At 40.9% G+C, this 144179-nt stretch overlaps 2 protein-coding genes, 1 non-coding gene and 2 pseudogenes across 4 annotated transcripts; 3 read left to right on the forward strand and 2 right to left on the reverse strand.

Annotated features, from left to right (window-relative positions):
• Nucleotides 1-2879: 2879 nt before the first annotated feature.
• Nucleotides 2880-62288, forward strand: KIF11 (kinesin family member 11). Its single transcript, XM_053582714.1, has 22 exons — nt 2880-3213; nt 13851-13983; nt 14198-14295; nt 14381-14459; nt 15627-15812; nt 15930-16054; nt 19477-19567; nt 19800-20042; nt 22859-22954; nt 30321-30409; nt 34653-34740; nt 35733-35921; nt 36590-36797; nt 37657-37829; nt 40205-40330; nt 40411-40569; nt 44249-44355; nt 48252-48531; nt 52225-52447; nt 54543-54694; nt 55388-55504; nt 58730-62288. The coding sequence occupies exons 1-22, from the start codon at nt 3137-3139 to the stop codon at nt 58862-58864; spliced, it is 3174 nt and encodes a 1057-aa protein (XP_053438689.1). The 5' UTR covers nt 2880-3136; the 3' UTR covers nt 58865-62288.
• Nucleotides 11060-12545, forward strand: LOC128580622 (eukaryotic initiation factor 4A-I-like; annotated as a pseudogene). The gene is made up of 2 exons (XR_008378705.1): nt 11060-12066; nt 12345-12545. The product of XR_008378705.1 is annotated as a eukaryotic initiation factor 4A-I-like (transcript).
• A 22592-nt stretch (nt 62289-84880) lies between the features above and the next one.
• On the forward strand, nt 84881-91243 carry HHEX (hematopoietically expressed homeobox). Its single transcript, XM_053582728.1, has 4 exons — nt 84881-85369; nt 87418-87596; nt 87836-87886; nt 90113-91243. Exons 1-4 carry the CDS (start codon nt 85006-85008, stop codon nt 90332-90334), a joined length of 816 nt encoding a protein of 271 aa, XP_053438703.1. The 5' UTR covers nt 84881-85005; the 3' UTR covers nt 90335-91243.
• A 7005-nt stretch (nt 91244-98248) lies between these two features.
• LOC128582941 (small nucleolar RNA U13) lies at nt 98249-98353 on the reverse strand. Its single transcript, XR_008379349.1, has one exon. It is a non-coding gene; the product is annotated as a small nucleolar RNA U13 (small nucleolar RNA).
• A 33798-nt stretch (nt 98354-132151) lies between these two features.
• Nucleotides 132152-132263, reverse strand: LOC128582883 (uncharacterized; annotated as a pseudogene).
• Nucleotides 132264-144179: the final 11916 nt, after the last annotated feature.

Genomic DNA, 144179 nt, shown 5'->3' on the forward strand with positions numbered 1-144179 from the left:
GAGGCTGAGGCTGAGAAATAGATTCATTTTTTTGCCTATTATCTGCCAGACACTTTATACGTGTTATTATTTGAATCCTTCCAATAATAGTAATTGTTATTCTTTTTTTAAAAATTTAAAAAAAATTTTTTTTGTGGTTTTTGGCTGGGGCTGGGTTTGAACCCGCCACCTCCAGCATATGGGACCGGCGCCCTACTCCTTGAGCCACAGGTGCTGCCCATAATTGTTATTATTTCCATTTTACAAATAAGAAAACCAAAGCTGAGAGAGGTTAAATAATTTCTTTTGGGTACTAAATATATATTTATTGTCTACTTTGTGTAAGGCTCTGTTCAAGACACTGGAAAAGCAATACTGTGTCTAGGAGTTTGAGGCTTCAGTGAACTATGACTGGGCCACTGCACTCCAGCTGGGTGACAGAGTGAGACCCTGTCTTTATTTTTATTTACTTATTTTTTTGAGACAGAGTCTCACTTTGTCGTCCTCGCTAGAGTGCTGTGCCGTGGTGTCATAGCTCGCAGCAACCTCAGACTCTGGGGTTCAAGCTATTCCCTTGCCTCAGCCTCCAGAGTAGCTGGGATTACAAGTGCCTGCCACAACACCAGGCTATTTTTAGAGCTGAGGCATCACCCTAGCTCAGGCCACTCAGAGTGCTAGGATTACAGATGTGAGCCACCTTGCCTGGCAGAGACCCTGTCTATAAATAAAAATGAAAAAAAATCCATTTAAAATAAATCATACAAGAAATACATACTCTTTTTTTTTTTTTGAGACAGAACCTCAAGCTGTCGCCCTGGGTAGAGTGCCGAGGCATCACAGCTCACAGCAACCTCCAACTCCTGGGCTTAAGTGATTCTCTTGCCTCAGCCTCCCAAGTAGCTGGGACTACAGGCGCCTGCCACAACGCCTGGCTATTTTTTGGTTGCAGTTGTTGTTGTTTGGCAGGCCTGGGCTGGATTCGAACCCATCAGCTCTGGTGTATGTGGCTGGTGCCTAAGCCTCTTGAGCTACAGGTGCTGAGACAGAAATACATATTCTTGAAAGAGAAATGCCAGATCAAACAGAGGCAGCGATGTTGCATTGGTGAACTACTATTAAAACATTAAAAGTCATTTATAATTGTGGGAAGATTTTTAAGACTTTAGTTTATTAGCTTAAGTAGTCTGAGCTCTACAAAGGCAATGTAAAATGACATTTCTGTTGCTTAGTGCAACAGAACTGTTACAAATGTCCATAAGAACCTGGCTATTTCCATTATCTTTGTCAAGAGGGCAATTCAATAATTTAGCCTGTGTATTCATTGCTGGGCCCACAGTAAGTACTCAATAAGGGTATGATAAAAGTAGATGTATCTGCACTTAGCAAACAAAAAAATTAGGGAAGACAGCAGTTAATAGCCTGAGGTTGGAATCAGAAAGAACTACTGCAGACAATGTATCTAGTTGGCCTGTTTACTAATAAAATAGTGGAAAATAGGCCGGGTGAGCGCCTGTAGTCCTAGCACTTTGGGAGGCTGAGGCAGGTGGATTGCTTGAGCTCACAGGTTTGAGATCAGCCTGAGCAAGAGTGAGACCTCGTCTTTAAAAATAGCTGGCCGTTGTGACCGGTGCCTTTAGTCCCAGCTACTTGGGAGGCTGAGGCAAGAAAATTGCTTGAGCCCAGGAGTTTGAGGTTGCTATGAGCAGTGACACCACAGCACCCTACCAAGAGCAACAAAGTGAGGCTAATAAAAAAAAAAAAACAAATAGTACCAGCTGGATACCTGTAGCTCAGCAGCTAGGGCGCCAGCCACATACACCCGAGCTGGTGGGTTCGTGGGTTCAAAGCCTGCCTGGGCCTGCCAAATAATGGCAACTACAACAAAAACATAGCCGGGCGCTGTAGTGGGCGCTTGTAGTCCCAGCTACTTGGGAGGCTGAGGCAAGAGAATCGCTTAAGCCTAAGAGTTTCAGGTTGCTGGGAGCTGTGACGCTACAGCACTCTACTGAGGGCAACATAGTCACACTCTGTCTCAAAAGAAGAAAAAAGAAAATAATAGTACCTACTCCAAAGAGTTGTTCTGAGGATTAAATGAGATCATGCACACAGAGCCTTTAGCAGAGTCTGACACAAAGTAAACCCTATATAAATGGTAGTTACATCTATTATCAAATGGAGATTCTTTTTTTTTTTCCCAAAGACAAGGTCTGACGTTGTCGCCCTCGGTAGAGTGTCACAGCAGCCTCCAGCTCTTGGGCTTAGGCGATTCTCTTGCCTCAGCCTCCCGAGTAGCTGGGACTACAGATGCCTGCCACAACGCCCAGCTATTTTTTTTTTGTAGAGACAAAGTCTCACTGTACCGCCCTCGGGCAGAATGCCGTGGCGTCACACGGCTCACAGCAACCTCCAACTCTTGGGCCTACGCGATTCTCTTGCCTCAGCCTCCCGAGCAGCTGGGACTACAGGCACCCGCCACAATGCCCGGCTATTTTTTGGTTGCAGTTTGGCCGGGGCTGGGTTTGAACCCGCCACCCTCGGTATATGGCGCCGCCCCCGCCCAGCTATTTTTTGTTGCGGTTTGGCCGGGGTCGGAGCCCACTGTATATTCTAATCTATTTACCGGCATGAGCTCATTAATTTTTACCACAATCCTCTGAGACGGTTACTACTATTTTCATTTTGCCGATGAAGGAATTTTGAGCAAATCCACGCGGAAGTGTCACGCTGCATCTGTGCGTCTCGGCCACTGCGGCACGCAGACCTACCTGCCAGCTTTTTACTTTCCCGCGGGCCACGCCCCGAGGGCGCGGCTTCGGGACGGCGCGAGTCCCATGGTGCTTTGCGTGCGCCAGCTCTGCCATTGGTCGGGAGACGCGGCTCCTTTTTCAAATTGAGGCGGGCGCTGCTTCGTTGCTCGGTTTCTAGCTTGGGCGGAGACGAGATCCGCGATTTGGCCGTTTCAGCTAACAGGGACCGGCTCCACGGCTAGAGTCACGGGTGGACTGCGGGGACGCCGAGCTGCGCGCGTCGGTGCACCCAGCCACAGCAGCACCCGGCAGGGGAGGTGGGCACCTGGGCCCTTGTCGGCCGTGAAGTCACTCCGCGCTTCCCAGCGCCCAAATCCTCTGCCAGGCCTTGATTTTTGGCCGGGAAGGTCATGGCGTCCCAACCAAATTCCTCCGCAAAGAAGAAAGAGGAGAAGGGGAGGAACATCCAGGTGGTGGTAAGATGCAGGTAGGCACAGGTTGGCATGGGTCTGAGCCCTGGGTTTTGCGACTTGGGTACCTCCTGCGCGGTCTGAGAAGAGGATTTTGTTTGCATTTCCTGAGGGTACCGAGCCTGTTTTCTTGGTTTCCTGTGTCTTGTTCGATAAAAAAAATGACACCAGGTAGCTGTGAGGAGTAAATTAATGTCTTTTTCAGGAGAAAAAAAAAAGGATGTTTATGTTAGACATTATGTTCAAACTGCTATTTAGAAGAATTTGATCATTATTCTTACTAAGAAATGCGTTCTTTTTTAGCCATTGTCGATAACAATTTAGGTGTCATATTTATATGCTACTTCGTATAGTTCATCAGACTGGAAATAAGGCGGAATACTTGCAGATAGTTTAGTACTACGTTGGGTTATCTCCATCACCTGGGCTCTTTATACTAGATGGCAGTATTTACTTCATAATAAATAAACATCTCTGTATTTAAACATTAAAAATTAAGTTATAAACTCTTACCTCAGCCTCCGAAGTAGCTGGGACTTCAGGCACCTGCCACAACACCTGGCTATGTTTTGATTGTGGTTGTCAAAAATTAAGTTATAAAACGAGTTTGTGTTTTTAAAAGATCAAGACAACTTAAGCTAGTTGTAGGTATCTGGTTGTGCTGCAAATTGGTTTTCCATTTCATTTGCCTGTTCATTAGATCAAAAGAGACAGATTTGGAGGAATGGGAAGTGGAAGAGTGTTCAATTCTTTGTTTTCCCTGTAACTTCCCAATTTTAAAATGAGCTACTACAGGAAGAATATACTTGTGGAAATTGTTGCTTAAGTAAAAGGTTGATTTACCCAACTTTTTAGATGCTTCTCACAGTTTAAAGGTGTATGTATGTTTTGTGTGTTTATGTTTCTGCTGTTAAAAGTTGCTATTGCAACTTTTGTATAAATCTAAAAGTATTTTAAAATTAAAATATATTTGAAAAAAACGTGTATCAACAATCATAGGTTACGGTTTACTCTGCTTTAGTCAACTTGAATTAAAGATATCAAAGGTGATGACTAGGTTTTTAAACTAGGTGCCAGATAGGAAATTTGCTGGTATCCGTACATCTAGCCAAGGGACACCAGTTACACTCTGGGGCTTTTGTTAGTGGTTGTTTTGAAGTTTTTTAAATTAACAGTATACATAACAAGTACAACAGTTTGAATTACTTTGGTTGTTAAAAGCTAGGCAATATTACCTTTTCTCTGTGCTTTTACTTTCTTTAATTTCTTTTGTTATTGTTACAAAATATTTCAGACTTATAAAAAAATTATAAAGAACAATGTAGCAAACATTAGTGTCTCCATCACCCACTGTACCCTTTCTCATCCCTTTTCCTCCATCTGCAGTTAACCATTGTCTTGAAGTTGATGTTTATCATCCTCATAGGTTTCAAGCCTTGCCATAGAAGAGATTTCTTTTACTTTATTTCCAATGAAAAAAGCTTAGGTTGTTTCTGATATTTCCAATAATTTTAGTATGACTTCTTTTTCTTTTGAGGTTAGCCTTTTTTCTTTTAAGTAGCCTTCCTGGTGCAAGTCTGTCACTAAGCTTTAGTAAATAGGCAACTTATGTGTACCTGAGGTTGGCAAACCTTTTCTTCTATAAAGGATCCAGATAAAAAAAATTTTTTTATTTAAAAACTTTAGACTTTGCCGGCCACAAGTGGTCTCTGTCACTTCTTTTTTTAAACAGCTCTTTAACATTGTAAAAATTGTTCATAAATTTTTACAAGACAAGGGCTAGATTTAACCTACAGGTTGAAATTTACAGACTCCTATAAGGTTTAGCTGCTGATCATTTTTCTGATCCCCTTCCTAAATCCCCTGCCATTTTCCCTTAATTTATTTTATTTATTTATTTATTTTTTGAGACAGAGTCTCACTCTGTTGCCCTGGGTAGAGTGCCATGTCATCATAAGCTCACAACCTCAAACTGTCAGGCTCAATTGATGCTCTTGCTTCAGCCTCCCTAGTAGCTGGGATTACAGGTATGCACCACCATGCAAGGCTAGTTTTTGCATTTCACTAGAGATGTATTCTCACTTTTGCTCAGGCTGGTCTGTAACTGCTGAGCTCCAGCAATCCACTGGCCCTGGCCTCCCAGAGTTTTAGGGACAGACAGGGAACAAGGTGAGAAAAGAAAACCAAAAGGTAGGGAGAAAGAGAAAAGAAAATCAGACAGACAGTTCCTTAGCTTAGACATGAACAGGGTAGGGAAGATAGCCTAGTCTCAGCAGAAGTAGCTGAGATTGCAGATGGAAAGATTTAAGTTCAGAAACAGGTCAGCTTCTAAGGCCCCCACCAAGGGATTGGTCAATAGGAACTTTTATTTATTTTTTATTATTATTATTATTGTTTTTTGAGACAGAATCTCAAGCTATCTCCCTGGTCCCAGCTTACGGCAACCTTAAACTTAAGCAATTCTCTTGCCTCAGGCTCCCAAGTAACTACAGGCGCCTGCCACAGCACCCAGCTGTTATTTTTGTTGTTGTTGTTGCAGTTGTCATTGTTGTTTTAGCTGGCCCAGGCCAGGTTCAGACCTGCCTGCCTCAGTGTATGTGGCCAGCACCCTACTCACTGAGCACCACCTTTATTTATTTATTTATTATTATTTTTTTAGAGACAGAGTTTTACTTTGTCACCCTTGGTAGAATGCTGTGGCATCACAGCTCATAGCAACCTCCAACTCCTGGGCTTAGGTGATTCTCTTGCCTCAGCCTCCCGAGTACCTGGGACTACAGGCGCCTGCCACAACTGTTGCCCAAGCTAGAGTGCTGTGGCATCGTAGGTCACAGCAACCTCAAACTTCTAGGCTCGAGTGTTCCTCTTGCCTCAGCCTCCTGAGTAGCTGAGACTACAGGCACCCTCCAGGCTAGGTTTTTTTTTAGACAGAGTCTACCTTTGTCATCTTGGGTAGAGAGCTCTGGTGTTCTAGCTCACAGCAACCTCAGACTCCTGGCCTCTAGCAATCCTCTTGCCTCACCCTTCCTAGTAGGTGGGACTATAGGCACTTGCCACTATGCCCAATTAGTTGGTCTTGAGCTCCTGAGCTCAAGTAATCCACCAGTCTTGTCCTAGAGTGCTAGGATTATAGGCATATGACACCATGTCCAGATAATCTGAGTTTTTTTGATGGAGAAGTTAAGAATACTATGGAGTCTGCTTAACCTATTATACCCTAAGTGAACCAATCAGTAAATAGAAGAGGAAAATGAGATTTTTCCAAACGGCAGTTGATACTTCCCAAAATGCATAAACATTAGGTGGAATAAAGCTAGGAATTAGGGACTAAATACAAGGGAAAAGTTTGTAATGGATTCTTCCTCATTGTGAAGAAGAGACCCACACCTCCCTGGTGTGTTCTGTCTGCTTATAAAATAGAACTTGCTAATTGTCTACATAGCTGTGTAACTTCTTTTTTGCCGGCCAAGGTAAAGTGCTTTCAGATTCTGGGGTCATTTGCTAGTGGCGCTGAGAGAAAGCCCAAACAGGGGCTGGGGTTTCTGAGACACCAACAAGAGTGCTAGGATTACAGGAGTGAACCACGGTGCCTGACCCGTTTTTCCCCAATTTAAAAAATTGTCTTCAAATAAGCAAAATTTATCATCTTAACCATTTTAAATATGCAATTCAGTGGTACTAAATACGTCAGTAGTATTCTGCAACCTAATATTACCATCCATCTCCATAACTCTTTTTATCATGAAAAACTAAAACTCTATACCCATTAAATAGTAACTCCCCATTTCCTTTACCTGCCAACTCCTGGCAACTGCTAGTTCTACTATGATTTTGACCACCTCAAATACTTCATATAAATGGAATTATAATACAGTTATTTATCATCTTGTGATGAAGTTAATGTCCTCAAGTTTCATCCACGTTGTAACATATGTCAGGATTTCCTTTTTAAGGCTAAATGTAGTTTATGCATATAATCCTAGACCTGTGTACCCCATTCTGCTTTATTCATTAATCTGTTAATGGATACTTGAGTTGCTTTTGTGTTTTAGCTTTCTGTGAATAATGCTTCTGTGAACATTGGTATTTACCCAAAAGTGGAGTTACTGGATCATATGAATATGATAATTCTATTTGTAATTTTTGCTTGTTTGTTTTGAGACAGAGTCTCACTATCTCACCCTCAGTAGAGTATTATGGCATCACAGCTCACAGCAACCTCTAACTCTTGGACTTAAGCGATTTTTTTTTTTTTTTTTTTTTGGTGGTTTTTGGCCGGGGCTGGGTTTGAACCCGCCACCTCTGGCATATGGGACCGGCATCCTACTCCTTGAGCCACAGGTGCCACTAGGCTTAAGCGATTTTCTTGCCTCAGCCTCCCAAGTAGCTGGGACTACAGGTACCTGCCACAGCACCCATTTTTTTTTTTTTTTTTTGGTGTAGTTGTAGTTGTCATTGTTGTTTAGCTGGCCCGGGCTGGGTTTGAACCTGCCAGCCTGGGTGTATGTGGTCAATGCCCTACCCAATGAGCTATGGGCACTGCCCAATATTTCTATTTTTTTATAAAGATAGTCTTTCTCTTGCTCAGGCTGGTCCTGAAATTCTGGCCTCAAATGATCTTCCTATCTTGGCTTCCCAAAGTGCTAGGATTATAGGCATGAGCCACTGCCCTCAGCTCTTAGTGTGGTTTTAATGAGCATTTTCCTGTGAAGTTGAGCATTATTTCATGTGTTCATTATCAGGCACCCACCACAACACCTGGCTATTTTTTGGTTGCAGTTGTCATTGTTGTTTAGCAGGCCCGGGCCGGGTTCGAACCTGCCACCCTTGGTGCATGTGGCCGGCGCCGTAACCACTGTGCTATGGGCACCGAGTTGATCCTATGGCTTTTTTTCTTTCATTCTGCTAATATGGTATATTACATTGATCAATTTTTCTAAGTTGAACCATCCTTACATTCTAGGAATGAATCTCAGTTGGTCATGGTGTATCATCCTTTATATATGATACTAAGTTTAGTTTGCTAGGACATTAAGTTCTGGGGGAACAGGTTCATGTTTTATCTCCTAGGCTGGAGCATGGTGGTACAGTCATTTCTCACTGCAGCCTCAAATCCCTGGGCTCAGGCAGTCCTCCTGCTTCAACCTCCCCAGTAGTTGGGACTACAAGAGCTCAGCACTAATTTTTTCTATTTTTTGTTGGGTTGGGGTTTCACTGTGTTGCTCAAGCTGGTCTCTAACTCCTGACCTCAAGCAGTCCTCCTGTCTTGGACTCCCAGTGTTAGGATTACAGGGCTGAGCCACTGCCCCTGACCAGCTAGTATTTTGTTGATGACTTTTATATCAGTGTTCCTAGGGGATAGTGATCTGTAATTTTCTTGTGATATCTTTGTCTGGCTTTGGTATCAGGGTAATGCTGGCTTCATAGAATGTTTAAGAATTGTTATTAGTCTTGAAATTTTTGGTAGAATATACCACTGAAACTATTAGGCTTTTCTTTGTTGGTAGATTTAGATTACTGTTTCAATTTCCTTACAAGTTACAAGTCTATTTAGATTTTCTATTTCTTGAGATTTAGTCTTGATAAGGTTTGTGTCTCTATAGAGGAATTTGTTCAGCTATCCAATTTGTTGGTGTCCATTTGTTCATAATACTCTAATAATTCTTTTTTTTTGGGGGGGGGAGAAAATGAAATCTCACTCTGTGGTAGCCCCAGGCTAGACTGCCTTGGCTCACAGCAACTTCAAACTCCTGGCTAATTTTTTTTTTTATTATTAACTATTTTTAGTAGAGAGGGGGCCTCTCACTCAGGCTCATCTTGAGCTCCTAAGCTCACAGTGGTCTTCTGGTTTGGCCTATCAGAGTGCTGGGATTATAGGCATGAGCCATCACCCTCAGCTCTTTTTTTTTTTTTTTTTTTTTTTTTAATATTTGGTCTATTTATTTATTGGCTGGGGCCAGGTTTGAACCTGCCATCTCTGGTATATGGAGCTGGCACCCTACTCCTTGAGCCACATGTGCCACCCTTTTTTTTTTTTCCTTTGAGGCAGAGTCTCATTATGTCACCCTTGGTAGAGTGCTAACAGCAACCTCAAACTCTTGGGCTCAAGCAATTCTCTGTCTCAGCCTCCCAAGTAGCTGGGACTACAGGTGCCTGCCTCAATACCCAGCTAATTTTTAGAGAAAGGGTCTTGCAATTGCTCAGGCTGGTCTCAAAACTGTGAGCTCAGGCAATCCACCTGCTTCGGCCTTCCAGAGTGCTAGGATTACAGGTGTGAGCCACCTCGTCTGGCCTAGATACATCTATTTTTTTTTGCCCATTTTTTTTTTTTTTTTTTTTTTTTTTTTTGTGGTTTTTGGCCGGGGCTAGGTTTGAACCCGCCACCTCCGGCATATGGGACCAGCGCCCTACTCCTTGAGCCACAGGCACCGCCCATTTTTTTTGCCCATTTTTAAATTGTATCATTTTCTTTTTGAGTTTTAGGGATTCTTTATATATTCTGGATATTAATACTTTCTCAGATATATGATGTGCAATTTTTTTCCCATTCTATAGGTTGCCTCTTTGCTCTGTTCCTTTTTTTTTTTTTTTTTCTGAGACAGGGTTTCCACTCTATCACCTGGGTTAGTAGAGTGCACTGGCATTGTCATGGCTCACTGCAACCTCAAACTCTTGGGCTTAAGAGATCCTCTTGCCTTAGCCTTTGAGTAGCTGAGACTACTGTCTCTTGGTGCCCCCAAATCTTATGTTTTTATGAAGTCCAATTTGTCTATTTTTGCTGTTGCTTTTGCCTTTGGTGTCATATTCAAGAAAGATGGCCAAATCTAATGTTATGACGCTTTTCCTTTGTTCTAAGAGTTTTATAGTTTTAGATCTTACATTGAAGTCTTTGATCCATTTTGAGTTAATTTTCATATAGATGAGAGTCAAATTTCATTTTTTTACATATAGCTATCCAAATTTTCCTAGTACCATTTGTTAAAAAGACTGTCCTTTCTCCATTGAATGGTTTTGGCACTTTTGTCAAAAATTATTTGCTTGTATATGAAAAGGGTTGTTTCTGGGGCGGCGCCTGTGCTCAGTGAGTAGGGCGCCGGCCCCATATGCCGAGGGTGGCGGATTCAAACCCAGCCCCGGCCAAACTGCAACAAAAAAATAGCCGGGCGTTGTGGCGGGCGCCTGTAGTCCCAGCTGCTCGGGAGGCTGAGGCAAGAGAATCGCGTAAGCCCAAGAGTTAGAGGTTGCTGTGAGCCGTGTGACGCCACGGCACTCTACCGGAGGGTGGTACAGTGAGACTCTGTCTATACAAAAAAAAAAAGAAAGAAAAGAAAAGGGTTGTTTCTGGGCTCTAGTCTATTCCTTTGGTTTGTATGTCTGTTAGTACCAAAAGGTTTTGATTACTGTAGCTTTGTAATCAATTTTGAGATTAGGAAGTGTGAGTCCTCCAGCTTTGTTCTTTTTCAAGTTTGTTTTGGCTACTTAGAGTCCCTTGAGATTCCATGAGCTTTAGAATGGGTTTTTCTATTTCTACAAAACATGCCATTGAGATTTTTTCTTTTTCTTTTTTTTTTGAGATTAGGGTCTTACTACGTTGTCAAAGCTGGGCTCAAACATCCTTCTGCCTCAGCCTTACTAGTAGTTGGGATTTTAATAGGGATTATGTTGAATCTGTAGATCACTTTGGGTATATTAAGTTTCCCAGTTCATGAACATGAAATGTGTTTCTATGTTTATGTTGTGTTCTGTGGTTATGTTGCCTTTAATTTTTTTCCAGCAATGTTTTATTTAAATTAATTCCTAAGACTATCGCCTCCGCACGTGTAAGGGTGCAGGACCCCAAGATGGCTGCCAGACCTCGAGGCCCGACTCTTATCTAGAGACAATGGACCTGATGGGATGGAGCCCGAAGGCATCATCGAGAGTAACTGGAAGGGAGATTGTTGACAGCTTTGATGACATGAATCTCTCGGAATCTCTCGGAGTCTCTCGGAGTATTCTACGCCTATGGTTTTGAGAAGCCCTCTGCCATTCAGCAGCGAGCCATTCTTCCTTGTATCAAGGGTAATGATGTGATCTCTCAAGCCCATTCTGGGACTGGAAAAACAGCTACATTTGCTATCTCGATTTTGCAGCAGATTGAATTGGTTCTAAAGGCCACTCAGGTCTTGGTCTTAGCACCCACTCAAGAATTGGCTCAGCAGATACAGAAGGTGGTCATGGCATTAGGAGACTACATGGGTGCCTCCTGTCATGCCTGCATTGGGGGCACCAACATTCGTGCTGAAGTGCAAAAACTGCAAATGAAAGCTCCCCATATCATCGTGGGTACCCCTGGCCGAGTGTTTGATCTGCTTAACCGGAGATACCTGTCTCCCACATCAAGATGTTTGTACTGGATGAAGCTGATGAAATGCTAAGCTGTGGATTTAAGGACCAGATCTATGACATATTCCAAAAGCTCAACAGCAAAACCCACGTGGTTTTGCTGTCAGCTACAATGCCTTCTGCTGTGCTTGAGGTGACCAAGAAGTTCATGAGGGACCCTATTTGGATTCTTGTCAAGAAGGAAGAGTTGACCCTGGAGGGTATTCAGCAATTCTACATCAATGTGGAACGAGAGGAGTGGAAGCTGGACACACTGTGTGACTTGTATGAAGCCCTAACCATCACCCAGGCAGTCATCTTCATCAACACCCAGAGGAAGGTTGATTGGCTCACTGAGAAGATGCATGCCCAAGATTTCAGTGTCTGCCATGCATGGAGATGTGGACCAAAAGGAACGAGATGTGATCCTGAGAGAGTTCCCTTCTGGCTCTAGCCAAGTATTGATTACCACTGACCTGCTGACCAGAGGCATAGATGTGCAGCAGGTTTCTTTTTCTTTTTCTTTTTTTGTAGAGACAGAGTCCCACTGTACCGCCCTCGGGTAGAGTGCTGTGGCGTCACACGGCTCACAGCAACCTCTAACTCTTGGGCTTACGCGATTCTCTTGCCTCAGCCTCCCCAGCAGCTGGGACTACAGGCCCGCGCCACAACGCCCAGCTATTTTTCTGTTGCAGTTTGACCGGGGCTGGGTCCAAACCTGCCACCCTCGGCATATGGGGCCGGCGCCCTACTCACTGAGCCACAGGTGCCGCCAGTGCATCAGGTTTCTTTAGTCATCAACTATGATCTTTCTACCAACAGAGAAAACTATATCCACAGAATGGGTCATGGTGGACGGTTTGGCCGTAAGGGTGTGGCTATCAACATGGTGACAGAAGAAGACAAGAGGACTCTTAGAGACATCAAGACCTTCTACAACACCTCCATCTAGGAGATGCTCCTCAACGTTGCAGACCTCATCTGAGAGGGGCTGTCCTGGTACCTAGCCCCAGCCAGGGTTCAATCTTGGGGGGCTGAGGAGCAGCAGGAGGGGAGAGGGAAGGGAGCCAAGGGATGGACATCTTGTCATTTTTTTTCTTTGAATAAATGTCACTTTTTGAGGCAAAAAAAATTAATTAATTCCTAAGTATTTTATTCTTTTTCATGCAATGTTAAATGGAATTGTTACCTTTTCAGATTATTCATTTTTAGTGTGTACAAATGCAACTGATTTTTGGGCGTTGAAGTTGTATCTTGCTACTTTTCTGAATTCATGTATTAGTTGTAACAGTTTTTTTTGGTGGAATCTTTAGGCTTTTCCACATAGAAGACTGTATTAACTGCAAACAAATAATTGTAATTCTTTCCAATGTGGATACTACTTATTTCTTTTTCTTGCCTAATTGCTTTGGCTAGAACATCTAGTTCTGTGTTGCATAGAAGTGGTAAAAGTGGACTCTGCACCTGTAGCTCAGTGATTAGGGTGCTGTCCACATACACTAGGGTTGGTGAGTTCAAACTCAGTCCGTGCCTTCTAAAACAACGACAGCTACAATAACAGCAACAAAAATAGCTAAGCGTTGTGATGGGCCTCTGTAGTCCCAGCTACTTGGGAGGCTGAGGCAAGAGAATGGCTTAAGCTCAGGAGTTTGAGGTTGCTATGAGTTATGACACCACAGCACACTACCAAGTGCTACATAGTGAGACTATGTCTCAAAAAATAAAAATAAAAGAAGTGGTAAAAGTGGGAATCCTTGCTTTGCTCCTAATCTTAGAGAAGCTTTTTGTCTTTGACCATTGATTTCGTTTGCTTTGTTTGTTTATTTTGTTTAGCTCAAACTCTTGGGCTCAAGCAATTCTCTTGCCTCAGCCTCCCAAGTAGCTGGGACTACAGGCGCCTACCACAATGCCCGGCTGTTTTTCGAGACGACTGGCTCAGGCTGGTCTTGAATCTGTGAGCTCAAGCAATCTGTCTGCCTCGGCCTCCCAACTGCTGAGATTATAGGCACGCCCAGCCCTAATTTGGAATATTTTGCAAGTTAAATTCTGTTAGCATCTACTCTAAGAATTTGTGAGAATTGTAATGGATTACATATTTTTGGAGATTAAAAAAACAAACTTTATTTCTGGGAATTGAGACCCTATCTGCTTTGGCAGTATCATTCAGTTCCCATGTAATCCCCATCAGAATTTCACACTTCACATTTGTCTTGACTGATGTAGTTAATGAAAATAAATGTCATTGATGACCTGATAACTAAGAGTTTTTGAACACCTGTTTCTTTTTCAGACCATTTAATTTGGCAGAAAGGAAAGCTAATGCCCATTCAATAGTAGAATGTGATCATGTACGAAAAGAAGTTAGTGTACGGACTGGAGGACTGGCTGACAAGAGCTCAAGGAAGACATACACTTTTGATATGGTAACATATGGGGCACCTTCTTAATTATCCACTAATGTAAAGTAACTGATATACGTATTTCATCTGGAAAATGGTGTACACTTAACAAATTTCAGTCTCTTCAGTTTGTCAGATAATTTCTAGTAGGCAGAATGAGTTAATATACTAAAAACGAAATCATTAAAATGAGTAATTTTGAGTTTTCTGTCTATAAGAAAAAAACTTTTTTTGATAGGTTTTTGGAGCATCAACTAAACAAATTGATGTTTACCGAAGTGTTGTTTGTCCAATTCTGGATGAAGTTATTATGGGCTATAATTGCACTATCTTCGCGTAAGTGAAGCACTATATTTCAAGTTGATAAAGTTTAGATGCATGTATTTGTTTCTGATTTAATACTTTTCACTAATCTTGACAGATATGGCCAAACTGGCACTGGAAAAACCTTTACAATGGAAGGTGAAAGGTCACCTAATGAGGAGTATACCTGGGAAGAGGTATTTATTGTATATAACATACTTGGTTGAAATTTAACTGAATAAATTTGATTGAGGTCTGTTTGTTGTCTCGAAATAGAGAAGATCAGAGTGCTCCTGTCAAACATGACTTTAAGATAAACTATTGCTGTAGTAAGATTAAACTGTATGGCCGGGCTCAGTGGCTTATGCCTGTAATCCCAGCACTCTGAGAGGCCGAGGTGGGTGGATTGCTTGAGCTCACGAGTTCGAGACCAGCCTGAGCAAAAGTGAGACCCTATCTCTACTAAAATAGAAAAACTGAGGCAAGAGGATCACTTGAGCCCAACAGTTGGAGGTTGCTGTGAGCCAGGGTATTCTACCCAGGGCAACAACTTGAGAGTCTGTCCCAAAATAAATAAATAAAATGTATGACATGACACCTGTTCAAAAAATATAATCATAATGGGAGAGGGAGGACTAGTATATAAGTCACAATTAAGTGATAAAATAGGGATCTGTTCGAGACAGAATAATTGGAGCAGAATATTGTGGAAAAGGATGGGTATGAGTAGAGCTTGAAGGGGAGGTCTTTAGTGAGAGAATGAATCTCAAAAAGTTAGCATGGTACTGGGCAGTATGGAACTTTATTAATGATGACCTGGAGTGTTTTAAAGTTAAGATTACTGTATCTTGTGATATAGACAGCATATAGAACATGGCACAAAAATGATCAAATGAGTTTAAATTTAAATGAATTTAATAACTAAGTTAATTTCCCAAATTAGTGATATTTAGATCTTTCCTTGTTTCTAGTGGTTATATAATTGAGCCGTTAACTTCCTTTACATGTGGATAATGAAGCTATTGAAGTGTAACTCTAGGAGGTATGGAATAGGCTTAAAGCATAGTTTGGTTGGGCAGGATTCTTGAGGTTGGCTTTTTAAGAAGCTTGGTTCAGTTGGCGTCTGTGCTCAGGCCTGAAGATGACTAGCAGATATCCCACGTTTATGGAGGATGAAGAATATGTTGAACAGATGGTTGTAACGTGATGGTTGTAAATCTAACATTAGATTTGTGGGTTTTTTGTTGTTGTTAACTTGTTTTGGCATACTTACATACATACAATATGAAGGAGGCCCTTGTGTTTTAAGTGCCAAGGTAAATGGCACTCTTCCTGTGTATTAACCCTTATTAATATAATTTCAGGATCCTTTGGCTGGTATTATTCCACGTACCCTTCATCAAATATTTGAGAAACTTAGTGATAATGGTACTGAATTTTCAGTCAAAGTGTCTCTGTTGGAAATCTATAACGAAGAACTTTTTGATCTTCTTAATCCATCTTCTGATGTTTCTGAGAGGTTGCAGATGTTTGATGATCCCCGAAACAAGGTAACTCAGTCGTTGAGAATGAAATGTATGTAAATTTTAATGTGTGAGGCTTTGAGAGGATGCTACATACATATTCTTTTTACAGTCTAATGGGTGTTCTTTTGATATTTTGGTCAGAGGGGAGTGATAATCAAAGGTTTAGAAGAAATTACAGTACACAACAAAGATGAAGTCTATCAAATTTTGGAGAAGGGGGCAGCAAAAAGGAAAACTGCAGCCACTTTGATGAATGCATATTCTAGGTAAGAAAACCATAGTCTCCTTTCTAGCCTCATTTTCTAGGAAGAATTAAGAACTTGGGGGAAGTCAAATTGGGGTGGGTCAGGGCGTGTGGGTCATCACATACCTAGATTTTGTGTTATAAGGAGGAGGCCTTTGTAATTGGCTTGAGATTTATAGGGAGGTCACCAAAACTGGAAGAATGTTGAAAGGAGAACAAGACAAGCTGAACTAGAGCAGAAATATTAAACTTTTTTTGAAGCAGAGCAATTCTTTCTTGCAAATGAAATTGTATATTGAATCCCACAATAAAATGTAGCTGTTGTAGATTTTGGAATGGGACACTTGGAGGCTTACTTACCTCCTTAGCTTTATGAAGGTAGCCCTTGAGAGGCACTTTTGTGGAGCTCCTACTGATGTTAGCCATAGTTTAAAAACCTCTATCTTAGTTTTTATAGAACTTGGGACTTGACTCAAGTCTACATACAAGAAAAAAGAAGTTCTTAAGTCATATAAATTCATGGAAAAGGAATTTTATCTTTCAGTAAAAAATATCTAGAGAAAAGAAATGTGTCCCTTTCATTCTAGGAAAGTCAGTATCAGTGATCACCTGTCTCCCTACATTAAAATAAAGCCATTTAAAATGAAGAATTAAGAACTTGGGGGAAGTCAAATTGGGGTGGGTCAGGGCTTTCTTTGACTTTCTTCTATTTTTTTTTTTTGCAGTTTTTGGCCGCGGCTGGGTTTGACCCCGCCACCTCTGGCATATCAGGCTGGTGCCCTACTCCGTTGAGCCACAGGTGCCGCCTGATTTGACTTTCTTCTAAGCCTTCATAGTTTTTAAACTATGGCTAACATAGTAGGAGCTCCACAAAAGTGCCTCTCAAGGGCTACCTTCAGTTGAATTTATCTGAACATCAGTTTCTCTAAGCTATGACATGATCGTTAGAACTAGATTTTTTTTTTTTTTTCTCGAGACAGAGTCTTACTTTGTTGCCCTTGGTAGAGGGCCATGGAGTCATAGTTCACAGCAACTTCAAACTCTTAGGTTCAAGCAATCCTCTTGCCTCAGCCTCCTGAGTAGCTGGGACTATAGGCGCTGCCACAGCACTTGGCCGTTTTTTTAAGACAGGGTCTCACTCTGGCTCAGGCTGCTCTTGAACCTGTGAGCTCAGGCAGTCTACCTGCCTCGGCCTCCAAAGTGCTAGGATTATAGGTGTGAGCCACCGTGCCTGATGTCAGATTTTTTTTTTTTTTTTTCTTTTTGAGACAGAGTCTTACTTGGGCACCCTTCATAGAAGGCCGTGGTGTCTTAGCTCACAGCAACCTCAGACTATTGGGTTTAAGCAATTCTTTTATCTCAGCCTCCCAAGTAGCTGGGACTACAGATGCCCACCACACTGCTTGGCTATTTTATTTTTTTGGTAGAGACAAGAGTTGCACTTTATAGCCCATGGTAGAATGCCATGGCATCACACAGCTCACAGCAACCTCCAACTCCTGGGCTTAGGCGATTCCCTTGCCTCAGCCTCCCGCGTAGCTGGGACTACAGGTGCCCACCACAATGCCCGGCTATTTTTTTGTTGCAGTTTGGCCTGGGCTGGGCCGCCCTCAGTATATGTGGCTAGCGCCCTGCCCATTGAGCCACAGGCGCTGCCTTGCCTGGCTATGTTTAGCAACAAGGTCTCATTGTTGCTCAGGCTAGTCTCAAACTCTTTAGCTCAAACAATCCGTCCGCCTCAGCCTCTCAGAGTGCTAGGATTACAGGCTTGAACCACAGTGCCCAGCTGAAAAAAAGTATTTTTTAAATAATATGAAAGTACAAAGGAGAAAATCAGAAATTACTGTATTCTTCACCAGCTGTCAGTGACATTAACAAATATATATAACAGTTTTCAGGTGGTACCTATGGCTCAGTGAGTAGGGTGCTGGCCCCATATACCGAGGGTGGTGGGTTCAAACCTGGCCCTGGCCAAATTGCAACAAAATAATAGCCAGGCATTGTGGTGGGCGCCTGTAGTCCCAGCTGCTGGGGAGGCTGAGGCAAGAGAATTGCCTTAGCCCAGGAGTTGGAGGTTGCTGTGAGCTGTGTGACGCCATGGCACTCTACCCAGGGCGATAAAGTGAGACTCTGTCTCTACAAAAGAAAAAAATGATTTTCACCAAATGCTAGAAAGGAAAGGTCAGATAAAAGCTAAGTATCAGTATTTAGCATAAGGTAGACTTGAACATTTTATAGTCCAGCAGTGATTATCATATAGTGTTTCAGTAATCATGCTGTTTACTTTTTCTGCTCTTTGAGGAGAGCAGTTATTTATTTCTGATGGTATTCACAAAGCAGAGGAGGAATGTACTTGTACATGTACACAATGGTTGACATGAAGTAGGAAAAGTGGGAATAATCTGATCGCCTGCCTGGTGCTATATGAATTTATGGTAATGACTTATTTTAAATGTCTCTCATGAATAGGAAGGTTGATTGCAAGTGTTTTCCTCTTGATACACCAGGCAACTGTCTCAATCCCATTCCACATTCATCTTTTAGAGGTGCCTGAAGATTCTAGATTCTAAGTCTTTGGGGTATTTTTTTTTTTTTTTTTTTTTGTAGAGACAGAGTCTCACTGTACTGCCCTCTGGTAGAGTGCCATGACGGACATCACAGCTCACAGCAACCTCTAACTCTTGGGCTTACGTGATTCTCTTGCCTCAGCCTCCCAAGCAGCTGAGACTACAGGCGCCCACCACAACGCCCAGCTATTTTTTTGTTGCAGTTTGGCCGGGGCTGGGTTTGAACCCACCACCCTCGGCATATGGGGCCGGTGCCCTACTCACTGAGCCACAGGCACCGCCCATCTTTGGGGTATTTTTAGGTAGCTACTTACTGGGATCTCCCTGTAGGCAGTAGATATGAGACACAAAAACCTAATCATTGTTCTATCAAGCTTCTAGGTGTCTTCCAAAGTCTTAACTGAAGCTGGGCGCAGTGGCTCATGCCTGTAATCCCAGCACTGTGGGAGGGTGAGGAGGGAGAATTGCTTGAGCTCATGAGTTCGAGACTCATCTGAGACCCCTAACTCATAAAAAAATGAAAAACCTGGCCAGGTGCCTTGGTGAGCACCTGTAATCCCAGTGGCTTCTGGAGTCCCAGGCAGCAGGATGCCCACAGCCCGAGTCTGAGGTTGCAGTGAGCTATCACGCCATTGCACTCTGCTCAGGGCATAGGGTGGGACTCTGTCTCAACAACAACAACAACAAAAAAGCAAAGAAACAAAAATAAAAAATAAGGAAATAAAAAACAACAACAAAGTCTTATTGAAATTGCCTGTCTGATATTATCTTTCTATACTTTTTTGGACTTAGATCTTCCTTTCCTGTTTTCAATACTTTAAGAAAGCAAATAGTATTTTACATTATAATGATTGAGTGATTTGATCTTGTTTTCTAGTCGATCTCACTCAGTTTTCTCCGTTACAATACATATGAAAGAAACTACAATTGATGGAGAAGAGCTTGTTAAAATTGGAAAGTTGAACCTGGTAAGCATCTACCTTAATATTACTGTTTCATTCTTGACCACCTGACATAGCAGCTTGAAATTTTGTTCTTCTAAGCCAGTTCTAAACAGTATTTTTGTAGTCACTGTAGTGGGAGAATAAATTTCTCAATGATAGAAAAATTGGTTGGTTGGCTATTTAATAACGTTATATGTATGAGAATGAAAGTCTTTGAAAGCAAAGATAGGCTGATTTTTTATTTTTATTTTTAAAGGTTGATCTTGCAGGAAGTGAAAACATTGGCCGTTCTGGAGCTGTTGATAAGAGAGCTCGAGAAGCTGGAAATATCAATCAATCCCTGTTGACTTTGGGAAGGGTTATTACCGCACTTGTAGAAAGAACACCCCATGTTCCTTACCGAGAATCTAAACTAACTAGAATCCTCCAGGATTCTCTTGGGGGACGCACAAGAACATCTATAATTGCAACAATTTCTCCTGCGTCTCTCAATCTTGAGGTAAGCCCTTTGAAGGAAACTGCAGGTGTAGTAGTTGTAATTCTTCTTTAGGTATCACATATCTTAAAAGTTCATTTATTGCCTTCATTCATTCTATGTTATAGTACAACAGAATCTGGACATTGCATACGGATGTATATAAGAGGTTACCACTGAAAAAGTTATCTTTTTCTTTCCTGGCAGTTTTTATTCTTAAGCCAGTTACTTAGAAGTCCAATGCGCTATCCATTGTGCCACAGAGCCATCTATTAAGCCAGCTACTTAAAGACTTTTCCCACACAGACTTCAAAGAAAATTGCTGTGGTCATTAGTAGTGAGTAATGTATAGATCTAATTCAGGACTTAAAAACCGGACTAGTGAATGTTACTATTATATGGGCTGCTTAGAGAGGAGTGAAAACCCAGTTGGTTGTGTGGGAACAGAGGAGAATACCAAGAGAAGCAACCAGGATAGTAAAATCTTTTTTTTTTTTTTTTTGCAGTTTTTGGCTGGGGCTGGGTTTGAACCTGCCACCTCCAGCATATGGGGCCAGCGCCCTACTCCTTTGAGCCACAGATGCTGCCCATAAAATCTATTTTTATTTTATTGCCATCATCTGCTTTATTTTTTTATTTTTATTTATTTTTTTAGTTTTTGGCCGGGGCTGGGTTTGAACCCGCCACCTCCGGCATATGGGGCCAGCACCCTACTCCTTTGAGCCATAGGCGCTGCCCCCATCTGCTTTAAATAGAGTTTAGAAGTTTTTGTAACATCTCCAGCTTACCCTTCATTTTAAAAAAGAGTCTTTTTTTTTTTTTTAATTTATTTTTTCCGAGACAGAGTCTTACTCAGTTGTCCTGGGTAGAATGCTATGGCGTCATGGCTCACAGCAACCTCCAACTCTTAGGCTAAAGCAGTCCTCTTGCCTCAGCCTCCCAAGTACCTGGGACTACAGGTGCCTGCCACAACACCCAGCTGGTTTTTTTCTATTTTTAGTAGAGATGGAGTCTCCCAGAGCTTAAGTGATCCATCTGCTTTGGCCTCCCAGAGTGCTAGGATTACAGGTGTTAGCTACCATGCCCGGCTTAAAAAATATCTTTATTGAGATATAATTCACATACCATAAAATTCATCTATTTAAAGTATATCAACTCAGTGATTTTAGTACTTCACAGAGTTGTACAACTATTACCAAAATCTAAGTTTAGAATATTTTCCTCACCCTAGAAAGAAACATTGTACCCATTGACAATTATTTTCTATCTATCCATTCCCAGTCCTAGGTCACTACTACTATTTGTATGTTTATCTATAAATTTGTCTATTCTGAACATTTTATGTAAATGAAATTATATGATATGTGGTCTTTTGTGACTGGCTTCTTTCACTTGGCATAATGTTTCATTTTACTTTTTTTAGAGATAGGGTCTCAATTTGTCACTAAAGCTGAAGGATAGTGGGTTGTAGACCTCACTACAATCTTGAATGCCTGGGTTCAGGTGATCTTCCTGCCTCAGCCTCCCAAGTAGCTGGGACTATAGGTGCTTGCCACAATTTCCAGCTAGTTTTTTGTTGTTGTTGTAGTTGCCAGTGTTGTTTAGCTGGCCCAGGCTGGGTTTGAACCCACTAGCCTTGTGTATGTGGCTTGCGCTGTAACCACTGTGCTATGGGTGCAGAGCCTACCTGGCTACTTTTTTTTTTTTTTTTTTTTTTGGTAGAGACAGAGTCTCACCTTATCGCCCTTGGTAGAGTGCTATGATGTCACAGGACTCATAGCAACCTCTAGCTCTTGGGCTTCCACGATTCTCCTACCTCAGCCTCCTGAGCAGCTGGGACTACAGGTGCCCGCCACAACGCCCTGCTATTTTTTTGGTTACAGTTCAGCCGGGGCTGGGTTTGAACCCTTGGTATATGGGGCCAGCTCCCTACTCACTGAGCCATAGGTGCCACCCTGGCTACTTTTAAATATATGTATATTTTGTAGAGATGTGGGATTCTTGCCATGTTACCAAGCTGGTCTCAAGGGATCCTCCCACGTTGGCTTCCAAAAATGCTGGGATTACAGGTGTGAGCCACTGTGCTCAGCAGCTTAGCATAATGTTTTCAAGGTTCAGCCATGTTGTAGTATGTATCCTTGTTAGTGGCTGAATAATATTCCATTATATGGATATAGGACAGTTTATTCATCAATTGATAGGATTTATTGAGTTTAATGCTAGTCTAAAGGAAAAAATTATTGAGTCAAATTAATAAGGCTAAAGACCGTGAAAATGGAAGAAAAGGATAAAAGATAAGGAACTACTTTTTTTTTTTTTTTCCAAGACAGACTCTCTGTCCCCCTCGGTGGCGTGACATAGCATCATAGCTCACAGCAACTTTAAACTCTTGGGATCAAGCGATTCTGTTGCTTCAGCCTCCCGAGTAGCTGGGACTATAGGAGCCCACCACAATGCCTGACTATTTTTCAAGATGAGGTCTCACTCTGGCTCAGGCTGGTCTCAACCTGTGAGCTGAGGCAATCCACCTGCCTCATTCTCTCAAATGCTAGGATTATAGGCATGAAAAGATAAGGTACTTCTGAACAACTTCTTTTTTAAAGGTTGGGCATAGCAGTCTTAATGAGTAGATTTTTAGTTCAGCGGTTCTCAACCTGTGGGTCACAACCCCTTTGGACTATATTAAAGATTCACAGCATTAGAAAGGTTGAGAACCACTGGTTTAGATACTACTATAAACTATTATTTGTAAGTTATTATACAATTTCTGTTATTTTAGATAATGGAAGTACGTTATTTTCACAATATCTTAAGTAATTGTCCTCGCCTTTTTATGACAGGAAACTCTGAGTACCTTGGAATATGCTCACAGAGCAAAGAACATAATGAATAAGCCGGAAGTTAATCAGAAACTCACCAAAAAAGCTCTTATTAAGGTAATTGTGAATGTTTGTGAAGTAATGCAACCTTCTTTGACAAATGTGAAAACAACCGAAACACGTAGTCATTTTTTTGTTTTTTGTTTTTTTGCCCTTGGTAGACTGCCGTGACGTCATAGCTCACAGCAACCTCAAACTCTTAGGCTCAAGCTATTCTCTTGCCTCAGCCTCCCAAGTAGCTGGGACTACAGGCACCCGCCACAACGCCTAGCTATGTTTTGGTTGCAGTTGTCATTGTTTAGCAGGCCTGGCCCGGGCTGGAACCCACCAGTCTCAGTGTATGTGGCCAGTGCCCTATTCACTGAGCTACAGGTGCTGAGTCAGAATGTATTTCTTTTTTTTTTTTTTTTAGATTTATTCCTTTTTTTTTTTTTTTTGTAGAGACAGAGTCTTACTTTATCGCCCTCGGTAGAGTGCCGTGGCATCACACAGCTTACAGCAACCTCCAAATCCTTGGGCTTAGGCGATTCTCTTGACTCAGCCTCCCGAGTAGCTGGGACTACAGGTGCCCTCCACAACGCCCGGCTATTTTTTTGTTGCAGTTTGGCCAGGGCTGGGTTTGAACCCGCCACCCTCGGCATATGGGGCCGGCACCTTACCCGCTGAGCCACAGGTGCCGCCCCAGAATGTATTTCTTAATTAAAAAAATTAGAAGCTATAAATGGTGGTTCACATCTGTAATCCCAGCACTTTGGGAAGGAGAGAGAGACTTAAAACTAGAAGGTGTTAAGTCCTAGTTTGCTTGAGACAGTCCTTGTGTTGGGGTAATTAATACGAATGGCCACTTTCACTCTAAAATGTTTGGATGATAATTTAGTCAGCTACTTAAGACCTAACAACCAAATCTAGTGATGAGTCCTGGTTCAAACAAACCAATTTAATGCACATATGAGACAATCAGTAAAATTGGTCCACTGACTATAGGGATTTGATATGAAGGAATCAGTATCAAACATTTTAGATGTGATAGTGGTCTTAAATGCTCTTAACTCTAAGAGATATATGTTGGAGTGAATGGATGAAATGATATGGGTTTTGCTTCCAAATAATCCTGAGTCTGTGGAGGAAGTGGCCGATCTTGCTGTATTTGTGCCCTGTGTGTTGGTAAATGTGCTGGGTAAAACAAGGGGCTGATTATACCGTTCTCTTTATTTTTTTTTTTGAGACAGAGTCTCACTATGTTGCCCTCAGTAGAGCGCCGTGGTGTCACAGCTCACAGCAACCTCAAACTCTCGGGCTTAAGCAATTCTCTTGGGTCCACCACAACACCTGGCTATTTTTTTGTTGCATTTGTCATTGTTTACCTGGCCCGGGGCGGGTTCGAATCCTCCAGCCTTGGCCACCACCCTAACAACTGTACTACGGGCACCCAGCCTCTCTTTACTTTTGTATGTGTTTTAAAAACTTCTATTAAGGAAAATTTCGAGGTAAGGAAAAATGATATTTAAAATTTTATTTTTGTTTTTTTGAATGTCTCTTGATCTTTTGCCCAAGCTAGAGTGCCATGGTGTCAGCCATCTTCCTTCCTCAGCCTCCCAAGTAGCTGGGACTATAGGCATTTGTCACAACACCTGCTTAATTTTTTTTTCTTTTTTTTTTGAGACTGGGTCTGACTCTGTGGTCCTGAGTAGAGTACATTTACAAACTCTTAGGCTCAAGTGATCCTTTTGTCTCAGCCTCCAGATTAGCTGGGACTGCAGGCACCTGCCACAATGCCTGGTTATTTTTTAGGGACAGGTCTCTTGCTCAGGCTAGACTCAAACTTCTGAGCTCAAGCAATCCACTTGTCTCAGCTTCCCAGAATGCTAGGATTACAAGCATGAGCTTATGGGCCCAGTCTTTGAGATATAATTATATATATGTTATATAAACATAACATCCACCTAATGTAAACATATGATTCAATGATTTTTAGTACATTTACAGAGTGTTGCAATATCACACAATCTGGGTTGAGAAAATTTTGATCAATATCAGGTTTCCTGTTGCTCCTTGCAATCAGGAGCTGATCTGCTGATCTGCTTTCTGTTTATAGATTTGTGTTTTCTAGACATTTCTTAGAAGGGAAATCATATGATATTTGGTCTTTTTTGCAAGTGGCTTTTTTCACTTAGCATTACATTTATGGTTCTATTTATGTTGTAAAATGTATCAACAGTTCATTTCTTTTTAGTGTTGAATAGTTTGTCATTATATAGATAATACAATTGTTAATACATTCACCAATTGACATTGGGTCATTTCTAATAATACCACTATGAACATTCCTGTATAGGCCTTTGTGTTGATGTTTGTTTTGTTTTTTCTTTTTCTTTTTTTTTTTTGAGACAGCCTTAAGCTGTCACCCTGGGTTGAGTGCCATGGTGTCACTGCTCATAGCAACCTCCAACTTCTGGGCTTAAGTGATTCTCTTGCCTCAGCCTCCCAAGTAGCTGGGACTTCCAGTGCTCGCCACAATGCCCGGCTATTTTTTGGTTGTAGTTGTCATTGTTGTTTGGCAGGCCCGGGCTGGATTTGAACCCACCAGCTCTGGTGTATGTGGTGGCACCTTAGCCTCTTGAGCTACAGGTGCCCAGCCCGTGTCGATGTGTTTTGTTTTGTTTTAAGAGACAGAGTCTCACGTTATCACCCTCAGTAAAGTGCTATGGCATCACAGCTCACAGCAACCTCCAGTTCTTAGGCTTAGGTGATTCTCTTGCCTCAGCCTCCCAAGTAGCTGGGACTACAGGTGCCCGCCACAACGCCCAGCTATTTTTTGTTGCAGTTTGGCCGGAGTCGGGTTCTAACCTGCCACCCTTGGTATATGGGGCCAGCGCCCTACCCACTGAGCCACAGGCGCTGCCTGATGTGCTTTTATTTCTCAGTTTTTTTTTTTTTTTTTTTTGAGAGTTTCACTATGTTACCCTTGGTAGAGTGCCGTGGCATCACACCTCACAACAACCTCAATCTCTTGGGCTCAAGTGATTCTCTTGCCTCAGCCTGCCAAGTAGCTGGGACTAGAGGCGCCTGCCACAAAACCTGGCTATTTTTTTGGTGTAATTGTCATTGTTTGGCAGGCCCAGGCCAGGTTTGAACCTGCCAGCCTCGGTGTATGTGGTCGGTGCTGTACCCACTGAGCTACAGGTGCTGTCCAATAGTTCTATTTTTTATAAAGATGGAGTCTTGCTCTTGCTCGGGCTGGTCTTTAAATCTTGGCCTCAAATGATCCTCCTATCTTGGCTTCCCAAAGTGCTAGGATTATAGGCATGAGTCACTGCCCTCATTTCCTTGTGAAGTTGAGCATTTTTTCATGTGTTCATTATCCATCTGTATTTTATTTTGTTTTTGGTGAGATATCTGTTCAAATGCTTTGCCCAATTTTGTTTTATTTTTTTTTTTGAGATAGAGTCTCACTTTGTGGCCCTGGGTAGAGTGCTATGGCATCATAGGTCACAGCAACCTCAAACTCTGGGCTCAAGCTTCTCTTGCCTCACGCTCTCAAGCAGCTGAGACTACAAGGTGCTCACCACAACAGCTGGCTAACTTTGGCCAATTTTTAATTGACTTGCTTTCTTCTTGTAAGTTGTTTATATATTCTAGATATAAGCCCTTATGAGATATGATTTGCAATAGTTCTTCCTTGTCTGGCTTGTCTTTTCCTTTTCTTGGTTACTTTTTTTTTAATTAAAATTTTCATCAAGATAATTATAGATTTACATACATTTATAAGAAATAATACTGAGAACTCTGGGAGGCCAAGGTGGGTGAATTGCCTGAACTCAGGAGTTCGAGACTGACCTGAGCAAGAGTGAGACCCTGTCTCTAAAAATAGCTGGGCATTGTGGTGGGCACCTGTAGTCCCAGCTGCTTGGGAGGCTCTGGCAAGAAGATAACTTGAGCCTAGGAGTTTGAGGTTGCTGTGAGCTATGATTTGACGTTACTCTACCAGGGGCAACAAAATGAGACTCTGTGAAAAAAAAAAAAAAGAAATAATACAGAGAAATCTTTTGTATATTTTTTCAAACTTTCTTCTATCACGATAGAGATAGAGATATTGGTAACAATACACTGTTTGTATTCCCCAGTTTTCCTTATACTCATATGTGTGTATATATTTAATTCTAGATAATTTTGTTACATTTGTAGGTTCATAAATCCACTATCACAATGAAGGTACTGAGTAGTTCTATCACAAGGGTTCCTCATATTACTCTTTTATAACCATTTTCTTCCCATCCCCTCCCTACACTCACTAATCAGTGGTACTCACTAATCTGTTCTTTATGTGTAGAATTTTATCATTTCAGAAATGTTATTGAATGGAACCATACAGTATATAAACCTTTGGGATTGCCTTATTACTCAGCTGAATTCTCTGGACATTCACCCAGTTGTGTGTATCATTAGATCTTTTTTTGATAGAGGTAAATGGTATTCCATGGCACAGATGTTTCATACATACAGTTTATGTAAGCATTCATCTGCTGAATGAGATATGGACTGATTTCAGGTTTTTTTGCTATTAGAAATAAAGTTGCTATTAACATTCATTTATAGATATTTGTGTAAACATAAATTTCCATTTCTTTGGAATAATTGCCTAAGAACGTAACTGTTGGGTTATATGGTAATTGAATGTTTAGTTTAAGAAACTGCGAAACTGTGTTTCAAACCTGCTGTACTGTCTTACATTCCCAGTAGCTATATTAGTGATTAGTTTCTCCACATCCTTACCAGTAGCATTTTATTTTAGCCATTGTGATAGGTGTGATAAGGTGATAGATAGCTCACTGTGGTTTTAACCTGCATTTTTCTAATGAAGAGAGAAACCTGTGGGTTGCGACCCCTTAGTAATAATGAAAATACATCCTGCATATCAGATATTTACATTACGATTCATGACAGTAGCAAAATTATAGTTATCAAGTAGCAATGAAAATAATTTTATGGTTGGGGGTCACCACAACATAAGGAACTGTATTAAAGGATCGCAGCATTAGGAAGGTTGAGAACCACTGCTCTAATGGCTAATAATGTTGAACATCTTTTTATGTACTTATTTGGTATTGATATGTTTATATATAGAATATATACATATGTATAATATATTTATTTTCCCCTACAATTATTGGTAGAAGTACCTATATTATTTGTCTTAGAGTTTTCTTACAGTATCTCTTGATGTGTTCTTCTGTTCTTTGTATTTTCTATAAATTGGTAGTTGGATCTCGAGGCTTTGTTAAATTCAGGTTTGTCTCATTTGTTTTATTTTTATTTTTATTCATTTAAAACATTTTCTTTTAGTCTCATTTGTTTTAGGAAAGACTGATCCATAAGTGGTAGTACGTTCTTCCAGTAGGAAGCATGTTGTGTCTTTTTCTTTGTCTTTTTGTGAACAGATGATATTAAGAGATTTAATCCATGTTTTCCTTTTAAGATTGTAATTAATAGTAATATTAATTAAATCATTATTTCTGTTCGATTGCTGAACTATAGGTTGAGTATCCCTTATCTGAAATGCTTGGTACCAGAAGTGTTTTGGATTTTAGGTTTTTTCAGACTTTCGAATATTTGCACGATATAACATACATTATATGTATATATATACACCAGGTATACACATAGGTGGTAATGGGATCCACATCTAGATACACAATTCATTTATGTTTCATATATACCTTACACACGCAGCCAGAAGGTAGTTTAGTGGAATATTTTAAATAATTTTATGCATGAAACAACATAGTTTTTTTTTGTTTTTTTGGTTTTTTTTGAGACAGAGTCTCACTATGTTGCCCTTGGTAGAGTGCTGTGGCATCACAGCTCACAGCAACCTCCAACTCTTGGGCTGAAGTGAGTCTCTTGATTCAGCCTCCCAAAGTAGCTGGGACTACAGGAGCCCACCACAACACCCACAATGGTTGTAGTTGTCATTGTTGTTTGGTAGGCCCAGGCTGGATTCGAACCCACTAGCTCCAGTGTATATGGCTGGCGCCATACCCACCGAGCTATAGGGCGGAGCCCCTGAAAACGTTTTGACTGTTTTTGACTATGACCCGTTGCATGAGGTCATGTGTAGAATTTTCTACTTGTGATATCATGTTATTACTTTAAAAGTTTTCGGTTTTTGGAACATTTTTGATTTCACATTTTCTAGGTAGGGATGCTCAGCCTATATCTACCCAGGGGTATAGTTCTTATAGGAAAGGCAGGGCATATGCTTGAATAATTTCTTTTATTTGCCAATAATGAGAGTAATTAAGTGTTTTCCTAGCTTTTTAGTGTTTTTATTACCTCAAGATTTAAAATATTTGTTTAATCTCTTGTAGTTATTATCCTTGTTGATGCCCAAATTGTCTTCTTTTTGACTAAAGGGTACCTCTTCAAGTAGGTTCTTGAGTCCTTTTCACTAGCATGGTAGGCTTTGTTCGCTTCCTTCCTATCTTGTTTGACAAAATGTCCCAGGTTCGTGTTGAATAATTCTTGCCCTAGTCATAGCATCAGATGCTTCTCTAAGGAATCTTGGCTTCTTTTAGTGTGAAATACTCCAAGCTTGGTATGGTTGTTGTGTTTTTTCTTTCTTTCTTTTTTTTTTTTGAGACAGAGTTTTACTATGTCTCCCTCGGTAGAGTGCTGTGGCATCACAGCTCACAGCAACCTCCAGCTCTTGGGCTTAGGCAATTCTCTTGCCTCAGCCTCCCGAGTAGCTGGGACTGGAGGCGCCTGCCACAACGCCCAGCCATTTTTTTTTTTTTTTTTTTGCAGTTTTGGCCAGGGCTGGGTTCAAACCTACCACCCTCGGTATATGGGGCTGGCGCCCTACTCACTTAGCTACAGGCACTGCCCTTTTGTGTTTTTTCTTGAGAAGCCTATATTTTCACAATGAGTTCATTTAAAGGAGGTTGAAAGCCATCAACAGACTTTTATTTTTATTTCTAGCTTGGTACCCGTAGCACAGTGGTTACTATGCCAGCTACATGCATCAGGGCTGGCAGGTTCAAACCCAACCCAGGCCAGCTAAACAACAATGACAACTGCAACAAGAAAATAGCCAGGCATTATGGCAGGTGCTTGTAGTCCCAGCTACTTGGAAGGCTGAGGCAAGAGAATCACTTAAGTCCAAGATTTGAGGTTGTTGTGAGCTGTAGTGCAACTGAGTCTACCAAGGGTGACATAGTGAGACTCTGTCTCAAAAAAGAAAAAAGAAAGACTTTATTTCTAAATAATTTAATGTTGATTTGAAAAATATGATTATAACTTATCATACTTTGTTGTGTTTTAGGAAACATAAAAACACTAATTTGTGTTTAATTTATTGCTTATTCTCCCTAAACTGAATGAAAAAAAGTACTAAATTGACACCTATAACATTCTTCTTGTGTAGGAATATACGGAAGAAATAGAGCGCCTAAAGAGAGATCTTGCTGCAGCCCGTGAGAAAAATGGAGTGTACATTTCTGAAGAAAATTTTAGGTAACTTCTTGCTGTAGTTAATTTCTAAGAATAAGTGTGCTTCCCAGTTTTTTCCAATGGTTGCCTCTTGTTTTTTTTTTTTTTTTTTTTGAGACAGAGTCTCACTTTGTTGCCCTCAGTAGAGTGCTGTTGTGTCACAGCTCGCAGCAACCTCAAATTCCTGGGCTTCAGTGATTATCCTGCCTCAGCCTCCTGAGTAGCTGAGGGTAGAGGTGTTGACTTGATGCCCAGCTAATTTTTTTATTTTTTAGTAGAGATGGGGTCTTGCTTAGCTCAGGCTGGTCTTGAACTTCTGAATTCAAGTGAACCTTCTGCCTCCTAGTACAGTATCAAAGCTGGGAAATTGACATTGGTACAATGTGAGGGTAGATTTGTATAACCTCTGCACAAGTGTAGATCTGTGTAACCACCAATGCAATCAACATGTAGAACTATACTATTATCACGAAGATCCTTAGTAGGCTCAGCACCTGTAGCACGGTGGTTATGGCACTGGCCACATACATTACAGCTGGCAGGTTCGAATCCAGCCTGGCCCTACTAAACAACAATGACAACTACAACAAAAAATAGCCAGGCCAATATTGTGGTGGCGCCTGGGAGGATACTTGGAGGCTGAGGGAAGAGAATCGCTTAAGCCCAAGATTGGAGGTTGCTGTGAGCTGTGATGTCATGGCACTCTACCGAGGGCGACATAATGAAACTCTGTCTCAAAAAAAAAAAAAAAAAAAAATTCCTTTTTGTATTTATCCTTGAAGATATAGGGAGGACAACTTTTATAGAACATCATTACAAAATTAATGATGATAAAACATTTATATCTAATTAATGGTCAGAAGCAATTTAGTATAATCTTTCACTGAACTTTTTGGTAGATATTATCATTAAGGCCAGGAGTGGTGGCTCACGCCTGTAATCCTAGCACTTTGGGAGGCCAAGGTGGGTGGAGTGCCCTGACTTCATAGGTTTGAGACCAGCCTGAGCAAGAGCGAGACTCCCATTTAAAAAAAAACAGCTGGGTATTGTGGTGGGTGCCTATAGTCCCAGCTACTTGGGAGGCTGAGGAAAGAGAAACACTTGTGCCCAAGAGCTGGAGGTTGTCAGCTATGATGCCATGACGTTCTACCCAGTGTGACAAAGTGAGTCTTTTTTTTGTTTGAGACAGAGTGAGACTTGTCTCTAAAAATTGCCAGGGGTTGTGGTAGGTTCCTGTAGTCCCAGCTATGTGGGAGGCTGAGGTAACAACAGAATCACCTGAGCCCAAGAGTTGAGGTTGCTGTGAGCTCTGACACCATGACACTATGGGGGCAACAAAGAGAAACAAAAAAAACCCCCAGATATTAACATTACATGACGACTCTAGTAGTACATAAACCATACCGAAACTCAGTTTTTTCCATATATTGGTTCTTTCTTTCTTTCTTTATTTTTTTTTTTTCTGAGACAGAGCCTCAAGCTGTCGCCCTGGGTAGAGTGCTGTGGCATCACAGCTCACAGCAACCTCCCAACTCTTGGGCTTACGTGATTCTCTTGCCTACAAATAGCTTTGCTCCTCGATTTCCTGTTAGTTGTCAAATATTGGCACCTTATGGACTGTCTGATTTTCCTATTTTCTGCTATTTATGTCTGAGGTTTGGTTTTGTTTTTCGGAAACAATGTTATGAGCTTTACAAAATACTCAGAGTTCATCCATGAATGCCTAAGATGCGATAGAGTAAGAGACAGTATAAAATTATAGGTTAGGTAACAGTTTACCATGACTAAGGGAGGTTTTGTTAGTGCTTTAGGAGTGAAAAATAGCTAACAAGGTGCTTAGTCCTGGCTATAATCTTTAGAAATAATATTGTTTATTGGCCTTCATTTTTTTGATGTTTTTTAGCTTAAGAAAAAAATGTTAGTTTTGAGTTGTTAATCTCACAATTGAAAAGACAGTATTTGCTTTCTAGTAGACCTGAGGCGTAATCTGAAACAAAGTTCCTTCTGGAAAAGTTCTTGGAATTACTACACTCTTTATAGTCAGAGAATGGCCACAAAAGCTATAGCCAACATTTGAAACAGGGTAATGCTTTATTTACTCCAAGTTTAATAGGCATTTTAAACCATATCAAAACCATCACATTGGCTCGGCGCTGGTAGCTCAGTGGCTAGGGTGCCGGCCACATACTCCTGGGTTGGTGGGTTTGAACCCAGCCCGGGCCTGCCAAAACAACAATGAGAACTACAGAAGAAAAAAAAAAACAACATAGGCAGGTGTTGTGGCAGGCGTCTATAGTCCCAGCTACTTGGGTGGCTGAGGCAAGAGAATTGCTAAAGGAAGAAAAGACAAAAGCAGAAAGTTAAAAAAGAAAAAAACTTCAAACTAGGACAATTGAAAGCTGGTTGAAAGCAAATTCAAGAAAAAGAAAAAACAAATAACACAAATCAATATAAGAATAGCCCTTCAAATACCTCATTATATAAGACCTATTTCTAATAAAGAACTAATGTATTCAATCAGAAGACTGTTAGAAATGGGCGGTGCCTGTGGCTCAAGGAGTAGGGCGCCGGTCCCATATGCCAGAGGTGGCAGGTTCAAACCTAGCCCTGGCCAAAAACCACAAAAAAAAAAAAAAAAAGACTGTTAGAATTAACTCTCCTCTTACACCTCCGTTTTAGTTTTTCCCTTAATGAATAATATCTCTAGTTAATATATTAGGGGATTTGCATTCACAGAAGATTCTTTGTCATGTTAGCATAATGTGGAATAGAAAATTGTTGGTAGTGGTGAAGGAACTGGACAAGCGTTCACTTCAATCAGATCCATGAAAGTCGTTCTAGAAGGCCTATGAGCTTTGTGTTTGGCAAGCAGTGCTCTACCTTGATTCTTTTTACTGCTTTGTCTTTAACTTTATCTTCTAATACTTCCATGTATTTTTAAAAAGTCTTATTCTCTGTCCTACTTACCCCTCCTTTTAAAAAACAATCTAGTATCCTGTTTTTTTTATAGATACAATATATCCCTTATCTCAGAAACATCGTTAATGGTATTGAAGGTTTTTCTCTCCCCGTCTTTACTTTGGGATTCCCCCATCCCGTTTGTTGTGATATCTCTCATTTGTGTTTATTTTCTTCAAGTATCTAGTGATTTTTGGCTGGCAGTGAAATGGATTAGAAACTTTGTACATGGGTGAGGCTTGTGCACCTGTGAATTCACTGTAGGGGGGAAAGTGTGTACCTCAGTGTTAAGTATGGACTTCTATCAAATGTCATTCTTTGTTGGATTTTTTTTTTTCTTTTGGATAGACCTTCTAGTCTTTGCTGAGAAAACTTTCGCAGTTTTCCATTTAGAGGTTATTCTGGCTGCTGATGTTTTTAGTTTAGAGTGGGCCTAGGGGGACTGAGGAGCCCAGCCGTAAGTAGATTTATACTTAAAATGCCTATTTGCACCCCTAAACCTTACTCCTGCCCTCCATTGTGTCTAGTGAAAGTGAAGCTGGAAGTTCTAGTTCAGTTCTTGTATACTGGTGGCTCTCAATGAAATGGGGGGTTTGGGAGGGGTGACGGTGGTGGTGGTGGTAAATCTTGCCCCCCACCCACAGCACATTTGGCAATGCCAGAGACATTTTTTGTTGTCATGACTGAGATGTTACTAAACATCCTGAAATGCACAGGGCATCCCCACAGCAAAGAAATAAGGTTTAAAGTAGTGCTAAGGCAGAGAAACTCTGCCCTAGAGAATAATCCCTTGATTAACCCTCATGAGGGTTTATGTGGTGGGGTGATAGTAGTATGTGTGCAGGGGTCAGGGATATAAGTACTCTGTACATAGTTTAATTTAGGCCTCTAGTTTTTAGCCCTTTATCTCACCCCTTCCCCTGTGATATCTGATTCCTTCCAGTCTCAGGTCTTTCCAGCATTCTGTGGGGTGTATTTATATTCCTGATTACAAACACTTAAGTTGTATTCCCTCTCTCTCTACTTACAGTCCTCTGCTGGCTTTCTAGTTTTGCAAATTTGATATACATATGATTTACCCCTTATATATAGGAAATCTTGGTTTCAGAATAGAAGTCAAAAGAAAAATGTAACACAAAGACATTTGTTCTTTGCAATTTCTATTTATTTCTGACACTTAGGCATCATTATTATGATGGTGATAGATGGTGGAGATGAGTTCATGTAACTACCGTAATTGTCTTAGAATAAATTTTATGTGGGTTAGGAAAAAAATTAACTATTAAACTTATATTAAATTTTATTTTAGAACCATGAATGGAAAATTAACTGTTCAAGAAGAACAGATTGTAGAACTGATTGAAAAAATTGGTGCCGTTGAGGAGGAACTAAGTAGGGTAAGCGTTTAAAACAGCATTCAATGTTATGTGGAAAGCAAACACTATAAGAAACTTAGAATGTGCTACTTGGGAGGCTGAGGCAAGAGAATCGCTTAAGCCCAGGAGTTGGAGGTTGCTGTGAGCTGTGTGAGGCCATGGCACTCTACCGAGGGCCATAAAGTGAGACTCTGTCACTAGAAAAAAAAAAAAAAGAAACTTAGAATGTGAAGGACCTGATACAGTTTCTTTCTTTGGCACCTGTGGCTCAGTGAGTGGGGCGCCGGCCCCATATGCCGAGGGTTGCGGGTTCAAACCCAGCCCCGGCCAAACTGCAACAAAGAAAATAGCTGGGCGTTGTGGCGGGCGCCTGGGAGGCTGAGGCAAGAGAATCGCGTAAAGAGGTTGCTGTGAGCCGTGTGACGCCACGGCACTCTACCCGAGGGTGGTACAGTGAGACTCTGTCTCTACAAAAAAAAAAAAAATTTTTTTTCTGGCTGACCCTTATACTGAAAGTAAGTTGGGATCATTATTTTACTATCATCAATGATAATGAAAAAGCTTAATGAATGCAGTATTTTCAGAAGATAATTGAATAATGCAGGTTTGTTGTATAGCTACAAAATAGTGAGTGCCAAGGCATTTTTGTTGACGTGATTATCAGAAGAAGGGATACATATATTGGGAGAGAAAGGTTATTAAGTAAAAGTGATAACTAAGTTAGGCAACAGACCGGACCCTTCGATGTTTCCTTTTACATTAATACGTTTGTATTAAAATCCATAGACAGTGTTGGAAGGAAACTGAAGAATTGGTATCCCTATACCAGACCTGTTATCTCACAGTTTAGAATAAGCTTACAGGAAGAAGACAGGTGCCATATAAAATAGCTGGTCACTTGTTATAACTTTTGTATGAAGTAATTTGTTTCATTCTTCTAATACATATTATGGGTTAGCCAGATGTCTTAACCATATCAGCCTTTTTAAATTCTTAATGTTTAACATATTTAGGTTACAGAGTTGTTTATGACTAATAAAAATGAACTTGACCAGTGTAAATATGACCTGCAAAATAAGACACAGGAACTTGAAAGCACTCAAAAACATTTGCAAGAAACTAAATTACAACTTGTTAAAGAAGAATACATCACAGCAGTTTTGGAAAGTACTGAAGAGAAACTTCATGATGCTGCTAGCAAGGTTTGTCATTTGTACTTGCATTAAGTATTGAAGAAATTTAACTTGTTAACAATTAAACAAATTAGAGAATGGGTAGAAGTAATTTTCTGTGCTTAAGTATTAATTGTGAGATTTTCTTTATTCATTCCAAATATACTTCTGTCAATTTAAAAATCATTATTTTACTCTTTTATCTGTATTTTTCTCCCTGGAGATGCTGACTTAAGAAAAAAACTAGTCCTGGAGTCTTGAAAATGGAACATGACTTTGTAGTATATTTTGTTGGACTTTTAGAATAATGATGCTATGGTGCTTTTTCTTTGTGGTGATGATTCAACCTAATTAGTCACGAAGAAGTCAATACTTTCTAATAATGAAAGATTTTGCGCGTCTTTAATTTATTAGGTGTACTTTTGAGGAAGTGGTAGAACATAGTAGGAAAAAAATTTTTCAGGAAGCATAATTATTGCAATAAATTGGCAAAATCACTTCCTTGCTTGCATAAATGGCTAGCAGAGGGGAAATAAACATTCTTAGGCATCTGAATAAATTAAAACATGAGATTAAGTACTTTTTCTGATACAATGTCTAAAATTTACTAGTTCTTGTCAGGAGAAATCCTTATGTAGCACAGATGTTTTCATTAGATTGCTTTTATCATAACATTTATTTTTAAAAATGTTATATAGCTGCTTAGCACAGTTGAAGAAACTACAAAAGATGTATCTGGTCTCCATTCCAAACTGGATCGGAAGAAGGCAGTTGATCAACACAATGCAGAAGCTCAGAATATTTTTGGCAAAAACTTAAATAGTCTGTTTAGTAATATGGAAGAATTAATTAAGGATGGCAGCTCAAAACAAAAGGCCATACTAGAAGTTCACAAGACCTTGTTTGGTAAGTTAATGCACTTATGTTTTTAGTGTTTTGTGTGTTGCTGTGAGGCTAATTTCAAAACTCATAATTTAATTTTGTGAAACTTAGGTGAATGTGCCTCTAATACCCTCCCCAGTGCATTCACTATCTGTTTAGACTAGAGATTAATGCTTTTACTGTCTTTGAATTATAACAAATCTTAGGGGTTTTTCCCCGTTTTCTACAAAATACTGTTTGTTAAATGATTAAGAGTGTATTTTTAAAAGTCCTCTTTATCCCTGATCCTAGTCCATTCCCTATAGATATTACTGTTAAATTTCCTGGGTCTCTTTCTAGTTTTCTGTACGTAAACATTTTTCCTTTCTTTTCCTTTTTATTTCAGATTAATATAAGGGTAGAAACTATAAGGTTACGTTGTTTGCATTTGTTAGATAAAGTCTAAGTTGTAGTTAATAAAAAAATCACGTAGGCTGTAGTCACACTAAGCCAACCACTATAAATTTTGGTATTGACTTATAGTTTCTCTCTTCTTCTATGAACTCTTCCTACCGTATTATGGCAGGAATACTGATAATAATTATTGAAATGTTAGTTTTATTTAGAGATTAATTTTAGAATATTCTAATTCTTGGTTTGCTGGGAGTTATAGTTAAAGGTCTGATAACACTTACAAATATATCAGGGTCCTACAGAACACTATAGAACATGTATAACGTGTGTTTAACATATTTCATTTCTTACGTAGCGAGCCAGTTATTTTAAGCTTACTTGTTATTGCAAATTCCTCAAGGATAAAATTTTGCCAAATTCTTTGAAATGGTTTGAGCTATATTTAAATATATTTATGTAGAAGTTTACCTCCTTTTTTTTTTTGTTATAGATAAGCTACTGTCTTCCAGTGTCTCTGCATTAGACAGCATTACCACAGTGGCACTTGGATCTCTCAGGTCTATTCCAGAAAATGTGTCTACTCATGTTTCTCAGATTCTGAAGATGATATTAAAAGAGCAATCATTAGCAGCAGAAAGTAAATCTGTGCAACAAGAATTGATTGTTAGTATATCTCAAAATATTTTTGGAGAATTACATTTGATAAGTCTTGGAAAAACAATGTTGACTGCTATTCTGTCATCTTAAGGTTTGCTAGACACTAATAGACATATCACTATGTTTATATTTTTAAAGGCAAATTTCTCTACTGTTTTCTTCTTCCCAGATTGATCTCCAAATGTATATAACTAACATTTGACATTTTTTCCACTCATATCTTGTAACATTAGAAGTGGGCATTATTGGTGAGCTTTCTAATGAATAAAGGGCAGGCTTAGTATCACATGATTTCAGGGGACCCATGACTTGTTAGTTGGCCTAGAAGTTGATAAGTCATCCTTTCTCCAAGGGTCTTGGCCCAACCAAAAGGGCATATTGGGTACTTAATTTTAAAACTACAGTAATATGTGATAGTAATATGTAATAGTGATCCAAGAAAAATGACTTTTAGAATTCTAGGAATAATTCTTGAGATTAGATCTGTGTGGCCATGCCACTGTGGGGCTTAAGTGTAAAGGTTTTTCCCCACAGTTCTATGGAAGTCACTCATCTTATCATACTTAATATTATTCTATAATGGTATGGTTTGTCTAAGAAGTTCTTGTCTGTATCACCTATTTTTATTTGTATAGGCTCTCTGCCTCTTTTTTTGAGTTTAACAATACTTATTAAACATTTTCCAAGTAAATACCACAACTGTTAGCTGATCCTTTGACTTGATTCAGTGCTTATATAACACTATTTGATAGTATTTTAGTCACCCAAATTTGACAAAGTTAAAAGATACTCTGCTAATGACAACTTTAAAAATTGATTCATTCACTAAATGGTGGTCTGTATACACAGGCATATCTTAGACATGTTGCATGTTTGGTTTTAGGCAATCACACTAAGGTGAAAATTGCAATAAAGTAAACCACAAATTTTTTTGGTTTCCTACTGCGTATAAAAGTTTATACAACACTGCAGTCTATTTACGCAATAACATTCTGTCTTAAAAAGTCTTGTACATGCCTTAATTAAAAAATACTTTATTACTAAAAAATGCTAATGCTCATCTAAGTCATTAGCAAGTCTGTTTTTGCTGCTGGAGGGTCTTGCCTCAATGTTGATGGCTGCTGATTGAACAGGGTGGCTGTGACAATTTCTTAAAAGGAGACTACAATGAAGTTTGCTGCCTTGATTGCTGTTTCTTTATGAAAGTAGTATATGATGCTGTTTGATAATATTTTTCCCACAGTTTGGAATATTGAAATGTTACAATTAACTCATTTTTCATTCTTCTAAATTCTTCTGACTTTTTCATTAGACAGTTAAGAAATTATTGTATACTAAGTGACAATTTCTTTTTCTTTTTTTTGAGACAAAGTCTCACTGTCTCCCTTGGTAGAGTGAGACAAGGTGTAGCTCACAGCAACCTTCAACTCTTGGGCTCAAGTGATCCTCTTGCTTCAGCCTCCCAAGCACCTGGGACTACAGGTGCTGGCCACATCGCCCGGCTAGTTTTTAGAGATGGGATCTTGCTCTTGCTCAGACTGGTCTCCAGCTCTTGAACTCAAACAATCCATCCACTTTGGCCTCCCAGAGTGCTAGGATTAGAGGCGTTAGCTACTGTGCCCGGACTAACTTTATTTTTATATTTATTTATTTGTATATGTATTTATTTTTTGAGACAAAGTCTCACTATGTTGCCCTTGGTAGAGTGCTGTGGTGTCACAGCTCACAGCAACGTCAAACTCTTGGGCTTAAGCAATCCTCTTGCTTCAGCCTCCCAAGCCCCTGGGACTATAGGCACTGGCCACATCACTTGGCTAATTTTTAGAAATGGGGTCTTGCTCTTGTCAAACTGGTCTCCAACTCCTGAGCTCAGGCGATCCACCCGCCTTGGCCTTCCATTCTTGCTCCAGGCTAAAGTGCAGTATCAGTCTAGCTCACAGCATCCTCAAAATCCTGAGTGCAAGGGATCCTTCTGCTTCAGGCTCCTGAGTAGCTGGGACTATAGGCACCCACCACAATGCCTGGCTGATTTTTCCATTTTCTGTAGAGGCAGGGTCTCATTCATGCTTAGGCTGGTCTTGAACTTCTGAGCTTAGGGGAGCCTCCTGTCCTCTGCTAGGATTACAGGGGTGAACCATTTCACCCAGCCTCTAAGTGACCATTTTCTTAATTACTACTGGAAGCAGGAGTGACTTATTCTGAATATAAACTCTGGATATACAGATTTATCTCTGTGGGCTTTAAAGGATGGAGAATGGAAACTTAGAATTTTAATGTGCATGTGTAGTTACTGAACTATTTTAAGATATTATCATTTAACCAGCTAGGTTTATGGAAGTAAAAAAATCTTTTTTTAACAATATGTTTATTTTTAAAACTAGAATGTACTTAAGACTGACCTTCTGAGTTCTCTGGAAATGATTTTATCCTCCACTGTGGTGTCTATATTGAAAATCAATAGTCAGCTAAAGCATATTTTTAAGACCTCGTTGACTGTGGCTGATAAGGTAACAAATGTTATGTTCTTAACATCTAAAAATTTACATGTTATTTAAGAAGGAAACTAATTTTCCTTTTTTCTTCTAAGATAGAAGATCAGAAAAAGGAATTGGATGGCTTCCTCAGTATACTTTGTAATAATCTACACGAACTACAGGAAAATACAATTTCTTCCTTGGCAGAATCACAGAAACAATATGGAATGTATGCTGAAGACCTAAAGACAATAAAGCAAACCCATTCACAGGTATCTTATGCTTTTTTTGGAGATAGAGTCTCATTATGTTGCCCTTGGTGGAGTGCTGTGGCGTCACAGCTCACAGCAACCTCAAACTCTTAGGCTTAAGTGATTTTCTTGCCTCAGCCTTCCAAGTAACTGGGACAATAGGTACCCACCACAACACTTGGCTATATTCACAGATATCCTGTTTAGCTGACTTGGAAAGTATATAAGAAAATTTTATGCGTAGCTCCTGTAGCTCAAGCGGCTAAGATGCCAGGCACATACACCAGAGCTGGCGGGTTTGAATCTGGTCCCGGTCTGCCTAACAATGACAACTATAACAAAAAAAAATAGCTGGGTGTTGTGGCAGGCATCTGTCGTCCCAGCTACTTGGGAGGCTGAGGCAAGAGAATCACTTAAGCCCAGGAGTTGGAGGTTGCTGTGAGCTGTGACACTATGGCACTCTACCCAGGGTGATAGCTTGAGGCTATGTCTCAAAAAAAAATAAATAAATAAAACTCTGTCTCAATGATGATTTGATATGACTTAATAATCTATGTCACACAATCTGAATGTTATAAATCTAATTTAGTGCCATGAAAATACCATAACCAGGCAGTGCCTGTGGCTCAGTGAGTAGGACGCTGGCCCCGTATACCAAGGGTGGCAGGTTCGAACTCAGCCCCAGCCAAACTGCAACAACAACAACAAATAAGTAGCCGGGTGTTGTGGTGGGTGCTGTAGTCCCAGCTACTTGGGAGACTGAGGCAAGAGTATCACCTAAACCCAAGAGCTGGAGGTTGCTGTGAGCTGTGACACCATGGTACTCTACAGAGGGCAACAGAGAAAGAAAGAAAATACCATAGCCATTGTTGGCTATAGCGGTAATGAATATAAAACAATTGAGAATACTTCTTTTGATTACTTAATATTTAAGGACTTATGACATCTAGAACCCTATGCTGAAGCACAGTATGATAAACAAAACTTATTTCCTCACATCAAGGTGAAAGATGAATATGGAGAAACATACCCTTGTAGGAAAATGGTTATAACACTTAACATGTAGCTACTTTTTAACTTGATAGGATGACATGGATAGTTACTACCTTTTTTTTTTTTGTTTTTTTTTGTAGAGACAGAGTCTCACTTTATGGCCCTTGGTAGAGTGCCATGGCATCACACAGCTCACAGCAACCTCCAACTCCTGGGCTTAAGCGATTTTCTTGCCTCAGCCTCCCGAGTAGCTGGGACTACAGGCGCCCGCCACAACGCCCAGCTATTTTTTGGTTGCAGTTCAGCCGGGGCCGGGTTTGAATCTGCCACCCTCGGTATATGGGGCCGGCGCCTTACCGACTGAGCAACAGGCGCCGCCCTAGTTACTACCTTTCATAAACTAAGACCTACTTTCTTATTGTTTCTGTCTCATTGATGACATTTAAAATGTAAATTAACGTGCTTTTAATTTTTACTGATTGGTTATAAATGTAATTCATGATTTATCTTCCTTAGTATTTGAAGCTTTAAACCAAAACTAAATCTCCAAACCACAATCTATAAATGTTAGGTATATGAAAAAGAACTTCTGGTATTTTAAAATTTTAGTAATGAACATCTAAAGTTTTATTTAATGAGCCTATTATGATATGGCATAACTCTTTGGTCAGTAAAACTGTTGACATGACATACTGAGGAGAAGAGTTCTTTTTTGGAAAATGAAGGGGAAGGAATCATCCCTATCACTTGAAACAAGAGAAGGAAACACTTTCAAGACTTTTCTTTTAGGTAATACCTGTGTTTAAAGCAACTTTAAAATAATATTGCTATTTTTTTCTAGTTGATAAGCATGAAACTTTTCATAGAGAGGATAACATCAAAAATTAGTAAAAATAGTTAATATTTATTGAGCAACTGATTGTGTGTTTATTCCTTCTGCTAATATAGATGGATATTCTATTAGCTCAGTTTTCTAAAGAGGAAATGACCTTATGAACATCTAATAAACTAAAATAAAATCTAGTGATTACATTGTCCTATAGGTGGTGGTAGTGATTATGTTATATGAAAGAGCCATTTTTTAGTTGTTTTTCTATGTGTTTCTTGGCCATTTGAAATTACAGCAGTTTCTCATGCCTCTGCATAGTGTATTTATCTTAAACCTGAGAACTTTTTAGATATATATTTTAAGGCTGATCTGCTTTTTATAAATTGGTTGTTTTGAAATGGTTAAAATTGGTAGATAACTAGGTCTGGTGTGGTGGCTCATACCTGTAATCTTAGCACTTTGGGAGGCCAGGGTGGATAGAACACCTGAGCTCAGGCATTTGAGCCCAGCTTGAGCAAGAGCAAGACCTCACCACTAAAAATAGCTGGGTGTTGTGGTGGGCACCTGTAGTCGCAGCTGCTCGGGAGGCTGAGGCAATAGAACCACTTGAGCCCAAGAGTTTGAGGTTGCTGTGAGCTATGATGCCACAGCACTCTACCTAGGGTGACAAAATAAAACTGTCTCAAAAAATAATTTGGTAGACAACCCATTAAGAAATCAAAATGAAAAGACTGATCTGAAAGGCTTCCTGGTTATAAGGAAGCAAGTTCATTAAGTGAGTTAATAATTAGATTTTCTAAAACTTGAAGTGAACCACTAATAAAACCATTATGTAAAACTCCAACACATATTTACATGTAGATAAATCTGACATAATACCTCTATTACCCCTTACTTTGAAATTAGTAAAAATGCTGACAGGCTTTATTCACAATCAGAATATTAGACATTTATTGTTAGTTGAAGTGTTATTCAGAGATATTGGCCAAACAACAGACTCATCAGGAAACAAGAATGCTGGATCTACTTTCAGCACTTCCTTGGTCTTTAATGTAGCATGTTATGTGCTTATAAGAGCCTGTTTTTAAAGATGTCTAATGTGAACAAAGATAAGACTCTATTTACATTTTATTAATATCCATCTAGGTTCTGCAAAATTATTGAGCTCTAGCAGTTGATAATATTTTTAGATTGCTTGACCCAGTAGATCACTGGTTCTCAACCTGTAGGTGGCGACCCACAGGAACTGTATTAAAGGTCCATGGCATTAGGAAGGTTGAGAACCACTACCGTAGATTATCCGCATTAATTTTCCCCTCTAGTAAGGTTATCAGTGAAAAAATCAACTGTGTATCCATTAAAGTTCTTTCTTTGAGATAGAGTCTCACTTTGTTGCCCTTGGTAGAGTGCAGTGGGATCCTAGCTCACAGCAACCTCAAACTCTTGGCTCAAGCAACACCCTTGCCTCAGCCTCCCAAGCAGTTGGGACTACAGGCGCCGGCCACAACACCCAGCTATTTTTAGACATGGGATCTTCATCTTGCTCAGGCTGGTCTTAAGCAATCCAGCCTTCCATCCATTAACGTTTTTAGACATAATATGACATCTGGGTTTGTCTGATTACTCTTGAGGTACCTTGAAAGTAATTCATTATTAATAGTTAAAATAGCAAAATTTGCTAATTTTTCCCTCCCAGAAATCCCTATACTGTCCTCTTAATATCACTTCCAGTGCTTTCCTTTGTAGGGGATAGATGGAATTAAAGATCGCTTGTCAAGAATTTGTAGTATAATTTCACCTATGGAGAATACTTCTTGTCATCATATAGAAATGTGTCATAATTTTAAGTCTCTTCTCTTTCCCACACCTTTCTTATAGGAACTTGGCCAATTAATAAATCTGTGGAGAGAGAGATTCTGTGCTTTGGAAGAAAAGTTTGAAAACATCCAGAAACCACTTAGTGGTGTCCAAGAAAATATACAGCAGTAAGCTATTTTTGAATTCTTTTAAGCTTTTCTGTAAGTCTTAAGTTATTTCAGAATTCCTTTGTATACTTTGAACCTGTAGTTGCAGGTTGAACCACATTTCAACCACATTTCTCATTTGTTAATATTTTACTGTATGTTTGTGTGTACATGTATGTATACATGCACATAAATATCTTTCCATTTCGTTTGTGTTCCCTGTTCAGACAGCCCCTGGCTGTCATCAAGAATCTATTTTCTCACCTCCTCAATCTTAGAATACACATTAAAGTAATTTAATAATTTTTAGCTTATATCACTGATAAAAAATATACTTACTAACTAGAGCAGAGTTTGGTAAACTATGGCTAGCAGGCTGGATGCCTGGTATAACTTTATTGGACAGCCATCCCCATTTATTTACATGTTGCGTTGGTTGCCTTTGCACTACAATGGTGGAGTTAAGTCATTGCATCAAAGTCATTGTACAGTAAGCTATCTGACTTTTTTTTTTTTGAGACAGAGTCTCACTATGTCACCCTGGGTCGAGTGCTGTGGTGTCACAGCTCACAGCAACCTCAAACTCTTGGGCTTAAGCGATTCTCTTGCCTCAGCCTCCCAAGTAGCTGGGACTACAGGCGCCCAGCTATTATTTGGTTGTTTTTGTCATTGTTGTTTGGCAGGCCCAGGCTGGATTCGAACTCATCAGCTCCGGTACATGTGGCTGGCACCCAAGCTGCTAAGCTACAGGCACTGAGCTATAGGCGCTGAACTGGCCCTAACTTTTTCTATTTAAAGTAGATTTTTTTGGTAAACAACATATAGTTGGGTTTGCTTTTTCATCAGATTTAACAATCTATAACTTTCAACTGACCATATTTAAAATAAGTACTGAGATAGTTGTATTAAAAGCTGCCATTATGCTATTTTCTCTTTATTGCATCATTTGCTCGTTGTTTCTTTTTTGCTCTCATTTTATTTCCTTGTTTATTTATTTATTTATTTTTTATTTTTTTTAGACAGAGTGTCACTATGTCTACCCTTGGTAGAGTGCTTTTGGTGTCACAGCTCACAACAACCTCCAACTCTTGGGTTTAAGTGATTCTCTTGCTTCAGACTCCCAAGTACTGGCCATAGGCACCTGCCACAAAACCTGGCTATTTTTTTGTAGTTGTAGTTGTCATTGTTGTTTGGCAGGCCCGGGCTGGGTTCAAACCTGTCAGCCCCCTTGTATGTGGCTGGTGCTCTAGCTGCTGAGCTACAAGCGCCGAGTCTTTCTTTCCTAATTTAAATTGAGCATTTTTTTATCTCTTTCATTAACTTGTGTATACTTTATTACCTTTTTTTTTTTTTTGGAGACAGATTCTCACTATGTCGCCCTCAGTAGACATAGTGAGACTACGGTGTTACAGCTCACAGCAACCTCCAACTTTTGGGCTTAAGTGATTCTCTTATCTCAGCCTCCCATGTAGCTGGGACTACAGGCACCTGGCACAATGCCTGGCTATTTTTTTGTTGTAGTTGTCATTGTTGTTTAGCAGGTCCAGGCCAGGTTTGAACCTCCCAGCCTCAGTGTATGTGGCTGGCACCCAAACCACTGAGCTATGGGTGCGAAGCCATACTTTATTACCTTTTTTCCTAGGATTTACAGTATCTTTTTTTTTTTTTTTGAGACAGGGTCTCACTTCTTCATGTGGGCTAGAGTACAATGGTATTATCATAGCTCACAGCAACCTCAAATTCCTGGGCTCAAGTGATCCTCCTGCCTCAGTCTTCTAAGTAGCTGAGACTATAAGTGTGCACCACCATGCCAAGCTAATTTTTTCTATTTTTTGTAGAGGTGAGATCTTGCTCTTGGTCTCAAACTCCTGGCTCAAGTGATCCTCTTATCTCAGCCTCCCAAAGTTCTAAGATTATAGCCACTGCACTCAGCCTACAGTATACATTTTAAAATATGGTATAACCTCCATACTTGATCACTTTCTTATGTTGACCTGATTTTCATAGTCTGGACATTAACACATGTACGTATCAGTACAGTAGGTCTAGTTCCTTATGTTGACCACCTCTGTATGTTGACCAGTTTGTTACAGTCCCTTGGGTAGTCAACTTACAAAGGCTGCAGTGTAATTTGAATCCACTATCACATAATTTGCTGTATAATGAAAGGACCTTATAATATTCCCATATCTGTTATTTTTTCCATGTATCTTAACTCTTGTATGTGCTATATATCTAATACATTGTTAATGGAATTGCCTACCTGTTTTCTTTTTTAATGTCTGCTGGAAATTTTGAAATTATTTATGTGGTTCACGTTATATTTCTTTTGAAGCAGCACTGCTTTAGAATTCTTGCCATCACTTATATATGACTACCTAAATTGTCTCAATTGTTTTCAGCCCTGTTGTTGGTCCTATTAAGTATAGGATATTCTATTGTGAATTCTTTACATTCTGTATCTAGAAAGTATTTCCTAGTATGTAGGTTGATTGATTTCTAGCCCATTCCATAGCTTTGGGGGGAATACTAGAGGAGAATTGAAGTGGGAAGGGAGTTGTGAAGTACTTTCTTAAGGGCTATGCAAGTCATCTTTCCTGTCTTCCTGACATTAAGTGTCCACGTCAGTGTTTATTAATGTGGTCTAGGAACACTGTCTCAAAAATCACTCATGAGTCTAGGTAGAGGTTTGTGTACACTGAACATAACTGCCTTTAGCATTGATTGTCAGAGTTTGTAACCCCACTTTTGATTAAATCTCATCTTCACACAACCTTGTTAGTTCCTTGTGAGGAATGATTTATGTTGATAGACTCTAAGCTTACCACTTATATTACTTTTCCTTTTCCCATCACTTACACTTAATTTGTAGGTTTGGTTTTGAACATGTTTGTTTACTTGGTTTATTCATGTGGTGTACCATCTAGTGGTAATAGAGGGTAACTTTCATTCACCAAGGTTAAAGTCTGTGGTCCTGTGAGATGGCTTTGAATGCTAAGAGAAACTTACTGGGAGGAGTAAATCAGTGAATTTTATGTGTATATTTTAACTGGTGTTAGTTTTATATCAAGTTTATGTCATACTGTTCTATATGGGTTATATTATAATTTATCATACCCAGGTATACTTTTCTTTTAATTATAAGAAAGCATTATAGGGCAGTACCTGTGGCTTAGCAGATAGGGCACCGGCCCCATATACTGAGGGTGGTGGTTTGAACCCGGCCCTGGCCAAAACTGCAACAACAAAATAGCTGGGCGTTGTGGTGATTGCCTGTAGTCCCAGCTACTTGGGAGGCTGCGGCAAGAGAATCGCCTAAGCCCAGGAGTTGGAGGTTGCTGTGAGCTGTGACGCCATTGCACTCTACTGAGGGCGATAAAGTGAAACTCTATCTCTAAAAAAAAAAAAAAGAAAGAAAGAAAGTGTTACAGATGACCTTTTAAAAATAACATAATGTTTATGATTTATTTATGTACTAGGCAAGGGAAGCTGTTTCATAATAGAATAATGGACTGATTGGCCAATTTAGGGGTAGACCAGAGGCTATAGGAGATGCCCTGAAGTAACATAGTTTAATAGGAGGAATACAAGTTGACAAATTTCATTTTAATAACTATATAATTAAATACTGTAAAAGATGTAAAAGAAAACATCAAATCTGGAGGAGGACTGGGAAAATTTTCATGAGGAAAGATGGTCTTTTTAAAGACCATTTAGCGGAGATGTGATATCAGTCTCCTGTGAAAAGACACTGGCCAAAGCATCATTCATCAATGTAGAAGATTCACAGGACACTGGGCTCTGGAGCCAGACAACCTGTGTTCAAATCTACCACCTTAGAGTTGTGTGATCTTGAGAAATTGTATATCCTTTGAGTCTTGGTTTCCCATTTCAACAATGTCATTCTCTTTTTGTAGGAAATCCAATGATATAATCAACAAAACAACTTTTCAAAGTAAAAAATTTTGTGCTGATTCAGATGGCTTGTCACAGGAACTCAGACATTTTAACCAAGAAGGTACACAATTGGTTGAAGAGTCTGTGAAACAATATAATAAACTGAGTACCAACCTGGAAAAAATATCTCAAGAGACCAATCAGAGATGTGAGTCTCTGAATACAAGCACAATTTGTTTTTCTGAACGTTGCGCATCTTGCTTAAATAAAAGGGAACAAGAACTTCAGAACTTATTGGAGGTAATAACTTTGTAACTGAAACCTATTTTGGGTAGAATAGTAATAACAAGAAAATTAAATATTCCTAGCTAAGAACTGGCTTCAAAACAACTGATATCTTAAGATACAATGATTTAGGCTCAGCGCCTATAGCTCAGCAGCTAGAGTGCCAGCCACATACACCGGAGCTGGCCTGGGCCTAGCCTGGGCCTACCCTGGGCCTGCTAAACAATATTGACAACTACAACCAAAAATATAGCCAGGCATTGTGGCAGGCACCTGTAGTCCCAGCTACTTGGGAGGCTGAGGCAAGAGAATTGTTTAAGCCCAAGAGTTGGAGGTTGCTGTGAGCTGTGACATCACGGCACTCTTCTCAGGGCGACAGCTTGAGACTCAGTCTCAAAAGAAAAAAAAAAAAAATGAGCCTAGAGATCTTGTTATACCAGAAAGTAAGGAAGCTATTAAACATTACTGGAATTGTATCAAAAGGATTTATTAGCCAACCTCCCCCTATTCAAAGGTGGTATAATTTGGGTATGAAAAAGAATAATGGCTATAATAGATTAAAACATATCAAATATATTAAAGCTGATCAATTCATACAAATTTCATAGGCCTCCTTTGAATCATGCTATGTAAGCAATGTGTTCTTCTGAAAACTGGTCAATAAAGAGGAACAATCTAGCACCCATCTTTCTTGAAAGAACCATATCTTGGTTCAACAGGGTAATTAACGGAGATTACAGGGTAATCTGGATTACCATAAATTATCAACCAATAAAATGAAGAAAAATTGATAGATTTAAAATATCACTATTTTGCAACCCCTAATGAAATAAGCCCTGTGGATATTGACTGCTTAAACCAAGTTGATCTAAAGCTAATGGTGAACTTTGTAATTAATAGGGTAACCATAACTGAACCCACTGATCTTTTTTTTTTTTTTGAGACAGAGTCTCACTTTGTCACCCTCAGTAGAGTACTGTGATATCATAGCTCACAGCAACCTCAAACTCTTGTGCTCAAGTGATTCTCTTGCCTCAGCCTCCCAAGTAGCTAAGACGATAGGCACCCGCCACAATGTCTAGCTATTTTTAGAGATGGGTTCTCGCCTTTGCTCAGGCTGGTCTTGAACTTGTGAGCTCAAGCAATCCACCCACCTTGGCCTCCCAGAGTGCTAGGATTATAGGCGTGAGAGCCACTGTGCCTGAATGAACCCACTGATTAATCTTGACACAAGCAGACATTATGTACTTTCAGTACCACCTATGAAATATTCTTGCTAAAATATTAAACCTGAATTAGATCAAGCCTTTTGATCTAACCAGTTTATAGAAAATATGAGTCTGGGTACAGTGGCATATACTTGTAGTCCAAGCTACTCAGGAGGCTGAGGAAGAAGGACTGCTCAAGCCCAGGAGTTTGAGGCTATAGTGAGCTATGATTATGCCATCATAGTTCAGCCTGGGCAACAGCAAGACCCTGTCTCAAAAAACACAAGAAAAAGAAAATACAGCATAGAGATGCAATTGACCACGTCCAGAATTTAAGATATTCAATAGAGACCTCGTTTCTTCAACAAAAAAAGTTTTATTTTATTTTTTTTTTGAGACAGAGTCTTACTTTGTCACCCTAGGTAGAGTACTGTGGCATGATAGCTCACAGCAACCTCAAACTATTGCATTCAAGTGATCCTCTTGCTTCAGCCTTCCAAGTAGCTGGACTATAGGCGCCTGCCACAATGCCCAGATATTTTTTAGAGATGGAGTTTTGCTCTGGCTGAGCTGGCCTTGAATCTGTGAGCTCAGGCAATCCACCCACCTCTGCCTCTGTACCACGCCTGGCCAATAATAAAAGTTTTTTTTTTTTTTAAAGAGAAAAAATATAAGGAAGGGTACCTATAGATCAAAAGAGACTTTAAAAAAAGAGAGAGAGGGGCGGCGCCTGTGGCTTAAGTAGGGCGCTGGTCCCATATGCCGGAGGTGGCGGGTTCAAACCCAGCCCTGGCCAAAAACCACAAAAACAAACAAACAAACAAAAAAAGAGAGAGAGACTTAAGACTAGAAGGTGTTAAGTCCTAGTTTGCCTGAGACAGTCCTTGTTGTGTTGGGGTAATTAATAAGAATGGCCTCTTTCACTCTAAAATGTTTGGATGACAAATTAGTCAGCTACTAAAGCCTTAACAACCAAATCTAGTGACGAATTCTGGTTCAAACAAACCAAATTGACACACATTCGAGACAATTAGTTAATTTTGAATACTAGACATTTGATATGAAGGAGTCAATGTCAAATGCTTTAGATATGATAATGGTCTTTTTTTTTTTTTTGAGACAGAGTCCCAAGCTGTCGCCCTGGGTAGAGTGCTATGACGTCATAGCTCACAGCAACCTCAAACTCCTGGGCTTAAGCGATTCTCTTGCCTGAGCCTCTCAAGTAGCTGGGACTACAGGTGTCCATCACAATGCCTGACTATTTTTGGTTGTACTTGTTGTTTGGCAGGCTCGGGCTGGATTCGAACCCCCCAGCTCCCGTGTATGTGGCTGGCTCCCTAGCCTCAGAGCTACGGTCACTGAGCTGATAATGGTCTTAATTCTAACAGATATAATGTTGAAGTGAATGAATGAAATGATATGGGATTTGCTTCCAAATAATCCTGGGTCTGAGGAGGAAGTGGCCAATCTTGTTTGATTTGTACCTTATGTGTTGGTAAATGTGCTGGGTAAAAGGAAGGGCTGACTATACTGTTCCCTTTACTTTTGTATATGTTTTTAAAACTTTGATTAGGGAAAATTCCAAAGTAAGGAAAAATGACATTCACAAAATTTTTTTTTGTTGAGACAGAGTCTCACTGTTTTGCTCATGCTTCAGTACCACTGTGTCAGCCTAGCTCACAGCAACTTTAACCTTATGGGTTCAAGCGATCTTCCAAGTAGCTGGGACTACAGGTGTCCACCACCACAATGCCCAGCTAATTTTTCTTTTCCTTTTTCTTTTTTTTTTTTTTGAGATAGGTCTGACTCTATCCCCCTGGGTAGAATGCTGTGGCATTATCATACCTCATGGCATCCTCAAAGTCTTGGGTTTAAGCCAACGGTTCTCAACCTGTGGGTCGTGACCCACAGGAACTGTATTAAAGGGTCATACATTAGGAAGGTTGAGAACCACTGGGTTAAGTGATCCTTTTGCCTCAGCCTTATAAGTAGTTGTGACTATAGGTGCCTGCCATGACGCCCAACTAGTTTTTCTATTTTTTTTGAGATAGAGTGTCACTATGTCACCCTTGGTAGAGTGCTGTGGCGTCACAGCTCATAGCAACTTTAACCTCTAACTCTTGGGCTTAAGTGATTCTCTTGCCTCAGCCTCCCAAATAGCTACAGCTGCCCACTGCAGTGCCTGGCTTGTTGTTGTTGTAGTTGTCATTGTTGCTTAGCCGGCCCAGGCCAGGCTTGAACCTGCCAGCCTCCATGCATGTGGCTGGTGCCATAACTGCTGTGCTATGGCGCCGAGCCTAGTTTTTCTATTTTTAGTAGAGACAGCATCTTACTGTTGCTCAGGTTGGTCTTGAACTCCTGAGCTCAAGCAATCTGTCTGCCTTGGGTTTCCATAGTGCTTAGATGGAGCTACCACACCTGGCCAAAAAATGACATACTGAATAAAGCACTGACAACTTTAATTTTAGTAATGAGAAAACTTAATTCGTATCATTTCCAGGTTGTAAACCAGCGTTGTGAGGCTTCACATTTGGAGATCACTGAAAAATTAAGTGAACATAAAGCAACTAATGAGAACCAGCATGACATTTTTCTTGATCAGATAACTATTGATGAAGAAAGATTGATAGCACAAAATCTAGAGCTTAATGAAACTGTAAAAATTGGTTTGACTAAGCTTAATTGCTTTCTGCAACAGGATCTGAAACTGGATATTTCAACAGGTACTTTAAAAAGGAAATAAAATTGTTAAATTTTGAATTTGAATTTGAACTTGAATTTAACCCTGTACAGCTTTGATTTTCAACTAGTGTGCTATGGCACACCGTTAGGCAGGAGAACTTAGGTGTGCCACAAAAAATTTTGAAGATCATTAATTAAATTATTGTCAAAAGAAGTTCAAAGCACAGTAAGTATAATTGTCTTCTTCTTCTTTTTTTTTTTTTTAATCAACATAATTTAAGTGTGCCTCGGAAGTTGGACTATAGGTTCAAGTGTGCTATAAGATAAAAAAGTTGGAGAACAAAAAAAAAGAAAGTTGGAGAACACTGTTTTACATTGTCAGATGTTCAGACAAAGTAGGTGCCGATGTTGCCTGATGGGAATTTGCCATCTCATTATATAATCACTTCAAATATAAAAAAATCGGAACTCCAAAATAGTTTTAATCAAGCATTAGGTGTCATGATATAGGTGATAAATATGTACTCCTAGAAACGTGGACATTACAATTCGGTAAAATTTCATAAACATTCACAGAATTGACTTTGTTAACAAAGAACATTTTCAAAACAAAAACTGACCATTTGCCTAGCACTGTCTGTAACAGGGCTTTTTATTTTTTATTTTTTTGGGGGAAGAGAGTGTTTGTCGCCCTTGGTAGAGTGCTCTGGCAACATAGCTCACAGCAACTTCAAACTTCTGGGCTCCAGTGATCCTTTTTCTCTTAGCCTCCTGGGTAGCTGGGACTACAGGTGCCTGCTACAATGCCTGGCTATTTTTAGAGATAGATTCTCACTCTTGCTCAGGCTGGTCTTAAACTCCTGAGCTCAAGCAATCCACCCGCCTCAGCCTCCCAGAGTGCTAGGATTACAGGTGTGTGTCACACGCCTGGCCTTTGTATCAGGGCTTTTTAGTGCCAAAAATGTTCGAAGGATATAATTGACTAAATCTAATTTAATGAAAAGTTTACCACATCGTGTCCCTCTGATTTTGTTGTGGCATTTATGAGTCACCATTTAGAGCCATCAAACATGGTACAGATGAGGGTAGGCCATGATGATTCAGGAAAGCCTTCATGGAAGAGATGTAATAAGCTATTTTACCCAGAATGAATAATTCGGTTTGTCATTGGATACCATGTAAATTCACTAAAAATCATTTATTTGTACTCATGAAATGAGTGAATTTTATGGCGTGTAAATTATACCTCAGATCTGTTTTCTTTTAAAAGCAATTATAATGGGAGATGGTACTACAGAATGTTTTATTTTTTCCAAGAGACCTATAAGAGTTACTGCCCACTTTTAAATGAGATTAGGAATGTAAAGGTTGAGTGAAAAGGGAAATCCTTATAAATTATGAAAGCACGAGTTCATGTTAAAGAAATTAAACTGGTTTAACCACCAAACCGCATTTATAGTGAAATGAGTATTCCTATCAAAGTAAGCATATTAGGAAATCTCTACTCTTATCCCAGGTACACTGCCGTCTCTCAGACACCCTATAACTCCTTTTAGAGGTTACAGTACATCTTTTGTATGTTCTCAGAGATGGAAAACTTCATGTTTGGGGAATAGGCTGGATCTTGAAAAAAGCCAAGGCTATTTAAAGTCAGTTGCCAGATTAGAGACTATAGGATATCCCAAAGGTCGCCAATAAAGTCACCATATATAGGGAAAATGAGAAATGTAACAGGTAACAAGACAAATTCTTGTGTATGACAATTTTTATATTTTGGAAGCCAAGACTCATTTGGAAGTATAAGTTTTAACATTAAAAAAAAAATCTTAATTGGGTGGTGCCTGTGGCTCAGTGGATAGGGCACTGGCCCCATATACCAAGGGGGGCAAGTTCAAACCCGGCCCTGGCCAAACTGCAACAAAAAAATAGCTGGGCGTTGTGGTGGACGCCTGTAGTTTCAGCTATGTGGGAGGCTGAGGCAAGAGAATTGCCTAAGCCCAGGAGTTAGAGGTTGCTGTGAACTGTGACGCCATAGCACTCTACTCAGAGTGATAAAGTGAGACTCCGTCTCTTAAAAAAAAAAAAAAAAATTGTATCCCATATTAATTTTTCCTACTTAACCAATGTCTATTAAAGGTACAACACCAGAGAGGAAAAATTACTTATACCCATCAACATTGGTGAGAACGGAACCACGTGAACATCTTCTTGATCAGTTGAAAAGGAAACAGCCAGAACTGTTAATGATGCTAAACTGTTCAGGAAACAACAAAGAAGAGACCAATCAGGTAAAATTTAAAGCAGCATAATTTTAGAACTCTCCTATAATTTTTTTTTTTTTTTTTTTGAGACAGAGTCTTACTCCATTGCCCGAGTAGAGTGCCGAGGCCTCGTAGCTCACAGCAGCCTCGAACTCTTAGCCTTGAACAATCCTCTTATCTCAGCCTCCCGAGACTATATGCGCCCGCCACCACGTTTGGCTAGTTTTTCTATTTTTAGTAGAGATGAGCTCTTTCTCTTGCTCAGGCTGATCTCAAACTCCTGAGTTCAAGCAGTCCACCTGCTTCGGCCTCCCAGAGTGCTAGGATTACAGGTGTGAGCCACTGTACCTGGCATCGGCTATAAATTTTTGATGTGGTAGTTTTATGTGAAGAATATTTAACTGTCTGACCTTCAGTCTTACTTTCCCTCTCATTAATGATAGGTGCCTGATACTCAGGCTTGTTTATTCTAATCTTATCAGTTTTTCAATTATTAGACTAGTAGATAATTAGTCATATTTACATTGTGCTTATCACCATTCTAGAATAACTAAAATGTTATGTTATTAACATTTTACAGAGTAGCAGAATTACTATTTGTAGTCTTTCTCCTACTTTTGTTGAGGTTTATATGTTATATTTAAAGAAGAAAACTGACTTTACTTTAATGATGATTTTTAAGCCCTTGGACTTTGTCACTCAGCCAGCTTCTTATTTTAGGAGATGGATGTAGAAAAGGTGGTTCTGGGGCAGTGCACTGAAGAACCTCTAAGTCAAGAGTCATCTGTAGAAGCTGGTATGGATTATTCATCAAGTGGTGGAGTTCCATTTTTTCAGGTACCTAATTAAATCTTATCAGTTAACCCTGCCACATCTGATGTAAATCATTCATGTGCTATTCAATAGAACAGCAGTATTCTTGGTGTGTAGAATAAAACTTTAGTCCTTCCCTTGGGATGGCTTGTTGACTTTTCCAATTTAAATTATACAAATCCGATATTGATAAGGGATTCTTGAGCTCTGATCCTATGCATTTAAATCCTGTGACTTCTCTTACTCCCTTTTTAACACTGTTGGGAGCACAGCACTATAAACTGCCTAGCATCTTTCCCTCTAATTTGAAGAGATAAGCCTAGAGAACATGTGAAGAGTATCTTCCTTATGAAGGACACTGATACCTGTATCTTACCGTTCAAGTGCCACTTCTGACATGTGAATGCTTGTACGTTGTTTTTTTCTTTTTTCTGGACAGAGTCTCACTATGTCGCCCTCAGTAAGAGTACTGTGGCATCACAGCTCACAGCAACCTCAAACTCTTGGGCTCAAGTGATTCTCTTGCCTGAGCCTTCCAAGTAGCTGGGAGTACAGGTGTCTGCCACAACACCGGTTATTTTTTTTTGTTGTTGTTGTAGTTGTCGTTGTTTGGCAGGCCCTGGCCAGGTTCAAGCCTGCCAGCCCAGGTGTATGTGGCCGGCGCTCTAGCCACTGAGCTACAGGTGCCAAGCCCTTGTACATGTTTTTAATAGACAGGTGGGTTGTGACCCCTTTGTAACAATGAAAATACATCTTGCATATCAGATATTTACATTACGATTCATAACAGCAAAATTACAGTTATGAAGTAGCAACAAAAATAATTTTATGGTTGGGGGTCACCACAACACAAGGAACTGTATTAAAGGGTCACGGCATTAGGAGGCATTAAGAAGGTTAAGAACCACTAGACTAACAGGTCTTTCCCTCAAGATCTGAAGATTCTACCTGGCTTATTGTACCCTCAATGAATCCCCAACAATAAAAAAAATAATAATAAAAAAAAAAGATCTGAAGATTCTCTATTCCTTATTTCAGCTATTAAAAGTTTACTTCAGATTTTCTTAAATTCCTCTGTGTCTATCTCCAGGCACTTTTATCCCCAAATTCTTCCTACCTTTTGTTTTATTCCTTACTTTTATAGAATGATAAATATAATTGAGTTTTCATCTCTCTCTCCAATCTTCAAAGTTAGGGAAAAGAAAGATAAGAGAACCTCAGTGACTACTTAATACCTGGTCGGAAATCCTTTCATTGTTATCAGCTGTGGCATTTTGAAGGCTAGCCTTAGTGATTCAGCTATGACAAGGAAGTCCCTAAAGTACCAGAAAAGGTCTGGGATTGAGTTTTAGACCTTCAGCTGAAGTCCGGAAATGACCCTTTCTCTGATAGCAGTCTGATAAGGGAGTTTCTCTGAATTTTTAAAATGTTGGTTATGATTTGTCTCAGCATCGATGACTGAGTATATACTCAGAATGAATGTCACCAGTCTCAATGTTTTCTATAGACGAGGAGGGGGATTCCAGCAAACTATAACTACCAAATGAAGAATATGAAATAAATTTTTAAAAAGAAAATGTGACTAAAAAAATAAGATAGGCAGAAGTGCCCATACACCAGTCTCTCTGCTTAAGGTAGAACTGTCTTTTTTGCATGGTAGCAAATCTTTATGTCCCTAGAGCAGGGTTTCTCAAGGACTGCACTATTGACATTTTAAACTGGATAATTCTTTGTTGTGGTAGGACTTTGTGTGGATCATACCATGTATAGCAGCATCCTTGGCTGCCTTTTTTTTTTGAGACAGAGTCTCACTATGTCGCCTGCGGTAGAGTGCCGTGGCATCACAGCTCACAGGAACCTAAAACTCTTGGTCTTAAGCGATTCTCTTGCCTCAGTCTCCCAAGGAGCTGGGACTACAGGTGCCTGCCACAACGCCTGGCTATTTTTTTTTTTTGGTTGTAGTTGTCATTGTTGTTTGGCAGGCCCGGGCTGGGTTCGAACGTGCCAGCTCTGGTGTATTTGGCTGGCACCCTAGCCGCTGAGCTACAGGCACTGAGCCAGCTTCCTTGGCTTCTATACTCCCTAGGTGTAACAACCAAAAATATCTCCAGACACTGCCAAATCTTCCTTGGGAGGCAAAATCACTCCCTGATAAGAACCACTACCTTATAAAGTCTGTAATTATGTCTTAGGAAAAAATGCAAAAAATTAATATTTCTTTCACCCTACTTCTCCCATGAGTGGTATAATAAAGAAGGCATCTGGCTGAGTGTGGTGGCTCATATCTGTAAGCCCACTACTTTGGAAGGCTTAGGTGGGAGGATTACTTGCAGCCAAGAGTTTGAGACCAGCCTGGGCAACACACTTGAGACCTCGTCTCTATAAAAAAAATAGAGATGAGGAGGCGCCTGTGGCTCAGTGGGTTGGGCGCTGGCCCCATATACCAAGGGTGGAGGGTTCAAACCCGGCCCTGGCCAAACTGCAACAACAACAACAAAATAGCTGGACGTTGTGGCGGGCACCCGTTGTCCCAGCTACTTGGGAAGCTGAGGCAAGAGAATTGCCTAAGTCCAGGAGTTGGAGGTTGCTGTGAGCTGTGTGACGCCATGACACTCTACCAAGGGTGATGAAGTGAGACTCTATCTCTACAAAAAAAAAAAAAAAAAATAGAGACAAGGTATGGTGGCATGTGCCTGATGTCCCAGCAACTTAGGAGGCTAGGTGTGGGGATTATTTGAGCCCAGGAGTTTGAGGTTGCAGTGAGCTGCGATCACGTGATTGCCCTCCAGCCTGGGTGACAGAGTGAGACCTGGTCTCTAAACAAAAGAAAAGGCTCGGCTCTTGTAGCACAGTGGTTACGGCTCCAGCCACATACACCGAAGTTGGCGGGTTCAAACCCAGCCCAGGCCAGCTAACCAACAGTGACAGCTGCAAAAAAAAATAGCTGGGTGTTGTGGGCGCCTGTAGTCCCAGCTACTTGGGAGGCTGAGGCAAGAGAATTGCTTAAGCCCAAGAGTTTGAGGTTGCGGTGAGCTGTGACGCCCTGGCACTCTACCCAGGGTGACATAGTGAGACTCTATCCCAAAATAAATTAAATAAATAAATAAAAGAAAAAAGGAGATCATCCACCTCTACTTGCTAAACAAATTGTTGGCTCAAATTTGTGATCTTTTTCTGAAGTTAGGGTACAACTAATGTGTATGAGATGTTTACTTTATATTGACTTAATTTCTCTTTTTATATCCACAGCATAAAAAATCACATGGAAAAGACAAAGAAAACAGAGGCATTAACCCAGTGGAGAGGTCTAAAGTGGAAGAAACTACAGAGCGCTCTGTCACAAACAGCAGATTACCTCTACGAGCCCAGACAAATCTTTATTAAATTGAGGGCCAGAAATTTATTTTTAAGGAAAATTGCAAATTTCCTGGAAACCCCAGAACTTGAGCCTGTGTATAGACTGTAAAACAGTGGTTCTCAATCTTCCTAATGCCGCAGCCCTTTAATACAGTTACTGTGGGTCACGACCCACAGGTTGAGAACCGCTGCTCTAAAAGGACAGATTTTATCAAGACAATATACCGTAAATGTGATTAAATTTAATATCTACCCATTTTTCTGTCAACCTAAAGTTCATTTGTATTGTATATTAAGTTGGGTTTTGGAATTTGGACTTGGCACTTAATAAATATGTATTTCTAGCTTTGCATGTGAAGTAGCTCTTTTATAACAAATGAAAACTTTTTGTGTGTATTACTAAATAGGGAGGCCAGGCGTGGTGGCTCACATCTATAATCTTAGCATTCTGGGAGGCTGAGGTGGGAGAATCCTTTGAGCTCAGGAGTTTGAGACCTGAGCAAGAGCAAGACCCCTGTCTCTACTAAAAATAGAAAAATTAGCTGGGTATTGTGGCAGATGTCTGTAGTCCCAGCTATTCAAGAGGCTGAGGCAGGAAGATTGCTTGAACCTCAGGAGTTTGAGGTTGCTCTGAGCTAGGCTGAGGCCCTGGCACTTTAGCCTGAGCAACAGAGCAAGACTCTGTCTCAAAACAAACAAAACCAAATCTGTATTTGCAAGTGAATAATAACATAAAAACATACAGAGCAAAAATTAACAGGACTAAGGACAGAAAAGGCTAGAACAGACTAAGAAAAGTTTGGTGCCTCTTATTTTACTAATGATGTTTTCCCGAAAGATCCTCGCTTCTCTCAACTGAAGCTTTAAAATTGAATTTGGTTTTGTAGATGCCCATTATCTGTTATACAAAGTTCAATGGGTGGGAGCTCAGCTTTCTCATAACATAAAATTTTGGCTAATAATATATAGGGAAGAAGAGACATCCTCTTTAAGTAGTAATGATTAAAGTGATGAAGTCATATAACTTTCAATATTGGGCAGAGTTTTCCATGACATAAATGGAAAAATAAGTAGTTATAAAGCCACCTAAAACTGCATTATTTACAAAAACTTTATCTCAACATTTGAATGTTTCATCACTGGCAAGTTTACCTTCAGTATCTCTAATTTTATTTGTGATTCCTCTTTGACCCATTGGTTATTCAGAGGTGTGTTGTTTAATTCCAAATATTTGGGGACTTTCCAACCATTTATTATTGATTTCTAGTTTAATTGTATTGTGGCCAAATAACATACTTGTATGAATTCAATTCTTTAAAATTTGTGGAGCTTTCTTTTTTAATGACCCAGAATGTAAACCATATTGTTTGAATGTTTCGTGTACTTGAGAAAGAATGTGTCTCCCATTGCTGGTATATTGTCTATAAACGTCCATTCAGTCAAGTTGGTTGATTGGGTTTTCAAGTATTCTGTATCCTTACTGACTTTCTATCTAGTTCTATTATTTAAAATGTTGGAAACAAATGTGGATTTGTTTATTTCTCCTTTCAGTCCCTTGAGTTTCTAGCCCTTCTGTTGTTAGGTGCATCCATATTTACAATCGTCATATTTAGTGAATCGATATCTTTATCATTATGCAGTGTTGTTCCTTTTTATCCTTGGTGAATAGTCCCGATCCTAAGAGTCAGCTTTGATATCAACATAGAGACACCAGCTTCCTTTTCTTTTTTTGAGGGTCGGATCTTTCTATGTTGCCTAGGCTGGAGGTCAGTGGCTGTTCACAGGTGCAGTCACAGTGCACTGGAGCCTCCAACTCCTAGGCTCAAGCGATATTCCTGCCTCTGCCTTCCAAGGAAAGACCACAGGAGCACCTCTGCACACAGCTCCTGCTTTCTTTTGATCAGTGTTGAAGCGCTTTCTCAGTGATCTTTGTCTCCTTCTAGTAGCCAAACTCTGCATGTTTCTTTAGTTGTTTGCAGGGTAGAGTTTCTAGACTCTCTCCTAGGAGTAGAAGTTTTTAGTTTTTATCTTTATCACAGTCATGATGGTCTTCACCTGTTTCTGGGAGCCCCAAGTTTTGCTGCCCTTCCCCCCAAGGCTTTTGTGTGTAAGAAAAAAAGGTCCTGGGCAGAGCTTCAAACCTTTCCCCTAGTGATGGCAGCTTCTCTTATCTCAGTCTGCGCCATTGATGACAGTTTCTCCATTCTCCCACCCTGCCTCTAATCTTCCTTGGGCACCCGGTAAAGTCTGTGGAGAAAAGCCTGCTAGCGGGTGCAATCTCCAACTGCATCTGCAGCTCCCAGGGAATCTATACTTCATGCTATAATAGATCACACGGATCCTTTGGCAACTGGTTTAAAATCTCAGTGGAATTCTTACCCTTGCTTGGTAACCTCTCTCCCCAAGCTCTGACATGTCAGCCGCTGATCAGTCTGTTCCTCTGTGGAAGGGCTTATCTTTCCTTAAAGTACATGGCTATTCTGAGACTTTAGCTCTTCATGGGTTCAAGAAAAGTTATGACTTTTTTCTTGTTAGGGTAAAAACAAGGCTCTTTTCAGCTTTCTACATCCCATGTGGGAGTGAAATCAGCCTGTCATTAACATTTTCTACCTTGTTAGACAGATGGTGGAACTACTTTGAAGAGAGATTCTTTTCAAATGTGTATCTATTTTGTTCCTATTTGACTTTTCTTAAACAAAAATTGTTATTTGAATATTTATCATATCTTCTAGCCCTTTGCCGGCCAAAAATCTTAATCTTTATGGTCGCTTTCCACGTTTTCAAAGTATGCTTCACCAATGTGTACTTGAAAGGACCTATGAAAATAAGTATTTGCTTTGATATCCTGCTAGGTCTAACCTAACCTTTATTCAAAAGCTTTTGATTTGAAGGCAACTTAAAACTTTGCTGTTACATTTTAACTAATAAAGCAAGTGGCTTTGACTCAGCAGGAGCATCAGTGGTAGCTCTCAATTTTCCTCTCAAGAGAAAGAGAAGAGAAACTGGGAGAATCATTTTATAAATATTCTATTTAAAATATTTTACATGGCTGTTATTCTTTCAATGAATTAAGAATTAGCTGGTTGTATAACTTGAAATTAGGATAGTAATAATAGAATCAAACTATGCTTTTAGAATCGCTCTTCCTTTTTATCAATGGGACTAGACCATGAACTGAAAAAAACTAATAATCTTTTCTATAAAGACATTAAGGGGGCCTATTTCATACCCTTTGTATAGAAATGTTATCTATGACTTATTTTTTAAAAAGTATTGGATAATTGAAATATTTTGATAAGTGGAGTTTGAAATAACTTGTATAATTTTTAATTATGCCTTTTCAAATAAAAAATGGTAGAAATCAAATTTGACATGCAGTAAATGATTAATGATTTGACATATACTGTATATATGTGTATATTTACATGCCTGATTATAATAGGCAGCATACTTGCCATATACATTTAATAAAGTAACTTTACTCTTTTGTTTTTTTCTTTTTCTATTTAGAAGACCTCCTGTTTTTCATTTTAATATCTCAGACCACCAAGGAATGGGTGCATACCCAAAGAATAAATTGTTTACAAGTAGACTCTTGCATATGTTACCATTGCTGCCTCAGTAGCAAAGACTTTGTGGGAGCACAAAAAGCCTTTACTTGTTTAAGAATCATACCAGAGACTAAATCCTTGCTTTGCTATTTATTAACTCTGGGTCTGTGGACAAGTTGTCTAAACTCTCTGGGCCTATTTCCACACCTGTAAAGTGGACTTATTGTCTATCTGCTGGACTATCAAAATGTAGCCAAAGTTTCTTCGGCTTCTAGCATTGGGGGTATAACAAGGTTGAAAATAATGAGCCTATAGTCATTTTTTGGCTGGTCTTCCATCAGCTCCAAGGCTGGACCTCCATATATGATATCCTTCTTCTTTCCCTCCACAATCATTGCTCCTGAAGATCTTGAAAGAGTTACACAAACTCTGGCTTAGTGCCACCAACGATTAAAGTTTAGGAGATGCTGCTTTTCATCCTGACACTCGTCACCTGCACTACTACTGTTGCTGTCACTATGGAAACACCACAGCAATCACCATGATTATTCTTGCTCCTCAGTCCCTCTAGGAATTCTTATATATCCTGCTCCATCCAGCTGTTTGCCTTATCATTGAGAGAAATGCAATGGACTCTTCTCTCCAGAAAGCCCTTTATACTCAGCATTGGCCTTTTATCCTATAACTCCTACACTTTCTATGCAGTACCCACTTGTGATAATACCTAGTTGGTGCCAGGTACAGGCTGGGTACTGGCCAGAGGATGACTGAGACAACGCTTCTGCTCCTCAGGAACCATCAGTCCAAAGGTGTCCCTCTAGTCTTGGAAGTTACACCATATTTTGTTAGGTTCAGTCGCTCAAATCAACCTGGGCATTTGCCCTCTTCCTTTTGCTTTCCCCTTCCCTGTCTCAAACATGGAGGGCTCTTCCCTTGTGGCTTGAGTGACTGAGTGGTTGGAGATACCAATAATCAAGACTAGAAACCCAGAAGGAGTAACCAATCAGAACCATCTTCTAAACCAGCAAAGATTAAGGAAATAATATGTATAGCTGTCTCTATTGTCAATTTTTGTTTTTCCTCAAGTCATAAACAACAGTATTTTGCTGTTTTTGCTTGTTCTGTGTTGCTAAAACAGACCATCACAGACTGGTAATTTATAAAGAAAAGTAATTTATTTAGCTTACGGTTCTGGAGCTTGGCAAGTCCTATACCAAGGGCTTTCTTGTAGCACCATCCCATGAGAGACAAGGTGAGAGAGGACAAGAGAGGACTGAACTCAGTGTTAGAACAAACCCACTCCCGAGATAATATTCATCCATTCTTTAGAGCAGAGCCCTAATGATCTAAGCATCTCTTTAGGTCCCACCTCTCAACCCTGTGCACAGGGCATTAAGTTTCCAACCCATGAACTTTGTAGGACACGTTGAACCCGGGGCATTTGCAGAATTTATGAAGTAAAAAAGTCAGCCAAAAACTGTTTGCCTTTTAACTTGGGAGAAGAAAAGATTTTTACAGCTATTTTTTAGGCGAGGCAAAATTTATTCTACTCCTCTAAAGTAGAAGGAAGTTAAATTTTGGATCAGGCATGCTACTAAAAATTATAAAGGAAGTAGTATAGTTTAATCTTAACCATGTGATGTAAGTGTCATTAGCCAGACTTTTTAATTTTTTTAGGCTAACCTCAAAACAACAAAAAACACAGGCTAAGAAAGAGTAAATGCCTTCTCCAAGGTCATAGAGTTAGGAAGTATCGAAGAAAGGTCCATGCTTTCAACTACCTGGTAACACTACCTTCTATATTCATGAGCATACAAAAGTCCAGATCTTAGGCTTGGCGCCTGCAGTTCATTAGTTAGGGCGCCAGCCACATACACCTTGAGGCAGGCGGGTTTGAACCTGACTGGGCCTGCTAAACAATGACAACTGCAACAACAACAACAACAAAAATAGCCTGGTGTTGTAGTGGACGCCTGTAGTTCCAGTTACTTGGGAGACTGAGGCAAGAGAATCATTTAAGCCCAAGAGTTTGGGGTTGCCGTGAGCTGTGACGTCACAGCACTTTACCAAGGGCGACATAGACTCTGTCTCAAAAAAAAAAAAAAAATACAGATGTTACTCAAAGAGAACATAAGAAGATTGGAATGTTGTCTATATGACAGCTCGCTCATTGCTAGACTAATAACTGCAGAATCTAGAGCAGTGTTTTTCAACTTTTTTTTTTTTTTTTTTCAGACAGAGCCTCCAGCTGTCGCGCTGGGTAGAGTACCGTGACGTCACAGCTCACAGCAACCTCAACCTCTTGGGCTTAAGTGATTCTCTTGCCTCAGCCTCCTAAGTAGCTGGGACTACAGGTGCCCACCACAACACCTGACTATTTTTTGGTTGTAGTTGTCATTGTTTGGCAGGCCCAGGCTGGATTTGAACCCGCCAGCTCTAGTGTATGTGGCTGACGCCTTAGCCGCTTGAGCTACAGGCACCACCTTTTTCAACTTTTTTTTTTTTTTGCAATTTTTGGCGGGGGCTGGGTTTGAGCCCACCACCTCCGGCATAGGGGGCTGGTACCCTACTCCTTTGAGCCACAGGCGCCACCCTTCAACTTTTTTTTATCTCAGCACACTTGAACCTATAGTTAAACTTCCACAGTACACTTAAATTTATGTTGATCAAAAAAAAAGTAACAAAAAAAATACCTGTTTTGATTTACTAATGCAAACAAAATGCACCATCATGCCCCCAAATCAAACAATTTATTATAACTTGTAATAAAAATATAGCAAAGAAAATTATTTAAAAATTTGTATTTAATTTTCTGTTCATTATAATTTAACATTAAATGAGCTATCTGAACTTGACTTTTTTTAGAATATTTTCTTTGCAAGGTCGACTTTTGCACAGGCATACTCTTAAATCTTCTTCCAAGGATTCTAGCCATGACCGATTTTTGTTTTTAATATTCATTTCAGAAAAGCTCTCTTCATACAAATAGGATGTTGAAAAGAGAAGAAGTAATTCTATCGCTTTTTTGGTAATATTTGGAAATTTATCCTTGAGAGATAATCAAAAGGTTGTAATATCTGTTGTCAAATATTTTAATTGCAGTCTTCTGTCATTTCTTATTTCTGTTCACTCTTCCTCTTCTGTAATATTTAAATTTGCTGATGTACATACACTTAAACAAAGGGATTTCTCACCCAATCAGGGACGTTCTGTCAACTGTAGGCACAGGAAAATATTTTGCAAAATTTGTGTACTATAAATCTAAAGTTTGTAAAATTTATTCAATAAGATTTTTTTTTTTTTTGAGACAGAGTTTTACTCTGTCACCCTCTGTATACTGCTGTGGCATCACAGCTCACAGCAGCCTCCAGCTCTTGGGCTTAAGTGATTCTCTTGCCTCAGACTCCCAGTAGCTGGGACTACAGGCGCCTGCCACAAGGCCCAGGTATTTTTTGTTGCAGTTTGGCCAGGGCCGGGTTTGAACCCACCACCCTTGGTATATGGGACCGGCATCCTACTCACTGAGCCACAGGCACTGCTCATATTCAATAAGATTTTTATCCAGTTTTCACCTTTTCACTAGTTCAAACATTTCTACTAACTAGTAAATGTTCAAACATTTCTCTCTACTAACCCTTTCTTTCAGAGTAGTAATTTTTCTCTGAAAGCTTTAATCTTATCTGTAGAAGTGAGAACATTTTCATGATTTCCCTGCATACTCTAATTCAAACACTGAAATAAATCTGTAAGAAATGCAACTTTATTACACCAAACCTTGACATTAAGTAAATCTTCTACTTTAGAATGTTGTGTTCTTTTTATAACCTCAGTACACTTTTATGGCCAAAAAGAATGTTGCATTTTTAAAAAGGTTGATACTTAATTTGATTCATAAAATCTTGATAGAACTCTTCCTTGAGATAATCATTTTACTTCCATATGCAGTAAACTGCTTATGAGAAGCAACCATTGAGGAACATAATTCTGCAAATAATCTTGATTACAATAGCCTGCTTTTTATATAATGAATAATTTTATTTTATATTTATTTATGCATTTATTTATCTTATAGAGTCTCACTTTATCGCCCTGGGTAGAGTGCCGTGGCGTCACAGCTCACAGCAACCCCCAGCTCTTGGGCTTAGGCAATTCTCTTGCTTCAGCCTCCTGAGTAGCTGGGACTACAGGTGCCTGCCACAACGCCAAGCTATTTTTTTGTTGCAGTTTGTCTGGGGCCGGGTTTGAACCCGCCACCCTGGGTATATGGGGCCGGAACCCTACTCACTGAGCCACAGGTGCCACCCCTATAATTAATAATTTTAATAGTGTCATAAGGGACCTTTTATAATTCAGGCACTAATGATTTTGATGCTAGCACTTCTCTGTGTAGAAAACTGTAAAAATAATTTTTGGATCCTTTTTTGTGCAAGTGTAACAAATCCTTTTACATCTTTGACCATAGCTTCATTTGCTAATGTTTTGACACAAATTATACATATGGAACGGGTGGATTTCCTTTACTACATATGAAACTGAAAGATAAATAATTTTCATTATATTGATGACTAATTGGTTTTTTGTCTGTTTTTTTGAGACAGAATCTCACTCTCTCACCCTGGGTAGAGTGCTATGGTGTCATAGCTCACAGCAATCTGAAATTCTTGGGCTCTAGTGATCCTTATTTTTCTATTTTTAGACAAGATGGGGTGAGAGGGATTGGGAGGTGGGGGGTGGTGTCTCGCTCTTGCTCAGGCTGGTCTCAAACTCCTGAGCTCAGGCAATCCACCCACCTGCCTCAGCCTTCCTGAGTGCTAGTATTACAGGCGTGAGCCACTGCACCCAGTCGACTGTTTTTAATTGCGGATGTACTGGGTGAAGCAGTGACTGACACAATAGTATTATATTCTAATTTTTGTTTCTTTACTAAAAACGAGTCCATTTTAATTGAATGATACGTAATAAAATATAAATGCTAAATCAAAAATAAGTAAATGAACAACTCATACTTTTAAAAAAAGAAATACAGATATTCATTAAAAACACTTGGAAATTTTTTAAAACTAGGATTAGCGGGGTAATTGTGTCCAACTACTTCACTATTTAAAATCTGGACAGAATTATATGACACAGCCGGTACGAGCTACACCTCTTTACTACTTCAGGCACAAGCGATTGCTGAGTCATGGGGCTTCGTTCACTTCAGATGAGTTCAACATACATGAGTGTTTATCAGCAAGTCCTTGTCAAATTGCACCAGCTCTGGATGTGTTGTGAAGCCTTTATCATTCAATGCTATACCCCACCCACTTTAGATACAAGCTGGTATTTATTATAATAAAATGCTTTTTTATTGTAACAATGACATACTCGCATAATCAATTTAAAGAGGTTTTAATTTTGACATGTACACTTAGCGTGCTTTGAACTTCTTTTGAAAATAATTTAATCAATGGTCTTTAAACATTTTCACAGCACACCCATGTGCCGCAATACCAGTTGAAAATCACTGATCTGAGTATTGAGTTCATTCAATTTCCAGCTCTTGAATCTTCATGTTATATGCTCATTATATTTAAGTCCACTAAGGCGACAACAAACATCAGATAGTCTGGAGTTTTTCAGTTTCCATTCATTTTTCAATACCATTATAACAAAGCTCCATGAAGGCAAGGAACTTGTATCCTCATGAGATATTTGGATCTCATATGATAGACCCTGGGTACATTTCTAATTGAAAAACCTCTCTGTAACCAAAGATTTCCAAAATCCAGACAATGCACCTTTATTTCAAGCAATGTTTTCTAGAGCGATGTTCTATCGCTCTGAAAGAATTGGAGCCCCTTGGGCTATTTTCTCCCTCATCGCCATTGCTGATTAGTTGTTATAGGCATTATCATTATCACCCTCACAGCAACTACCATATATTGAGTGCTTTCTGTATGCCAGTGATTTGCAAGCAACAACTCATTTAATTATCACAATATTGTAGAGAGATATTATGATTCCTATACTACTTTTTTTTTTTTCAGTTTTTGGCCGGGGCTGGGTTTGAACCTGCCACCTCCAGCATATGGGACCGGCGCCTTACTCCTTTGAGCCACAGGTGCTGCCCCCTATGCTACTTTTAAGGAAACTAGAACTCAGAGATATTAAAAAAACTAATGAAAGCTCACACTAAAATTGGTAAAACTTGAATTCAAAATCATGTTTGACTCCATTTTTTCAAAATACCTATTGAGTACCTGCTACACGCCAGACACTTTTAAAAATGGGTACAAAATTCAAAAAGTGTAAGAGAATATGCAAAGCCACTTTCTTCGTCATTCTCCCCTGCCCACTTCCACCTCTAGGTCCACATTGTCCAGCTTCCTTTTCCTAAGCAATCAATGTTGCAGTTTCTTATGAGACCTATAACTTCAGCCAGGGATTTTCTTTTTGGGTCAGACCTTAGTATGAACAGTATTTCCCACCGTTCCTAATGGTCTCAGGCTGCTATGATGAGCCAATTCTGAATAACTCAGTATCCCAGGCCCATTTCACAGCTGGTGGGAAAATGTGTCCTTGGGAAGCCAGATTATGTTTGAACAGAGATGAAGTCCAGTGGAACAGAAGGGAGAGTTCCGGTGGGTTAACCAGCAGTGTCTTTACCACCAAGCCCCTGTTTTTCTAAGAGGTGATCATCCCCAGCTCTCACAGGCCTCCACACTTAGGACCTGCATGCCGTTTCTCCTCCACCTCTGTCCAAACCAAGTTGTCTCTCTAACACCAGCAGCCCCATAGAACAGGTCTTGGGACTCCTTTGTGGGCCTAGGATCATGACATTTATTGCATTTTCCTTTTCTCAGAATAGAAGCTGTGGAGAGCTTCTTAGAGTTAAGGATGGGGGAGTGGTTACACCCATAAGATCTCAAAGGACTCCACGAAAACTTTAAAATCAAGACCAGAACTTAGACTGGCTTTACATTTTTCCTTCAGACATAAGGCTTCTTGGCAATAAGTCACTCTTCCCCTCCTATATGGGTGCTGCTTAGAAGGTGCCTGGCTGGTGAAAAGATGCAAATGAAGGAACATAGGATCCACAGTTGTAGGCTGGTGTGCAGAACAGAAAGGCCCGTGGTCCAGACAGCATGAGTGCTGGTTCATCATATTTGGTACTTTCTCAAGGGTTGTCGCCTAGGAATTTGGCTACACATCCATAGATTTAGATTATATGTAAAAATCTCACTTCTGATACGGTAACCCTTTAAAAAAATCATTATATAAAATTCATGTGATCTCCTTTCATCATTAAAAAGACTACATAACAGGCTTGGCGTCCGTAGCACAAGTGGTTACAGCACCAGCCACATACACTGAGGCTGCAAGACTGGCGTGTTTGAACCTAGCCCAGGCCAGCTAAACAACAATGACAACCACAACAAAAAAATAACGAGGTATTGTGGTGGGCGCCTGTAGTCCCAGCTACTTGGGAGGCTGAGGCAAGAGAATCGCTTGAGTCCAAGAGTTTGAGGTTGCTGTGAGCTGTGACAGTACAGAACTCTACTGAGGGCGACACAGTGACACTGATTCAAAAAAAAAAAAAAAGACTACATAACAGCTTCATTGATACATAATTTACATACCATATAATTTGCCTATTTAAAGTTATTTTAAAGATAGTCACAAAGTTGTGTAACCATCACAATAATTTTTAGAACATTTTCATCACTCCAGAAAGAAAACCTGTACCCACTGGCAGTCACCCTTCATTTACCACAAATTCTGGCTTTAGACACCCACTATTCTCTTAGTCTCTGTATGTTTTTCTATTCCAGACATTTCAGATAAATGGAGTCATATAATATGTGTTCTTTTGTGTCTACCTTCCTTTGCAAAAAAGTGTTTTCAAAGTTCGTCCATGTTGTAGCACATGTCAGAACTTCATTCCTTTTTATTACCAAATACTATTCCATGGCATGGATGGATTTACCACATTTTACCTATCTGTATCACGTGATAGCGTTGGGTTGTTTCCACTTTTTAGCTATCATGAATAATTCTGCTGTGAACATTTGTGAACAGGTTTTTGTGTGGACATATACTTTCCTTTGTTGGGTATACACCTAGGAGTGGAATTACTGAGTAATACGGTATTCTGTATTTAACCTTTTCAGGAATGGCTAGACTGTTTTTTCAAAGCTGCCACCTCATTTTACATTGCCACCAGCAAAGTAGAAGTGTTCCAAACCTTCACATCTTCATCAATGCTTAAAAAAAAAATTATTGGCTTGGTGCCTGTGGCTCAAGTGGCTAAGGTGCTAGCCACATACACCTGACACCTGGCGGGTTCGAATGCAGCCTGGGCCGCCAAACAACAATGGGGGCTGCAACCAAAAAATAGCTGAGTGTTGTGGTGGGCGTCTGTAGTCCCAAATACTTGGGAAGCGGAGGCGGGAGAATCGCTTAAGCCCAGGAGTTGGAGGTTGCTGTGAGCTGTGTTGCCATAGAACTCTACCCAGCGAGACAGCTTGAGGCTCTGTCTCAAAAAAAAAAAAAAATTATTATAGTTATCCTAGCAGATGTGAAGTGGCATCGCATTGTGGTTTTGATTTGCATTTCCCTGGTGGCTAATGATGTTGAACATCTTTTCACGTGCGTATTAGCCATCTTTATGTTTTCTTGGGAGAAATATCTATTCAGCTCTTTTGCCTGTTTAAAGAATTATGTGCTCTTTTTATTATTGACTTCTTCATAACTTTATAAATAGAACAAAAAAAATCATAGACTTTACCGAAAGCTCCATGGTCAGTAAAATTCGCCAACATTACAGTGTTACGTTATGCACATTGCTGTATGTAAAATGTAAAAAGAAAACATCACTAAAGTGATGTTATGGTGTCTATTGCCCACCTATTTCAGGGCTCCCATCCACGACACAGACAAGACATTTCTATCTGATCAGATTAGCATTTTGTAAGTTGGTAAAGCCCTAAAATGCTAATTAAGTATATTTTGTTAAATATTAAAAATACATAATAAAATGACTTGGCATATAATTTAGTAAATATTTAGTCATCCTAACCATTGAAGGTAATACAACTTTTAGTGTAAGTATAAATAGAACCAAGTTGTTATAATAAAATCCACTGATGGTTTCAAGTTTTACCTCTAAATATATTTAAATAGTAAAAAGAAGTTTCAAAAATTTACCTGAATGTCTACTAGATAAATTAGAAGTGAGAACCACCTTCTCTTTTTACAAAATTTGGGCTTTTGCACAATAGCAATGACTAAATGGTGCCAAATTTTTGGAGAAAGTCTTATTTAATTCAGAATATAATTAAAATCTCATGTGGCTTTATTGGTTTTAGTATCCAGCAGAGAAAAAATATTGAAACTCCAAGAGATTTTGAATTAAATAGCTACAACAGTTTTGTTTTATTAGTTCTGACTGTGTGAAAAAAAAATCATAAGGACAACTTTGGAAAAATCTAGTTCTTTGAGGGCCCCAAATGACTTTTAAACAATAAAACAAACTATAAAACCTACACAAGTGATATTAAAAATTATGTAGTTCAATAAATGTGACATTCACAAATGTGGTTGTAATTTTTCTTTAACTATAGCAAAGTGAACTTGATCTGACGATTGGATTTAGAGAAGGTGGTGTTACATAGCTTAACAGAATTAAGTGCTTCAATTTGCTGGTAAGGATTATGTAGCTGAGTTGGAATGTTCTATCAATGTTTTTTAAGATCTCCATCCGTTTCCTCCAGTCTGTGGTTAAATAAAAGGAAGGGATGATGCTTCCTTTATTAGTGACCATTTAATAATCCTATATTGGTGATGATTTCCCTAGCGTTTCAGTATTTGTTTTTGGAAAATTTGTAGATTTATGTCTTTTGTGGCTGCTGGCTGAGTCGTGCACAGAATAAACCCGTACCATAAACTCATACTATTTCTGAAAATGGGGAATGGAGCCCAGCTCATGATTTATTGTGAGGGCATTAAATGAATTGGAGTGATTATCTCACTCACTAGGGGGAAGGGGCAGGAAAAAGGATAAAAACAAAAATGAGGGGGAAACATTTTGTGAGAAAAATCAGAGCAAAGTTATCTGCTCAGTTTGCCGAGGTCCCAGTCTTTGAAGACCCAAATATAACTTTTGAAGTCACGTTTGAATTTCAGATAATAACCGTCCTTTCCTTGTCTCCAGAGCCTGTCCTTGGAACACAGAAGAGCTCGCTGAATTCATCAGACCATGTGACGAGAGTAATGACCAGTGAAGCTGGCACAACATCAGAGATGACCCGCAGAGGGACCAACGATTCCCCAACAAGCCTCCACTGGGGGTTTCCAGGGGCAAGGCACTACCTGCAATTGTATTTAGATTTAAGAAATGATTCAGAAATGTTGCTTTAAAAAGATGAAAATGAAACAATGCTTTCATTTTAAACATGTAATAATAAAATTGTATTATTTTTGGTTTTTCTGCTGAAAAATTCTAAACCTATAGAAAAGCTAAAACTATAGTACAACGAACAACTGTATCCTTCTTACTTAAACCCACGGATTATTAATCTTCTGCACAGGCACACCTTGTTTTATTGCACTTGCCTTTATTGTTCTTCTCAGATACTGAGGTTTTTGCAAATTGAAGGTTGTGGCAACCTGGACTTGAATAAATCTATCAGCACCAGTTTTTGCACAGCACGTGCTCAGTTCATATCTCTGTGTTGCATTTTGGTAATTCTCATAATATTTCACTTTTTCATTATTATTGTATCTGTAATGGTGATCACTGTGACCAGTGATCGTTGATGTTACCATTGTTATTGTTTTGGGGCACCACTAACTGTGCTCACACAAGATGGCAAACTTCTCCTATTTTTCTCCCTCTCCCTGGGCACTTCTTATTCCCTGATACACAACAGTATTGAGATCAGGCCAATTAGCAACCATACAATGGCTTCCAAGTATTCAAGTAAAAGGAAGAGTTACAAGTCTCTCACTTTAAATCAAAAGTTAGAAATGGGCCGGGCAAGGTGGCTCATGCCTGTAATCCCAGCACTCTGGGAGGCTGAGGTGGGTGGATTGCCTGAGCTCAGGAGTTCAAGACCAGCCTGAGTTAAAGTGAGACCCCTATCGCTCCTGAAAACAGAAAAACTAGCTGGGCATAGTGGCTGGAGCCTGTAGTCCCAGCTACTCAGCAGGATGAGGCAAGAGGATTGCTTGAGCCCAAGAGTTTGAGGTTGCTGTGAGTTATGATGCAACGGCACTCTACCGTAGGGTGACTGAGTGAGAGTAAGTCTCAAAAAAACAGAAACAAAACAAAACCAAAAAAGTAACAAAAGTTAGACGTGATTAAGCTTAGTGAGGAAGGACTGTTGAAAGCTAAGAAAGGTCAAAAGCTAGGCCTCTTGCACGGAACAATTAGCCAGATTGTGAATGCAAAGGAAAAATTTTTTTTTGCTTTTTTTGAGGCAGAATCTTACTTTGTTGCCCTGGGTAGAATCCCATGGCATTACAGCTCACAGCAACCTAAAACTCTTGGACTTCAGCAATCCTCTTACCTCAGCCTCCCGAGTACCTGGGACTACAGGCATCTGCCACAACACCCAGCTAATTTTTCCCATTTTTTCAGAGATGGGGTCTTGCTCTTGCTCAGGCTTGTCTCGAACTCCTGACTTCAACCAATCTACCCACCTCAGCCTTCCAAAGTGCCAGGATTACAGGTGTGAGCCACCGTACCTGGCTTAAAGGAAAAATTATTAAAGAAAATTAAAACTGGCCGGTAATCCTAGCACTCTGGGAGGCCAAGGCAGGTGGTTTGCCCTGAGTTCACAGGTTCAAGACCAGCCTGAGTAAGAGCAAGACCCTTGTTTCTAAAAATAGCAGGGTATTGTGGCAGGTGCCTACAGTCCCAGCTACTTGGGAGGCTGAGGCAAGAGAATCGCTTGAGCCTAAGAGTTGGAGGTTGCTGTGAGCTATGATGCTACAGCACTCTAACGATGGTGACAAAGTGAGACTCTGTCTAAAAAAAAAAAAAAAAAGAAAAGAAAATTAAAACTGCTACTCTGGTGAACACACAAATGATAAGAAAGTGAAACCACCTTATTGTTCTTAAGGAAAAAAGTATTATCTGGCTAGATAGACCAAACCAGCTATAACATTCCCTGTCAAACCAATGCATGATCCAGAATGAGGCCTTAACTCGTTAATTCTATGAAGGCTGAAGAGAAGTGATGAGGAAGCTGCAAGACAAATGATGGATGCTAGCAACTTCTGATGAAGTTTACAGACAGAGCCATTTCTATAACATAATAGTGCAAGGTGTAGCCGCAAGTGCTGATGGAGAAGCTGCAGCAAGTTACCCAGAAGATCTAAGATCAGTGGTGAAGGTGTTATGCTAAATAACAGATTTTCAATGTAGGCGAAGCAGCCTTCTATTGAAAGAAAATGTCATCTAGTACACTCATTGATAGAGCCTGGCTTCAAAGCCTCAAGGACAGGCTGATTCTCTTGTTAGCCAAACCAGCTGGTGACATTAAGTTGAAGCCAGTGCTCACTGATCACTCCAAAAATCCTAGAGTCTTTAAGAATTATGCTAAATCTACTCTGTGCTCCATAAATGGAACAACAAAGCCTGGACGACAGCACATCTGTTTACAGCAGGGATCACTGAATAATTTTAGCCCAGTGTTGAGATCCTCTTCTTAGAAAAAAGATTCCTTTTTACTATTCTTTTGCAATGTATCTAATCAGCCCAGAGCTCTGACAGACATGGACAAGGAGATGGATGTTATTTGCATGCCTGCTAATACAACATCCATTCTGTAGTTCATGGATCAAGGCGTAATTTTGACTTTTAAGACTTATAGATCCCTTTTGTAAGGCTGTAGTTGCCATAGATGGTGATTCCTTATATGGAAAAGTCAATTGAAAACTTTCTGGAAAAAAAAATCATCATTCTAGATGCCATTAAGAACATTTATAATTCATGGAAGGAGGTCACAATATCACCTTTAATAAGAGTTTGGAAGTTGATTCAAACCTTTGTGGATGACTCTCCTTGGAAGAAGTAACTGCAGATGTGGAAATAGCAAATGGAAGAGGTGTTGCTTTTTTTTTTTTCTGAGACAAGGTCTCACTCTGTTGCCCAGGCTAGATTGCAGTGATATCATAGCTTACCCAACCTCAGACTCCTGAGCTCAAGGCGATCCTCCTGCCTCAGCCTGCCAAATAGCTGGGATTACAGGTACATGCCACCATGACCAACTAATTTTTTATTTTCTGTAGAGATGGGGTCTTGCTATTGCCCAGGCTGTTTTTTATTTTTATTTTTTTTGAGACAGAGTCTCACTTTGTCACTCTCGGTAGAGTGCCATGGCACCATAGCTCACAGCAACCTCAAACTCCTGGGCTTAAGCAGTTTTTTTGCCTCAGCCTCCCGAGCAGACCCCCGCCAAAATGCTCAGCTATTTTTAGAGAGGAGGTCTCCCTCTTTGAGCTCAGGCAATCCATCCGCCTCCATCTCCCAAGTGCTGGAATTACAGGCCTGTGCATCCAGCCGCCCAGGCTGCTCTCGAACTCCTGGCCTCAAATGATCCTTCCACCTCAGCCTTACAGAGTGCTAGGATTGTAGGTTTGAGCCACTGTGCCTGGTTAAGAATTGCTTCTTGTGGATGAGAAAAGAAAGTGGTTTCTTGAGTTGGAATCTACTTCTGATGAAGATGCTGTAAACATCATTGAAATGACAAGAAAATATTTGAATTACATAACTTAGTTGATAAACCAGCTGGATTTTAGAGGATTGACTCTGATTTGGAGTTTTTTTTTTTGTTTTTTTTTTGCAGGGGCTGGGTCTGAACCCACCACCTCCGGCATATGTGGTTGGCGCCCTACCCCTTTGAGCCACAGTGCTGCCCTCTGATTTGGAAATAAGTTCTTCTGTGGGTAAAATGCTATCAAACAGCATCACATGCCACAGAGAAATCTTTTGTGAAAGGAAGAGTTGATTGATGTGGCAAACTTCATTGTTGTCTTCTATAAGCAATTGCCACAGCCACCTCCACCATCAGCAATCACCACCCTGATCAGTCAGCAAGGCCCTCTACCAGTAAAAAGATTATGACTTGCTGAAAGCTTAGATGATAATTAGCATTTTTGGTCATTAATCATTTTTTAGTTAAGGTATATACAATTTTTTAGACATAATGGTATTGCACACTTAATAAACTTCAGTCTAGTGCAGTGGTTCTCAACCTTCCTAATGCCATGGCCCTTTAATACAGTTCCTGCAGGGCGACCCACAGGCTGAGAACTGCTGGTCTAGTGTAAACATAACTCTTATTTTTTGAGATAGTCCTTGTTGCACTCGGTAGAGGGCTGTGGTGTCACAGCTCACAGCAACTTCAAACTCCTGGGCTCAAGCGATCCTCTTGCCTCGGTCTCTCAAGTAGCTGGGACTACAGGTACCTTCCACAATGCCTTGGCTGTTTTTTAGAGACAAGAACTTGCTGTTGCTCAGACTGGTCTTCAACTTGTGAGCTCAAGCAATCCACCCACCTCAGCCTCCTCAGATTGTTAGAATTACAGGCATGCAGCACCTCACCTGGCAACTTTTATACACACTGGAAAACAAAAGAATTTGTGTGACTTGCTTTATTGCAAATTGGCATAATACTGTGGTCTGGAACCAAACCTGAGCTATTTCCCTCTTTATCACATGCACATGTAACTATACGATACCTAGATGTGTGCATAGGTATATATCTATGTACATGTGTGTGTATACTGAACTATTTGAAAGCTGCAGATGTCATGTCACATCACCCCTAAATACTTCAGTTCGCATTTCCTAAGGACAAGGACGTTTCCTATATAACTGACAATACCAATATCCCACCTAATAGAGATACATGTTTTTGAGATAGGGTCTTGCTCTGTTGCCTAGGCTAGAGAGCTATGGCAAAGCAGGCTCACTGCAACCTCAAACCCCTGGGCTCAAGTGATCTGCCTGCCTCAGTTTCCCAAGCAGCTGGGTCTATAGATGTGCACAGCACTGCACTTGTCCAAATTCTCTTTTTTCTTTTTTGAGACAGAGTTTTACTTTGTTGCCCTCGGTAGAGTACTGTGGCATCATAGCTCACAGCAACCTCAAACTCCTGGGCTTAAGCGATTCTGTTGCCTCAGCCTTCCAAGTATCTAGGACTACAGGCACCCACCACAATGCCTGGCTATTTTTTGTTGTGGTTTGTCATCATTGTTGTTCAGCTGGCCCAGGCCAGGTTCGAACCCTCCAGCCTCGGTGGTATATGTGGCTGGTGCCATAACCACTGTGCTATAGGCGCTGAGCCAATTTTTCTATTTTTTATAGAGATGGGGTCTTATTCTTGCTCAGGTTGGTCTCAAATGCCTAGCCTCCAGCAATCCATCTGCCTTGGTCTCCCAAAATGCAAGGATTACAGGTGTGAACCACTACACCCAGCCTTTTTTATTTTTTTATTTTAAAGAGATAGGGTTTATTCTGTTGCCCAGGCTGGAGTGCAGTGGCCCAATCCTCGCTTACAGCAGCCTCAAATTCCTGGGCTACGACAATCCTCCCACCTCAGTCTCCCAAGTAGATGGGTCAGGCATGTGTTACCACACCTGGCTAAGAAGATTAATTTAACAATGTCACCTAACATATACTTCCTATTTAGTTTTTCCCCAATACTCCACAAAATATCTTCTATATTACTTTTAAAACCCCAGAATCTAATTAATTGAGATGATACTATGAGACCTTGTGAAAATCCCCATCCTCAACATTTCATCCATTCACTGTGGTGTCCAATGATTCTTTCTTGAATGAATTATTACATATTTTCATCAATTTTTCTTTTTCTTTTGAACCTCAAGCTGTCACCCTGGGTAGAGTGCAGTGGCATCACAGCTCACAGCAACCTCCAACTCCTGGGAGAGATTCTCTTACCTCTGCCTCCCAAGTAGCTGGGACCACCAGCGCCCTCCTCAATGCCTGGCTATTTTTTGGTTGCAGCCGTCATTGTTGTTTGGCAGGCCTGGGCTGGATTTGAACCTGCCAGCTCAGGTGTATGTGGCTGGCACCTTAGCCATTTGAGCCACAGGCGCCGAGCCATTTATCAATTTTTCTACATCTGTCACCTGGCATTCTTCCAGCTTTCTCTCTCCTTTTATTATCACAACAAACTCACAATTTTTTTTATTAGGGCATATACATATAGATCATGAATACATTTATGCATATGTGGGATACAATGTGTTGATTTTTTATTTTAATTTTTTTATTAATATTAAATCATAGCTGTGTACATTAATGTGATCATGGGGCACCAAACACTGGTTTTATAGACCGTTTGACACATTTTTATCACACTAGTTAACATAGCCTTCCTGGCATTTTCTTAGTTATTGTGTTAAGACATTTATATTCTACACTTACTAAGTTTCACATGTACCCTTGTAAGATGCACCACAGGTGTAATCCCACCAATCACCCTCCCTCCGCCCATCCTCCCCCTCCTTCTCCTCCCTCTCCCCCTTCCCCCTATTCTTAGGTTATAGCTGGGTTATAGCTTTCATATGAAAGCCATAAATTAGTTTCATAGTAGGGCTGAGTACATTGGATACTTTTTCTTCCATTCTTGAGATACTTTACTAAGAAGAATATGTTCCAGCTCCATCCATGTAAACATGAAAGAGGTAAAGTCTCCATCTTTCTTTAAGGCTGCATAATATTCCATGGTGCACATATACCACAATTTATTAATCCATTCCTGGATCCATGGGCACTTGGGCTTTTTACATGACTTAGCAATTGTGAATTGGGCTGCAATAAACATTCTGGTACAAATATCTTTGTTGTAATGTGATTTTTGGTCTTCTGGGTATATACCTAGTAGATGAATTATAGAATTGAATGGCAGATCTATTTTTAGATCTCTAAGTGTTCTCCAAACATCTTTCCAAAAGGAATGTATTAATTTGCATTCCCACCAGCAGTGTAGAAGTGTTTGCTTTTCTCCACATCCACACCAACATCTCTGGTCTTGGGATTTTGTGATATGGGCTAATCTTGCTGGAGTTAGATGGTATCTCAAGGTAGTCTTGATTGCATTTCTCTGATGATTAAAGATGATGAGCATTTTTTCATATGTCTGTAGGCTGTGCTCCTGTCTTCTTCAGAGAAATTTCTCTTCAAGTCCCTTGCCCAGCCTGCGATGGGGTCACTTGTTCTTTTCTTGCTTATATGTTTGAGTTCTCTGTGGATTCTGGTTATTAAACCTTTGTTGGAGACATAACCTGCAAATATCTCCTCCCATTCTGAGGGCTGTCTGCTTGCTTTACTTACTGTGTTTTTGGCTGTGCAGAAGCTTTTTAGTTTGATCAGGTCCCAGTAGTGTATTTTTGAAGCTGCTTCAATTGCCAGGGGGGGTCCTCCTCATAAAATACTCGCCCAGACCGATTTCTTCAAGGGTTTTCCCTGCACTCTCTTCTAGTATTTTTATAGTTTCATGTCTTAAGTTTAAATCTTTAATCCAGTGAGAGTCTATCTTAGTTAATGGCGAAAGATGTGGGTCCAGTTTCAGTCTTCTACAGGTTGCCAGCCAGTTCACCCAGCACCATTTGTTAAATAGGGAATCTTTTCCCCACTGAATGTTTTTAATTGGCTTGTCAAAGATCAAATAATGATAAGTAGCTGGATCCATCTGTTCGTTCTCTATTCTGTTCCAGACATCTACTTCTCTGTTTTTGTGCCAGTACCATGCTGTTTTGATCACTATCGATTTATAGTATAGTCTGAGGTCTGGTAGCGTGATTCCTCCTACTTTGTTTTTATTTCTGAGTAATGTTTGGCTATTCGAGGTTTTTTCTGATTCCATATAAAACAAAGTATTGTTTTTTCGAGAGCTTTAAAGTATGACAGTGGAGCTTTAATAGGGATTGCATTAAAATTGTATATTGCTTTGGGAAGTATGAACATTTTAACAATGGTTGATTCTTTCCAGCCATGAACATGGTATGTTTTTCCATTTGTTAATGTTTTCAGCTACTTCCTTTCTTAGAGTTTCATAGTTCTCTTTATAGAGATCCTTCACGTTCTTTGTTAGATAAACTCCCAAATATTTCATCTTCTTTGGCACTACTGTGAGTGGAATAAGAGTCCTTAACTGTTTTTTCAGCTTGACTATTGTTGGTATATATAAAGGCTACTGATTTATGAGTGTTGATTTTGTAACCTGAGACTCTGCTGTATTCCTTGATCACTTCTAAGAGTTTTGTAGTAGAATCCCTGGTGTTTTCCAGATATACAATCATATCATCTGCGAAGATCGAAAGTTTGATCTCTTCTGACCCTATATGGATACCCTTGATCGCCTTTTCTCTCCTAATTGCGATAGCTAAAACTTCCATTACAATGTTAAAGAGCAGTGGAGACAATGGGCAGCCTTGTCTGGTTCCTGATCTGAGTGGAAATGATTTCAATTTAACTCCATTCAATACAATATTAACTGTGGGTTTGCTGTAGATGACCTCTATCAGTTTAAGAAATGTCCCTTCTATACCAATTTTCTTAAGTGTTCTGATTATGAAGGGATGCTGGATATTGTCAAAAGCTTTTCCTGCATCCATTGAGAGAATCATATGGTCTTTTTTTTTTAATTTGTTTATGTGCTGAATTATACTTATAGATATACGTATATTAAACCAGCCTTGAGACCCTGGGATAAAACCGACTTGGTCATGATGCATAATTTGTTTGATGTGTTGATTTTTTAATACAATCTGACGTGCTTACATGAAACCAATCAACATAGCTTTTGCCTCATTTACTTGATTATTGTGTTAAGATATTTATGTTCTACACTTAACAGATTTGACTTGTACCCTTGCAATATGCTTCATAGGTGCATAGCCTTTTACCCTCCCTCTATCAAACTTCTCCCCTCCCCTCCCTTCTCACTCCATTTCTCTCCTTCATCCTGGGCTATAGTTTTGCTCTATCTTTCATAAGAAAGTGTGAGTAAATATAAGTTGGTTTCATAGAAGTACTGAGAACATTGGATACTTTTTCCTACACTCTTGAGATAACTTAACTCAGGAAAATATGTTCCAGGTCCCTCCATGTAAACATAAAAGAGGTAAAGTCTCCATCTTTTTAAAGGCTACATAGTATTCCATGGTATACATATACCACAATATATTAATCCATTCATGGGTTGATGGACACTTGGGCTTCTTCTATGACTTAGACTCACAAATTGGTACATTAAAAATGGTATAATCCAGGCGGTGCCTGTGGCTCAGTGGGTAGGGCGCTGGCCCCATATACTGAGGGTGGCAAGTTCGAACCTGGCCCTGGCCAAACTGCAACAAAAAAATAGCTGGGTGTTGTGGCAGGTGCCTGCAGTCCCAGCTACTTGGGAGGCTTGAGGCAAGAGAGTCTCCTAAGCCCAGGAGTTTGGAGGTTGCTGTGAACTATGATGCCACAGCACTCTACCAAGTGCGATAAAGTGAGACTCTCTCTCTCAAAAAAAAAAAAAAAAAAGTACAATCCTTGGCTCGGTGCCTATAGTTCAGCGGCTAGGGCACCAACACATACATTGGTGCTGGCAGGTTTGATCCCAGCCGGGGCCTGCCAAACAATGACAACTGCAACCAAAAATAGCCGGGCATTGTGGATAGTCTCACTCTGACCAAGTGAGACTATCTAAAAAATATATATATGTATATGTATATACATAAAAATAAATTTTAAAAGACATCTTGTGCCAGAAACTACGAAAAGAAAAACAGGAACCACCTTGAAAGGGCATCCACTGGCCAAATTCAGGGTGATTTAAACTTAAAAAATAATTTTGGATTCACCTGTAGTCTAGAGGCTGAGACAAGAGAATCACCTAAGCCCAGGAGTTGGAGGTTGCTGTGAGCTGTGTGATGCCACGGCACTCTACCGAGGGCAATAAAGTGAGACTCTGTCTCTACAAAAAACTAAAATAATTTTGGGTTATACCATTTTTTTTTTGAGACAGAATCTTACTGTGTCGCCCTTGGTAGAGTGCTGTGGCATCACAGCTCACAGAAACCGCCAACTCTTGGGCTTAAGTGATTCTCTTGCCTCAGCCTCTCAAGTAGCAGGGACTACGGGTGCGTGCCACAGTTTCACACTTGCTCAGAATGGTCTTGAACCTGTGAGCTCAAGCAATCCACCCACCTCAGCCTCCCAAGAGCTGGGATTACAGGCATGAGCTACTGAGCCTGGCCTATTTTTTTTTTTTTTTAGAGACAAAGTCTCACTCTGTTGCCCTGAGTAGAATGCTGTGCCCTCCTCATAGCTCACAGCAACCTCAGACTCCTGGCAATCCTCTTGCCTCAGCCTCCCAAGTAGCTGGGACTACAGGCATCTGCCACAACACTCACCTATTTTTTTAGAGACAGGGTCTTGCTCTTGCTCAGGCTGGTCTCAAATTCATGAGCTCAAGTGATCCCCCTCCCTCAGCCTCCAAGACTGCTAGGATTACAGGCGTGAGCCACCTCACCCTGCCTAAGGTTTTCTATTTTAGTAGAGAGGGTCTCACTCTTGATCAGGTTGGTTTCAAACTCCTGAGCTCAAGCAATCCACCCGCCTCAGGTTCCCAAAATGTTAGGATTAGGTGTGCGCCACCACACCCAGCCCTGGCACAAGACGTCTTTGAGCTCTTATACTTTTCTGCCCTACACCTAAAATAAGCCACTTCTCAAGGACATACGAAAGGTTACTCGTGCATATGGTTCAATTGTCTCCCTTCCCTATCTGCATAGACAGCCATTGTTAATAGATTTTTTTTTCCAAAAAAAGGAGTTTATATGTATAATAGAGGAAAGACACAGATATATTCTAACCCATCCCTGATGCTTTAACTCATAGGATAACATTTTATGCTCCTGAGTTGGTCTGGGCTTGTAGTTCTTGTCTTTAGATTGTGAAAGTGACCCTACCTCTGAAAGACCAAAATGTTTTAGACCAAATCCCAAATGTTTCATATGAGAAAATGTCAGGGAGGATGACTTGATCAAAGTTGGAATAGTTAACAATATTCACATGCTATTCTCTGGACTTAACATTGTTCCTGCCTCACACCCTAGACCTGTAGACACTTACTCATCTATTAAACATCACTTCCTTGGAGGAGCTTTTCTCTTCCTTAATGTCCCAAAAGTAGGCGATATCCTCTTGTTATAAGGTTTCAGATCATTTTGTACATCTCCGTCCAAGCACATAACATGTCATTTTTATTTTATTTTATGAAATTTGTTTGTTGCCTCCGTGAGGGACTACATCTGTCTTGTTCACTGCTGGCACACAGTAGCTGCTCAACAAAAATATGCAAAGGGAAACTCAAATCCAGGCAGTCCTGCTCCCAGTCCAGGCCTCTTCCTACTGTATTCCCGCTGCATGTGCAGAAATAGTTCCAAGTTGTAAATTTAAAAACCTCCCCAACACAAAAGCTGGGAAATCTTTCCATCTCCACAATTAATGGAGGACCTTAACTGCTCACCGCGAGGTGTGACGACCGCAGGAGGGCGTCAATCAAGAAAATGCCCCCTTGCCCTGGAGGCGAGCGGAGCCACACTAAGCTGAGGCCACAGAAGCCAGCACCACGGTTTCAATAGAAAACATGTGCAAAATGGGGTGCTGGGCTGCACGCAGCTGCGACCCCCAGGACGTGGGGAAAGGGGACTTGGAGCAGCTCCCATTGCACTTAAGATTGTATGGTCTCTGCTCGGTGCGATAGGATCTGGGCCTCCCCTAGATGCCTAGCCCGGGCGGCTTCTGGCAGCAACCTCAGGGAAGTGGCTGCGTCCGGCATCCCCAAAACGAAATGGGCCAGAGCCGCCACGAGTCCGGAGCACCTGAACTCTAGAAGTCGAAACCCCTCTGGGCCAGAGGTAAGAGTTGTGGACCTTTCTCGTTGGAGGAGTCCTAGGAGCGCAGGGCACGCTCTCGAAGAGCTGGGGAGGCGCCCGGGGCAACAGCCAGTGAGACCGCTACTATAGAAAGCACACCCAGCAGCGAGGGTTCTCTCGGATCTGCGAAGGCGCTGCCCTGCCACCGGCTACCGCCCCGCCGAGTCCCGCTGTTTCCTCGCCTAGGGCTGGCTGCCGCCACCCGGGGCCGGGGCCTGGGCCTGGACGGTGGCCCCGAATTTCGGCAAACGCGCCTCCCGCTGGGGCTAAGGCGGCTTGAGTCCGCAATCCAGGCAGCTGCTTTCCGCGCGCCTCCCTCGACGGACGAGGCCTCGGGCTTCCCTCGAGGGCGTCCCCGGCCAGGGTGCCTGGAGAAGCGAACGGCGACCGCGGCGAGGCACCAGGGCACAGGGTCCCTGGAGCCCGCGAGCCAGTGTGTACTGGGGGCGGGGAGCTCGGCGGGCAGGGCGGGCCAGGAGTGGGGGCGGGAGGCGGCTCCCGGGGCCCCGCGCCATTGGCCGTAGGTCCAGGCGGCAGGAAGGGGCCAGCGAGCGCCGCCCCTCCCCGCGGCCGGCGGAGCCTATCGCCGGGAGCGCGGAGCGCGGATAAATGTAGTGCCGCGGCGCGGGGCGGCAGCTCTCCGAGGGGTCGGAGCGCGGCGGAGCCATGCAGTACCCGCACCCCGGGCCGCCGCCGGCGGGCGCCGTTGGGGTGCCGCTGTACGCGCCCACGCCGCTGCTGCAGCCCGCACACCCGACGCCGTTCTATATTGAGGACATCTTGGGCCGGGGACCCGCCACGCCCACGCCCACCCCCACGCTGCCGTCCCCCAACTCCTCCTTCACCAGCCTCGTGTCCTCCTACCGGACCCCGGTGTACGAGCCCACGCCGATCCACCCCGCCTTCTCGCACCACTCTGCCGCCGCGCTGGCCGCCGCCTACGGACCTGGCGGCTTCGGGGGCCCGCTGTACCCCTTTCCGCGGACGGTGAACGACTACACGCACGCCCTGTTCCGCCACGACCCCTTGGGTAAGGCGGCCAGGGTCACCGCGGGGCCGAGCCAGGGCAACCACGAGGAAGGCGCCACCCGGCAGGTGGCAGCGCCTGGGAATCGGAGGGGATAGGCAATAGAAAGTTGTGGCAAAAGTGATCGAAAAGCGGCTCTCGGGCGCGCGCGGGGTCGAGAGGCGAGGGCCTTGGCGGCGCGCGGCCGGGGCTGACCACACGGTGACTCAGATTGGTTTTCCTGCACCTTACAGGCGTCGGGGCGCGCGGGCCCGGGGAGACCTCGGGCGCTGCCGCCGGGTCTAGCGGCCGAGGGCAGCCGTGGGCCGCGCGTGTCGCCGGGGTAGGGCCTCCTTAGCGGGAGCGACAGGGAAGTGGGTGTCTTGGCGCCCCGGGCCGGCCTCTGCGGGGGAGGGATAGCTGCTGGGCCGGGGTGGTTACGGGGCTGGACCTGGTTCAACAAGCTTGTGCAGTGAAAGAGCCTGACCCTTTCCGTTCATACAGGAAATCTTGAGTTCTCGATAGGAGTAAATCTGGTTTCAGAAGCTGTTAAGTGTTTTCCTGGCTGTATGAAGCAGACCCTTCCCCCGGAGTAGTGCACGCTGCTGATTATTTTATCGACATCCTCAATACAGACAAATTCAGGAAACACTCGACTTCTGATAGCCGGGATCCGTTTTTCTGATATTGTTCATTTCCTCTGTGTGGGATGTGACTTTATGGCAGCTAAAATAACCAGTTGCTTCCTTTTTTTTGAGGCTGTTTTGCACCAGTCTGAAGCCTGACGCAAGCAAAATCTCGAAAAAACAATGCTAGCTTTCAAAGCGTTTAGGACGCATGGACCTATGGACCAACACCTCTTGGGAGTAGGAAGCTGGAGACCCTGGGCGCCAGTTAGGAAGGGAAGCACGGACACGCTGGGCATATTGTGTTTGTGGGGCCCCATCAGTGTGCGGCCTAAGAAATAAGCCATCGTTGATCTGCGCTGTAGGTGACCCTTGGCACCTTCAGGGTCTGAAGCCCTAGGGTAAATAAGGAAACAGAGCGCCTCCAGAGTTTTAAATTAACTCTGTTATTGGCAGCTTCAGTGGGCATGCTGAAGACAATTAACATTGTAATTAATTAACATTTTAATATCATTATTAGGGCGCAGTTTATAGCTCATTCTTTTCCTGCTGTTAGAGATATGGGGGGGTATTTTAATCCTTTTTTTTTTTTTAAGTTACATTTTTTATTCCAGCCTTGAGGGTCTCATGCCCGGCGTGGTTCTGATCGCCAGTTGGCGCTGGAGCAGGACCCTGTACCCAGCCGGGCCTGAGGGCGAACGTTTTCACAGAGCGCACCCTGGGTTTCCTTGGGTTACTGCTGGGACCGCGCAGGAGGAAGCAAAGGGTTTTTCGAGATAGACCAACAGGAAACACATTGACGGAAATGTTGCCATAGCCCATGGGGTGGCTTTAACTGGCTGCCCCCGCTGGCCGGGTGTGAAATCAGAGGAGGCCTCAGCGACCTTGGGCCGGGATTGGAGACTCCTCGCGGGCGCCCAGGCCCGAATAGTTCCCAAGGAGCCGGGCCCTGGCAGCCTAACAGCCTCGCTCCTCCCCAACACGCACACACTAGGCTATTTGGAAAGTGCGCTTCTCCTGGGGAGAAGACCTAGGGGTGCAAAAAGTTGAGTATAAATTCTAGAGTTACTGATGAAAGAGGGTCAAGGTATTTTAAGCCCAGCCTTTATTGGGCATTCTTTGGGGGATGAAAAGATTTGTGTGTTTGCATGTAGCTATAGGTGTGATGGTTGTGTGTGTGTCAGTTAGTGTACAAGGGTGGTCTGTGTATATGCAGGGTAGGTGTGGGACTTGGGTGTTTGTGTTGTCTCTCTAGCATGTATATGTATGCATGTGTATTGTGGGAGCGTGCTGGGGCCATGTGAAGCTCAGTGTATGGGAACATGTCGGGTTGGGTGGCCTCCTGCAGGCAGGCCCTCTCCCCTTTGTCACCAGGGACCAGGCAGGTCTGAAGTTTGCCCAGGTTACCCCTGGGCTGGGACTAACCCCCAGTCTTCCTGCCCATAGGCAAACCTCTGCTCTGGAGCCCCTTCTTGCAGAGGCCTCTGCATAAGAGGAAAGGTGGTCAGGTGAGATTCTCAAACGACCAGACCATAGAGCTGGAGAAGAAGTTCGAGACCCAGAAATACCTCTCCCCGCCAGAGAGGAAGCGTCTGGCCAAGATGCTACAGCTCAGTGAGAGACAGGTGGGTACGCCCTGTAGGCCCCAGACCTCCTCTGGGGAAAGGTTTCTGGGCCAGGGGTCACCAGGCGGAAGAGAGAGGCCGAGAAGCCACAGTGCTCTGTGGGGCATCCCGATGCTCCTGCAGCGTCCACCCCCTGGTGGGCTGTTTGGCTCCGCAGTCCCCATCGTTGTCTTTCCGCCTCCCCATATCCCACGGGAATCTGGGCTGGAGGCAAACTCTCTTCCTCTTTTTTTCTGTAGGTGAAAACCTGGTTTCAGAATCGACGTGCTAAGTGGAGAAGACTAAAACAGGTATGGACGTGGTTCTGTTTCTATGGAAATAAATATTTTTATCATGTTATCTCAATGCCAGGCTGTTATGCGTTGTATGCAAAAGTCATTTGGGAGACTATTTAACCTCTTCACCTTGGTTAAAAAGGCAAATAGTCTTGCTGAAATTCAGAATGAGTTGCTCAGGTGGCAGTAATGCTAAAAGCACCTAATGCCGTTCCTATATCAATTATGCTTGGGTTTTCACACACTGGCTAGTAAAACTCCTAGCTAATTGTTTTATAAATCCCATATGTTGTTTATCTAATTAACGCAGGAAAGATAAAGTAATTGACAGTAAATTACTTAAGCAGTTATCTTTGGGAGAAAATTGTTTCTTTTATTTACACAGCCATAATAAAACCAGGCAGAACTCAAGGGTAAATAGAAGGAAACAAACACCTTTAAGTCTTGTTTGCACTGTTTTTTTTTTTTTTCAGAAAAAGAATTAAATATCAAAGAGTTTAAAATTACTTTCTAATGGCAGCTCCTAAAATGACATATAAAATATGTGAGAAAATATCCAAGCCTGTTTGGAAAGTATCTTAAACATTTTAACAAAGGTGCTTCTTTGGATAGCTCTCAATGTCTTTCTTCCAGTGACCTTGTTACTCAATATGTGATAAAAAGTAAAGGCAAACGCTAATCCAGCTTTTAAAGCAGCTCTATTGATTAAAAGCTAAAGATTCATTTTTGATGTCTTAATCTGAGTATGGTTTTCCAAAGTTACCTGACAGTTGCTGAATTGTCATATGCCAACATATAAATTGTCACTTGCCAAAGTACATACATTTTATAATAAAATATTTTAAAGCAATGAGTGGGGAAATTTAAAGCAATGTGGATATTAATATTTATTGATGATTAGCTTTTCATTAAAAACAAGAGGGTGTCTCAAAAAAGACATTTTGGAACAAAATAAAATTCCTGTAATTTATTACTGTAACACGATTTAAACATTTTCAGATTCCCTCTCCATTTCCGACCTTGTACTTCTGCTACATAGTTATAAGCCTAGTGAATATATTATTCTAGAAGTGTTGTTCAACCTTTTGTATCTTACTTGAACCTATAAACTTCCACAGCACACTTAAATTATGTTGGTTGCAAAAAAAAGTAGAAGGAGAATGTACTTACTGTGCTTTGAACATCTTTCAAAAATAATTAATGATATTTAAAAATTTTCATGGCACATGTGCCTCGGCACACCAGTTGAAAATCACTGTTCTAGAGTCTTGTTTTAAAAAACTTAGTGTAGGGCGGCGCCTGTGGCTCAGTCGGTAAGGCGCCGGCCCCATATACCGAGGGTGGCGGGTTCAAACCCAGCCCCGGCCAAAATGCAACCAAAAAATAGCCGGGCGTTGTGGCGGGCGCCTGTAGTCCCAGCTACTCGGGAGGCTGAGGCAAGAGAATGGCTTAAGCCCAGGAGTTGGAGGTTGCTGTGAGCTGTGTGAGGCCACGGCACTCTACCAAGGGCCATAAAGTGAGACTCTGTCTCTACAAAAAAAAAAAAAAAAAAAAAAAAAACTTAGTGTATTGTAATGTTTCTATGTAGTCTTTCTGTTCATTTTAGGCAGGCATTTTAGTTTGGTTGTTGGTCAAAGGCTTGACTCTAGTTTACCTAGAATGAGACTGGAATGTAATATGGGAATATTTTCTAGAAATTTACTTTAGATTTTAAGTAAATTGTGTGTAGATGTTTATAAATTTACTCCAGAAAAGGAATGAAAAAGGATCCACTCTAATAATTTTGAAAACTTTCTTTTTTACCATTTAGCATTCTTATTTTTAAAATGTCTGGAAGACAATTGGTAAAGTTAAGTAAAGTTTAGATATTTAAAGAATGAAGATAAGGTATATCTATACTGATCTGATTTTCTTTCCCCCTTAAGCTTTTAAAAATACTGAAACCATGCGTATGGGCCTGTGTTAAGTAACCAGCATTGGTGTTTAAAGGATATAATACATTTATACAGACCGATTTTTATCTGACAAGCATATAATTTTTCTCTGATGGGACAGGAATTTTTTTGTCCTTCCAAAAGTGAGAAAGAAGCACAAGTATGTATTTTCTGAATAAAAAGATTATAGTTGAAAACAGTTGATAAACTAAAAATTAAAAGCATAGTACAGGATGAAAAGACATTTTGATTTATGCCTCTGTATTTCATGCTCCTACCAATCTCCACTTTCATTTCCTTTATTCAGGAGAACCCTCAAAGCAATAAAAAAGAAGAACTGGAAAGTTTGGACAATCCCTGCGATCAGAGGCAAGACATGCCCAGCGAGCAAAATAAAGGTGCTTCTTTGGATAGCTCTCAATGTTCACCCTCCCCTGCCTCCCAGGAAGACCTTGAATCAGAAATTTCAGAAGATTCAGATCAGGAAGTGGACATTGAGGGTGATAAAGGCTATTTTAATGCTGGATGATGACCACTGGCATTGTCATGTTCGGAAAACTGGATTTGGGAATAACATTTTGCCACAGAAAATCTTCATAGAAGAACTGGAAAGCTGTGTGAGAAAGGGAATTAATTTTCTGATATATTCTGGAAACCTGAAATATTTGGTGTACTAGTTAATTAACAATCTCCCACATTGAAACCTTGATTTTGACTTTAGGTTGTTTTGGTAAAGTGACTTTTTTTTTTTTTTCCTTAAAAAACGAAGCCTTCATATCACTTGAATAAAGTGACATTTATTCACAATGGTTAAATTCACCCCTCCTTTTAAAAAAGTAAGTTGTTGTTTCTATTTATAAAAAATAATTTTGAACTGTTTTGTTAAATTTTAAGTTATAACTTTAAAGGTTTTAATAGGATCTTCTCAAATGACTTTTCTATAACCTGTATTTACATCTCACTTAATGGGAAAGCAAAGGGCAAGGAGCCCACATTTCAGGCAGCCTTGGAATATTTTATAAGGAAACCTTTTTCAGTTTTATATGACACTCTTTTACTGTTGCCTCAAATCCAAAACCATTTTAGAGCTCTTGAATTGAGGATATATGTTCTTCTTGTCAGATGGAGAGAGACAGAGATAAGAATCTTAAATGCTTGTATTTCACTATCACTTAGTACTTGTTTGATCTAGGTGTTAAGGGGGATAGTACAGTCCAAGCGGAGAAACTGACTCGTCGGTGGCTAATCACAGATGAACTAGAAGTCGAAGGCTAATTGAATGTAAGTAGAGTGTAGATATTATGTTTTATATCAATGTTCATAATGTGTATAAATAGAATTGTTCACTGTAAAAAAAAGGCGCCCTATTGGCCCTCCATTAAAAAAAATTATTAACTTGTCTATAAAATAAATCCGTCCATGCGACGACTGACTTCTATCGGACAGTCTTATTCTGTGATTTTTAAAAATCCTAACACACCTTTTCTTAAAGCACCTCGCGGGCGCGGGATCTTGCGGGGCTGCAGCTGTCAGCGTCCCGGGAGCGCCGTCCTGGGGCCGCGGCCTGGAGCGTGGACTGTGGCCTTTGCGGGGTGTTTGCAGGGGTGGGGTGGGGCTGGGGGGGGGACCCCGAGCCGGCCAGGTTTGAGCGAGGCCCTGGCGTGCCGGGCGGCGGGAGGAGCCCCGGCTGAGGCCCGCTGCCCTGCGGAGCGCTGGGCCGCCCGAGCCCCATCGATTCGCGCGGCCGCCCCGCTGGCTCGGCCGCCGTCCTTGACCGGCGAGAGTCAACACCGCGTCAAGCCTCGGCGGCGCGGAGGCTCAGGAGCAGCCAGCTCTGCGCTCCTGGGCAGGGGGCGGCGAGATGGGGGTCTGCACGGAAGAGGGATGCAGGACCCTCGCGGGGAGGAGAGGGGAGATGGTTTGCGCTGAGACTGCGGTTCTCAGCGAGCTTCAGAATCACCTGCAGGGCTTAGAAATAATTGCGGGGAGGCCCCATCATTGGCGGGTCTGGGCTGGGAAAAGGAATTCGCATTTCAGACGAGGGCAGAGGGATGCCAAAGCTGCTGGTCCTGAGACCAGTTCCTGGAGAAACACTTATCTAGGTGCTTTGTGTGGAAGAAGCGGGTTGGAGCAGCGCTCCTCCTTCCCACCCCACCTGCTTCCCTCCAGGTAACTCTGGTCAGCCGAGGACTGGGGCTGGGGAGGAGTGCAGGGCTGAGACAGGAAAAGGGAGGAAGAGCAGAGGGACTGGGTCTCTCCAGGAAGAGAGTGAGCTCTGGTGCCTAAGCAGAGAAGAACCGACGGGTAGAAGGAGAGAAAGAGCTGAGATGAGGGTGGGTGTGGAGCTGGGGGCGTTGCCGCCCTGCATCCAAATGCTCCTTTAGCTGAGCTATCAGGTCTCTGACATTCCAGGAAAAAAAGGAGGGAGATCTGTGTGTGTGTTGGGGGAATGGCCTAGTAATCTCTCCCTCTCACCTGGCCTCCAGGGAGGCCTCTGGTTGTGGAGTTGGGTACCTCCTGGCTGAGGGCCTGTGAAGGAATGACTCTAGCCTTGGCCTGACCCCAGGCAGACATGGAGTGAAAAAGCGATTGCTTTCAGGAGGGTGTCATATTCTGCTTCCTTAGGTTTCAAGAAGCCCCCTAGGGTGGCTCCTGTGGCTCAGTGGGTAGGGTGCCAGCCCCATATACCGAGGGCGGTGGGTTCAAACCCAGCCCCGGCCAAATTGCAACAACAAAAATAGCTGGGCGTTGTGGCAGGTGCCTGTGGTCCCAGCTACTTGGGAGGCTGAGGCAAGAGAATCGCCTAAACTCAGGAGTTGGAGGTTGCTGTGCGCTGTGATGCCATGGCACTCTACCGAGGGTGATAAAGTGAAACTCTGTCTCTAAAAAAAAAAAAAAAAAAAAAAGAAGCCCCCTGGAATTGCAGGTGAATTTAGATTTCTGAGAAAATTAGTACTGGTCCTTATTCAGAGATCAGGAAGTTTGAAGATTTGAGTTGGAGTTTAAGGTCTTGGCCTCAATTCTTTCATCTGTAGAATGAAGATGGTCTAGTAGTTGACCTGTCTACATGACCCCCTTCAGCTTCAGAATTCGGAGCTTGGTTCATGCATTTTGTCTTTATTATTCCCCCTACTCAGCATGTCTCTTTATGTCTACTCAACATTGGTGCCTAAAGTAGCCATCCAGTGAGAGAAGTTCCCTTCCCATCAGTTGCAGGGTCCAAGTGCCAGACACTGCCTAACAGGTTACATCAGGGTTTCAAAGGTTATAATCGGTCTCGTCTGAAAATAGGACTGTTTCTATCAGATTTTTAAAGAATGAGAGGCTTGTGGACCTAATATTGAATCAAAGTAATCCTGAAATCTGTGTGTGTTTTGCTTCTGAAGATAACCTCTGGTTAATGTTTATTCTTGAGAGTAACTGTATCATGACTCTTAAGCAGAGAAATACAGGGTTATGTATTGATTGGCATTAGAAAACTTGAGGGATAAAAATCTTGTTTCAAAGTAGACAACTCCCTGAAACCACGCTGTTTTCCAATTTAAAGCTTATCCTAACTCTTTTCAAGTTTCTCACATTCTGAATCCAAACATGTCCTTAAGAATCAAGAGCCTGTTAACTGGAGGAGGTACAGTATTCTCAGGACACAGGCAGGCATTAACTTTTCAAAAGTGTCTCATTGCAGATTGCCAATGAATATTTACAAATTCTTCCTGCAATCCCGGCATTTTTCATTTGTTTGTCTTTTGGCTATTTCATGTTGAAGCAATATGTATGACCTTTACAGCACAACTCCTGTCCTGTTTTTAACTCTTTTTATCAGGAGATTCAACTTGAAAACGGTTATCATTTAGCAGAAAGACAAACAGAAAAGCACATTTTTGTAAGCAAAACGTTAATGATTGGAAGAATTGCCCTAATTTCACCATGACAGTGTGTGATTAATCCCCTGGGTCATGTACTTACACTTTAAGTTATTCAGTTTGTTGGTCTTTGATATTCAGAACACTTTCTAACTTAATAGGATATTGATTTTGTTGGATGATGTACTTTGACTCTTTAAACAACATCATTTTTAGGGATGACTAGCCTGCTCAGTAGTACTTTATTTAGAGAACTATTGCATAACATTTCTTACTTTTATGGTTTTCTCAGGGTGAAAGCTGATAAGACATCTTGTGGGAAAAGAGGAAACCATCTCTGATAGTGAAAGTACCTATTCTCTTTCAACATTTCTGACAAGCTTTTTTTTTTGTGGTTTCATTACTGTGAATATTCATTTTAGATTATCGGGGCAGGACAGGGATTCAAACAAACTTATTGGACTTGGGGGAAATACATTTTCTGGGGACAGAATGCACTTGCCCAAATTCCCATTCCAGTTATATTGCCAAGCGGAAGATGATACCAACTCAAAATCTCACCTTTTGATTTTTCTTTAAGAGTTAATCATCTCTGATCCTTTAAATCTATGATTGGAAGGACATTTAAGTGACTACTGACAACATGGAGCAGAAGGTGGAAAACCAATCCCCCAGATGCTTCTAAATTAGGAGTTCAGCATCTTGTGGTCAGAATTATCCATGTTGTACTGACATTTACTTTTTATTCTATTGAGGTTTTATAAAATGCCAGCTGGGCTCTCTACATGTCTAATTGGATGCTGTTCCTTGATACTTTTTTTGGGGGGAGGGGGTATTGTTCTTAAAATTCAAATGAGAAGCACTTTGGAGACTCCTCCCTCCCACTCAAATACCTGAGATCCAGGTCTACAGAAAAGCAGCTACTTCTTCAGATATAGCTGTAGGGAATCCTATCTCAATAGTATTACCCTACTGTGAGTAAGAGCAAGTCTGGTGTAAGGCAAATGGCATCCCCTATATCTCCCTTGCTGGTTAGGGAACATGCATTCCTACTCAGCCTCAGTTCCTAGAGGAGTGGAATGCCCACTGAGAGGAGGCATCAATACCTAGCACACAGTTGGTGCCAAGTGTTTGCCAGAAAAGCTAGAAAGTTCCAATGATTCTCTTCTTTTGAGATAGCCCTTTAATTCTCAGTTGCAGGCAGGGAAACCTCTTCAGGCAGATGTACACAAATCTCTCCAGACAATAAAGAGAACAGGGGAAAGGGGACCTTGGAGCTGGCAAAGGCATTTCCTGTCTGCGGAGGATCTTGACTTTGGAGTATCCTGTGGTTGCCATGAGGCGGCTGAACACTTTCCTATGTCGCTACTAAAAAAAAAAATGGTCACTTCCAATTTCAGACTGTTTTCCAGATAAAGCCAATGAGGCTGCTACCCACTTAAGAATTTTTTTTTTTTTTGGTTTAATGCATGTTTTCCAAACATTCGATTTTTTTTTTAGCTATTTAAAACTTTATTTAAAAAAAAACCCACCTTCACTACAATTTAAAAGAAGTCTGAGGAAGCTTCTTTTCCTCCTTTTTAATCTGGAAGGAGATTTCGGTATCATTGAAAAATCTTAAGAATTCCAAAATCTTATCATTCTCCAAAGGCTACTTTTCTTTTTTTTTTTTTTGTAGAGACAGAGTCTCATTTTATGGCCCTCGGTAGAGTGCCGTGGCATCACACAGCTCACAGCAACCTCCAACTCCCAGGCTTAAATGATTCTCTTGCCTCAGCCTCCCGAGTAGCTAGGACTACAGGCGCCCGCCACAACGCCCCCGCCACAACGCCTGGCTATTTTTTGGTTGCAGTTCATCCGGGGCCGGGTTTGAACCCGCCACCCGCGGTATATGGGGCCGGCACCTTACCGACTGAGCCACAGGCGCCGCCCCAAAGGCTACTTTTCTGATGAACAGCTACAGAGAGGAGTTAATAGTAAAGTCTCCTCCCCTCCCATTCATAGATACTGGCCGGAAGAGAGGTGACCATAACCTTGTATATATTTTCCTTTTATGATTTATGCCCTTCCATTCTTCCTCTGCTCTCTACTTTTAATTCTTTTTTAAAAATTATTTTATTAACTCATAACTGGTATACATTTATGGGTTTTTTAAATTTTTTTATTAACAAACTGTATACATTTATGGGGTACATTCTTCATTCTTTTTATTCATTCCTTCTTTTTTACTCCCAGGATTCCTCATTCTCATTCAGTTTACATCCCCATTAAGACCAGAAGAAGACAAATCTCAACTCTTTAAATGTCATGATTAGGGCCAAGATTCTGTTCAAATTTATAGAAATTTTCACATTTCAGCTGAGGTGAGAATCCGTTTGAGGGAGATTTGCTGGAGTCCTAAAACATTGTTTCCATCCTATTAGGGACAGGTTTTTGTTTAACAAGTTAAGCCATAATAATGACATTAACGGGAGAGTAATAATCCTGTGTCTCTAGGGTGCAGGCACTTACTTGCACTGGGGTGTATGGGAGCTCACAAGAGAGGTGCTGCAGTAATGGTGGGCAGGGTCTGCCAAGGACTGTCCAGAGAAAACGAAACGGAATGCTCTTTCAGGGGAGGGATGATCCTGTACATGAACCTGGCAGTGAAAGAGGGCAAACAATAAATATGACTGGACTCTTACCAGGTTTTGGATTTCAGAATTTTGGCTGCGGGATTGTGGACCTCTATTCTCTGTATTCAGCACACAGGTCTCTTTGTAGCTCTTTGGTTTTTCCTCTATTTCAGTGGTTCTCAACCTTCCTAATGCCGCGACCCTTTAATACAGTCCCTCATGTTGTGGTGACCCCCAACCATACAATTATTTTCGTTGCTACTTCATAACTGTAGTTTTGCTGCTGTTATGAATCGTAATGTAAAAATCTGATATGCAGGATATATATTCATTGTTACAAAGGGGTTGGGACCCACAGGTCGGATCCTTCTTCCCCCCAGATAACCTCATGGCTCTTTCCCTCTCCTCAGTCCTGACCCGTCCTTTTTACAATTGCAACTCCCGCTTCTCTACCCCGGCTGCAATTTATTTATCTCTATTTCACTCATTACAATTGGATATATTTTGCTGATTTATTGTCTCTCCTCATTGACCTTTAATGTCTTGAGGGTGGGGATTTTTGTCTGTTTATTTGCTGCTGTGTATCTCCAGCCTGACACGTAATAGGTGCTCAGAAACTATGTGTTCAGTGAATGAATGAACATATATTACTCAGTGCTTACTAGTGCTAAACATTATGTAAATCTTTCACCTGCTTTATCTCATTTAATCTTTACAATGACCCTATGAGGTAGATAATGTTATTGGGCCCCATTTTCCAGATAAGGACACTGTCTCCAAGAAGTTAAGTCCAAGACCTTAATTACTATACCAGTATCAAATTAGGACTAATTCTAGTGATAAGAAGAAAGCAGAGGTTTTTCGTTCATCTTAATCTTTTATTTTCATTCAAGTCTAGCATTAAATCTAGAAGGGATTACAATACAGGGATAGGCAATTTCTGTGTATGTGCCACATTATTCTATTACACTAAGAGACTCATTTCTGGGGAAGCGAGCATTATAAAATATACATTATATTTTTCAAATTGTTAAAAAAAATTGTCTGCCGGGTGGCGGCTGTGGCTCAACAGAGTAGGGCACCGGCCCCATATGCCGGAGGTAGAGGGTTCAAACCCAGCCCTGGCCAAAAACTGCAAAAAAAAAAAAAAAAATTGCCTCTGGTCCATGTGATTTGGTGTTCCCATTATATAAATTATTTTGTGTCATTGTATTTATTCTTCATCTGACCCATTGGTGCATCTTCCACAAGGGACTCTGAATATAATAGTGCAGTGGCTTACTATTGGGTCTCTAGCATCCAGCACTGTGTTTGGCATACAGTAAACTTTTTTTTTTTGAGACAGAGTTTCACCCTGTTGTCCTGGCTAGAGTGCAATGGCAACATCATAGCTCACTGCAACCTCAAACTTCTGTGCTCAAGCAATCCTCCTGCCTCAGCCTCCTGAGGATCTGGGACTATGAATGTGTGCCACTATGCCCGGCTAATTTTTCTAATTTTTTGATAGAGACAGGGTCTCACTTTTGCTCAGGTTGATCTTGAACTCCTGACCTCAAGGGATCCTCCCACCTCAGCTTCCCAGAATGGTAGGAATGTAGGTGTGCGCCCCCGCTCCCCACTGGCATATAGTAAGCTTTTAGCAAATACTGTACTTTTGGCTCGGCACCTGTGGCTCAAGCAGCTAAGGCGCCAGCTACATATACCTGAGCTGGCAGGTTCAAATCTAGCCCAGGCCTGCCAAACAACGATGGCTGCAACCAAAAAATGCCGGGCATTGTGGCAGGCGCTCGTAGCCCCAGCTACTTGGCAGACAGAAGCAGGACGATCGCTTGAACCCAGGAGTTGGAGGTTGCTGTGAGCTGTGATGCCACGGCACTCTACCCAGGGTGATAGGCTTGAGGTTCTGTCTCAAAAATAAAAAATAAAAAATAAATAAAATAAAAATACTGTACTTTTTTTTTTCCATGTCAGACGGGTAATGTGCCGACGTCGTAACAAGATTTGTGGGAGGCACATCTCACGCATAGTGCATGAAAACCCAATCATCACACTTATGAACTACAAAAGGATCAGCAAATACTGTACTACAGAATGAAAGTGAAAGCCATGTGCCCTCCTCAAAGCAGAGGAGAGACATTTCCCTGTCTCCCCAAGCCCTGCACTCTCATTATGTTTCCTATTCCTTGGCCACCAGAAACACAGCTTGCCTGGATGACTCCAGGCACACAGCAGAAAGCATAGTGGGTAGGGTCAGGGCCAGCACGGGCCCCTGGTAGGGGAGCACATGTTTAGATCTGTTTAAGCCTAAACAAGCACTAAAAGAAGATGTTCTCCTCCCCCTTTTTACCAACATAAATTGTAAGAGGAAGTGCTTCTGTGGTTTATATTGGCCATCTTTCCCTTCAGACTTGGCAATTTCATTCAATTTCCAGTTCGCACTTCTCAATTTCAATTGAGAAAATATACATAATTTACTGAAACGTACCTAGTTTACTGACAAATGACACCATATGGAGGCAGAGGGTGATTACTACTATTTTTATCACCGTCATCCATTTAGCAAATGGAAGTAGGAAACCCAAATGTTTTAAAATTATTTCTGAAATTGATTCAGGAATTGCAAAGAAACAAAGGTAGAAGGAAAGAAGCAATGTGAAGCGTATTGGCTTCACATACTGGTTCCAAGTTTGAGCTTTCCTTAGCTGCTTATGGAATCTGCATGACTAAAGACTTTCCATTCATTGTAGATTAGATCAGACTAATTCAATAAATGTGTAAAAAATGGCCCCTGAGTGCAGGTTCAGACACCCAGAGGAAGTGGTTTCTTAGACACCTGTCTCCCATATATTGACCTGATGGTACGTAGGTGGAAGAGAGTGAGATGGTTATGATGATGTATGGTGCTGTTGATTAGTTAATTGAAAGTAAAATGTTCAGCTTCACTAAGCAATTACCTGATCTCATTAAGGTCTTTAAAATCACCTAAATACCATTTTGCCTGAAGCAGCTGCCTCTTGTTTAGATGTTATGTCAGGCGTTAAGAAAAACACAATGCTAATGGTGACCAGAGAATTTAAAGCAGGCCATTTCTGATATATCTTGTTATGAATCTTAGCCATTATTTGGTATTATTCATCTTATCTAAACATGGGGTACTGAAATAATACTTAACACTTCTACCAAATTATTAAATTCAAGTATGCATGCAGAAAATATTTATTGAGCACCTACTATGTGGCAGGTGCTATGAGAAGCACTGGGGATATAAATTTGAATAAGTCACAGTAGCATGACTTTGAAGACCAGAGAAAACATCCTTGAATTTTCTAATAAAGACGAGCCTATTTCTTTTTTTCTTTTTTATTGTTGGGGATTCATTGAGGGTACAATAAGCCAGGTTACACTGATTGCAATTGTTAGGCAAAGTCCCTCTTGCAATCATGTCTTGCCCCCATAAAGTGTGACACACACCAAGGCCCCACCCCTCTCCCTCCGTCCCTCTTTCTGCTTTCCCCCCCTCATAACCTTAATTGTCATTAATTGTCAAGACGAGCCTATTTCTATCCCAAGCATAATTATGATTTGCTTGTTATATATAAGAATTCTATGCTGCAAGTTTCTTGAGTTCATCTTTTCAAAAGCTTTTAACCAAACAATCCACAGCAAAATATTTAATGACTTGTGGACATTCCAAAGTTATAGATAACCAACTGAGGTGGATCCTGTTCAGAGCATTTCCCCACCAGTGCCCTTTTGTCTCTTCACGTCCATCTTGGGCCTCATATGCCCACATTTCTGTCCAACACCTTTGCTGAACACAGTGTGGTCCAAATAACAATCCAAGTGTCCTGAATAAATAACATTATCTGGCATCCCCCATCCGGGGCTGTGATCTCTTCCACATCATTTCCTTCCTTTCCCATCAAGGCTGTGCATCTGCGCTTCTCGCCTGGTTTCATCCAGGTAGCTCCAATTCTGGCAAGGTCTGCGGTCTGCCCCACTAGCTTCTGCCCGTTTACTTCTCCAGCCCTGCCAGCCCTTACATTGGGAGAATCACTTTTATTTGTCTTGTCTTTCTTTTTTTTCTTGAGACAGTCTTACTCTGTCACCCTGAGTAGACTGCCATGGTGTCATCATAGCTCACAGCCACCTCAGTCTCTTGGACTCAGCCTCCTGGAGTAGCAGAACTACAGGCACCTGCTACAACCCAGCTAGTGTTACTTTTATTTTTTATTATTTTTATGTATTTATTTATTTTTCCTGAGACAGAGTCTTACTATATCACCCTTGGTAGAGTGCTGTGGCATCACAGCTCACAGCAACCTCAAACTCTAGGGCTTAAGCAATTCTCTTGCCTCAGCCTCTCAAGTAGTGGGGATTACAGGCGCCTACCACAATGTCCCGCTATTTTTTTGTTGCAGTTGTCATTGTTGTTTAACTGGCCCAAGCTGAGTTCGAACCCACCAGCCTCGGTGCATGTGGCTGGCGCTGTAACCACTATGCTATGGGCACCGAGCCTAGTTTTCTTATTTTTGGTAGAGGCAGTCTCGCTTTTGCTCAGGCTGGTCTGCAACTCCTGGGCTGAAGCAATCCACCCGCCTCAGCCTCCCAGAGTCCTAGCATCACAGGCATGAGCCACCACACCTGGCCTATTTGCTTTTTCTTTTCTCCCCTTTCTCTTTATTTCACTGGGAGTCAAAAAATCTTTTGAGTAAAGTTGAGAATTGTCAAGTTGGATCAGTAGATACCGGTCCAAAGAAAAGAAAAGCCATAATCCTTGAAGCAAAAATTAGGAAAAGTGCTGAGAAATACCTTAGAATTTTCAGAGACCCTTCTATCACCTGAGAGTAGTTTCAATTCAGTGTCTTCAGTTTTTATGACCAGAATTGAAACTGTTTTCTATTATTTGCCTTGTACATGAGGGCTGTTTCAGTTACATAATGACTAAGAGGCTTGTGTGGACTGTACCAGGCCCTGATCTACCTATTGTCTATCTAAAATCATATTATTGGCTGGGCCTGGTGGCTCACACCTGTAATCCTAGCACTCTGGGAGGCCGAAGGCGGGTGGATTGCCTGAGCTCAGGAGTTTGAGACCAGCCTGAGCAAGAGTGAGACCTCATCTCTACTAAAAATGAAAAACTGAGGCAAGAAGATCACCTGAGCTCAAAAGTTTGAGGTTGCTGTGAGCTCTGATGCCATGGCACTCGAGTGCCACAAAGTGAGACTCTCAAAAAGAAAAAAAGTCACATTATTCTTTCTTGGTTATGAAAATGATACATTCTCATGGTTGGGCATGGTGGCTCATACCTGTAATCCACTCTGGGAGGCTGAGGCAGGTGGATCACCCGAGCTCAGGAGTTCAGCCTGAGCAAGAGCAAGATCCCTTCTCAACTTTACAAAAAAAAGAAGAAAGAAAAACTAGCTGGGTACCTGTAGTCTTAGCTACTCGGGAGGCTGAGGCAGGAGAATTGCTTGAGCACAGGACTTTGAGGTTTCTGTGAGCTAAGTTGATGCCACGGCACACTACCCAGGACAACAGAGTGAGATTCTGTCTCAAAAAAGAAAGAAAGAAAGAAAGGAAGGAGGGAGGGAGGGAAGGAAGAAAGAAAGTGATACATTCTGAATGAAAAATATTTGAAACATAAAAGCATCTGGAGGAAAACAACAGTTCATAATCTCACCATTTAGGGATTAAGTCTATGCAAACTTTAGGACCTTTCCTTTAGTTCTTTTCCCCACATACTTATATGAGTAATACTTCTCAATTTTTGACACTGTGTTTGTCTTAAGATTATTTTCAAAAAAAGATTATTTTCAAATAATTAAAACATAGTTAAAAATGTAGATAGTTCAAAAGGTAATATAGTAAAAACTAAGCGTCCCTCCCCTCTTGCACTGCTCTCTGGCCATAGTTTCCTGACAGAGATGACCTCTTACTGATTTCTTTGGTGGTCTTCCTGCAATGGTCTATACATATACAAGCACGTTTGTAAATGTTTCCTTCTCAATACAAATCATAATGGACTATACATTCTTTTCAGCATCTTGTTTTTTTTCACTTAGCAATCGATCCTGAAGATCATCCCTTATCAGAGATTTGCTTTCCCTTTTCTTTATTTCTTTTTGGCTGTCTGGGTTGTAGTTCAAGTTATGCCTGAATCCTAAATGATCGGATGTACACTGAGGTTGTCTGCAGCCCTTTGCTGTTACAAATAATGATACCATAAACATCTTGTTTCTGCTCTGACGTATCTAGGACTAACTCCTAGAAGTGGAATTATATAGTATGTGCATTTTTTTACCTAGATAAGATATTGCCAATTCACTCTATATTTTTTTATAATTGAGATTATACTAAACATGGAATTTTGTTTCCTGGTTTTATAAACTTAATATTTTATAGAAATAGAATTGTTTTCTTTTATAAACATTTCAATGGCTTCACAATACATAATTTTTTATTTTTAGTTGACACAAAATAGTTGTACATATTTATGGGGTGCAGTGATGTTTCAGTACATGTGTACACTGCATAACAATCAAATCAGGGTAATTAGCAAATCATTCAATTGTGGTAAAAACATACGTGCATAATGTATTCTTATGTCGTGATGCCATCCTTTTAAAACTCCCTTGTTGAGTTAATGCTGTTTTATTGTGATCAAATTTTCTAAAATGACTACTATGTGCCTCCACTTCAGTTTAAGGCTCTCTATGTATTCATAGAAAATGAGTCATTGAACCAGAGAGATGGAGATTTGATAAGTAGTGTGAAATTTACTGGGAAAGTTCTATGAGTTCACATCAGCACAGAACAAGTCTTATTTCTCCATACCTTCACCAATGGGAATACTTTTTTATTAATTATGTAGGAAAAGAATGATTGACAGTATTTAAGTTTTACATTTTATTTCTTTTGTTACTACTGAAGTTGAATTTGGGGGGGGAACTTATCACTGACTTGATAAAGCTTAATTTTTTAATATGGTAACTCTTTATTTCTTTTTCTTCTTTGGCATATTCTCTTTCTTTTTTTTTTTTTTTTTTTTGCGACAGAGTCCCACTATGTTGCCCTTCATAGAGTGCTGTGGTGTCACAGCTCACAGCAACTTCAAACTCTTGGGCTTAAGAGATTCTCTTGCCTCAACCTCCCAAGTAGCTGGGACTTCAGGCATCCACCATACCTGGCTATTTTTGTTGCAGTTGTCATTGTTGTTTTAGCTGGCTCAGGCTGGGTTTAAACCCGCCAACCTGGTATATGTGGCTGGCGCTGTAACCACTGTGCTGCGGGTGCTGAGCCAGCATATTCTCTTTCATATCTTAGTTTTTTTACCTCACTTTTTTTTTTCTTTTTTGTGACAGGGTCTCACTCTGTTGCTCTGGGTAGAGTGTTGTGGTGGCATCATAGCTCACAGCAATCTCAGTCTCTTGGGCCCAAGAGATCCTCTTGTCTCAGCCTCCCAAGTAGGTGGGAATATAGGTGCCTGCCAAAATGCCCAGCTAGTTTTTCTGTTATTTATTTGTTTATTTATTTATTTTTGAGACAGAGTCTCACTTTGTGGCCCTTGGCAGACTGCCAGCACCATAGGTCACAGGAACCTCACACTCTTGGGCTTAAGTGATCGCCTTGCCTCAGCCTCCTGAGTACCTGGAACTACAGGCACCCACCACCACTCCTGGCTATTTTTTAGAGATGGGGTCTTGCTCTTGCTCAGGTGGATCCACCTACCTCAGCCTCCCGGGTGCTAGGATTATAAGCATGAGACACCGTGTCCAACCAACCTACTTTTTTTTTTTTAGAGATAGTCAAAAAAATTTTGTTACCCTGGTGCCATGGCGTCACAGCTCACAGCAACCTCCAGCTCTTGAGCTTAAGTGGTTCTCTTGCCTCAGCCTCCCGAGTAGCTGGGACTACAGGCATCTGCCACAATGCCCGGCTATTTTTTTGTTGCAGTTTGGCTAGGGCTGGGTTTGAACCCACCACCCTTGGTATATGGGGCTGTTGCCCTACTCAATGAGCCACAGGCGCTGCCCCATACTTTTTTTTTAAAACCCACATTTTTTTAGAGACAGGGTCTCTGCCTCTGTCCCCCAGGCTGGAGTGCGGTGGTGTCCTTGTAGCTCACAGCAACCTCACACTCCTGGGCTCAAGCAATCCTCTTACCTCAGTCTCCTAGTAGCTGGAACCACAGATAGGTGCCACCATGCCCAGCTTCGTGTCTTAGTTCTTTTCTTATGGATTTATACGAACTATTAATGTTGGAAGATAGGAACTTTTTGTCTTATTTATTGCAAAAATGTTTCTCAGATACTTAAAAATGTGCTTATGTAGAAAACCAGAACATTCTTGTGCAATCAAATGTAAAAATACTTTCTTTGTGCCCCGCATCCACTTATATTTTAAATTGCAGTATGGTACTTCAGTGTTGTATTAGAAAGTATCTTGGATTACAAAAAATAGCTAACACTTACTGGAGGCTTATATTTTTTCAAATCTTTACAAATGTTCTCAGTAAAATTACATGTTTTTTTATGGAATACATACTCATTAAAATTTTTAAATATGATATGTCTTCCTCCCTCCCTCCTTCCCTCCCTTCCTTCTTATTTATGTTTGAGACAGAGTCTCACTCTGGCACCCTGAGTAGAGTGCCATGGCATCATAGTCCATAGCAACCTCAAGCGATCATCTTGGCTCAGTTTTTCTATTTTTATTAGAGATGGGGTCTCACTCTGTTTCAGGCTGGTCTCAAACTCCTGATCTCAAGCAATCCACCCACCTCGGCCTCCCAGAGTGCTAGGATTTTATAGACATGAGCCACCACACCTGGCCTGTGTCTACTTTCTAAAACATTATCATAGTATCGGGTTTTTTGTTATTGTTTGTTTTTTTGAGACAGAGTCTCCCTCTGTTGCCCAGGCCAGAGTACAAGGGCATCATCACAGCTCACTGCAACCTCAGACTCCTGGGCTCAAGTTGTCCTCCTTCCTTAGCCTCCTAAGTAGCTGGAGTTATACACATGAACCACCACACCCAGGTAATTTTTTTTTTTTTTATTGAGACAGAGGCTCACTATGTCACCCTTGGTAGAGTGCCATGGTACCACAGCTCCAGTAACCTTTAACTCTTGGGCTTAAGCGATTCTTTTGCCTCAGCCTCCTGAGTTTCTGGGCCTACAGGTGCCCGCCACAATGCCCAGCTATTTTTTTTTTTTTTGTTGTTGTAGAGACAGAGTCTCACTGTACTGCCCTCAGGTAGAGTGCCGTGGTGTCACATGGCTCACAGCAACCTCTAACTCTTGGGCTTACGTGATTCTCTTGCCTCAGCCTGCCAAGCAGCTGGGACTACAGGCACCCGCCACAATGCCCGGCTATATTTTTGTTGCAGTTTGGCCAGGGCTGGGTTTGAACCCGCCACCCTCGGCATATGGGGCCGGCGCCCTACTCACTGAGCCACAGGCGCCACCCCCCCCACCCCCCAGCTATTTTTTTGTTGCAGTTATCATTGTTGTTTAGTAAGCCCGGCCAGGTTCGAACCCACCTGCCTTGGTGTATGTGGTTGGCACCCTACCGACTAAGCTACTAGTTCCTCCCTATTTTGTTTTTTTTTTGAGACAGAGTCTCACTATGTCACCCTCAGTAGAGTGGTGTTGCATCACAGCTCACAGCAACCTCAAACTCTTGGGCTTAAGTGATTCCCTTGCCTCAGCCTCCCAAGCAGCTGGGACTACAAGTGCCCTCCACAATGCCTGGCTATTTTTTTTGTTGCAGTTGTCATTATTTAGCTGGCATGGGCCAGGCTCAAACCCGCCAACCTTGGTGCATGTGGCTGGTGCCATAACCACTGTGCTTTGGGCACCAAGCCAACTTTTTCTTTTTTATTTATTTATTTTCAATTTTTTCTATTTTTAATATTTTTAGTGTCTTGCTCTTGCTCAGGCTGGTGTAGAACTCCTGACCTCAAGCAATCCTCCTGCAATGGCCTCTCAGAGTACAGGCGTGTGCCACCCCATCCAGCCTTGCATTAGCCTGTATCAGCACTTCATGGATAGGTAATAATTCGTTGTGTAAGTACACCACAGTTTGTTTTTTAGTTAGTTAATGCATTTGGGTTGTTTCTACTTTTTGGTTATTGTGAATGGTGTTATGAACATGTCCGTACAAGTATTTATTTGAGTAGCTGTTTTCTATCATTTAGGTTTACGTCTATAAGTGAAATTCCTGGGTCATTATGAGAATTCTGTATTTAACTTTTTAAGGAACTGCCATACTGTTTTCCATCATTGTCCCACCATTTCATACTCCCTCAAGCAGTGTACAAGGATTCTAATTTCTCTATCCTTACTGATAATTGTTATTTTCCTTTTCAAATTTTTGTTATTTTTGTTTGAGACAGAGTCTCACTCTGTCACCCTGGGTGGAGTACCATGGTGTCATTGCTCACAGCAACCTCAAACTCTTGGGTGTGAGCAATCCTCTTGCTTCGTCCTCCTCAGTAGCTGGGACTACAGATGTGCACACTGAGCTAGTTTTTCTATTTTTAGTAGAGGTCAGCTCTCACTTTTGTTCAGGTTGGTTGAACTCCTGAGTCAAGTAATCCGCTTGCTTCGGCCTCCCAGAGAGCTAGGGTTACAGATGTGAGCCACTGTGCCTGGCCTATATTCCCTTTTTTTTTTTTTTTTTTTTAATTATAGCTATCCTCAGTAGTATGAAGTGGTATCTCATTGTGGTTTTGATTTGCATTTTCCTAATGGCTAATGATGTTGAACATCTTTTATGTGTTTACTTGCAATTCATGTATCTTCTTTGAAGAAATATCTATTTGAGTTCTTTGCCCATTTTAAAATTGTTTGTCTTTTTGTGGTTGAGTTGTAAGAGTTTGTTACATATTCTAGATATTAGACCCTTGCTAGAGATATTTTTTGCAAATATTTTCTCCCATTCTGTAGGTCATCTTTTCACACTTAAAAAATTGTGTGAAATTTTTGGGCGGCGCCTGTGGCTCAGTGAGCAGGGCGCCGGTCCTATATGCCGAGGGTGGCGGGTTCAAACCCAGCCCCGGCCAAACTGCAACAAAAAAATAGCCAGGCGTTGTGGTGGGCACCTGTAGTCCCAGCTACTCGGGAGGCTGAGGCAGGAGAATCGCCTAAGCCCAGGAGTTGGAGGTTGCGTGAGCTGTGTGATGCCATGGCACTCTACCGAGGGCAATAAAGTGAAACTCTGTCTCTACAAAAAAAAAAAAAAAAAAATTGTGTGAAATTTTTAAAGTGCATATTTATTATAAACAGTAAATAAAAATAATAAATAAATAAAATACATATTTTAAAATATATACATGAATAAAAATACGTATTTATTGTGTACCCGTATTGTTAATTTTTTTTTTTTTTTTTGTAGAGACAGAGTCTCACTTTATGGCCCTCGGTAGAGTGCCGTGGCCTCACACAGCTCACAGCAACCTCCAACTCCCGGGGCTTAAGTGATTCTCTTGCCCCAGCCTCCCGAGTAGCTGGGACTACAGGCGCCCGCCACAACACCCGGCTATTTTTTGGTTGCAATTCGGCCGGGGCCGGGTTTGAACCCGCCACCCTCGGCATATGGGGCCGGCGCACTACTGACTGAGCCACAGGCGCCGCCCCGTATTGTTAATATTTTGATACAAGCATACAGTGTATAATGATCACATCAAGGTAACAGGGATATCCATCGCCTTAAACATTGTCACTTCATTGTGTTGAGAATGTTCTAAATCTCTTCTTCTATTTTTATTTTTTTATTAAATCATAGCTGTGTACATTAATGCGATCATGGGGCACCATACACTGGTTTTATAGACCGTTTGACACATTTTCATCACACTGGTTAACATAGCCTTCCTGGCATTTTCTTAGTTATTGTGTTAAGACATTTACATTCTACATTTACTAAGTTTCACATATACCCTTGTAAGATGCACCGCAGGTGTAATCCCACCAATCACCCTCCCTCCGCCCCCTCCCCTCCCTTTCCCCCTTCCCCCTATTCTTGGGTTATAACTGGGTTATAGCCTTCATGTGAAAGCCATAAATTAGTTTCATAGTAGGGCTGAGTACATTGGATACTTTTTCTCTTCTTCTATTTTGAAATTTATAATTATTGATAATTATATTTTAATTTGTTTGATAATGCCCTTTGATGCACAGAAGTCTTAAATTTTGGTAGTCTAATTTATCTTTTTTGGTTTTGTTGCTCATGTTTTTGGCATCATGGCTAAGAATCTATTGCCAGATCCAAGGGCATGAAAGTTTACTCCTAAAGAAAAAGTTCACTCCTATGTTTTCTTCTAAAGGATTTATTATTTTACCTCTTATATTTGTTGATCCATTTTGAGCTATTTTTTGGATATAGCATGAGGTAGAGGTACAGCTTCATTCTTCTGCATACAAATATCCAGTTGTCCTACAACCACTTAAGGTCATTATTCTTTCCCCATTGAATGGTCTTGGCTTCCTTCTGAAGATCAATTGGCTATAGATATGTGGGTTTATTTCTGGACTTTCAGTTCTATTTCATCAGTCGATATGTCTGTCCTTATACTAGTACCATATTGTTTTGGTTACTTCAGCTGTATAGTAAGTTTTGAAAGATCACGCTTCCTACTTTCCTATATATAAATTATATAATAAGATTATACAGTTCTGTTCTAAATTATGTGATTCCATAATGTAATCCATATTTTACAGGTTAAATAATTTGTCCACAGTTACAGATCTGGTAGTAGATCTAGGATTAAAATCGAGGCTATTTAAGTCCTGAGCTCACCTTCTTCAGAATTATTATATATGTACACACTCGGTCAAAGATGAGGGACCACTGGAGCTTAATAACGTATTTACTTTAGGTTTACAAAAGGTTAGGTAAACAAAAAGGTTAAAAATCTGTTTGTACTAGTGAACATTTCTTAATTGGTAACCCACAGCGAGGCTGATAGATACGCTGCAACTCAGTTTTCTTTTCACATTTAGCACTTGATTTTTGTAAGTTTTTTTTTTTTTATTAGTATTAGATCATAGCTGTGTACATTAATGCGATCATGGGGCACCATGCACTGGTTTTAGATTTTTGTAAGGTTTGTGATGGCTCAGATAGTTTTGCATCCTCCTCTCCCTTCCTCTTTTTGTGACCTTATTTCTTCAGATGGATGTTTTGGGGTTATTTTCTATTTTGAGAAAACTACACAAATCTGATTTATTATCACAACTCCAAAGTGGCTCCTGTAGAAGCCTGCCTGCTTGTCAATACCATGACCTCCTGCCGGTCTCCTGCACTGGATAAGAGACTACTGAGTGTGGGTGATGTTTAATAATGTGCTTTGAATTTAATTGTTATTGAAAAGGTCTCAATCTCTTTCGATGCATCAGAGGAAACATACAATTGAAGATTTTGCCATCATAAGTATGTATAACATTAAAGGCAAATATATAACACATACTGTATCAGCAAGCTGTTTCTGTATCTTTGATGTACTTTTCATTTATTTATTCATAATTTACAACAGTAAAATATACTCTTTGCTGTACCTATGAGTTTTGACATGTGCATAGAGTTGTGTGACTACTACCTCACTCAGGACACAGAATAGTTCCAACACCCCAAGAAATTCCCTCCTCCTCTTCCTGTCCCTTTGTCATGGACCCCTCTTCTTACCCTGGTCCCTGGTAACCACTCATTCTCTGTTCCTATAGTTTTGCCTTTTCCATAGTATAATATAATATAATATAATATAATATAATATAATATAATATAATATAATAGTACAAAATGTGAAGGCTTTTGAGAGTGATTTTCTCCCTTAGCATAATGCGTTTGAGATTTATCTGTGTTCTTAATGCTTATCTATAGATATTTTACTGCTGAGTAGTATCCCACAGGATGGACGTAGCAGTTTGTTTACCATTTTCTACTTGAAGGGCATTTGGATTCTTTCTAGTTTTTGGTGGTTACAAATACAGCTACTATTAACAGTTTGCACAAAGATATTTGTCTAAGCATACGTTTTCATTTTTCTTGGATAGTCTAGGAATGGGACCTCTGAGTTATATGATCAATAAAGATTTAACTTAATAAGAAACTGCCAAACGTTTTCTGTTTCCTAGAGCCACTATAACAAATTACCACACTCTTGGTGGCTTAAAACCGAAATGTATTATCTCATAGTTCCATAGGCTAGAAGTCCAAACTCAAGGTGTTGGTAGGGTCATCCTCTCTGTGAGGGCTCTGGGGAAGGATCCTTGCTGGCCTCTTCCAAGCTTCTGCTAGTTCCTGGCAATCCCTGGGACTTCTTGGCTTGCAACAGCATCACACCGATCTCTGCCTTTGTCTTCACATAGCCTTCTCTGTGTCTCTCTGTGCCCTATCATCTTCTTTTAGGTACACCTGTCATTGGGTTTAGGGCCCTAAATGAATACGGCCTCATCTTAACTACTCATATATACACAGACCCTATTTTCAAATAAGGTCACATTACTAGGTGCAGGGTGAACATGGATTTGAGGGGGCACTTATTCAACCTACTACAGTGGTTGTACCATGTTGCAGTCTCACCAGCATCATCTGGAGTTCTAGTTGTTCTCCTCGCTCCTCACAGAAGTTTACATTTTTCCTTTTGAGATGGGGTCTTACTCTGTGCCTGGGATAGAATGCACTGGCCTCATCATAACTCACTGCAACCTCAAACTACTGAACTTCATGATCTCCTGCCTCAGCCTCTTGAGTAACTGGGACTATAGGTGCACACCACCACACAACTAATTGTTCCTTTTCTTTTCTTTTTCTTTTTTTTGTAGAGACAGAGTCTACTTTATCACCCTCAGTAGAGTGCAGTGGCGTCACACAGCTCACAGCAACCTCCAACTCCTGGGCTTAGGTGATTCTGTTGCCTCAGCCTCCCGAGTAGCTGGGACTACAGATGTCTGTCACAACACACAGATATTTTTTGGTTGAAGTTTGGCCAGGGCTGGCTTTGAATCCGCCACCCTCAGCGTACGGGGCCAGCGCCCCACCCACTGAGCCGCAGGCACCACCCTCTTTTTTTTTTCTTTAGAAATGGGGTCTTGCTATATTGCCCAGGCTGGTCTTGAGCTCCTGACCTGAAGTGATCCTCCCACCTTGGTTTCCCAAAGTGCTGAGGTTACAGGCATGAGCCATGGCACCCAGCTCTCACAGCAGTCATCAGTTCAAGAGCTTTTTTTTTTCTTCAAGATACAACTTTAATTTATCATCTGTTTGTAATACGGTATTGGAAAATTAGACATTGGCTCTAAATATCTTTTGAAAACTTGCAATAATTTTAAATTAGAAACTAACATTAAAGCTTTTTTGAGGTACTGAGAATTACTATCTAAAATCAAAATGCTTTTGGACATTTTTCTAAAATTAAGCTTGTAGATTGATAATTATGAGGTTCTCCTCTTTTTAAAAATTTTTATTTTTTTCTTTGTTTATTATTAAATCAGCTTTTTTTTGAAAGCCATTCTAATAGGTGTATAGTGGTGTCTTATTGTGGTTTGGGAATACATTCTTGTAATGACCAACAATGTTGAGTATATTTTCATGTACTCATTTGCCATTTATGTATCTTCTTTGGTGAAGTGTCTGTTCAAATCTTTTGCCCATTTTTAGAAAAATTTGATTGTCTTCTTTTTATTAAGTTTTTGAATTTCTTTATACCAAAGGTGCCAGAAAATACCTACACATTTTAAGAGATCTTGTTGGAAGTAAAAATTGATCATCCCCCAAAAGTGTATGAATTGAAGGTTAAAAAAAAGGATATGTGTCATGTCTAGGTACACTTGATCAGTGATGGTACCTTCAACTTACCTTTGAGAAGTAATATGTAGATAACATCTCTTAAAATGTGTATATATATATTGGCTCCCTCTGGTGTATTCTGGATTTCAGTCCTCGGTCAGATATGTGACTTGGAAATGTTTTCTCCCACTCTGTGGCTTGTCTTTTCATTCTCTTAACAACGTTTTGTTTTTGTAAAATAGAACTTTTTAATTTTGATGAAATCCAATTATTACTTTTTTTCTTTTTTGCATGTTTCATCTAAGAATTCTTTGCCTGATTCAGGGTCACAAATGTTTTCTCTTAATGTGGTTTGAAAACCGTAAAGATTGAATTTGGTCCAACAGCAAGTTGGTCTGGGAGAAGATGCTCGAATTCATTCAACATTGTAAAGAGATTACTTGTGTTAAATTATTTAAGGGTGCAGGCATGTCTTTAGGACTTTGTCATCATCTCTCCACTGTCCCTTCTTCTGCACACAGAGGGTTTTATCTCAGGCAGGGTTTCTCTTCATGGTTCGCAACTCCAGGCTTAGCAACCTTAGGAGACAGAAGAGTTTTTCTTCTCCAACAGTTTCATCAGAAGTCCCAGGATTTCCTCTCATTGGACAGCCAATGTACATGCTCATTCATCCCTAAACTGACCCTATAGCCAGAGATGGAAAATGATGTTTGGCCAGGCCATGGTCATGTATCCACTCCTAAGGGGGAGGGGTCAGTCCTACAGGAATCACGTGAATGGTCATGGGTAAGTGGCTTCCTAGAAAAAAACCAGGGAGATGTTATCAGAAGAAGAGGAACTAAATGATTGTCAGGTAAAAACAACTAATTCCTTGTACAAATGGAAAAGTGCCTTTTGCAACTTTTTATCAGTTTTCAGCTGGTGGGATCAAAGCCATGCTACCCTTTATGCTTTCCATGTGCCAGGAACTGTGCCAGGTGTTTTACATAACTCCAATTGCTCCAGTAATCAGTCCTCTGGGGAAGACTCCTCTCATCCTTATGACATGGAGGGAACTAAGACTTGGAGACTTTGAATAACGTGTCCAAAGTCACATAGCTGGCAGTGCCCATAGCTCAGTGGGTAGGGTGCTAGCCACATATACACAGGCTGGCAGGTTCCATCCTTGCCTGGGCCAGCTAAACAACAACGACAACTGCAACAACAACAACAACAAACAGCTGGGCTTTGTGGTGGGTGCCTGTAGTCAGAGCTACTTGGGATGCTGAGGCAAGAGAATTGCTTAAGCCCAAGAGTTTGAGGTTGCTGTGAGTTGTGATGCCATGGCACTCTACCAAGGGTGACATAATGAGACTCTGTCTCAAAAAAAAAAAAAAAAAGCCAAAGTCACATAGCTATTAGGTGGTGGACCCTGCATCCCAGGCCAGGATTTCTGACTTCAGTGCTCACTCAGTAATCTCTGTGCTTTCCTGTTATTTCTGCCTAGTTCCCACCCAGCCACTCTGTCCTCTCCTACCTCAACTTGAATCTTTCATTGACGTGGATAAGTTCAGGGGGGTGATGATTTTTCAGCATTTCAATCCTTCCTCTAGGGGCAGAACCACCTCTGCCTCCTATTAAGTTCTGGATCTAGAGCCCAGAAAGATCTCCTGCCCAGACTCCCACAGCCACTGAACACTGCTTTGCATTGGTGGGGATCTTGGGCCCAGGAGAGTTTCCTGTCCCTCACCAGCAGCAGCAGGCCACTGGTGTATATCAGAGTGGAATCCTGAACACGTGTGTGTGTTTTTAGCCTTTCTCTCAGGGGCCGACAAGCACCACCTTGGCTGCATCCCGGGCTCAGAACGTGCATGGACTTCTCCAGATATTTCTGCTCATAAACCTAAAACCCCGGCAGGTGCTGGGTGCTGCGCCACCACGGAGGAAGAATATTTGAGGCTGACTGCTTCATTTCCAGTCTTTCTTGTGGATACCATGTGGGAAAGGAAGGATTCTAGGGGGTCAAACAAACTGGAGAATTGGTGTACCTTATCCTCTTTCAGATATTTACATGCCATATTAACATCTTAAAGACTGAGAAATCTTGCAGAATAGAGAAATGAATTTAACTTTGTTTAACAAAGGGTCTCTAAAATTTGTTTGATCATATAACTCTTTGTTTGTTTAGCACCTGTTATTTTCCTTAGTATTAATGTTCTTTTTTCAAGTTAAGTTGAAGTTTTAATTTTTACTCACTACCATACTAACGAGGAAGGATTAATGTTCTGTGAACACAGTTTGGGAGATAAAGGCCTAGATGCTGACGCTTTATTCTCTGGGAACCTAGTAGCAGAATTCTTTCTTTTTTTTTTTAATTTTTAAATTTAAGATTTTTAATTGTTATGGGTACATAATAGTTGTGTATACATATTTATAGGGTATATTGCTGTTTTGATACAGGCATACAATATGTGTTAATCAAATCAGAGTAATCGGGGTATCCATCACTTCAAGCATTTCTCATTCTTGAGCACCTAAGGCCACCCTGAAGACTGGGTGAAGGGGGTGGTCCACGGAGACACTCAGCGGTGGCCTTGGTCAGGAGTCAGTGTTTCACTTTGTGTGCTGTGACTTTAGAGAGGATACCTGAATGAGCAAAACAGAAAGTCAAAATAAGACATCTGGAAGTCTCTGGATCATTCCATTGGTTCTCTCCTTTCTGACATACCCCGCCCCCCTTACTCTTTAAAACCAGTTAGGAATCTCCTCTTGGCCTCTGTGTTTATCCAGCTTGCTCTGATGGTTAGTGGTTATCAACCCTGTTGTGATTGGGATAAACGATGGAGCTGCTGTTGTACAGTGGGGCTCAATGTGAGTCCATTTTATGGATCTTCCATCTAGTTGTAAATGACTCTTCAGCTGCAAATCTAATGTCCTTGGCTTCTGGGCCCTGGTCTGTCCTATGGGTTTGGGAGTAGGCATTGGTCCCTACCTTCCACCCTTTAGGTATAGTGTCATTCCTTGAAGTTGCCTAAACATCTCTTTTTCTCAGCTCTTTGCATCTCTTTCTAGTTCTCCTCTTCGGACACCACCTCCCTCCCTTTGAGTTAACCCTCCTCCATTTTATATTCACCTGGCTCAGCCCATCTGTCATCTCTGGGATTTGAACCCAAGGAATTTGATTCCAGAACTCACTTTTATAAAAATTACACTAGCTTGCTTCCTGTTACCAAACTGCATCAATTTCATTGTGCTCAATTTTTTATTGCTCTAAGTAGTTTCTCCCCAGTTATTTGGATAACCACATGTAAGACAGTATCTGAGTCAAAATATAAGATTATGAGAAATAAATTAAGGTTCTCATCTTGTAGTGGTGAGAAGTTTCACATTATTAGTTTTGGTGGTGGCAATCTTTAGTCCTTTTTGTTCCTTAACCTCTTCAGCTAAACTGAGGACATGAATGATGGTTGTGGAAGCTCACAGCTTTTCCAGAAGGATACTAACCTAATTACTCTGGAAATATCAACTATGAATCAAAAAGTATATCATGATTTAATTGTTCATTACACAAAAATTATATGAGCTCCCGTTTCTTCCGTGTCTTCTCTCTCCATTTAGAAGGGTATTTAACCAAGCAATCAGGGATATTAACCGTTCACAGCCTAGGCGAGTGTGGACCAATCGCCTCTCCAGCAATATACTGGCAGCCTCAGAAACGTCTGCCTATGAACAAGCACAGAGCACTCAGTCTGCTCCTTCTTATGTGTTTGCCAATACATTTGCAATCTCATGCCGAGTTTTAAATGGTAAGCATTAATCTGAAATGAGCACTGAAGCATCAATAAAGTCTACATTTTACCCCGTTTAATGAAAATGCTTGATATAGATTTAATGTAAACCTAAACATTCGGCTCAGTATGTTCTACTCCAGTAAATTAGCCAGTGTTTGTCATCTTTTTAAAAAACCGAGGGTTTAATGCCTCATTTCACATGGTTTATTTAGGGACAGATAGAAAGCTGGTAAACAATCCATTTGTTCTATTGCAGTGGCTCCTAGTCACACTGCTGAAGTTAAGCCTCAGTGCTCATTTCCTTTACAAATCCTGTCATGAGTTTAAGTGGCCTGCCTTTGAATATTTGACTGATGCACAGAGTGCTTTCTCAGGGTAGCACAGACTAAGCTGTGTTGGACGGTAGCCCCAGAGCCACGGGTTCTGAAATGACTCAGTGAACGCAAAAGGGAGCAGAGCATCAGGGAGCCCCTACTGTGTGCTCTTGAGACTCTCAGATGTATTATCCCTACAATCACAACAGCCCAGAGGGGTACATGGAACTATTGTTCAGGTGACCAGATGAGGAAACTGGGGCCCAGAAATGAAGCCACACAGCTACTAAGTGATGGAACCTGGATTCAAGCCCACTCTCTCTTCCACACTGCATGGCAGCTGGGGGCTGTCCTTCTCCTATTTCTATCAGCCGGGTAGTAGCTGTCATTCAAGGTTATATACGCTACCTACTCCAGGAAGTCACTCCTGATTATCTGCCATTAACTATCCTTCTTCTGTGTTTTTTTTTTTGCAGTTTTTGGCAGGGGCTGGGTTTGAACCCGCCACCTCCGATATATGGGGCTGGTGCCCTACCCCTTTGAGCCACCAGGCACCACCCCTTCTTATGTGTTTTTATTGCACTTTATCTAGGACATTCTGCCTTTTAATACATGAAGTGAATACCTGTCTGAATCTCCAAGACAGGAAGGGCTATCACTTAAATCACCTTTGCATATACTGATGGACTTTCCCTGTCAATACAGTCAATGAATGTTTATTAAAATCTTTATCAAGCAGATAGTTCTTAATATCTCAAAACCTATATCCAGAATTATGAAGAGCACTACAGTCACGAGAGCAGGTGATCCTGACTGGGTCTGAATCCCAGCTGTGTGACCTGGGGAGAGTTGTGAGCTTCCCTGAGTTTCAGATTCCTTACTGTATGGAGTGGGGATAACAGTGGTACCTACCTCAAAAGGTTGTTGCACAAGTTCAATAAGAGAAGGCATGGATAGTGCTAGAACAGTGCCTGACATGTACAAAATACTCAACATCATGTTCCCAGAAGGTTTGGAGGTTTCATAGCACAGGAAAGAAACCCCATGGCACTTGATTATCTACAATTTTAAAATGTGAGAAGGGGGGAAATTTGATTTGATTCAATAACAGCTGAACTGACAAAGTTTAAGAACCACTTGACAATGACCAGTCACATAAGACTACGGAGAGAGATGATTTAGGAAGCCCTAGGCTCAGGTATTGGCAAGTCCTGGACTTATCATGCGTGCCTGGAGTCAACAGTCTGCTAAGTTCTAGTACTGGACATAGTGAGGACATTTTCGTAAGGAAAAAGTTTTCAGGCATTTTGCACACATGTACTTCTTTCTGAGATTGACTTTCCAAATAACTGTGTGCCCACTGACACAGGCATCATGTTTTCCAAACTCATCCGATCCATACATACTGGACAGAGAGATCCTCACAGTTCAGAGAGCTAATTTGGTAACCCCAGTGGCCTGTTCTGTCCCTTCCAGGTAACTAGCTAACTAAACTACTCGCCTATATAAGTCTTTGGTTCAGGAAAATCCCCTTAACATCTCTTACAGGCTGAGCCTTCTTACAGGTAACCATGTGTCAAAATATAGATAGCACCTCTTTGTTTCCCTCTCAGGACCTCAGTGGCCCATCCGTAGAATGGTCAGTTAGCTTCTTGGTCCCTCCTCTGGCTAGCCTTTCATGGCTCTGCTTCCCCCACGGTTCAATAATATTGACCAAGCTGTGTGGACTTCCCAACCCAGGGCCCGCTGGACACCACCTGACAAGGAGAGGTGACAGACCCACAGGGAAGAACTTGTTTCTCCCCAGCTGCCAGGCAGGGGACAGAGAGGCTGGGGCAGCTGGTGACGGTTATGTCTTCCCTCCTTTCCTGGCTACCCAGCCTCTCCTCACAGGTGACAACTCTTCCTCTGCACTGGAGGCAAGTGGCAGGTGGGCCCAGATGTCTGAATTTTCTTGCACAGCCAGGCCTTGGGCAGGACCCTTGCCCTGATGCAGCACCTTTGCCCTCACTGAAATCCTGGTGTGGATGTATAAAGTGAAACTACAGGAGCAGCCCCCGTGAAGGGAAGGGAAGGGAAGGTGCGAGTGCACCAGCAGCACCTGGTTTAAAGTTGTTTTAGTACATATTCTTGGTATATAGCCTAAAACATTTTGATTCAGTAGGTGAATGGCCTAGGCATCTTATTTTTAGCAAACTCCCCAGGTGGTTCTTATGCACAGCCAGGCTTGGGATTCCCTTGGTTTAGGTCATGGGGGATAGAAGAGGTAAGAGGAGACTGGGTGAAGCACACTAGGGGTCACCAGTCTATGGAGTCCCAGCTCTTTCTAGCTGTCACAATGTTTGAGTCTTAACATCTCAAGCCTCCATTATCTAGTCTCTAAAATGGTAATCATAGTGATGACCCCATGCTACTAATGTGAAGCCAAATGGACGATGCCTGATGCCCGCAAAGCACTTAACAGAGGGCCTGGCACAGAGTGAGCTGTAACATTGAATACACGTTATTGTTATTATTATTGTTTTTAGCATTATTATGATTTCTAAAGAAGCATGAAGGCTTTCTGGTATGCTGAGAAAATAGCCAGAAATATTATATAAATAGTATAGTATTTATAAATAATATACTAATACACTAATAGTATAATAATATACTAAATATACTTTTATATAATATTTATATATATTATATATTATATATATAATATATAGCATATTATATAAATAGCATATTATATATATAAATAAATAGCAGGGAAATAGCCCTATTCATTTTAAATTAAATTAAATTTTTTTATTGTTTGGGATTCATTGAGAGTACAAAGAATGGGTTACACTGATTGCATTTGTTAGGTAAAGTCCCTCTTATAATTGTGTCCCATGAGGTGTGCCATACACCGTGACACTGTGACCCTCATTCCCCTCCCCACTCTTTTCTTCCCTCTCCCTTATTCTCCTACCTACCACCTTGTATTAGATTGTCTATTGCCTTCGTATTAGAATTGAGTAAATTGGATGAAATAGCCCTATTCTAAAAAGTCTTTATGAGAGGAGGCTGGTGAATCTTATTCTGACTTTAAAAGAAAAACATAAATAAAAGAAAAGAGAAAGAGTGACCAGACTTTGGGTGGGGCTTAGGGATTCTGAAAAGGCAGAGGGGGTGCAGACAAAGAGCTGGAGGACTGTGGGACACTGGGGGAGTGGACCCAGCACTGAGAGGGAGTCAGGAAACCTGGGTCTAGGCAGCCACACATGTGTTCCAGACCTTGGATAAGTCACTCAACCACTTGTGGCTTTTCTTATTGCAGTGTGAGTCAGTTTGGGCTGCTAAAACAAACATGACAGACTGCTTGGTTTGAACAATGAACATTTGTTTCACCTAGTTCTGGAGACGGGGAAGTCCAAGTTCAAGGATCTGTCAGTAGATCCAGTGTCTGCTTCCTGGTTCACAGATGGCCATCTTTTCACTATGTTCTTGCTTGGTAAAGAGTGGGTGTGTGGGGGAATAGACAGAGACAGGAAGCAAGGTCTTTCCTATCTCTTCTCATAAAAACATTAATCCCATTTCTGAGGGCAACCACCCTCCTGATATAATTAGCTCCCAGGGGTAATATTTAATATTTAATAACAGCAGCAATAATACACTATCATTTGTAAGTCTTAGATGATTGGTCTATGCTGACCCCAGCTGGTCTGACCCTGATCAGAATGGGAAGGCAAGCAAAATGGCCTTAGGGGCTTTCTGGCTGTGTAACTGCACTCCCTCTTCCTTCTGAGATGCCCCACATTCCCTTGCAAGTTCTTCAGCCTCCCAAGACCTCCCCTCCTCAAGAGTCATTTTTCCAGTGTTCCTAATCTCATCATGAGACTATTTTGACCAGAAGCATGAGTAGTCAATGGTGGCTTGATTTCAATTTCTGCTTCTACTCGTAAACCAAATGGCATATACGTCAGACCCTAAAAGTGGTCAGGCCATTTTGTCAGAGGGTACCACGTACAAAGACGCTCCCTTGTTGCAGTGGAAAGATCAACCCTATTTCCACGTCCAGAGCAATTCAGAATGGTGCTACAACAGTGGCTCATTTCAGGCATCTGTGTGTGTGTCTATGTGTTTAACTTGTCAGTTTATTGGATAGGGGGAAAAAATAGCCTTTCTGTAAACAAAGTCAGCCCATTAATCAACTGAGATTTTCACTTTCCAACCAGCCATTATTGCATTGTACAGCCTTAGTCAAAGAGAACTTTTGCTAAATTGCTTTCACAATATCACATAATCAAACAAATACAAATTCAAGGTGAGATTTTCCTTTCGTATCCTCCTCTGTGAACATCTAATCCATTGTGAAGTCTTTCTTTTCTTCTTTCACTGTCCTGATGGGGCTTGATTTCCTTAGAGTCTTCATTTTTACCTAAAGAAAGACCTCTTTTTCCTGGATACCAGCAGCGCTGCCCAAACAACTGTCATTCCCCTTCTATTCTCGTTTTTTATTTTATTATTTATTTATTTATTTATTTTGCCATAACTATGTATTACTCTACCTTCCATCAAGCCAGTTTTCTTTATATCAAATCACTTACAAAATAAATTCATCTTGAAAGAGAACTTTACATTATCACCATATGTGGGAAACCAAGATGACTTGCCATACATAGAAGGTAACCATAAAAATAAATACAGTGAGGGCTCGGCACCCATAGCTCAGTGCTTAGGGCACCAGCCACATACACTGAGGCTGGCAGGTTTGAACCCGACCTGGGTCAGCTAAACAACAATGACAACCATAACAAACGAATAGCCGGGTGTTGTGGCGGGTGCCTGTAGTTCAGCTACTTGGGAGGCTGAGGCAAGAGAATCACTTAACCCCAAAATTGGAGGTTGCTGTGAGCTGTGACATCATGGCACTCTACCGAGGGTGACATAGTGAGACTCTGTCTCAAAAAAATAATAATAAAATAAAAAATAAAAAATAAATAAATATACTGAGAACAAAACAATGTTCCCAAATTCTAGCTGGATTCTCTAGTGAGAATCTTGGTCTATGACCTGTTTTCTTTCTGTCAATTAAAAAAAGGAAGTAGCAAGTGTTAAACTTTATTTATTTATTATTTTTTATTTATTTATTTTTGAGACAGAGTCTCATTTTGTTGCCTTTAGTAGAGTGCCATGGTGTCATAGCTCACAGCAACCTCAAACTCTTGGGCTTAAGAGATTCTCTTGCCTCAGCCTCCCAAGTAGCTGGGACTACAGGCGCCCCCCACCACACCTGGCTAATGTTGTTGCGGTTGTCATTATTGTTTAGCTGGACTGGGCTGGGGTTTGAACCTGCCAGCCTCGGTGCATGTGGCTGGTGCTATGGGTGCTAAGCCACAAGTGCTAAACTTTAAAAATGTATTAGCACCAAACTCAAAAAAATTTTTTCCCTTCAGTTAATCCAAGTAATGAATATCTGAAAAAGGAGTAAGCTCTTTAAGTGATTTACTATTATTTAATGCCTACAATGATTCCTTATACTACAAGTAGTTTCATCCCACAGTTTGGAGCTCTGGACCCTGGCAGATGGTGTTCTAATCAGTCTTTCTAACCTTAACTGGGATCCCTAAGTCTCACCCCCCCTTGTTAGCTTTGGGGTCATGCATTCTTGCCCAGAGTCTCTTGGACCTTTGTAAGGTCCAAGTTTCTGCAAGTCTCTTGGACCTTTGTATCTTGCCTCACTTGCCACTCATTCAGGTCTGCACAGGGGCAAATATTGTGAGCATACCCTGCCTTCAAGATTTCCAAGGAGGGCTGATAGTGTGCCAATTAGCCTCTCAAGTCTCCATTTCTTCATCTACAAATCAAGGGAGTATAGTAATACTGGCTTTGAAGGCTGAATGGTCCAATGGGGGAGAAGACACCTCCCACAATGGCCATAGTAAGTGCTCCAGCAGCAGCAGCAGCAGCAGCAACTGTCATTAGCCATAGAGTCATCCAGTCTGACTGCAGCGCCAGCTCTATTCAAACACTCAGTTCTCAAACCACCTCTTAGCTTTTGCTACACACAGTCTGTGGCTCCTATTATACAAATGCCTAGAAGCTATCAGTTTACTTAAACTCCTGGTCAGTGATGGTTGATTGTCTGGAATGCCCCAAATGTTTGCTTGGTACATCTCAGACCTGAATTAGCTACCGAGTCAAGTAGTTCTGAGAGGGAGTGTGATTGGAGGGCATGTCCTCATGTTCCCACCAGAGAGGGCTTATGACTTCAAGGACAGACTTTTGTTTTTCTCCTTTCGTGAACATGAGTCGAGGAGCAGCTTCTATTTTTTTTTTTTTAACGCCAGTCAAATTTAACAGGTAGTTGGTATTAAAGAATACTAACTTTAGTGATACTAAAGTTAATAAGCTCTGATAACCCCCTACCATCTGACCAGCCAAGGGGCAGCTTAGAGCGCCAGCCCCATATGCCAGAAGTGGTGGGTTCAAACCCAGCCCCAGCCAAAAACTGAAAAAAAAAAAAAAAGAAACATAGCCTCTTTAGCCTCTTGCCCTCAAGCCAAGGCCTTGGTGTTTCCCCATGAGTATGAGGCAATACATTCAGATGGTAAGTTTATTTTCTTTGTGTGAGCCCCTGCACTAGCCCACTTGGAATCCAGGCTCATCCTCCTATAAGAGAACACCAAGCAGAGAGTCATACAGTAAAGGGAGGTAAACATTCTTTTAAACCCATTTATCAATTTAACACAGCATAGTGGTGTTGGGTTACTAGGGTCAACAGCCAGCAGTCACATTCCTTGGTTGTTTGGTGAAATACATTAACAAACAGCCAGTAAAACTCTTTCTGATTAATCATGTTGATAAGTTTTTTGTACTGTGCTACAAGCTCTTTTAATTTAATCTGCTTGGACAGCAGCCCATTCAGGTGAAGAGTGTTGGCTTATCTAAAGAAGCGCTGATGAGAAGGCGACTGCGCCTGGCATTTTACTGTGATAATCATGTCATTATTAACAGGCGCAGCTACTGCCTTCTTGCATTTTCATTCCTTTCCTGGAACTAAGGAAGCGTTTGTAGGGTGGGGATAATAGGAAAGTGAGGATGAATCCCAGACACAGCGACAGGAAAAAGAGGATGCTGTTTCTAGCAGGACCTGGAAACCCTGTCTTTATTGCCAGGAATAGAAATATTTGAGAATTTGAAAATACCAATAGTAACTTCACTGAACTTTCATATTTTTAAAGGAAAAGGAAGGGCCGGGGTGGTGGCTCACTCCTGTAATCCTAGCACTCTGGGTGACTAGGGCAGGTGGATCACTTGAGGTAGGAGTTTGAGACCAGCTTGAGAAAGAGTAAGACCCCATCTGTACAAAAAACAGAAAAATTGACCGGGTGTGATGGCACACGCATATAGTCCCAGCTACTTGGGAGGCTGAGGCAGGACGGTTGCTTGAGCCTAAGAGCTTGAAGTCAGAGTGAGCCATAATGATGGCACTGCACTTGAGCAGGGACAACAGACTCTGTCTCAGAACAAAACAGAACAAAACAAAAAGGCAAAGGAAGGCGAGGATGCACTTCTCTCAAAAGGTGGAAATCTCCTAGATCAAGATTTCTCGACCTTGGCACTATTGGCATTTGGGGCCAGATAAATCTTTGCTGTGAGGAGCTGTCCTGGGCATGGTAGGGTGTTTGGCCTCTACCCAGGAGTTGCCACCTCTCACCCCCACAGTTACAATCTCCAAAAGATCTTTAGACATTGCCAAATGTCCCCTGGGTAACCACTCGGCCCCAGTTGAGAACCACTGTTCTAGATGTACAGTTCTGAATCTCAAGTGAGCTGTGATGACGCTTTGCTGATCCCTTTCTGTCACATCATTCAACTCACAGATGTTTTACTTTTCCAGGGGGGCGCTTTCTCACCGACTACTCCATCACCTGTCCTCTGTACTTGAGACCTTTGGTCTCTAGTCTCCTCCTCCTCCTCTTCCTTCTTTTTCTCTTTTTCCTCCTTCTTCCATACGCAGAACACTGTTCTGAGCAACTGTCCAGTAACAACTTGAGCTTGACCAGGCAATTCTTTCTCCCTTTTGTTTGTGACATCTCAGAGGCAATTCAGACAAAATTGGCCAAATTATCCAAAAATAAAGTAAGTATTCTTTGAATAAAAATAAATGTCTTGGCTGGGTATAGTGGCTCATGCCTATAATCCCAGCACTTTGGGAGGGCAAGGCAGGAGGATTGCTTAAGCCCAGAACTTTGAGATCAGCCCTGGCAACCTAGTTAGACCCCATCTCTAAAAAAAAAAAAAAGAAAGAAAAAATTAAAAAAATGTGTAAATGAGAGCAATTTAAATTTGAGAGGTGAGAAGCAGCAGGAAATGGCAGAATTACTGAAATTAAAAATAGCTCACATTCAGTAAATGTTCAATCCACTACTTACCACATGCGTTATCTTATTTAATTCACATGCTGTCCCCATTTTATAGATGAGAGAATAGAGGTTTAGTGAAATGAAGTAATTTTTTTCACATCCCCAAAGCCGAACTGCTGGTGTGAGACTTTGAACCCAGGTAGCTGAATTCTACGGTGGCTTCTCAGCCCCTATTTATACAGTTATAAATACGGGGTGGAGGGTCACTGAATGAGGCTGGGGACTCAGGGGAGAGGTGACTTTTCAGGAGCTGTAAGAACAACTTGGCTGAATTCTAGAGTCCTCAGCTTTCATGTCTGGACCCATGCAAATCTACAAGTGAATGTGGTCCCACTTCTTTGTTTCCATCTGTCTTAGCGAAACTGCCTCTGCTTAGCGGTGTGGAGTATTGCTTTCCCAGTTTAGAAAGTTAATTTATAAAGACAGCTGAAGTGAAGAATATGGTTGAAGAGGGTGCCCCAGCTAGCAGGTGTTGGGGGAGAAAGAGGGGGTGGGGAATGCAGGGCTGGAGAATCGAGAAATAAGTTGAACCTTTTACCCTTGAAGAATACAGGAGGAAAAAAGAATGTATGAACAGAGGTCCAAGCCTTGGTGGTACTTATCCCTTACCTGTCCTAAACTCTGTTTTTGCTCATTGTATTTCTGATACAAATGCATAAAGCCGTAGTTTCTGATTTCTTGGTGACTAAATTGTATGCAAACACTGAAAAAGATTTCCCCATGCCCTGCTATACTACCAACGTAAACATGTTTACTGGAGAAAAATTAGAAGCAAAACAAGAAAAAAATATAAATATAATCCATGATCTCACCATATACCAAAATCTGCCTTTATGTGTGGTGAACCATATTCTTGCAGGTCACAAACAAAGTCTTCAAGCAAATTGTAATCAAATGGTTGAAGAAGATGGGAATGAAGGAGAAAAGGAAGGGCCATGGTGAAGTGCAGGATGAACAAAATCAATCCCCTTGTGTAAGCTGCACTCTGACTGCATTAGCCTCGTGCATTTTGCAAGAAGGAGAAAGAATGACAGTTCTTATGTGTGGGGCACACTTGAGGTCCCTTCTTCAACACTGACCATAGGCATTACCTTCTTTTTCTTTTTTTTTGAGACAGAGTCTCTTTATGTCACCCTCGGTAGAGTGCTGCGGTGTCACAGCTCACAGTAACCTCAAACTCTTGGGCTTAAGCAATTCTCTTGCTTCAGCCTCCCAAGTAGCTGGGACTACAGGCGCCCGCCACAACTCCCCGGCTATATTTCTGTTGCAGTTGTCTTTGTTGTTTAACTGGCCCGGGCTGGGTTCAAACCCGCCAGCCTTGGTGTATGTGGCCAGCACCGTAACCACTGTGCTACGGGCGCCGAGCAGGCATCAACTTCTTTACTTCTCTCTAAATGCCCTCCCCAGGCCTAAATGCCCTCTCAGGGACCTTCAAAAGCCACGCGTCTGTGCTAGAGATGTCCTTCCAGAAAAGCCACCCATGCATGCCTGGGCAGATTCTCCGGACAGTCTGTCCTGGACAGTGCTCCAAGAGCTATGGCCTTAAAAGACTCTCAGAACTCCAGGGTGCTCTTCAGAAACCACTCTTCCTGGGGCTTCTAGAGGGCTGCACCTCTGGAAAGCATAAAGATGACCGCAAATAGTCACCAGGGAGGCTTTTGTCTGGGCTGAAATCTGTAGTCAGCCTGTTTCTGCTCTATCGCTGTGTAACCCAGTGGTTCTTAACCTGTGGGTTGTGACCTCTTTGGGAGTTGAACGACCCTTTCACAGGGGTCGCCTAAATACACCCTACATATTAGATATTTACATTGTGATTCATAACAGTAGCAACATTACAGTTATGAAGTAGCAATGAAAATAACTATGGTTGGGGGGGGTCACCACAATATGAGGAACTGTATTAAAGGGTCGCGGCATTAGGAAGGTTGAGAACCACTGGTGTAACCCAGTGCTTTGTATGTGTGTTTGTGAGCACGTGCGCTCATGTTGTAATGTGTGATTTAGATATTTTTCCTTTGAGAGAAGATATTTTTCTCTTAAAATGATATTTTGATTTTTAGTAGAAAAATCTATCAATAGTCCAAAAAGCACATGTACAGACTTTTCAATATTTGATGCATTTTTATGGTGCCCAAGTTGTAAGGTAAATGACTATAAAAGGAGAACAGCTATTGGATTTATTGTACCCATACTAAAAAATCAGTTCAGCAACAAATCTTTATTGAAGCTTTCACCTCCTGTTTTTTAAATCTCAAGTACCATGTTAAGAAGCAGGGAACCAATAGTGAGCATGATAAATATTGCCCCTGCTCTTGTGGAGCAGAGTTGAGTTGGGTTCTCCAGTATTAATTCAGATAGTTTGTGGTCAAATATGCCCTGTATAAATATACTCTTGGCTTTTCAACTAAGGCTGTGGGTTTAGAATGAGAGAAGTAAGATGGAGCAGCTGACACGGAGGGTTCAAAATAGTCAACTTCACTGTTTTGAGGGTTCTTATCTGGTTGGTACTTTCCGCTACTTTTCTTTCTTGCTCTCTAGTGGAGCACTACTGCTTTCATCTCTGATTGGACAGAGGAAGGGAAAAAATATATAATTCAAAATTACTATGCTAGCTAACAGGGCTTCTGTGTACAGTTGTGCGGTTTGTGCACTGCACAAAGGCACCTGATTAAGATCAGAGCTGAAATCCAATCTAAGTCCAACTTGCTAAACTGGCCTGTGGCTCTGCTTGCTCTGAGGAGGGGGCTCCTTCTTTCTACCAAGCTTCTGACGGCAGACCTGTTGTAGCCATGGGTCTGTGGGCCACAAAGGCATCACAAGAGCTCAAGGTAGCCTTCTTGGTACAGCTGGAAAAAGAATGTAAAGGGAGACAGCTGAAACTGCTGGCTCAAATTAAAATTTTGGATTATGTGTGAAATTTAACGTCTGTGTTTTCCACATTTCCCATTGACTCAGGTGACAGAATTGGAAGTGCCTTAAGGTTTGGTGGCAGTAGAACGTAAGCATTGGTTCAACAAAGGAAAAATGCATGGTTGTTAAAAGCATGAACTTTACAGGGTGGCTATTGTGACGTGAGAGACTTCCTGCCAGCATGAACTGGAGAGAATGGGAAGAATTGGTAACACTTTTCCCAAAGTTTTATTCCTTAAATTTAATTTCTAGAGTTAAATGGATTACTTTATCACAATGATGAAGAAAATAGTAACACCTAGCCCCTCTCAGAATAAACCCAGAGATTTTATATGTGAAGTACATTCACCGCTTTTATTATTATATATAGTAATATTAAACAGCTTTCATTTAGTAAGCACAGGTATGTTCAGGGCAATGTACCGAGAATTATACATATGTGTATATTGTGTATTTTATTTCGTTCTCTTCATAGCCCTATCAGGTAGGTATTATTATCTCATTTTTATACATGGGGACACTGACATTTGAGTCATCCAAAGCTGTGTAACAGAGAAGTAGTAAAAGCAGGACTTAAATCTTTTCCTCTTGACTTCAAAACTCACATGTATAACCACCATCTCATACATTTCTGGTTTTAGAAGGAGAGTCTCTTCTGTCAGGTCTATCCTGGCCTGGGGCACCCACCTCTCACATTGCAGACTTCTATTAAAATATTGCCAGCCTCCTCCAAGTTGGAATCTTCCTCAGCTTTTCTTTTCTTAAATACTTGCTGTCCTCATGCATAACTGATGACCAGGGATGCTCCTTGGGTAGTGCAGCCAACTGCCCACTCTTTCTTAGTTACTAGAACCACAATTCACTCTCATGTCATGAGTCCCACACCAGCCCCGGCCTTTCATCTCTGGCAACATCATGGCTCAGCAGAAGCACTGACATAGAATATAAAAAAAATCTCGTAAGGATTTTTCTCTTTGACAGTCTCCTCGCAGCTGTCTGTAAGAGAGGATAGTAATATAAAAGGGCAAAACAAGAACATCGTGTGTAACGGGACTCGGGGGATCAAAGAGACTTCAGTTTAACAGGATGAAGAATGTCATTCTGTGGGAAGTTGGGACAGAAAGTGGTGGCACTAAGCGATGGTTTCCATGGTCTTAAGATCACAAGTATGATCAGGAGTTGACTGTAATTATTTTTTGCTTTGGTTCGAGTGAGATAATTGGCTTGCAATTCCTGGCTAGCATGGAATTTCACCTTTTAGTTTAAGGAGCCTGTAGTTTTTATAATATGAAGTCATTGACTTCCTGGTAATAATAACTCACATTTAGTTTGCACTTATTCTTTACCATTTTAAATACTTTATAGACCTTTTTTCATTTAATCCTTACAACCATCCTGTGAAGGAGGCACAGTCATTACTGGAATTTTATAGATGACAGGACAGTGGTTAACGAAGAGTACAGAGTTGCAGTTACACACATAGAACAAATGAGTCTCAAGTGCTAACCTACAACGTGAGAACTGGGCTTAATCATGTTCTGTTGTGCTACATGTACTTATATTTTAGGTGCTCTTACTAAGAGAAAGAAAGAAAGAAAGAGAACTAGGAGAGGATGAGTATGTTAATTTGCTTGACGATAGTAATCACTTCACTATGCGTATGTAAATAAGTATATCGAAACATTAGGTAGGTTTGTTTTGGCTTTGTGCCTGCAGCTCAGCCATTAGAGCACCGGCCACATACACCAGAGCTGGTGGGTTTGAACCTGGCCTTGGCTTGCTAAACAATGACAACTATGACAGAAAAATAGCCAGGTGTTGTGGCGGGCGCCTGTAGTCCCAGCTACTTGGGAGGCTGAGGTGAGAGAATTGCTTAAGCCCAAGAGTTTGAGGTTGCTGTGAGCTGTGACGCCATAGCACTCTAACAAGGGCAACAGAGTGGGACTCTGTCTCAAAACAAACAAACAAATTATGTAGTACACCTTAAATATATACCAAAAAGAAAAAAAGAAAGAAAGAAAGAAAAAGACAGAGGCTCAGGAAGGATAAATGACTTGTTCAAGGTCACATAGCTAGTAAGTGGCAGAGCCTGGATTCAAAACCATGCAGCCTGCCTCTAGCACGGGATCTTAACTATATATATATATATATATATATATATATATATACTTTTTTTTTTTTAAGAGACAGAGTCTTACTTTGTCGCCCTCGGTAGAGTGCTGTGGCATCACAGCTCACAGCAACCTTCAGCTCTTGGGCTTAGCCAATTCTCTTGTCTCAGCCTCCTGAGTAGCTGGGACTACAGGCACCTGCCACAATGCCCGGCTATTTTTTTTTTTTTGGTTGCAGTTTGGCCGGGGCTGGTTTGAACCCACCACCTTTGGTATATGGGGCCGGTGCCCTACTCACTGAGCCACAGATGCCGCCCACAGGCTCTTAACTATTAATGCTATTTGATGTACCCTCTAAATTCTTAAGGAGAATTAAGGATGTTTTACGAAATCCATAATGCATATAGAGGTTGTTAGGCAGAAAAAGCTTCTTGTTCACGTTTTGTTTTAAAGCCAAGGGGTTTTCCTCTAAAACCCCTGGCCCCGTCTCACCTTTACTTCCCACCAGGGAGATGAGAGCATTACCCAAGTGGGAGAAGACAGGGGCAGAGAGTGAAGGAGGGCTACCTAGCAGTACATAACTTAATTATAGGGTCAAATTTTGGTGGTGAATTAACTTCTTGAAAGTTATCTTTGGAATAAAGCGTGTACAGTGACAAGGATAACATTTCAAGGAGGAATGATTCTTCCATATGTTTGATTTAAGCATATATATAGAGTATTATATGGATAAAGTGACCATGTATTTGATAGACCTTTTTACTTATCATTTTCATGGCTTAGCAATATATATGCAGAACCTAATTTTTCTTTCTTTTTTTTTCTAAACATAGCCATGAATACCATTTTTTTTTTTGAGACAGAGTCCCATTATGTCACCCCGGGTAGAGTGCTAGGGCGTCACAGCTCACAGCAAACTCAAACTCCTGGCCTTAAGCAATTCTCTTGCCTCAGCCTCCCAAGTAGATGGGACTACAGGTTCCTGCCACAACTGTGGCTATTTTTGAGCTGCAGTTGTCGTTGTTTAGCAGGCCTGGGCTGGGCTCGAACCCACGAGCCTTGGTGTATGTGGCTGGTGTCCTGCTCACTGAGAGCTAGGAGCGCCGAGCCACCATTTTAATTTTTTTAGAGCATGAATCTTTCTACTCAAAATTCTAAACTTGAAAAAGATTAGTTCTGTCTAGGCTTCTGAGATTGAGTCAGGCCCCTTGAATTCAGTTGCTCTATTTGTTTGTGGCAGTATGTGGCAGGCCCACAGCTCCACTGTCCCCTTATCCCACTAACAGGGCTCCAGTTGTGTTTCCAGCAGTGATGTGCCCATTGACGAACATACACCTCCCTAGAATCCTTTGAAGCTGGAGGGTCCCCAACCCAGGTCTGGTCAAAAAGATACTGGTAGAAGTTTCCTATGTGGGGCTTCCAGGGAAGCCATTGCTTTCCTGATAAAAAGGGACAAGTCCAGTTGGCACATGTGTTTTGCCCTTTACTCTTCCCCTCTTTCTGTTTGGAGTATGAACACCGTGCTGGAGCCCCGCTTGCACTTCTGAAGAAGAAAGCTGGGTGTTCAAAGCAGGGCTGAGTTTGAACCCGCCAGCCTCGGTGTTTGTGGCTGGCACCCTACCCACTAAGCTACGGGTGCCGCCCAACATTTTTTTTTTTTGAGACAGAGTCTCACTCAGTCACCCTGGAGTAGAGTGCTATGGTGTAATAGCTCTCAGCAACTTCAAACTTTTGGGCTCAAGTGGTCCTCCCAAGTAGCTGGGACTGTAGGCACCCACCACAACACCTGGCTATTTTTAGAGATGGGGGTCTTGCTCTTGCTCAGGCTGATCTTAAACCTGTGAGCTCAGACAATCCACCCACCTTGCCTCCCAGAGTACTAGGATTACAGGCATGAGAACAGTTTTCTTTCTTTTTTATTTTTTAATTTTTAAAATTATTTATTTATTTTTTTTGAGACAGAGTCTCACTATGTTGCCCTCAGTAGAGTGCTGTGGCATTGCAGCTCATAGCAACCTCTAACTCTTTTGGGCTTAAGCAATTCTCTTTCCTGAGCCTCCAGTAGCTGGTGCCCACCACAATGCCTGGCTTTTTTTTTGGTTTTGTTATTGTTGTAGTTATCAATATTGTTTGGCAGGCCCTGGGCTGGGTTTGGACCCACCAGCTTTGGTGTATGTGCCCAGCACCCTAGCCACTGAGCTACAAGTGCTGCGCCTTTAATTTTTTATTTTTGCATAGAAAACACAGGGCTACTAACATCCACAATTTACTTATCACTTTTTATATGCAATGTCATGACAGTCATGGCAAGCAGAATTCATGCCTATTTTATTCCAAGAAAGAAAACCTGAAGCATAGAGAATTGTGTTAACAGAGCACTGCTGAAGCTGGAATTAGAATTCCAGGCTATCCACTCCAAAGTCTGCTCTGAACCATCACACATGGATTATACCATCCCTCAAAGATATCTTTTCAAATATTAGTTTCCCAAAACAAAAAACCTAAATGGTCACATCTTTTGTAGATAAATACCTGTTATTTACCTAATACATTTAACCACTTTCTATGAAGTTTTTTGTCTGAAGGAGACTTGCATTATTTCTATTTATAACCTTCAACTATTGTATAGCACATAAGAAATAACACTGCTCACATATGAAGAAAACAGATCAATGAAATGTACATGAGAACATTTTTCTTGACAGCATAGTATCCTAATTCATGAATGGACAAAACTTTTAGACAATTCACTATTGAGATTATTTGCTATTGCAAAATCTTTGTGATGCACTTTTGCATAAAGGTGCCTGTATAAATGTGTACCAGAAAGTGGAAATCCTGGGTTGAAGGGTATATACATTTAAAATGTTCATTTTTAGGCTCAGTGCCTGTAGCACAGTGGTTACGGCACCATCCACATATGCTGAAGTTGGTGGATTCGAAAGTGGCCCAGGGCCACCTAAACAACAGTGACAACTGCAACGAAAAATAGCCGGGCATTGTGGTGGGTGCCGGTGGTCCCAGCTACTTGGGAGGCTGAGGCAAGAGAATTACTTGAGCCCAAGAGTTTGAGGTTGCTGTGAGTTGTGATGCCACAGCACTCTACCAACGGTGACATAGTGAGACTCTGTCTCAAAAAAATTTTTTTTTCATAGTTATTGCCAAATTGCCTTCCAAAGAGCTAATAGCATTTATGTTCCCACAAATAGCATATGAAACTGCCTATTTCCCCACATTAGCACTAACAGTGGAGATTATCAAAGTTTAAAATATTTGCCACTTTTTGTCTTAATTACATTTCTTTAATTATGAGTAAAAGTGAACATTTCTTCATTACATACTGCTTTTTGTTGTTGTCGTTTGTTTTGTTTTATTTTGGGCTGGTCTCATTTTGTCACATTCTCCAGCTAGGGTACAGTAGTGCCATCATAGCTCACAGCACCCTTGACCTCCTAGGCTCAAGCAATCCTCCTGCCTCAGCCTCCCTAGTGGCTGGGACTATAGGCACCTGTGACCACACCCAGCTAATTTTCTATTTTTTATATAGATGAGGCTTGGGGGGAAGTGGGGTTTGCTCTTACTTAGGCTGATCTGGAACTCTTCTGTTTTTGGTCTGGGACTCTTGATCTTTTTCTTTTCTTTTCTTTTCTTTTTTTTTTTAGAGACAGAGTCTCACTATATTACCCTCGGTAGAGTGCTGCATCACAGCTCACAGCAACCTCCAGCTTTTGTGCTTAGGTGATTCTCTTTCCTCAGCTTCCCAAGTAGCTGGGACTACAGGCACCTGCCACAACACCATTCTATTTTTTGTTGCAGTTTGGCCGGGGCCAGGTTTGGACCTGCCACCCTCGGTATATGGGGCCGGTGCCCTACTCACTGAGCCACAGGCGCCGCCCAAGGGACTCTTGATCTTAAGCAATCCTCCTGCCTGGGCGTCCCAAAGTCCTAGGATTACCACCCCACACATGTTTTTTAACCATACTAAATACTGTTATTTAACCTACTTTGTCCCTACTAGATTTGGCATGACTTTTTTTATTTAAATAAACAAGCATCACTCCAGATATTCTTTTAGGAGTCTAGTTTCTACTTACAAACCTATAAAACCACACTAGACAGAATCTTTTTTGAAATAAGAGTGAGATGTTTGTGACTAAGAATTCTTAGGTGGATCCTGCACTATGGAACAGATATCCAATAAACTAGGAGTCTACTCCAGCACTGGCTCCTGAAAATACAGAGATGTGAGACACAGATGCAAGTCACGTACACAATTGTCGATTTTCCAATAGCCACATTTAAAAAGCAAAAAGATACAGGTTAATTTAATAATAAATTTTAACCCAATATATGCAAAATAGTATCATTTTGACATATATATTATTAATGAGACATTTTCATTTTTTTTCTGTTCTAAGTCTTCTAAATCCAGAGTGAATTTTTATGCTCCCAGCACATCTCATTTTAACTATTGACATTTCAAGGGCTTAGTAGCCACCTGGCCTAGTGGCCACTGTATGGGCAGCATAGATAAGTAGTCTCATGTAAGCCACAGTTAATACCCAAAAAGCTTAAAATGCCACCTGACAACTTGCCTAGTTTTTTGAGGCAAAGTTCAGTGCCTGTTAGAGAGGAGGTACCCAGTCATGGTTTGTTTTTCTAATTGAGTTATTTTTATTTTTTCAATTGAACGTTCATTCTTATTTGTTTTATGTAGATATGGTCAAAATACCACATTGTCGCAATGAATCATTTTGCTAGGCATGAAACAAAAAACAATTCATACATTTTACTTTGTTTCTCAGAAATGAGAGATGTTTTAAGAATGTGTTTTCATAAGATTTGCCAAAACGTTTTCATTGCACAATAGCTTTTTTTTTTTCTCTTCCTTTTGGAGAATTGTCGGGTCGATGAAGCTTTTAAGATAGGTAGGAACAGATGTGTTGACACGGTTTGGGAAGGCAAAAACAATTTTACTTGAAAAAAAGCCCTCAGGGAAATGACAAGATCTCCCAGGGATGTTTGAGACCAAGTTATAGGAAATATCATGTTTTCAGCGGCTGTTGTGATTTAGGTTAAGAGCCAGCATAGCTTGGGGAACTCTGACAGTTCTTCAAATATCACAATGCAGTATTTGAATCAGACTCCGTAAGCTGACATTTCTTAAGAGGATTTACATTTTAATTAGTGGCTCAAAAAAAAATTTTTTTTTTATTGTTGGGGAATCACTGAGGGTACAAAGAACAAGGATCCACTGCTTTCATTTGTTAGGTAAAGTCCCCCTTATAATTGTGTTCCACTCCCAAGAGGTATGTAATACAACGTGATCCCTCCACCCCTAGTTGCTCAAAATATATCCTCGAAATTGGTCTAATATTTACTTCTCTTCAATTTTAATGCTCCAAACCCCACCAGTTTAGGAAAGGAAGGGGAGGTGTTCTGCGAAGTTATGTAAGTGATTTATAGTATGATATGAAAAAAGAAATTCTTTTCCTTAAAATGATCTCAATGTTCAAACATGGAAACATTGACACACTGGAAATGGAATTGGAGAATACCAGCGGGGAAAGCCCTTATATACCAATCTATTCATCTTACAAATTAGAAAACAGATGCAGGGATGAGGAGAGACTTGATGAAGGTGTCATGGCTATTCAGAGGTCCAAAATTCAGGACTTTCTGATGCCTGGACCAATAGTCCTTTATAATAAGAATAATAGCCAAAGTTTACTGAGCAATTGCTAGTGCTAGGCTTTGGGCTAAGTGCTTCTCATACATTTCAACAATTCACCAATTCCTGGAAATAAAGTAGAACATCTATAGTTAACCTTCTCCCTACACTGACCACCTCTTAGTTGACCTCGTTGTCATAGACTGAACATGCACCACATATATTTAATGGAAGTTCCTTATGTTGACAACTCTGTATGTTGACCGTTTTGTTACAGTCCTTTGGGTGGTCAACCTACAGAGGTTCTACTGTGTAAAAAAAAATATCACTCTTCTCTAATAATTTTTCTCTTGCTATTATTTGTTTTTTTAAACAAAAGTTGTTGATGCACAAGTCATTCCTCCTTCCAGATTTAATGTCTGTAAAGGGCTCCTAGATATATGCCACTGAACTGTGTTTTGAAAGCTAAGTAAGCATTAACTTTAAAAAAAAATTATTTATTAATGTATTTATTTATTTATTTTGAGAGAGAGAGTCTAACTATGTCACTCTCTATAGAGTGCTGTGACATCACAGCTCACAGCAACCTCAAACTCTTGGGCTTAAGTGATTCTCTTGCCTCAGCCTCCTGAGTAGCTGGGACTACAGGTGCCCACCACAAGGCCCAGCTATTTTTTTTTTTTTTTTTTGCAGTTGTCATTGGTTAGGTGGCCGGGGCCAGGTTCAAACCCACCAGCCTTGGTGTATGTGGCTGGCACCCTCCCCACTGAGCTGCAGGCACTGCCAAATCTGTTAGGTTTTTGGTGACAACCTAATCTAAACTGAAATTGGGCCACTCTGTCTTTTTCTTTTCAGAGTATTAATAATTTGTAATTATACATCTATTTCTGGGATTTTTAAATTAAAAAAATTATTATGGGTACACAATAGCTGTATATAATCATAGTGTACATGTGATGTTCTAACACAGGCATATGATGTGAATTAATCAAATCAGGGTAATCCGTCACCTCAGGCATTTATCATTTCTTTGTGTTAGGAACATTCCAGTTCCACTCTTTTAGCTATTTTAAAGTATGACCTAATTTATTGTTGAATCTAGTCACTTTGTTGTGCTATTAAATATTGTTGATTCTATTTAAGTGTATTTTTACATCCATTAACCATCCCTAACTTTATCCTCCCCTCCCTGCTACCCTTCCCAGACTTTGGTAACTCGTTCTACTCTCTGATTTGTGTGTTTACTTAGACTGGAAAGTCCTTAAGATGGGGGCTATCTCTTTTTTGTTCACTACTGTACTTCCTAGCTCACTGTAAGCACTTAATAAATGTTTACTAAATAGGTGAATTAATGAATGAAGACATGCAAATTCCCAGCACAATCTGTTCTTGTTGGTTGTTTATATATGACACAACCTACACAAACATTTAGTGAGATTGTCACTTTGACCCTCTATTGGTTCTGTAGAAACAGTTATTGGCCCTTGGGTAAATTGGCAACTATTCCAATGAGTGTTTATTCAAACTGAATGGGCCCCTTTAGTGGCTCGGTGGGAACACCAGCTAATGCAATCTTTGATTCTCTCAATCTGAGTTCTTGTTGAATTTCAGGGACGTTCTTCTGGCCAAGAAGTTACCCGAGATTTAGAGTTTGACCTGTAGTATCTTCAAGAGAGAAAATAAAGTGAATCACTAGGGACCGATTTTGCTTATAAACATAAGTCAGAATGTGGAATTAAGTCAGATGTGGAATTACGACAGAGTCACACTGGACTGCAACCAGTTTTTCTTAGATGTTTCTGGGACCACATGAAAAAGAGGTTATTTATTAAGAATGGAATAGTTCCTTTTAAATTCTTTAGCAATCATGTCTCTCTCTCTTTTTTTTTTCCCAGTCCATGGAAAGTGTTATCTCAGGCAGCTTTGTGCAGGAAGTTGGGTTTATCACTTCCTCACAGTTGCAGTTTGTCTAGGACTTAACTACATGCTATCAGATTACATCAAAATGTAGGCCTTTGTGTGTTTAACTCATCAAAGGAGTGGGCCCTCAGGACCTGATATCACTTCACTGCATACGCAGCCATGTAGCAAAACAAAGCCTATCTAAATAGGACACAACTATTTCTGTTGTGTGGCAGCTCCGCTAGCTTGCACTTGCAGAAATGGTCGGGTTTCAGGTGTCTGTAGTGTTTCACTTCTTGTTTTTATATTTATCTCTTTTTAGAATTGCAGTCATTTGCCTGGTTGTGTGCAAGGAAGGAAAACCCAAAATACTACCTACAAGGGAGGAGACGAGATTGCTCCAATCCACGGTGTCCGTGGAGGTGGCACTCACCCTTTGCCTCATCTTCTCGATTTTCACTTAAGAGCTCCAATCTGCTGTTGTAGTCTGGGCTTCAGGGCTGGCAGAGTGGCAGGTGGGTTTGGGAGATTGACTCCTGCCTGAGGCAAGTTATGGCCCTTTTCTAAGCTTCAGTGTTCTCATCTAAAAAAAAAAAAAAATGGCGATTGTAAAAGCACCTGCCTCATAGCCTTATGATATGGAATAAATGATACAGATGAAAGAATGTGTGAAAAGTGCTTAGAGGAAGGAGGGACAGCCATAGTTTTGAGCTGGAAGGGGCAGCATGCCCCATGCCCTGCAGAGTGACAAGACGAGCTGGCAAAGCAGCCCCAGGCTGGCCCACGTTTCTCAGGCTATACTTCCACCTTTGGGGCCTCGTTGCTATTTTCTTCTCTGTGGAGTTCCCTCTTCTCTGGGGTGGGCTTTCTGCCAGATGCTGCCTCTATTGGCAGCCACAGGAAGCCAATGCAACTGTGAAGTAATACTTCTGCCTGGGGCTGGCTCCGCCCTGTTGACCAAGGCTTTTTCGATCTGCTCAGCCAACTCCTTGCAATGCCTTGCCTAAAAAGGACTTCTCACCCAGCACTGCTGTGCTGGGAAATGGCTGACTGCCCCAGAGAAACAGCTTTCGGGGGATAGAATGGGGGAGTGAACTCCTCTCAGCTCAATGCCCTGGGAATTTAGAGGTACCATCTTGCAGGGACTTCCCAACAGGATGCTCAGTTACTAAAAGCAGTTGTTAAAGGAAAAGGGATGGAGATTGATTCTATAAAATCTCCGAGCCAGTGGAATATGAGGCACTTAAAAAAAAAATTATTTCCATTGAGGAAGTATGCAAATTTATACAGGTCTATGACCAGAAAGGAATTTATGTTACACCTAAAAAACTGTACCTCAAGAAATGAATGCTTTTTCTTTTTCTTTTCTTTTTTTAAAAAATCTGGAATCACTTTGAATAGAAACTTAAAAAAGCAGGCTGGTTGGCTGCTTCTGTATGCTTTGGTTACTTGTTGCCAGTTTGATTACACCCAGCCCCTGAAGTGGCAGGTGTCCTGTGAGCCCCACTCTGCCTCAGCTGTTGAGGGGGTCACTCCAGAGTCACCTCTGTTTAGTGTTGCCGGCTTTGAGTTGGTATCAGATGTTCTCATCTCCTGGATTTTGTCTTTCTGCCTGGCCCCTGGGGGTGAGCTCTTTGACTATATCTTCAGCTTTTGTGATTTCTCAAACTCCTCTTAATGGCCATCTTCAAACTCTAGACAGGATACAGATTTCTTTTCTTTTCTTTTTTTTTGAGACAGAGTCTCACTCTGTTGCCCTGTGTAGAGTGCCGTAGTGTCATTGCTCATAGCAACCTTAAACTCTTGGGCTCAAGCGATCCTCTTGCTTCAGATTTTCTATTTTTAGTAGAGATAGATTTTTAGTCTCACTTTTGCTTGGTTGGTCTTGAACTCCCGAACTCAAGCAATCCACCCACCCCGGTCTCCCAAAGTGCTAGGATTGATTACAGGTCTGAGTCACTGTGCCCTCAAGAGATCTTGCCCCAGCCTCCCAGTAGCTGGGACTACAGCGCCAACACAACACCCAGCTAGTTTTTCTAGTTTTAATAGAGACTGAGTCTTGCTCAGACTGGTCTTGAACTCCTGAGCTCAAACAATCCACTGACCTCAGCCTGGATACAGATTTCTGGTGTGGGTCCAGTATCTTGGGCTTCCCCTAGTCTAGGAAGAAAGTTGCCTACAACCCTCTCTGGATAGTTGTGAATGCCAAGCAAAGATCAGGACTTTCTATAGATTGATGAGGTTAAAAATAGTTTTTCCCCTTAATTGTGAAGTATAAATGTGTTTCCTTTACATACATCTATTCTTAAGTACAGGAATGTATAAAGTTTAAAATTTAAGACCTTCCTATCAACCTCCTAATGATAATTGTTTGTTATATATTCCAGATTTATTTCAGGAAATAAAAAAGTGTGAATAGGATGCACATATATGAGTCTGACAATTAAATTTGTGAACTTGCCACTGCGCACTTATGTTGGCAGCACTGTACAAAGAATTGGGTGAGCTTTCATATCCTTAGTATATCAGTGTCTCACAATGGTGTTCGTGTTGATATGGGGCTGTCTCTTGCTGAGTGGTGTTAATTATTTTTATTGTGTGTTTTTGTGTGCTGTCATGAGGATGCCAGAGCTTGAATTAGAGCGACAAACAAAATTCATAAATTTCTTATTAAACTTGTCCAGAGTGTAAGCAAAATCAGGGAATGTTAGTCCTTGTTTATGGGGATAATGCCATGAAGAAAACAGCAATGTACAAATGGATTAAATGGTTTTGTAAGGGGAGAGAATGTGTCACTGATGAAGAGAAGTTAGTAATTAGCAGAACTGATGAAAACATTGCAAAAATGCATTAAATTGTGTGTCAAAATCATTGGCCTAGTAGACCAAGCAAACATGGATAAATGAACAGGAAAATCTTAACTGAAAATCTTGGCATGAGAAAGGTGTGGCTCTTGTATCACTACAATGCACCAGCTCACATAGCACTGTCTATGAAGGAATTTTTAGCCAGTAAACAAATAACTGTATTGTAACATACTCTTTACTCACTTTATCTGGCCCCTAGTGACTATTTGCTTTACCAAAAGATAAAGGAAATATTGAAAAGAAGATATTTTGATGACATTGAGGACGTCAAGGGTAATACTATGGCAGTTTTGATGGCCATTCCAGAAAAAAGAGTTCTCAAATTGCTCTGAAGGATGGACTAGGTGCTGGCATTAGTGCAAGCTTCCCAAGGGGAGTACTTCAAATGTAAACATGGTGATATTTAGCAATGAAGTATGTAGAAATTTTTCTAGGATGAGTTCATGAACTTAATTGTCAGACTTTAAACTCTTCTGAAACTTGTGTGTTTTCCTTAACAGTGTATCTTAGATAGCTTCCAATGTGAGCGTATACAGATTTACCCCATTATTTTGTATGGTTGTGGCTATTCCACAGTACAATGTGTTACAATTTATTTACTCAATTCCCTACCACTGGACTTTGGATTATTTCAGATTTTTTTTTTTTTTTTTGGCTTACCAGGTAGTGCAGTATACTAGTTTGCAAAAGTCCCTCAAAAGTCTGAGAAGTCCTGTTTCCCCAAACACTAATCAACTGTAGTATTGTAGTATTTATAAAATTACCAAATTTTATAAATCTGATGGGAAAAAAAAAATCTTGTTTTCAGTTGTGTTTCCTTTATTATTAGTAAAGTTGAACTTTTTTTTTTTTTTTTAAGACAGAGTCTCACTATGTCATTCTCAGTTAAATGCGGTGGCGTCACAGCTCACAGCAACCTCCAACTCTTGGGCTTAAGCAATTCTCTTACCTCAGCCTCCCTGGTAGCTGTGACTACAGGCACCTGCCACAAAGCCTGGCTATTTTTTGTTGCAGTTGCCATTGTTGTTTAGTTGGCCTGGGATGGGTTTGAACCCACCAGCCTTGGTGTATGTGGCTGGCGCCATAGCCACTGTGCTACAGGTGCCAAGCCAAGTTGAACATCTTTCAAAGATTTTTTTTGGCTACCTTTATCTCCTGCTCTGTGAATTTTCTGTTTGTATCCTTTGTCTGATTTTCTATTGTCTTTTTCTAATGACCTGTGTATCAGTTAGGATGTTTTTGGCTACAAATATACAATACTTACTAAAAAGTTTGTATTTATTATTTATTATATCCCATAACATAGTGTCTGGAGTAGGGCATTCCAGGGCTATGAAGTGGCTTACCGATCTTGGACATAGATGCCTTTTCTGCTATGTCTCACTCAACTTGTATCTTATGATTCAAGATGACTGCCAAAGTTCCAGTAATCATATTCTAGACAACTGTCTCCAAAACTCCCAGAGAGCTCCCCAGCCCCAAATCCTCAAACTTCTCTTTTATTTATTTATTTATTTTGTATTATTAAATCATAGCTGTGTACATTAATGCAATCATGGGGCACCATATGCTGGTTTTATAGACCGTTTGACACATTCTCATCACACTGGTTAACATAGCCTTCCTCGCATTTTCTTAGTTATTGTGTTAACACATTTATATTCTACATTTACTAAATTTCACATGTACCCTTGTAAGATGCACCATAGGTGTAATCCACCAATCATCCTCCTTCTGCCCATTCTCCCCCTCCCACCCATCCCTCTCCCCCTTCCCCCTATTCTTAGGTTATAACTGGGTTATAGCTTTCATATGAAAGCCATAAATTAGTTTCATAGTAGGGCTGAGTACATTGGATACTTTTTCTTCCATTCTTGAGATACTTTACTAAGAAGAATATGTTCCAGCTCCATCCATGTAAACATGAAAGAGGTAAAGTCTCCATCTTTCTTTAAGGCTCCATAATATTCCATGGTGTACATATACCACAATTTATTAATCCATTCGTGGATCGATGGGCACTTGGGCTTTTTACATGACTTAGCATTGTGAATTGGGCTGCAATAAACATTCTGGTACAAATATCTTTGTTATGATGTGATTTTTGGTCTTCTGGGTATATACCTAGTAGAGGAATTATAGAATTGAATGGCAGATCTATTTTTAGATCTCTAAGTGTTCTCCAAACATCTTTCCAAAAGGAGTGTATTAATTTGCATTCCCACCAGCAGTGTAGAAGTGTTCCCTTTTCTCCACATCCACACCAACGTCTCTGGTCTTGGGATTTTGTGATATGGGCTAATCTTACTGGAGTTAGATGGTATCTCAAGGTAGTTTTGATTGCATTTCTCTGATGATTAAAGATTATGAGCATTTTTTTCATATGTCTGTAGGCCGTGCGCCTGTCTTCTTCAGAGAAGTTTCTCTTCAAGTCCCTTGCCCAGCCTACGATGGGGTCACTTGTTCTTTTCTTACTTATACGTTTGAGTTCTCTGTGGATTCTGGTTATTAAACCTTTGTCGGAGACATAACCTGCAAATATCTCCTCCTATTCTGAGGGCTGTTTGCTTGCTTTACTTACTGTGTTCTTGGCTATGAAGAAGATTTTTTTTAACAAATACGTATTTTATTATTTCTTTCTTTTTAATTTTATAATGCTTTCTTTCTTTCTTTTTAATTCTTTTTTGACTGGGGCTAGGTTTGAACCTGCCACCTCAGGCATATGGGGCTGGCGCCCTACCCCTTTGAGCCACAGGTGCCACCCAGAAGATTTTTAGGTTGATTAGGTCCCAGTAGTGTATTTTTGAAGCTGCTTCGATTACCCGGGGGGTCCTCCTCATAAAATACTCACCCAGACCAATTTCTTCAAGGGTTTTCCCTGCACTCTCTTCTAGTATTTTTATAGTTTCACGTTTTAAGTTTAAATCTTTAATCCAGTGAGAGTCTATCTTAATTAATGGTGAAAGTTGTGGGTCCAGTTTCAGTCTTCTACAGGTTGCCAGCCAGTTCACCCAGCACCATTTGTTAAATAGGGAATCTTTTCCCCACTGAATGTTTTTAATTGGCTTGTCAAAGATCAAATAACGTAAGTAACTGGATTCATCTCTTGGTTCTCTATTCTGTTCCAGACATCTACTTCTCTGTTTTTGTGCCAGTGCCATGCTGTTTTGATCACTATTGATTTGTAGTATAGTCTGAGGTCTGGTAGCGTGATTCCTCCTGTTTTGTTTTTATTTCTGAGTAATGTCTTGGCTAGTCGAGATTTTTTCTGATTCTATATGAAACGAAGTATTATTTTTTCAAGATCTTTAAAGTATGACAGTGGAGCTTTAATAGGGATTGCATAAAATTGTATATTGCTTTGGGTAGTATGGACATTTTAACAATGTTGATTCTTCCCAGCCATGAGCATGGTATGTTTTTCCATTTGTTAACATTTTCAGCTATTTCTTTTCTTAGAGTTTCATAGTTCTCTTTATAGAGATCTTTCATGTCCTTTTTTAGATAAACTCCCAAATATTTCATCTTCTTTGGTACTACTGTGAATGGAATAGAGTCCTTAACTATTTTTTCAGCTTGACTATTGTTGGTATATATAAAGGCTACCGATTTATAAATGTTGATTTTGTAACCTGAGACGCTGCTGTATTCCTTGATCATTTCTAAGAGTTTTGTAGTAGAATCCCTGGTGTTTTCCAGATATACAATCATATCATCTGCGAAGAGGGAAAGTTTGATCTCTTCTGACCCTATATGGATACCCTTGATCGCCTTTTCTTCCCTAATTGTGATGGCTAAAACTTCCATTACAATGTTAAAGAGCAGTGGAGACAATGGGCAGCCTTGTCTGGTTCCTGATCTGAGTGGAAATGATTTCAATTTAACTCCATTCAATATGATATTGGTTGTGGGTTTGCTGTAGATGGCCTCTATCAGTTTAAGAAATGTCCCTTCTATACCAATTTTCTTAAGTGTTCTGATCATGAAGGGATGCTGGATATTGTCAAAAGCTTTTTCTGCATCCATTGAGAGAATCATATGGTCTTTGTTTTTTAATTTGTTTATGTGCTGAATTATACTTATAGATTTACGTATATTAAACCAGCCTTGAGACCCTGGGATAAAACTGACTTGGTCATGATGTATAATTTGTTTGATGTG

This window comes from Nycticebus coucang, chromosome 3, assembly GCF_027406575.1.
Source record: "Nycticebus coucang isolate mNycCou1 chromosome 3, mNycCou1.pri, whole genome shotgun sequence".
Classification (NCBI taxonomy): Eukaryota; Metazoa; Chordata; class Mammalia; order Primates; family Lorisidae; genus Nycticebus; species Nycticebus coucang.

What these genes read in the sequence shown, in the direction of transcription:
- HHEX (XM_053582728.1), top strand. Translation starts at nt 85,006, where the DNA reads ATGCAGTACCCGCACCCCGGGCCGCCGCCGGCGGGCGCCGTTGGGGTG. An exon ending in TACAGCTCAGTGAGAGACAG is followed by an intron (nt 87,597 to 87,835) that starts GTGGGTACGCCC and finishes TTTTTTCTGTAG; the next exon opens with GTGAAAACCTGGTTTCAGAA. An exon ending in AGTGGAGAAGACTAAAACAG is followed by an intron (nt 87,887 to 90,112) that starts GTATGGACGTGG and finishes TCCTTTATTCAG; the next exon opens with GAGAACCCTCAAAGCAATAA.
- KIF11 (XM_053582714.1), top strand. Translation starts at nt 3,137, where the DNA reads ATGGCGTCCCAACCAAATTCCTCCGCAAAGAAGAAAGAGGAGAAGGGG. An exon ending in TTGATGATCCCCGAAACAAG is followed by an intron (nt 15,813 to 15,929) that starts GTAACTCAGTCG and finishes TATTTTGGTCAG; the next exon opens with AGGGGAGTGATAATCAAAGG. An exon ending in TTGAGGAGGAACTAAGTAGG is followed by an intron (nt 34,741 to 35,732) that starts GTAAGCGTTTAA and finishes TAACATATTTAG; the next exon opens with GTTACAGAGTTGTTTATGAC.